General features: G+C 38.7%; 4 protein-coding genes, 1 long non-coding RNA gene and 1 other non-coding gene across 6 annotated transcripts; 2 read left to right on the top strand and 4 right to left on the bottom strand.

Annotated features, from left to right (window-relative positions):
• Positions 1–1,336: 1,336 nt before the first annotated feature.
• LOC121955336 (cholesterol 24-hydroxylase-like) lies at positions 1,337–8,217 on the bottom strand. The gene is made up of 15 exons (XM_042503241.2): positions 7,992–8,217; positions 7,789–7,866; positions 6,743–6,824; positions 6,424–6,494; positions 6,078–6,164; positions 5,729–5,867; positions 5,518–5,628; positions 5,283–5,445; positions 4,818–4,883; positions 4,469–4,541; positions 4,303–4,387; positions 3,274–3,384; positions 2,114–2,202; positions 1,961–2,027; positions 1,337–1,877 (listed from the first exon to the last, which is right to left on the bottom strand). Exons 1-15 carry the CDS (start codon positions 8,129–8,131, stop codon positions 1,728–1,730), a joined length of 1,512 nt encoding a protein of 503 aa, XP_042359175.1. The 5' UTR covers positions 8,132–8,217; the 3' UTR covers positions 1,337–1,727.
• An 86-nt stretch (positions 8,218–8,303) lies between these two features.
• Positions 8,304–8,376, top strand: trnat-ugu (transfer RNA threonine (anticodon UGU)). Its single transcript has one exon. It is a non-coding gene; the product is annotated as a tRNA-Thr (tRNA).
• Positions 8,377–18,421: 10,045 nt separating this feature from the next.
• On the bottom strand, positions 18,422–43,984 carry ism2b (isthmin 2b). The gene is made up of 6 exons (XM_042503713.2): positions 43,275–43,984; positions 31,693–31,944; positions 27,997–28,330; positions 24,275–24,412; positions 24,083–24,151; positions 18,422–23,307 (listed from the first exon to the last, which is right to left on the bottom strand). The coding sequence occupies exons 1-6, from the start codon at positions 43,383–43,385 to the stop codon at positions 22,790–22,792; spliced, it is 1,422 nt and encodes a 473-aa protein (XP_042359647.1). The 5' UTR covers positions 43,386–43,984; the 3' UTR covers positions 18,422–22,789.
• Positions 43,985–45,499: 1,515 nt separating this feature from the next.
• On the bottom strand, positions 45,500–80,246 carry sptlc2b (serine palmitoyltransferase, long chain base subunit 2b). The gene is made up of 12 exons (XM_042503018.2): positions 79,989–80,246; positions 71,927–72,121; positions 71,231–71,385; positions 68,287–68,435; positions 66,910–67,034; positions 64,749–64,842; positions 63,708–63,813; positions 60,523–60,742; positions 59,411–59,537; positions 53,785–53,920; positions 53,379–53,508; positions 45,500–49,949 (listed from the first exon to the last, which is right to left on the bottom strand). The coding sequence occupies exons 1-12, from the start codon at positions 80,130–80,132 to the stop codon at positions 49,836–49,838; spliced, it is 1,695 nt and encodes a 564-aa protein (XP_042358952.1). The 5' UTR covers positions 80,133–80,246; the 3' UTR covers positions 45,500–49,835.
• A 13,260-nt stretch (positions 80,247–93,506) lies between these two features.
• Positions 93,507–104,661, bottom strand: snw1 (SNW domain containing 1). Its single transcript, XM_042503339.2, has 14 exons — positions 104,547–104,661; positions 103,909–104,062; positions 103,542–103,703; positions 102,925–103,020; positions 102,299–102,405; positions 101,937–102,041; positions 101,426–101,495; positions 101,234–101,299; positions 100,489–100,605; positions 99,704–99,845; positions 98,239–98,341; positions 96,516–96,633; positions 95,618–95,781; positions 93,507–93,832 (listed from the first exon to the last, which is right to left on the bottom strand). Exons 1-14 carry the CDS (start codon positions 104,558–104,560, stop codon positions 93,640–93,642), a joined length of 1,611 nt encoding a protein of 536 aa, XP_042359273.1. The 5' UTR covers positions 104,561–104,661; the 3' UTR covers positions 93,507–93,639.
• Positions 103,945–106,932, top strand: LOC148186793 (uncharacterized). Its single transcript, XR_015779120.1, has 2 exons — positions 103,945–104,084; positions 106,651–106,932. It is a non-coding gene; the product is annotated as an uncharacterized LOC148186793 (long non-coding RNA).
• The last annotated feature ends 14,964 nt before the right edge of the window (positions 106,933–121,896 follow it).

Raw genomic sequence — 121,896 nt, 5'->3', positions numbered from 1 at the left:
TAATAATAATTAATATTATATGATTATTGATAATAATATACTACTACTACCTCAATGCTATTTCTACTGCTACTACAAGTACTACCAATAATAATGATAATAATAAATTGTAATACTAGTTGTAAAATTAGAAACGCTGTTAAGAATTTGCCTGATAATGCCATTAGATAAAACCAAAGTTTAGTTACTTGAAAATGTCACACTTAAATATCATAAAGTAAACCATTAACTTCAGCCAAACTCTGTTTGAATCTACAATAATAATAATAATAATAATAATAATAATAATAATTTTACCAGGGGATTTGGATCATATAATAATACTAATAATAATAACTTTATGAACAAATAATTAAAAAGAACAAAGAACCCTGGCAAAACATTTAAGGCACATCTATGCAAAATATCTAATTTTTGGCAAAATTGCAAATGAGACATGTAGAAAAAAAGGTGATTTTGATGAAATGTCACTATTTTAAGCTCATGTTTGAAAAATACAAAGCTGTTTTTTGACATTTCTTGAGAGACAGCAAGCTCAATTTGCGGCAGCGGCACCTAACTGTGGCACCTCGTGTGGCACCCCCAGATGCCACAGCTAGGTGCCACTAGCAGTCGCAGCAGTCGCAGCAGATGCCACTGGTTGCCGAGACGTGCCGGGAGGTGCCAGGAGGTGCCGGGAGGTGCCAGTGCTTGTGCCACTGCTTGCCAGGAGGTGCCGCGAGGTGCCAGTGCGTGTGCCGCGGTTTGGCGGTTTTTAATATAGCCTACTCACAAAATTAATATATTACAAGGTAACAAAATTATCTGCAGCAGCGGAAAAATCCGCCGAAAAGGGGACACGAGGATGATATGAGCTTCCTCTCATCTCACTGTCTCTCCGCTGTGTGTGTGTGTGTGTGTGTGTGTGTGTGTGTGTGTGCGCGCGCGCATACACACAGCGGAGAGACAGTGAGATGAGAGGAAGCTCATATCATCCTCGTGTCCCCTTTTCGGCGGATTTTTCCGCTGCTGCAGATAATTTTGTTACCTTGTAATATATTAATTTTGTGAGTAGGCTATATTAAAAACCGTCAAACCGCGGCACACGCACTGGCACCTCCCGGCACGTCTCGGCAACCAGTGGCATCTGCTGCGACTGCTGCAACTGCTAGCGGCACCTAGCTGCGGCATCTGGGGGTGCCACACGAGGTGCCACAGTTAGGTGCCGCTGCCGCAAATTGAGCCAGCCCCTGCTGCATTTCTTTGCAACGTCACAGTGCCCCCCTGTGTACACTGTCAGTAACAGCCAAAAACAAAAAAATACTGCAAAGCAAAGTGAGCGTGAAATAAAATCAGATTGTTTAACATTAAATGAACCATCAATTTAATGAAGTGCAAAATAAACAGTTACATTCAGGTAAAAGATTAGTTGCAGCAAGATAAAAGTTCAAATTATATTGTTATCTCCTCAAAAAGTTGTTAATTTGTTTTAACATATCCTCATTATAATTAGGTTATAAAAATCATTATCATAACTGCATGTGGATTTACTGTTTATATCGTTAAATAAAAAACAGCTGATACTTTTTTCTTACAAAGGTTAAAACCATTTTTTTAAGTAATCAAACTACTGCAGTGTAATAGGCTTTCAGACAGGAGTACAAATCTGCAAAAAGCAACTCTAAAAGCCAGTTTTTTAAAATCATAGACATGATAGTTTCCTCTGTTTTATGGAAGCGTCCGAGCATTTATTTCTTGTGATTCCTGTGTCTGACCGAGCACACCACTCCACTCTTTGGCCGGAGCGTGCCGGTGTCCTCGACGTCAAAGGTCTGTCCCGGCACGAGGCTGAAGTCAAACCTCTGCAGCAGCTTGGCCATCACCACTTTAGCCTCCATCTGTCATCAACAACACGACTGAACCACATGTGCTGCTTTGTTTTGTGTGTGTGTGCAGATTATTCATGAGCGTCACCACCCACCTGAGCAAAGGTCTGTCCCAGGCACGAGCGTGGGCCGAGGGCGAACGGGTAGTAGCAGTAATAAGGCCTTGAAAAAAAAAAAAAAAAAAAGTATGTTTGAACATGTTCAGACAAAAGTAAAAAAAAGATAAAAATAAATCAGTTGCTACTTACTTTGGAGCATCTGGGTGAAATCTGTCTGGATCAAATGTCAGCGGGTCCTTGAAGAATTTTTCCATTCTCCCACACACGTAAGAGTTGAACTAAATTTTAAATAATAATAGTAATTAATTGAACATTTTGTTAACAGATATTTTTTCCGGGGCTCATACACATTTTTACTAATTAATTTCAGCATCAGAATCATGTTGAATCAATGACTTTTCCATGACTTTGTGGCAAATTTTCAAGATCATACATTTTCTGAAATGACCTTCTACGGTCTTTCTACTATTACATAACAGCTTTTTAAAATATATATTATTTGAAAAAAATAATGAATTCAGAACAAGATTAAAACTGCACGTCAGCATCGGACTAAAAGGAAAGTCCTCTATTGCATTTTTTATTGCAAATTAACTGATTAGTTAGGGACTGGTCGTTATTTATGAGAGGATGGTGCAAAAGGGGGAGGCATGTCAAATAATTTTTTAAGTATTTGGGAGGGGCCTATGATTTTTATTTTGGCTTTAAGGGAGGGGCATACCTTTACATAGCTAGCTACATTTTATATTCATTTTTACACTGTTTTTCTACAAAATACACCTTCAGGCAGAGTTAGACAGCATATTTTCTTTAAGAAATGTTGACAATTGTTTTTTTAAAAAAGTCAAAAAAAAAAAAAAAAAGGCTCTGCTCTCCTTCTCTTGTTTTTTTTCTTTAAAATTTTTCAGGCTATTTCAAAAGAAAGAAAATTCAAAGAAAACATGCCTTTCAAACCTGCATATTCTCTTCTCACACCATTTATCACAGCCATAAACAGTAAAAGCAGAGATGCCCACAAGATTTGAAAATATCCGAAGGTCCTAGCACACATCAGGCATATTTTGCAGGTTTGTAAAACAAAATTCAATGACTTTTCCAAAACTTTCAGGATATACTTAGGTTTCCAGAACTTTTCCAGGCCTGAAATTTCTATTTGCAAATTCTGTGGTTTCCAGGCTTTTCACTGCCATACGAACCCTGTTTTTCATGCTTAAACAGCATTTGAAAAATATGTTTTTTGTTGTGTATTTATGTAATAAATCCCACTGTTCTTTACTCTTGTAAATCAAGAACAAGTTATGAAACCTTTTTGGGTTTTGACACACGCTGTGTACTCTAGAGGTACTCACAAAATACGTGGCTCCTGCAGGTACACGGATACCGTCAATGACGAAGTCATAGGGCACGTCTCGAGTTGTACCTGGAGCTGGCGGGTAAATCCTCAGAGTCTCTTTCAGCACCTGTGTGAGGTCACAGCGTGAGGTCACAGCGTAAGGTCACAGCGTAAGGTCACAGCGTAAGGTCACAGCGTGAGGTCACAGCGTGAGGTCACGGGTCAGTCACTTAAAAACGATTTAAGCGCATTAAAGCAGAATTACAGAGAACGGAGGACAGTCACGGCCGTCCCAAATATGTTTCTGTGATTTTAGGACATTTCAAAAATTTTAGGACATTTTTAGGATTTCAGGACATTTTTAGGATTTTCTGACGTTTCTTGGATTTTTGGACATTTTAAGGGTTGTTTTAGGATGTTTTTAGGATTTTAGAAACTTTTAAGGTTTTAGGATGTTTTTAGTATTTTAGGATATTTTTAGGGTTTTAAGATGTTTTTTTTCAGATTTTAGGACATTTTTTAAGATTTTAGGGAAACTTTTAGGGTTTTAGGATGTTTTTAGGATTTTAGAACATTTTTTAGGATTTTAGGACATTTTTAGGGTTTTAGGAAGTTTTTAGGATTTTAGGACATTTTTAGGGTTTTAAGATGTTTTTTCAGATTTTAGGACATTTTTTAGGATTTTAGGATATTTCTAGGAATTTAAGATGTTAGGACGTTAATGGGACCTCAGGATATTTATATGATTCTAGGATGTTTCTATGCTTTTTATGACATTTATAGAGTTTTAAAAGTTTTTAAGGATTTTTCTAGGACTTTAGTATGTTTCTGGGATTTTAGCACATTTCTAGATTTTAGGAGATTTCCAGGATTTCAATACAATTGTGTAATTCCTAGTGTGAATCACTTCATTTTTTTGTGAATTAGGAAATGGTTGGCCCGTGGGCCGTCATTTTAGAATAACTGATGTTGGCTAACTTGAGAATTTAATTGTTTTTTGGGAGAATGGATTCATAACACACTTCTCTAGCGTCATGACAAATACCTGTGAGAGGTAGATCAGCTTCCCCAGATCGTCATAACTGATGTCCTGTTTCATCCCAATGACATCATCCAGCTCCTTCCTTAACCTGAGAAATAAAAACACAACTTAAAAACTATCATCCAAAACCTTCACAGTGAAACTGTTTAGTGCTGCATTATTTTGTTACTTCTCCAGTATTTCAGGATGCCGTGTTAATTCCATGATGCAGAAAGCCAGTTGATTAGCTGTGGTTTCCTGCCCTAAAATGCCAAAACATTTCCTTCAAATGGTGCAAATGTGGATCAACATCACAAAACACACAGTGATTATATTCTTTATAGCAAAAGAAGTGGAGCTTAAAGCAACAGATCAGCTAAAAACAATAAATGCAGGACTTAAATATAGCGTTGTTAACAGAAGAGCATATGGATTATTATGAATAACTATGCTGAAGTGTCCCGTTGGCCTAACTTTCAGGGGCTTCAAGCTTATTTTGGAGCATTTTTCTCATCAAAGCAGAAACAACATAAACTCACCTGCAATGAAAAATGTCACAAAATTGTCCAACATCAACTCCTCGTCTTCTTTAGTTGTGTTTTCCTCTGGAATAATAAGAAAATAGAAATGAAAAGTAAAGCAATATTCCATCATATTATTAGGATTTTAGGACATTTCTGGGATTTTAGGACACTTTCAGGATTTTAGGATGTTTCTCAGATTTGAGGTTCTGGACAATTTTAAGATTTTAGCACATTTTTAGAAGTTCAAGACATTTTAGGATTTTAGGAAATTTTGAGGCTTTAATGACATTTCTAAGATTTTAGGACGTTTCTATGATTTTTGGACACTTGTATGATTTCTGGACATTTTTAGGATTTTAGGATGTATCTAGGATTTAGTTTCAAATATTTTTTCAGCTGCCATGAACCTTTTACAACACAAAGATGTTGAAACTTCCAGAATTTTGAATTAAATCAAGTTTGATATTTAGGGACCGTCACCTTTGCCTGCTGTTTTCATGATCTGTGTGAGGATGTCCTTTGGGACGTCTTCGCCGTTCTGCATGGCAGTCCTTCTGTTATGAACCCACTTCGCTCCGGTCGAACGCAGCAGGTGGGACGCTTCCCTCACTTTCTTAATGAATGGTCGGTTCTTTGGGTTGTACTGGAAATGCAGGATTTTAGGATCTATAATGTCACCACACAAACTTTGAACAAACTCGCAGTGAAGTCATACCTCAAACAAGACGTCCCTGGCAACGAACACCATCGCTTTCAGGCACATTTCGATGGCTTTGGGGAAGACTGAAGGGTTCTCCAGCTGGTCTAAATCCACACCAAACGCAACCTGAGAGTCGTAAAGAAAACACAGTCGATACAACTCGGTAAGATTAATTTTTCCACGAGCAAGAAAAGGAGAAGCTGTAAACCAGACTACAGTATAATACCTTAGCAATAACATCAATGGTAACAAAGTTGACGAGTTTGAGCATGCTGGCCTCTGTTTTGTTATCAGCGACATCAGTAAGTTTAGTCATCAGTTTCTCTGCCCTCTCATTGAAGGTTCCCATCAGACCTCGCAAATACCTGCAAAAAAACAAACACAGTCAGGACATACTCAACTTTTTTCTCATGAATGGACTATGGTATTTACATGCTCACACATATAACCAAGATACTCCAAAAACCCAATCGTAAAAGGATTATTCACGTCCATGTAAATGCACTCAGTGATTACAAACACTGGAGATAAAATAAAGGTTGATACATTTTCTTGGTGATTGCTGAATCACTCACAGGCTGCTGAATGCAGGGTCAATGACGCGGCGTTGTTTATACCACTGTTCATGGTCCAGTGCTGTTACCAGGCCGTTACCAAGGAACCTGGAAAAGAGACAGGGAGCACAATACTTTTAAAATAGCAAAATAAGGTTTTAAAGTTGCCTGGCACTCAAAGGTTGACTTACATACTAAAAATGTGAGTTGTTGTTTTTAGTTCCAAAAATATAACATGTTGACAGTATTACAAATAACATCAGTTATCATTATTATTGCTTTATTGTTCCTCGGCCAAACAACTTTGCACAGTATCTGTATAAAATAGCATGAACAATAAAACTAATCTGAAAGTCCAATAAAGAACCTTTGACCAAACAGGTTGAAGAGCTTCTTGTAGAAACTATCTTTGGGATACTTTGCAGACATCAGGACTTCCTGAAACAGAGCCATGAAAAGATGGAAAATTGAAAGAAAAGGTGTTTTTAATGCGTATATTATCAGTGCATGCGTGTTTGTTAACCAAAAAGGACAATAACTGGCACTGTAGAAAGCTGGCACAGTTATGACACATTTTGTTTTGCAAGTATACCTGCAAATCAGGACTATCAGGCTTTCTGTGCACATACACAGTTTATTGTGCAATACTTGTGTACCTAATGATTACATGTGGGCTGTGGTGTTACCTTGGTTGTCTCTGGGCAGGTCACGAGGAGTAAAATGTAATGCAGAACATTCAACCTGTAAACAGGCCCGTGAATCTCGGCCCTGTAAACAACAGCTTACTTATGAGTTTGAATTACACATAATGCATTACAGTTACAACCAGAGTTAAAGTACATTGGTTACAATAATGACTGAAAAAGGAAAAGTTTATATGTAGCTCTGTGGCATTTTGTGTGTTGTTTTAAAAAAAATCAAATAACTTTTAATTGTTTGAAAAAAAAACTTATATTGTTTTTAAATAATTTTGATTATTTTTTGTTTGCCATTTCAAAGTTTTGGGTTGTATTGTTCTTTTCCTAATAATTTTGAATTTTTAGGATTGTTTCTATATTTTTAAAAATAATTGTCTTCTTGGGTGTTTTTTTTAGTAATGTTTTTTGGATGTGTTTGCATTCCTTAAAAAATGTTTGTTTTTTGGTTTTCTTTTTAAAGTCTTCAAGATAACTTTTAGTTGTTTGAAGTTTTTACCAATTGTTTTTAATGATTTTGAGTTTTTTTCTAAATCAGTTTGAATGTTTTGGGCATATTTTTTTTCCCAGTTCTTTCAAATACATTTTGAGTTTTTAGACTTTTTTTCTATTTTTTTAAATAATTTTGAGTTTTTTGTGTGTTTTTTTAATATTTCTAACTATTCTGAGTTTTTAGTTTTTTGTAATTATTATTATTTTTTTATGGGTGTTTTTCTCCGTTTTGGAATGCTTTAACTTTTCCTGACTATACTGACTTACTTTAATCAAAGTAAAATTTCAATGCAGGACTTTAACTTTGAACGTAGTATTTTTATAATGTGGTATGAGTACTTTTTCATATGTAAATGGTCCGAATATTTCATTCACCACTGACGGTAACCTGTAACTTACTTCTGCAGACTTGGAGCTACAGTCTCTGGCAGCCTTGTGGGAGTCGAACCGTCGTCTTTGTGAGCCAACTTATCCTAATTTACAACGACGTTTGTCCTCAGTTAACACCAAGTTTTGAAGATATACATACGTGTTTGCGTACTCACCACTCCAGAAACTTGTCGTGTACCACCCCGCCATTCCTCATTATCTCCAAAAACGTAGATGAATGTCCCAGGAGGAAGCTTTGGGGAGAAAAAACAAACAAAAAGTGTCGAGTAAAGTCAAATTTAGGCTAATGTTAGCTAGCAAGTTGATAAGGAAACAAATAACGTTTTGCATTAACAAAACAACGACCTACTTAACTCACCTATTTCTCGGTGGTCCAGGTATATGGTCATATTTCATGTGAATGTATTTGACGTACACGCAGTAACCGAGAAACGTTACGAAAACCAAAAAGAGCAGAAACACCGCAGCCCAGCTCAAAATTGTGCAGAAAATTGCCATGTTGGTCCCGCAGAGAGAAACGTCACACCGCCGGTGAGTGAATCCGGAGCTGAACGTTTGCGAAACGCTTCGGTACAGTTTTACTGCGTTAATATTTCCACATCACGTCCATGAATAAATCACAGTAGTAACACTGTTAAATACGTCCCGCGCATCTTTTATAGACAGTACGGGCTCCATAGCTCAGTGGTTAGAGCACTGGTCTTGTAAACCAGGGGTCGCGAGTTCGATCCTCGCTGGGGCCTGCGTGTGACATCCTTTTCTTTGTCTACAGATTTGGGTCGGTTTTTTTTGTTCATTATCGCAATAAGGCAGGTACTGTTTAACGTCACAACCACAAAAGGAGGCTTAATAGTTCAGACGTTCAATTTCTGCCAGTCATGCCAAGGCACTTTTTCATGGTAAAAAATATACAAATATTAAAACAGTTTCTACACTCCTAACTTGTCATATTGACAACCTGAGCAAAATCTTAGATCTGTGATCCAAAAGGGCTTAGATGTGTTGCACAAAACGTATCTAAGCAAAGGGATTTTTTTACACTCCTAAACTGAGCAATGATTTTGCAAATCTACTTTTTTTTTTTCTCAATTTGTGCAAAACAAGCAGGACATAGAAATAACAGCATCAAGAAGAGTTCAGTGCTGATAAGAGTAAGTATTAATCATCCATTACTGAAAGATCTGTAAAGAAATATCTTAAAATCTAATAACTAATTTATGGAGGAGGGAGGGTCATGTTTTTTCCCAAAGTCACTCAGGGAGGCTTAAGCACAGCATAACAGGGTTCCTGCAGTTTAACACTTTAACAGTCATTGTAATGGCACAGGTGACTTTTTTTTTTAACTTTAATTCTATTAAATCCTGTTTTTATTACATCAAATTGACTAGTTGTTATTTTAAAGAGATTTTTGTTACTATATTCATTATTATTTGTATTTATTTTTATTTGTTCATTTTTTTAATATTTTGCTTTTTTTTGTTTACTTTATTAAGTTACATTTATTTTAAGATTTTTATTATATAACACTGACAATTTGTTTTTACCATAGATTTTACACAGATTTAAAAAAAAAAACCAAAAAACTAGATTCATATTCACTATAAACACACAACATGACACAAAACACAAGTTTGATTATCTACATCAAATAAAAAAAAACCTTTGAGGAGTAACACAGCAAGAAGACAATGAACATATTCAAGTATCTTAAAAGTGTGTATTTGGTTTACCAACAGAAGTGGGAAATATTTAGCATTTATGGGCAGTTTTCTGGGCGATTTTTCTGTTTCTCAAACAAATGAGTGCTGAATTTGAGATTCCACTGCTTGGATTTCCATCATGATGAGTTTAAGAAAATTAATTTATTAAATTATTCAACAGCAACAACAACAAAATAGATAATATAAATAGATAAATTAATAATAAAAAAATATTAAATTTGAGATTTTACAGTGCAACATCAGAAGAAAAGATTCATAAAATCCTGCTTACTTTGTCTGAGCATTTTTAAGACTTTTATAAGATTAATTTAAGTCAGTTTCATATCAGTTAAGGCCTTATTTTTTAGATTAAGAAATTCAATGCCATGTAAGACTTTTTTTTAGGAATTGCAGGCACAATTAACCAAAACTGCCTGGGTGACGCAGAGGTCGGCCTGCGTTTCATGCACCCGCTGCACCCTGCACACTTGAGTTCATCACAAACATGAAGTTTTCACGACTTTAAAACTTTAAAACAAACTGTTCTGCCTCCCACTTCAGAGTTCATCCCTTCACCGATCACTTTCAGCACGGAAAGATGAGGGAATTCCTCCATGACTGAAAATAGGAGCAGTGATGCCAACCCGAGCGAACAGCTACGTAGATAAACGCACTTCACACATCAGATCTCGCCTGCTCTCACCTCCTCGTTTTTATACAATTACACTCATCTCCAGGAGGAGAACGAGGCGACGAGTCCACGCAGACACGAAGTGATCGGAGAAGTGATGCGGATGGACATTGTGCATAAAAAATGTGCACTTTTGTTTGTTCGTGTAAATCTGTTGGTTCATCATTAAACACCCTGCGCTGCTTAAAAGGCTGTGACAAAGGAAGTGCAAAATCTGATGTAGAATCAGAAATGTGTTGTTCTTCAGAAAACTCAGAGATTTATTGTGTCTGACGCATCAGCCTGAACAGCCTCCTTTCTGTAGGAGGACATATACATTTATCCATATGATAGTAAATAAATATAGGAAAAATATGGAAATATTTTCAAAAGAAAGCGAGGGAGAATGCATGAAAAACTATATTTATAATTATCTTGATAAAATATTTTAAAATATTTACAGAATAATTAGGTCATTTCCTTGTTGTTGTTGGCTTTTTTTTTAAACTTTATTTATTGTTTTTATTTATTGGGTTTTTTTGCAATCTTTTTGTCTATTGCTTGCACTTTTAACTATTTCGGGCTAATTTTTGGGTCAAAGGGCATTTACCAACTTGGCAAGACATGTTCCACAAATTGCAAAAACAAAACAAAACAAAACAAAACAAAAAAGACAACAACAAACAACAACCAAAAAAAATATTTAAAAAAATCAAAAAAGCTAGGAAAAATATATAAAAACCCAAATTATATTACGAGAATTACACATTTGATATAATTATTCTAAAGCACTATTGTCAGGTCATTTCCTTAAAAAAAAAATCTATTTTTTTGTGCTAATGTTATTGTTATGTTATTTTTTTGCAAATTTCTGGATTATTTCCTCTTAAGCTGCTCATTGCCCACCTCTGAAATCAAGCCAATTTGCTCAGGTTTCAAAGGGTTAAGAGTGAATATGGCAATGATGGCCTAATTATGAACCTAACTTAAAATGAACCAGGTGAACAATAGCAGGTAACATTTAGAAATATGACAAAATTGTTTCCCTAAAATGTACATATAGATGAAGTGTTACTCTGAATAAGTCTCAGAGATCTCAGACTGAGTGTGGTGGTGTTTCCAGCTGTTTTGACCGAGGCCTCTGCACTGAGTCAAACTGAGCAGCAGGAGGTGCTCCACATCAGTTTCTTGAATTTCCTGTTTTCTCTCACTCTGCTTTTTCTTTAAGAACACAAACTGCCTCCTCCTGAACGAAATGAGACAGATCCTGGTGTTTTCTGATGTCAAAACACGCCACATATAGATGAAAAAGCCCATTTTTTTGTTCCCATCAATCCTGCAAAACAAGATCTCACATTCTGATCTCAGGCATCCACAGAAACCTCATCTGACCCAAAGTGCCTCTCTTCTTTTTTTTTTTCCTTTTTTGCCGTCCACTCGTACCACGATGGCCACTTCATACCTGTGCATATTGTTCTCAATAACCTTCCAGCTTGTCTGCATTCTTATCTGAAAAAGAAGCAGCAATCATATTTTTGGTCCGGGGTCTTGGCTCTGTGTAAACGCTGCAGGCCAGGGGCCGTTTGATGTTGTTATGGCTGGCTGTCTGCCGCCGCAGCACCGCTGGATCTGCAGGCCCCGCTCATGTCCAAAGGTATTGTGCTGGCTGCTCTTTTTGATTATATTATCAACAGAGAGAGGGAGAAAATTAAGACTCCCACTGGACATGAGTAAACAAACACAAGTTTGTAGAGTCTGGTTCATCCGAGGAATGTCAGTTATTCAGACTTCTCGGAGGATATTGATGTCCAGTTTTGGGATTATCGGCTGAATATTGCTCTTGCTTGATAAAACAATTTGCCTGAACTCAGTCTGCAAGATTGAGGAGTATGAAAAATATTAAAGAGGAGAGGATTTTTGACACCAGACATCATGAAAAAAAATGTAAGCCGTGTATGGAAGCCCTAAGTGGCCATACATTCAGATTTTTTTTGTCTCAGTTTTCCCGAGATAATGGGATGATTTTCTTAAAAGAATAAAATTATGTTTTCTAGAGATGACATAATTAATTTGAGATCTCGCGATAATGAAACTGTGTTTTCCTGACCATGGAGACGGCATAAAATTAAAAATACAACACAACTGAGAATCTATGGAAGCCACAATCGGCCACGCATTCTTTTATTTTTTTCCTCTGTTTTCCCAAGATAACAAGATAATTTTCTAAAATAACAAAATTAGGTTTTCTAGAGATGAAGACATAATTAATTTGAGATGTCATAAAACCAAGCGTAAAACACAATTTCATTTTACGGAAGCCATAAATGACGATACATTCATACATTTTTTTCCCTGCATTTTCCCCGAGAAAAAGACATCATTAAATTGATATCTCGAGATAACGAAACTGGGTTTTCCAGAGATGGCGAAATGATAAATTTGAGTGTCAAGAAAATGAAACTGTGTTTTCGGCATAAAACCAAGTGCAAATGAGAATCTACAGAAGCCCTATGCGGCCATACATTCATACATTTTTTTCCTCAATTTTCCTGCAATAATATGATTATATTCTCAAAATAATGAAACTGTTTTCCAGAGATGACGACATAATTAATTTGTAATAATAATTAATTGTCTCATTAATTCATAAAGAAATTCTCATAATTCTGAGATATTAATCTTGTTAATTTAGAGAAAAAAATTAATGGAAAATTTTCTCTGAATTCTGAAATAATAATCTTGTTAATTCAGAAAAAGTGTTTTTTTCAGAAAAGTGTTTTTTCCATGAAAAAATAATTTAATTATTCCGTGATAATAATGTTGTTAATTCAGGAAAAAAGTTTGTTTTTTTCATGAAAACTTTTTTCAAAACTTTTTACATGAAAATTTCTCTCAGAATTTTGAGATAATATTGTTGAAATTCTTGTATTTTTTTTCCAAAACTCTGAGATAATTTTCTTATTCAGAAAAAAAAAAGATTTTTTTGGTCATAATTATAAGATAATAATATTGTTGATTCAGAAAAATGAGAATAATTTTTTTTAAAAATTCCAAACAAAAATTTGTCATTAAAACTTTTCTCATAACTGAGGAAATAATCAAAATTTTTATTAAAAAGAAAAGCTGTTTTTTTTCTATTGAAACTTTTCTCGTAATTCTAAGAAAATTATCTCATTCATCTACAAAAACAGCAGTTTTTTTGTTGTTTTTTTTAAATAAGTGAGCAGAGTACATTGAGTAGATTTTCTCGTGAGTGCAGTTTCCATTTTGAGATTAGTGTTGTTGATCATCTCAGAACAAGGCCTTCCTCTGTGTCCGGCTGGTCAGGAATGAGATCAGTCAGATTCCTGATAATCCATCAGATCCTAAGATCCGCTGGTATTCCTAAATCATGAGTGTGTGTTTGTGCAGACCAGCATATGTTCATCAGTGATATGTGTGTGTGTGTGTGTGTGTGTGTGTGTGTGTGTCCGTGGTGGCTGTTTTCCTCTGTGTGAGTGTGTGTTTGTTTGCGTGGGGTTACCCTGACCTGAAGGAGGAGGAGGAGGTTGGCGGCCTGTAACGGGAGCAGCGAGGGACTTTGAAGGGCCGCTCTGTTTGCAGGTCGACCAGCCGCTGCAGAGGAAATCTCATGTTCCTGCCAGCCTACAAAAGTAAACAGATCTGTAACCACGGAGCGCTGGCACCGGGCCGGGGCCACCGGCGCTAACACTAAAGGAATGAATCACATCACACACACACACACACACACACACACACACACACACGGGGGCTGAAATCTGCACCGTGCAGTTTACTCTGAATTCTGGACTGTAATCTGATCTTGTCACATTTTGTGACCTGAATCTCAACGGTCAGCTTTAACTTCTGTATAACCACCGCGCGCTCCCTCTGTGACATGACACACATTGCCCTCCATAAACTGTCAAGTGCACTTTTTAAAAGCATCCGCCCGGGAACTCACTTCATTCAATATTTCAGATAACATCTTCTGAGTTTTGAAACCTCCCCTCTCTTTTATGTTCCTCTCTCTCCTCTGTTTTCCTGCTCTCCTCCGTCCGCACATCTGCGGTTATTTATCTGTTATTCTGCGGCGGCAATGTGGTCAACATGTGTCTGGCTTCCCTCCACGCAGCACTCATCTGTAGTCAACTGAGGACTCACTGCAGGACCACAGCAGACCCACCAAGCTCCTGATCGTCCGCTCCTCAGCGGACCCGAGTATGCAGCTTTACTCAAGTAAAAATATGAATAGCACCCTATAAAAATACCCTGTTACAAGTAAAAGTCCTCTATTGAAAATGTTGTGATGCTGATTAAAGTAAGTATAATCAGCATCATGTACTCAAAGTATGAAAAAAAAGTATCCAATGCAGAAAAACAACTGAAAAAATGACAATTACATAAACACAAAAGTATTTTAAAAATAGAAAAAAAACCCCAAATCTCAAAATTATTAGAAAAATTGAAGAAAAAACTCTTTAAAAAATAAAGAAAAAACACAGCAAACCCCTTAAAACTGTATTTTAAAAAAATAGAATAAAACCCATCAAAATTAATTAAAAAGGTACACCCAGACAACATTAAACTGTTTGAAAAAAAGATGAAAAATCTCAAAATTGACAGAGAAAATAGAAAAAAAGACAACAAAAAACTGAAAATTATAAACAAACAAAAAAGAAGAAAAAAATAACACTGCAAAACTCCCTCAAAATGAACAAAAAACAAAACTGAAAAAACACTACAAAACCCCTCAAAATTATTTAGAAAAATAAAAAACACAAAAAGTGAGGATACCAACAACCCTAAACTAAAAAAAAAAAAGATAAAAAAAAATGCACCACAATTATTAAAAAAAACTCTAAATTATAACAAATAATCCAAAAAAAACCAAACCAAAATTTCTAAATTATCAAAAATTTAAAAATTGATTTTAAAAAAAGTTTATGAAACCAGGTGGCAAATAATTTTCTGTAGATTATTTAACTTATCATTGCATCTGTACTTTTGTAAACTATTGGGTAATTTAACATATTTAATAAAACATATTTTATAAACTCTTTTGAGTTTTTTGTGGAAAAATCTTCATTTGTAATTTACCTAAAGAGTTCAGATAAATGTAATGAAGTAAAAAGTACAATATGTCCCTTTTGAAATGCAGTGGAGTAAAAGTACAGAGTGGCATATAAAGTACGTCAAACTCGCACTTAAGTACAGTACTTGAGTAAATGTACTTAGTTACATTCCAGCAGTGTATCTGAGTATCTCCTTGGTTATAACATCAGATCATCCTCTGCTAATTGTGTCCCACTTCTGACCTAATGTTCAGTCGTAAACTGCTTTTTTCTCTCTCCTCTGCGGGTCAACGGGAGCGGCAAGTGAAGAACAGACATCATGACCTGCAGGAATTAGAGTATCTAAGAGGAGCGTTGCCTAAGCCTATGGATTTGTGACCTTTGCACTTTTAATCTCGATGTTATTTAATCCTGCGGAGAGAGTATAGCCTCAGACAGCAAGATGGGAGAAATAGATCAACCTAGAAACCACAGAGGAGATGGACCACAGTGATGGAGGCTGGTAGTTAACACACGCAGGGCAGCGATGCACCGCTGACGACGCAGTCACGACAAAACATATTTTAGCCTCCTAAAAAAAACTCACATCAAAAAATATCCATATCAGTTTAACTCTTTGAAACCTGGAGCAACATCACTTTTCTTTCTTTAAACTTTTGAACCCGAGCAAATTGATGTGATTTCTTTTAAAAACTTCAGAAATATGCAACAAACTACAAGAAATTAGTAGATTTAGATTCTTTTTAAAGATGGGGAGAATATCTAGAAAAAAACTATATTCATAATTATCATAACTACAAATTTGACATCATTTTACAAAATTATTAGAATTTTTCAAGCAGCTTTTTTTTTCTTTTTTTTTTCCTGATTTTTTAATTATTCTTTTTTTGCTTGTTTTATTTTATTTATTTTTTTTTAATTCATTTATTTATTTCCAAATTGTCCTATAATTTTCTTGTACTTTTTTACTTATTTCATGCAAGTTTTGGGTCATTTCTTTTTCTGTTGCTCATGTCATTAAAAGAAATCAAACCCATTTGCTTAGGTTACAAAGTGTTAATTGTACACTATAACTTGAATATTTTCACTGCCATACTCTAATGTCAGACAGTGAATGCCAACAGAAAAATGAAGCAGTTGAAGTTAACCCTTTGAAACCCAGACTGACCTTTACATTTATTTATTTTTTCCTCTGATTTTTAGGTATTTTTCCTTTTCTTAATTTTATACTACATTTTCAGTCATTTCTTCTCAAGTAGCTTTTTGCTTCTCTTTTCATTAAGCCAAGTTAAACTTAAAGGATTTTTGAGCCAACACTGCTGCTATTCCTCTTTGTGTTGCTTGGACTTTTTGGGGAGATTTAGAAATTATTTCTACAAAGCTAAGGGAAAGCGTCCATTCAACTATATTTCTAATATTTATATATATTTTTTTAAATTCAGGTAATTTTCTTGATTTTTTTTACTTATATTTTTGTTAATTTTATAGGCTTTTTGTTTTAAATTGGCTTTTTCTCTAATTTTCAGGTAATTTTCTTTCTTTTTTTTAAACTAATTTTGAACTATTTTTGGGTCATTTCCTAAGTTGCTTTTTGCCTTCTTTCCATGTTTTTGAAAGAAATCGAGTCTATTTAAAGATAAAGGAATTCCTAGCAAACACTGTTCCTCTTTTTCTCTTGCTTGGACATTTTGGGCTCTAACCACAACTTAAAAATATATTCATGCAAAATGTGTCACCCTCAGAAGAACGACCACAAACATATTTGTAAAATCCTGAAGCATGCACGGTTTAAAAAAAGGCTGCGGTTGATTGTTTGGAGGTCTGACAGAAAATGTTTGCAGGATTTCTGACTCGCAGAAGCGAACTGAACTCGTAAAGAAAACCAGCGATGGATTGAAAACACACAGACGATAAAACAGAGTAAACTGAGGAAATGTTTGATGCCGCAGGTTCAAACTGTGACTGTGAACACGTGTTAGAGAGAAAACTGACTCCCGTCATCGCCGCGTTCAGGATCTGCTCAATGTGGAAAAGGTAACGATGAATAATTGGAGCCACGTGCTGCACATTACTCCTCATCAGGGCTAAAACTCAAAACCACAAACGGTGTTTACACTTTATTAAACAATTTAACCTCACAGCTTCCAGCAGCTCGGCTCTGTGGACTCACCGCTGAGCGACCGTCTTCACTGCAGACAGACAGGTGAGACTCATCACAGTAACGAGGACAAGTCCCATCAAGTGTCCCAACAAGTGTCCCAGTGACACAGGACTTCAGCTGTCTTTCATTTTAAATACATCTGTGATTTTCCTGCTGTGACGAGGAAACCTTAAAGCACTTTATAAGATGATGAATATTTACATAAATTCAATATTTGACCTTTTTTCTGTAGACTAACGTGGAAGTTTCATCCTGGTTTCCTTTGTCAAGAGGTCAGTGTAATTTTTCCATTGGATTTTGGATTATAGCAGAAAAAAACCCCAGAAATGTAATTTTGCAGTTTCTAAAATAAAAGTTCTGTGAAAGACTGTTCTTTATTAATCAGAGGCTGTTTTTTCTGATCTTCCCAAAAGCTACATATATTTTTTTTAGTTTGGAAAAGCACCAAAAAAATTTAAAAGGAAAAAAAGTCATAAAAGAATCACCAGAAATGTTTTTTAAAAAATCATTAAAAAAAAATTGCCATAAAAAACACCCAAAAATCTTTAGAGAAAAGAGAAAGACAAAAATCTTTTTTAAAACCAAAAATAAAAGAAAAAAACCCACAAAGAAGCTTAAAAGGAAAAGTTTTTTTATAATCTCCCAAAAAATCTCCAAATTGTTTTAAAGAAAAGCAAAATCAACAAATTTTGCTAACAATAAAAAGCCGTGGCTCCAATAATCTGTCTATAATTGTACTTCACTAAATGTACTTAGTTCTGCCACTTTTTACAAAAATAGACTATTTTTCCAACTCTAATCAATAAATTTTAATGACATCATAGTATTTTGTTCCTACTCAGTACTAATTACTAAAATTTACTTAAAAAAAATCATAATTTAAAAAAAAAATCTTTTCAAAATAGAGCTTGTTCACAAAAAAAAGCTTCATTTCTGGCCGGTGCTGGTACAGTTTCTCCTGTTAGCTTCTTCATATCGAGGCACTTTGCGCTTCACAGGAATGCTCGCTGCACTGTGCCCGTCTTGTTGGAGGGAAAAGGTGCGGAAAAGTTTGGTATGTCAGCCAATAAAGAGCCAGTTGAGTTTGCAGGAATTCGGCTCGACCGTACGCTGCTTTGCTTGGCTCCGCTACACAGCGCGTCTGAGGTGTGGGAGAAAGCAACGACACATTGAAAAGTCGGATGATGAATGCAAGGTTTCTTTATATATTTCTTCAGCATAATTGCAACAACATATTCAACGAGCACTGCAGTACAAAGCAGAATGAAACACTTGACGTCGCTGTACGAAGTGATGCGAGGCGAGTGGTTTCCCTTTTGATAACGGGTGCCTTCATTTCTCAGTCAGATTAGTGCACCATGTTGAGACATTTCAAAGCAAACTTTAAAAATAAAAAGAGAACAGACAAATAAATACTGTACAACACCATATATGTAATACTAGATTCAGAAATCACAAAAAAAGATCATGCTTTCCTCTGAACACTTGATATTTATGCACTTTCAAAGAACAATGCAGCATTTCTGGCCAGTTTCCCTTCACAACAACACTATCATCAACAAACATGAGTACATTTTGATAAATCTTTTGTTTATATCTATATATTTATATATATGTGTGTATATATATATATATATATACATACCTTAAATAAAGTGCCTTCCTTAAAAATCGGTGATTCCAACATGTAAATGCGTGTTTGCATAAACACGTCTGGAAGCAGAATTCCTGAAAAAAGGTTTGGAGCCAACATCCACAGAATCAGACTGGACAGGAAGAAAAATTCCCAAATTACACGAAAGATTACTGCCACCACGTTTTAATGAGGTGCAAAGTTTGAACACTTCGAATATCAATTATTGTTGTTATTATAATTTTTTTGTCCACCATTTTGACAAACAGGGTGGTGGTTTTCTTTTCTAAATGATTTGACATATTTAATAGCACAGAATTTAAATTAATTACTATATATAATAAACGTATAGGTTATACATTTATAAGGGTGTAATGCTATTTTTTTTCTCAGAGATCGTATAAATAATGGACGTAGCTAACGTGGACGTGACAGGTTGGTGTGTCCTGTCCTGTTTTAAAGCCTCAAATTTGGGATTTTAAATTGTCAACATGATCTTTTTTGGAGCTGAAAGTGACCATATTTTGACAAGATGCTGGAGAAGCTTAATTCATGAGCATGAGCAACTTTAAGCCTTAACCCTTTGGAACCTGAGCAAATCGGTTTGATTTCCTTCAAAAACACAGAGGAAAGGCAACACGCAACTAAACAAGACGTGGCCCAAAAATATATTATAAAAAAAAATATATATATTAAAAGTTACAAGAAAATTCCCTGAAAATAAGAAAGAAAAAACAAAAAGAAATGGACATAGAAAAAAATGCTATATATATATATATATATATATATATATATGTGTGTGTGTGTGTGTGTGTGTGTGTGTGTGTGTGTGTGTGTGTATTTTTATTTTTTTCTGGACATTTTTCTAACTTCACTAATTATTAAAAATATTTTTTAATAATCCTCCCCTGTTTTTTAAAACTAAGTTGGTCATTGTCTCTCCCCCATGTTTTCAAAATAAATCATAAAAGTTTTCTCAGTTTTCAAAGAGTCGTATAGCTTATGAAATGCATCTGAAAACTGATGTGGATCTGGTTTTAAAGGGTCAATAAAATGTGAAAACTGAATCCAAAATCCAATGGAAAAATCTGAGGGTGGCAATCATCAGCCTACAAACTAATATCCCTGCAGCACTTTATGAGGACACGGCGTGAAAAGATGAACCGAGACGGCGACCATGCAAAGAAACCTCAGACGCTCAGTTGATATTTTGAAGCGATATTGCCGATCAGTGCAAACGCCAGAGATCAAGATTCACCAACAGCTAATCAATAGGTCAATGCAAACAGCTGGATTAGGGTGTGAATTATCTAGAGTTAGTTTATATTGTGTTTTAATCTGTCAAAATGATGGACAGCCTTCAAATTTTCTTCGACTGAAGGCGACTTCTGTTTCATTTTCTTTGCACTTTGTGGTTTCTGCTACAGGTGAGTACGTCCATGTGGCCTTCACCTGTTTTTGTTTTTGAGCAGGAATGTCCTTTCTGTCCAGTCCACTTCTGTACATAAACCCAAAGACCCAAAGCCAACAGCTTAAGCAGCAATGACATCTTTCCACCGCACACAATGCATCAACAACTCTTCAGTTAAAAGGGTTCCAACTGCTTTCTGAAACTGCACAAAAAGCATCACCTGTCCGTCGATTACGCTCCGGATCCGAAATCTTTACCCCCAAAAACACTTTGTTCCAATAGCGCTCCGCCGTCGAGGTAAAAGAACAAATTTATCATGGTCAGTTAGTCCCCCTGAGAACATCGTAGAGATCTATGAGCTCAATCTACTCACTGCAGAATTTAGTTTTGCTTGTTTTTTTTCCTACATTTGCACCGTAGAGACTTAGGAGGCTGGATTTACTCAGGCACCAACAGTCTGATTTTTAACTCTTTGGCACCCAGATCACACATCGTCCTGGCTGTGAGGAAACACATGAGATCAATCTGTGTGACAAAACATTTGAAACGTTTAAAAAAAATAAAAAATTCTCGTAATTCTCACTAGCGAGCTCGATAACGACAGCAAATCTGTTTAGCTTACCTCTCTGGCTGAGGTCCCAAATTCCTCTAACATTGTTGATTTTAGTGTCTCCAAAGATGTGAACGCATGCGGCATCTTTTGTCTTATTCCCCTTTTAATACCTGAAGGATTTTAAATTGTAGCAGCATAGACGGCATATTCATCTGTTGGACTCTTCCCACGCATGTTAGTTTCACCAAAATAACCAGACCACATCCGTACGTTTCCTAAACCACAAACAGGATGTTTACCACGTGTTGCTATCGTCAATCACAAGCGCTCGTGGGGCCAGATGCATAAAACTTTGTGTAGATTAAAACTGTGTAAATGCACAGAGGCAGAAATAGTTTTCATCCGTCACATGTTGCCGCTTTGTCACTGAACATCGACGTCTACATATTACGCTCTAGGAATCCGTCTGCGTCTGCTGTTTACGCTCCGGGACGGCGCTACAGTGATGCCAACAAAAACACACGGTGTGATTTACGCGGCATGTGGTTATGTTTGGGCAACAAAAGCACATGGCAACCGACGCCGGGACGTCAACAAACACACATGCTGGCACGGATGGTTAGAAGAAAATACTCCACATGATCAAATTAACCCTTTGAAACCTGAGAAAATTGCCCTGATTGCTTTCAGAAACGTGGGAAGAAGGCAATGAGCAACGAAAGAAGAAATGACCTGCTCTACCAACCAGGCGCCCCATGTACAGCTGTCCCTCCACCAATAAAAGGCAAAAAAAAGAAATAAAAAATGACCAATAATAAGAAAAAAATTTGTTTTTTTTAAGTATTGCAAAAAATCCTGAAAATTTGTACAAATTAAACAAAACAAAACGAAATTAAAAAAGACTTGGAAAAAAAGTACTTAAAAATTTAGTAATTCTGTAACTTCATTTTCAATATGTTTTTACTATAATTGTAGTTTTTACCTAATTATTTTCCCCTCACTTTTTTAAAAGTATAATTTTCTATATAATATATAATTAATAACATTTGTGAATCATTTCTTACCAAGTTGATCATTTTCCCTTTTCCCATGTTTTTGGTGAAAAAAAATCAGCAATTTGCTCAGGTTTAAAGGTTCAAATACTTGTGAAAGGCATCGGAAAGCAGTACAAGAAAAAGGGACGTCTCTGGATTTCAAAGGGTTAAACGATCACCAACAGAGAGATGAAAATACATAAAAATAAAATGTGTTGCTCATATATAATTTAAGATTAATTTTATAAATGCACCTTTGTTGACATTTTACAGTAAAAGCTGCAAAAAAAAAAAAATCTGTGAAACTGGAAAACAATCTTGAAACATTGTTTTCTGTCTCTAAACTTAAATTTAATAACCTTTTTTATCATATTTCCTGCAGCGCTCTCAGCTAAAACTGTGCCGCTCTGAAGAATGTGTGAGGTGCTTCTCACCACATTACTCCTTCATAAATACCGGTTTATGTTTGGGAAAAGACGTTGGCTTGTTTTTTTCTTTTGTGTGGACACATTTATGCACCTGGCCCCTGGACACCATCAGAAACAGCCAGCAGGTGGACATCACGCTTACACGCACCGGGAGAGTGAATATGAGGAGAGAGAGCTCGATGTTACGCCAGATGTGGAACAAACTGGTTGGCGAGCGATGGGAGAACACTGCATTTTTTTCCGTTCTTGTAATTCAGTTCAGTTCCGCTGATATCGGGACACGGGGCCTAATCCTAACTTGAGACAGCCTCACTTCACCGTCAAACCTTAACCCCAAAAAAACCTCCCAATCACACGTGTGCATTTCGTCACGTGTGACGCACGACGCGTGGTTTACGTGGAATATTTCATGACTTTTTAAAGTAGGCAGTCTCCTCTCAAATTAGGATTGGGCGCTCTGACTCTCTGAGTGAAGTTTTGGCTGTGGTCCCTCAGTACTCCCTCGCCTCCTCCAGTTCGTTCATGAACACGTCCTCGTGGGGGTTTTCCGGGCAGCTCAATCCATTGTTTGGCGGCCGCACGGCGTGGAAGCGACTCCAGTCTCCCTTGCACAGGATCCAAGGCAGCACGTCCACTTTGAAGTGCAGCTCAGGTGAGAACTCGGTGCTGATCAGGTTAGGCGTTCCCGCGCCTTTCCCTCGCGTGATCAGCCGCCCGCGGTCGCCGTAACAACAGTGCTGCGCCGCCAGAGTGGACGAGTCGCCGGAAAGCGCAGAGCGCATGCAGTTATGCGCTGAAGGCTTGTAGATGTCCAGGCGCTCCTTGGGGCCGCTGGCGTCACGCCAACGAAACTGCCGGCCGTGGTTCTCGTCGTAGACGCTGACGACAGTGTACGCCACCTCGGGGGGGTAGGAGCAGGGGCAGCTGGGCAGCTCAGACAAGACCTGGTGGAGGTACCGCTGGAGGAACTCGCTCTTACAGTTGAGCCACTTCTCACAGCTGTCCGCATCTGTCGGAGAGAGGACAGAAACACTGCGTGAAGTTGTGTCATTGGCAGCACGAGAGAGTCGCCGAAATTCAGGATTGTACGGTACGAACAGCTTGCAGTTAATGGGTTAATATAAGGCTGGGATGCTCAGCCTGCTTTGATCAGGGGCCACTTTTGTCAGGGTTAGGGTTAGATACACGATTTTAGGATTTTAGTGTATTTCGAGGATTTTTGCACGCTTCCAGGATTTAAGGTATTCTAGGATTTAATGATATTTCTAGGCTTTGCGGACATTTCTAGGGTTTTAAGCTGTGTCTCAGATTTTTGAACAACAAAAAAAAAAATCGACAAAAATTTGAAAGACAAAAAAAGCCAAAAACCTTGAAAGATAAAATGCCTTCCAAACCTAATGTCTTAAAAATAAAACTTTAAAAAAAAAAAAAAATCCAAAAAGTTTAAGCTTTCTATGAAAATCTCCAAAATGAATTATTCTTTAAAATATTGAAAATGTTTCCTTTAGTTTATGACACTTCTTGGAGTTTAGGACATTTCTAGGATTTTATGACATTTCTGAGATTTTACGACATTTCTAGGATTTTAGGACATTTCTTAGATATCAAGACATTAGTGTCCTATCGAGGACATCTGTCGGGGGATGCGTTTATATGCACTCTGGCACCTTATGTATACTAAAAGTACAAAAACCATTCCCAGCGTGAATCACTTTATTTTTATGAACTGATTTTTATGAACTGTGTTATCGTGTGCTGTTACAGAGAACTGTCAAAAAACTCACCTGTCCCAAATGGCTCTGTGCCGTTCTCCATCTCGAAAGGGAAAGGCTCCGCCACAGTGTTGACATCACCTAAAAAGGAGAGCAGTGCATCAGCTGTGGATTAAAAACCAGCTGGGAAAGCAGAATAAAAATACCTGAACACTCTGGCCTTCGTCTGTTATTTTGATCTCTTAAATGTGAATATAATCTCACCAGGACACGGCTCCAGGTCACACTTAGAGGCTTCTGTCAGAGTGCAGGAGTAACCGCAGGACTTGGTCCTCTTCCTCTCACCGTTTCCACAAGTCACTGAACAGGGAGACCAGGGAGTCCACTCGTCTGTCTCCTTCTCTGTGGAGACAAAAAGTCAAACATACTCACAAACAGCAGAAGCTTTTGTGCTACATAATCAGAGTTTATGGTTAGGTTTAGCATCAGACATCATGGTTTTTGCTTAAAATAAGTGCATTTGTTACCAAAATAATGTCACATCCTGTGACACACATCACAAGCTTTTTTTGTTTCACACGAGACACAGACGGTGAGCTCCAGGGTGGAAAGTCCGGAGTGTGTTTGACCCGCCTCCCGCCCACAGCTCACCCTTCGCAGATTTTCTCACTCGTTATACTACTGCAGCTGTGCATGCTCACTATACACACGGCATATCAACATAATCGTCTTCGCCTTGCCTTGCCTGATGCTTGTAGCTACAGTTTGATTGGCTGTCTTGATGTGAGTTTAAATTTTTCAAATTGTCACATCCTGTTGTTGCACTGCCAGCTCGCTCCGCATTGCGAATGAGTCGTTTCCAACACACAATGAATGGGAGTAAATTTATGGTCGCAAATAGTCACAAATACATCAGACACAGATGCCTCTGTGCATGAGACCGGGCTGGATACTTGCACATTTTGTTCAGCAAGATAACCTGCACACATAAACATCACTTTTATGATTCAGGGAGCGTAAATGCAATCACCAGAAGGAAAAAAGCTAACCTTAGGCTCTAAACAAACTCACGTCACATCACAACTGTGCTGTAAAACCATGTTTGGCGTAATGATACTCTGCAGTCTCATTTAGCCACTTGTTGGCACATAGATACTTCAAAATTCATCGAGGTTTTTACTGACATATTTTATGTAATAAAACAAAACGTGAAAGTCTCTTCTGTTTGCGATAACCACAGACCTTATTCAAGGCATCCAACTTTGCAACGAGGGAACCAGGAGAGCTAAAATGCTCATTTCTGCATTTTAGGACTCATTCCTGCAGAACTCTATTGGAGAAATTATGTGAGAGTATGTAAGAGGAATTCAAAATGAAGGCGTGGAATTAAATTTACTGTTGCAGGAGCTCTACATCATGCTTTCTGGCACAGATTACAATTGTTAGATGTTCTGTATTTGCAGCTTCAAAGGGCTGATTAAAATGATAAATGCAAGAGGACAAAGACCTGCAAATCACAACAGAATACTTCACAGTGAACTCTGTGTGTGTACAGTCTAATCCAGAATAAGCGTTCAAAGTTTCTGTCTCGCTCCAAATAAATGATCATTTTCTCCAGTCCAACCTTTCCCATGCAAACCCATATTCTTTTTCAGAAGGCCTCAGTGAAATTAGAGAGAGAGAAGCTGTGCTGTGGCTGTCCGCCTCCGCACCATGTTTCCTTGTGGTGTTAATAACACTGAAAACAAGTCGTTCTTGATTAAAGGCGAGGTGGGTGCAGAAATACCAGCTTGGGTGTAGCGAGCACCCAATTTGACTTTGTGGGCGCTGCCAGCTCGCCATGTGGCCACACGGGAATGAGGTCTCAGGAGAGTCTTAATTACAGAAGAAGCTGAAGCAGACATCCCTGATTTATGTTCGCGGAGTCTTTAGATGTGACCACTTAACAGGCATTGTTGCCCTTTGCTGCCTCGACGACATGCACAGTGGATAAAATCTATATATTGGCATGACAGATGAAGAAGTCAGAGAGTAAAAAGAAGCCACCTGCTACCAGATTTAGAAATTACAGAACACATGGTTCACACACATTAAACTGGACAAAATTTTAAAACTTTTGCATGACTTTTCAAGGATAAATAATAACATTTTCCTTTTGGAAAAGCATGCGCTTTCCTGTATCCTCACGGTTCTTTTCTACACACTAACTCAGGAGAGTCTCCATAGTGAATGCAGCAACACTACGTCACATATGCAGGGTTCCCACACATCAACTTCAACAAAATTTCAAATCTTTTCCATGACTTTTCAAGGACTCAATTTTTTTCTTGTACCACTTAACCAGTGTTTTTCAAAAATATATGGTTCAAGCTGTATTCCAACATAATTTCAGCCTCCCACATGATGCATTCAAGCAGGAATGTGAAAATCCAACAATAATGACTGTTTTTACAGTTTCTGTTTATAACAAATGGTGTCATTTTGCAGATTTTAAGAGAAAGCATGGCTTTCAAAAAATGTATGGAAAAACAAACCAACAAAAAAGATCAAAAATTTTAATTTTTCTATAAAAAATGCAATGCAACAATCTAAAAAGAAAAAAAATATAGAAAAAGAAAAGTAAAATTCCAAACTTTTTGAAAGAAAACACACCTTCCAAATCAGTTTTCTTAAAAAAAAAGTTAGGTTTCCTATAAAAATTGCCCAAATAAAGACAAGAAAAAAAATTAAAAAATGTTTTAAAGCAAACATGCCATCCAAATCCATTTAAATTTAAAGTTGTATGCCCCTAATCAAAAGCCCAAAGCACTTAAACACAAGATAAACAGAAAATAAATTCACTTTTATGTTACACTGATGTTTCTTGATTTATTATACACAACTCGTTAATATGATTTTTCCAAAACCTCAAAGGAATTTTTTTTTACCAATTCCATGACTTCTCCAGGCCTGTAAAACCAGACTGTGACTTTTCCAGGCTTTTCGTGACAGTGGGAACCCTGAATAGCTTGTGCTGCAACAACAACAAGGCTTTAAATTGGACGAGTTAATCTTACTTAAAATATTCTTGGAACCAGAGAAGCTTCAAAAACAGATCAATCATGCACATATTTGTATGTATGGGAAACTCTGAAGAATGAAAGGCTGTGGTGAGCCCATGACTGCGCTCTGATCCAGCTCGCACACACTGGCCGAGCCCATCACACGTTTCTTTCTTCCTCTCTTATCCGTCTTTCATTCATGCACACCTTTCTCTGTCTCTCTAATTATTTACTATCTTTACCCCTGAATCAGCGGTCTGTGCAAACTGAGACACAACATGTTTTCCCACCAGAGAAAGGCAGAATTAAGAGAGCTGTAAAAGTTATGCAGAGCCCTGAAAGCCCCCCGAAATTCTTGAACTGGCTCAAAAGGCCGAGCCGCAGAGGGCAGCGAGGGCCGCCGGGGTCTGGGGGGGGCCCGTGGGGTCCCGGGGGAAAGGATGAAAGGGCCGTCCGAATGGCCCCTGTCATACTGTGTTCCAAATCTGCCCTCTAATTGTCCACAAGCAGAGGGCTGTTTTGTCCCAGGGAACAGTGCCGGCCGAACGCTGCCATTAGCGAGCGCATCGGACCCATCTTCAAAAGGCGGGCCTCTGCGACCAGCACGACCAGTGTCGACTTCAAAGTGCCCATAACCCACAATGTCCTGATGGTCGAGTGCTCATGCTGCCTCGCATGCTGGTGTCGTTTGTTTCTCCCGGACTGTGGAGACGGTTATCCTTTCTCTCTCCGTCTCTCTCCCTCCAGACATGTCTCTGTCTCTTTTTGATATGATAATTTCACTGATTACATTTCCACACTTTCCCTTTTTGCATTTTTTTTTGTTTTCAGTGAAACCCACAGGACACATTTTGGTCATTTTTTTAACAGCCGTAATCACTGATGAAGTCATATCTAAAATAGCTGTACCAGCAGACGCTGAGTGTAACACTTGGCAAACCTTACCGTAGTAGCTCTGCATTGGATCCCAGCCTTCGTTCCAGCGCGTATCCCAGTCTCCGCCCACTCCGCTGGGTAAGGGCTCTTCGCTGCCGTAATCCAGCGAGTAATCCTCCTCCTCCTCTTCCTCGCCAGTTTCCTCCACGCCTGACCGGCTGTTGTTGTCCTCGCTGGAATCTGCGTCGGTGTAACTCCAGAAAAGGGGCCAGAAAAGCTTCTTGCCTCCGAGCCAGTCCACTGTGGAAGAGGGCGAGGAGGAAGAGGAGGGTAGCCAGTCTTTTTCCTTCGCCAGATCCATCTCCACCTCCATCTGAGGGTCGTCCACCACCTCGATGGTTACCTGCGTAGAAAAAAGAGACTGTCAATCTGAAGTAATCCAAAACTGATGTGAGTCAATGATATGATGTTGGAGAGCATCAAACATCTGTGGAGCTGAACGACTCTCTCTGACTCTCCTGAGAAACGAGCTTTTGTTTAAAAGGCTTTTTAAATTCCTCCTATTACGCCTGTACGATAAGGTTGGCATGTCATCGGTTTCGGCAGGTAACAGCTTAAAAATAAAATACACGTTGAAATTAACTTTTCTGCCAATATGAAGGGCTGACAAGATGATGCTTTACTTTAGTGGGTTAAAATAGGTCAAATTGGTTTTTGGCTCCAGATTGTCTCAGGGAGAGAATCATCCAAGACTGTTAAAGTGGGATGAATTTTACAGGTTTGTTTAAAATTGATCACAGAGGAATACATATGGCATGTTTTACATGCAACCTGAGTTAAAGCGGTTTTATTATTTGGCCCAGTGAATGAGTGCATTTTGAAAAGCATATTTTAAATCTCCCACCACCGTGATAAGAGCAGGCTTCAGCAGTGGGCGACATATCGAATATACTCGACACACGATACTGATGTTAAATACTAAAATACAAAACTACTGAATAACTGCAGTTAACAATAAAGATGAATTGAGAAGCTACTGTCAGATAATAAAGGTGAATACACTACTGTTATAATAATATTTAATAAAATACGGTCATAAGGAAGTTCAATAAAGTACATTTATAATGAAATCTTAAGAAAGTATTGTTATAATGAAATCAAAGCAAGACCTATGGTGCTTTTATTTTGAAGGCTCCTCTCAGGCAGGATGTGTCAGTGTTTTTTACTGTGGACTGGAGGCTTCTGGTCAACAGTTGGATGTTAGCGTTAGCAGAAACCTTTAACCGTGAGGATTCATTCACTATGAGCGGCAACAAACTAACAGCTCTTCAGTTCAAATATTACTAATATGTGCAAGTCGCACTGGTGCTCCGTGATTGCAAAATGTGACTAAACAGTCACAGTTTGGAGCTCTGCAAAAGCCCTGCTCTGTGTGTGTGTCTGTGAGGCAGAGAGCTATAGGAGAGAGAGCGAGGGAACCAAAACGCCAGCGGTTTATAAAAACGATGTGACAATTCATATTTGATGTTCGTTATAAAGTCATTTAATATATACTGTACGTGGTATAAGCCGCAGTACCTCAAGTATATTTGATATATCTCTAAAACCAAGATGACAAAATGCCATGACTTCCCAATTTAGAGTAGTAAACAGTGACAAGTGATTGAACTGCTGTTGACTTTGCTTTTGACGTCAAAAAAATATGAATATTCTTGTGCAGCTCGAGTCACAAGCTCTTCTAAAGAAATCAACTGACTCAAATCTGCGGAGAAGTTTTTTCAGCAAACGAACCCGTTCCCCAGATCAGCCAGCCAGACGTGAGCATGAGCATCCAGCCAACCAAACGATTCTCTCAGGGAGCGAATGTGAGCTTTTATTCTGGATAACTACCTCTCATTACCTCGATATGACTCATCCTAGATGCTGCAGCGCTTCAGCTGATGTGAAGACCAGGCGAGACTGCAGGGGGAAAACCTTTCTGAGATTTCTTTGTGAAATTAATTTCACAGTTGGGAATGTATGAAGATCCGATGCTTTCATTTGTCTAAGCTGAATATATCTTTTGGTTCAGATTGCGGTACATCTGGCCTATATGCTGAGACATGAAAAACCCATCAGACATTTCATCGGCTCCTGCGCTCGACGTAGACGCAGGCCGGCGTCATTATGGCCCTCTAACCACATCCTGATTACACTGACCAGAGCTGGAGAGGATAACTGCCCTGAGATAAGTTAAACAGAAAAGGTTTTTGGGTCAGTTTAGATGGAGATGATGAGGACTTAATGGCTAACACTTATGATTAGAGAGCCTTTTTCTTTCTTTATTACACTTTAATTAAATAGTAGCAGAAAAAGATGCAGCCTTGTTGCTAAGATCAGAGATTTAATTACACATTAAGAAGATAAATCATTTTGTGCCCTAGTTCTACTGGCATAAATGGTTTTAATTTAACACATAATTTACCATCTATTGGTGACTGGAGACAGGTTTGCATTATAGATTTGTGCAAAACTTAAGCAATCTTTTCGAAATATTGATAAAACACAATTGCAAGATGAACACATTTCAACTGAGTGATGTTATGTAACTTCTCTCACGATGTTATGCATCGTATTAGCCGTCATTATTTCCAATCAAAAGTGGTGTAGGCCTCCCTATTTTCACACAACTAGTGTTATAATTGACCATGTCATTATGGTTAATCGTGTCTCTCATCCTTATTTTTCCCCTTTTATTGTACTTTTGTACCTAACTTTATTAGTTATGTTTTTCTGTGAATCGTCACGTGCACATTTATTTTGTTGTTTAAAATTTAGTTATTCGTAATGTAAATGGACGTTTTTCTACTGTCAGTTTGTGACTGTGATGTTTGTATATTTAAAAAAAAAAAAAAGGTGGCGTAGGTGTGTTATGGGGCCATGATGGAAAGGCGAGCCCCTTATACGTGGGAGCGTCCACGCATGAGGGATTTCTGGGAGCTGATAGTCCACGATTTCACAGAGGAATTGTGGATTCAAAACTTTTGGATGAGCCACTCAACTTTCTCAGAGTTATGTGATGCAATAACAGCTCTTGTAGCTCCTGCTGCATCCTGAGGGAGCCAGTTCCTACTGACAAGCTCACAGACATGGTATCATGTGACCCAGAAAAGCCAAAAAAGTGTTGCTTTTTTGAATCACCTGAAATACCAACTCATGCGTTGTGCATTTTTTTCGTAATTAAAATGTTTCCATTAGGCATATTTTATATTTGCAATTTCAGTTTGCACACTACTACTTCATCTATTTTACATTCAGAAAAAGAAAAAAAAAAGCTCATTTTCGGCATACTGACACATTCCTGTTATCAAAGTCTAACCCTATTGTTGGAAGAAAAGCCTCAGATTATGGTAAAAGCAAGACTAATCCAAACTCTGTTTAAACAGTCCATGGCGGTCTGTGACAGCGTGGCGGTCTGCACGCTGTCCATCTCTCCCCTTCTCCCATCTGACCTCCTCGGTTCTACACGAATCTCCTAAATGGCGTATGTGAACTACGAATCGCGGATATCCATCATTGTGATATCCATCATTGTGATATCCATCATTGTGAGAACCATATTATTTTGTTTATTATTTAACCAGGTTGGCCCCATTGAGATTAAGATTCTCTCTATTTCTGTTTGCACTGTCTGAGGGTTCATTTAAACCTGCCTTGCATGAAGAGCTTGTTTTTGTATCTTAATCCTGAATAAAATACACTCTGACCCTCGCTCTCCAGACTCACCTGTATGTTTGGGTTTTGTGAGTTGATGTCAGCGTTGGCCAGGTCTGGAAAGTTCTTGAGATCCAGGATGAAGGGTTTGGTCTCCTCCTCGGGCTCAGGCTGTGGGAGAACGCCAACAGAGCGATGCTGCGGGTGGGACCACCTCCTCTGGTGGTTGTGGGGCTCCGGCAGGAGACTCTGGACCTGGTTCTGCTGCTCCAAAGCCTCAGGGGCGTATTGGACCCCACCGCTGTGAATCTGGTGGCCATGACCCTGAAAGTACGAGAAAAGACACAAAATGAAGAGTTTATCTGGAGCGGTGATCCAGCAGAATGATTTACGAGAAGGGATGGGAGGATATGTGATTTATCAGGGATCGCAATAAAAACACATAATAAATTACAGTTGATGGAGAGACAGAAAAATGGATACAGACGGACGGAGAGACTGAGTTTTCTTCATTTTATAGCAGGATAAAGATCGAGAGTGACATAAAGTTGCATTGAAATCTTATACAGGTCTCATGTCTGTTCAGACTGAGGTCGCATTTTACAAAAATCAGATCTGTATCTGATTTTGAACCACATAAAGTGGCCCAAATCTGATTTGAACAGATCAGATTCCATGTGATTTCTGCTTGTCATTAAATAATCACATTTGGGGAAAAAAATCAGATTCAGGTCACTTTGGAGTTGTGTTACTATCTGGCTGAACCCGGACGCTCGTGTGTCACGGCGCCCCACTGAAAAACAGTTAACATCTGATATATGTAAGATAATAAAACTTGTTTTGCGCCAAGTGCAGCAATTTGCCAAAATTCTTTTGCCATTTTTGGCCGTTTACACTCATGTAATACATCCTCAATTGATACATTGTCTTTTTACGTTTGCTAAAATATACTTATATTCTTTCAACAGGCTGTTTGTTCCACAGTGGTACAATGTTGTCTGAGGGCAACACTTGGACAAACAAACTTATAAAAATTTTAATTTTTCAAAAGAAAATTGCATTTTGAACTTAAAGGTTTCTTGATTTTTTTTCCCACTAGTTTTTTTATTCAATTTCATTCAAATTTTAAACAATAATCCTTTTTCGCTTCTTACCATTACGGTACAGTTTTGCATCTCAAAAAATGTACCCCTAAAGTAACATTTTTTTGATAATTTACTGAAATTATGTTTACTTAGCCTATTTTATGACACACATGTGCAAAAAAACCCATTACGTGTACCATAGAGGGTTAGGATGCTTGACGTGTGCATTGTGCAGCTGTATTATTCAGGTAATAGGGCATTGGATCAGGATTTGGTAATACATTCAATATCGAAGGACTTGGATCTGGATAAGGGGCAAAAAAACTTGATCAGGACATTTCCACTTGCCCATATTGCGATTACATTTCAATTATTTGTGCAGTCCTATTGTATAAAAAAACAATTAGTGCTCTGTTTCCAGGAAGAAACCTTGAAACCATGTACCACTCCGTAGCGTGGTCAGCAATTCCAAAAAGCCCCCGAGGCATCCGACTAACCAGCCAAGTGACCAACCAGTCGTCGTTCATTTCATTCTTTTTTTTTCCCACAACAGTCATGGCATCCAGGCCGTGGACAAAGAGGGGCCTGTGCCAGAGAGATCCTCTTTTAGCTTTAATGAGAGGGCCTGGGAGGCGTGGGACCCCTGGGCTGGTGCGAGCGTGTCTGAACCTGCTGTGCTGCCGCCACTACGGACGCCACTTAATTTAACCTCTCAGGTTTTACAGTTGGTGAGCCCAGCAGGAGGAAATGTTGATCTCTGAGATTAATGGTGATTAATGGCGACATAATAACGGCGGAGAATTGTAGATTTATGTTCTGTATCTGGAATATAGTCGCTGAAAATGGATTTTTGGTTGGTCCCATTCTACAGTCTGTTTCATGTCTAATAGGACACATATCTGTTTCATGCCCCACACTGGTCAAAACCAAAATCCAAACCCTCTAATGAACCCATGTTCATGTCTTTATTGTCCCGAATATGCTGAATTGGCTGACACATGTGACTGGAGCGGACGTGGAGATTTGACCGAGCCAGTTTGCGGTCTGCTCAGAACAAACCGTTTGCAGTCGGAGGGCTAAAGAGGAGAAGAAATGTCTGAATTAATGACCAAATGGTTGATGATCTATACTTATGGCCTCTGGAACAGGCCGTACTTTTCACTGGCTGCCTGCGATTGTCGCCATAAAGAAGTTATGTAGTCGGGCAAATTCAAGCATGTGAACACATAATGCCTGTTTGGAGCAGGAGCCCGTCAAGCATGATAAATGATGGATGAAGAGAAGTTGGCCCCCTCCCCAGATATATGTAAACTGGAGCTGACAAGAAGATAACCTTTTTGGAAAATTCAGCCTTTTTCTCTGTTATTCTATCAGCTGCAAATACTGTAAGTGAGTATTTAACATATTGTTATACATGCAAATTGACAATTTTTGCCTCGATAACAACATCTACTTACAGCAATGCACTGGATTTCTACATGCTGTACATAAACGACTGCAATTTTTGGCTTAATTTAAATATATTTGATATTGTATGGATTTTTAGGGCAACATTGTATGGATTTTTAGGGCAACATTTTGCTTATGATTTAAGTTTCTCCTGTATTAAGCATCGGATATAACGTAAACACAATTTAAACACTGCGCTGATTAGTTTATCAACAGAAAAACAATCAGCATCTTTAATGATAATTACTTTTTCCAAATATTTTTCAATTAAAGATCGAGCAAATTTTCCCAATATAGCTTCTAAAGCTCCTTTTCTCAATTTAATGTCACGTATCTTATCACAGTGTTGTATATCTGTAAATGTTGGATTATTTGTCCAACAAAACAAGACATTAAAAGATGTTTCTCTCTGGGAAACTGGGAGGGACATTTTTCAGTGCTGCCTGTAGATTAAAAGGTTAATTGATTAATAAAGACAACAATAGGAAGATTAAACAAAAGTGAAAATAACTCTTGACAGCAGCTTTAAGTGTTACATACGTTAAATACTTGGTAAACTAGCAGAGCTCAACAGTAATTTTGAGAAACTGGCTCTCAGTTCTTGGCTTTTCGTTGTCGTAAGTGGTAACCACTGTTCACCATTTAAAAATAACGAACACCAAAACGCTCATCCAAAATAAATACATTTTTAGTGTCTGTTGCATTGGTGATATTTGAATATTGCTGCCACAGTCAGAACCAAACAATGCTGCACATGAGAACGAGCGAGGAGCGCTGAAGCATTTACACACGTGCACACGTGCATCTGTTTGGAGAAAATGACGATGCAATTTAAGCTGTTTGACTGCGGGGTGAAAAGTTCGACCAACCGGTCAACATCCCGAATTAATGTGCAAACTAGGGCTGAAAAAAAAGGTTGAGGTATTGCTGCTTGTTTCACCTGCAATGTATTAAATAACTATATCGCGAACATCAAGTATAAATTGGCACAACGTTTTTTAGGTTGCATTCAGGCTCTCTCGCTCTCTCCTACAGCTCTCTGCCTCTTACAGACACACACAAAAATCAGGGCTTTTGCAGAGCTCCTGCAAAAGCCCTATTTAGACTATTTAGTCACATCTTGCAACCACAGAGCACCAGTGTGACTTGCAAATATTAGTAATATTTGAACTGGAGAGCGGTTTGTTTCCGGTTCACAGTGAATGAATCCTAATAGTTTAAGGCGCCGCTGTATCGGTTTAATTGTCTGCTAATGCTAAGATTCAACGCAGCAAATAATATCAACACTTCCGGCTCAAGACGAGCTGGGTCCTTCAAAAATAACTAAAATGACAAATCAATCAATTCCAAGTCCTCCAAGTAACTTAAAAAGTGAATTTTTTGTGCACTGTCCATTTTTAAAGATTTTTATTTTTCATAAAAATGCACCAATTTTTCACTGCCAATACCTCAAATCCAATGTGTAATGATTAGGATCTATAGCAAGAAACAATAAAGAAATAATACCAAAAACAGAACTGACATTCTTCTCTATGGGAGCAAATCAAGCCTCAGCTTCTCTCCGCTACACCTAAAATCAGGTGCTTGATATGAGATTAGATTTTGGAAATCCTCCAGTATGATGATCCATTTTACCCTATAACTGATCTGCTATTAAAATGCATCACTGTCAGATCTGAGCAGCTGTGACAATCTGAGACGCCGACACTCACACACATGCTGCAGCACCTTCACACTCCTGCAGACACACCAGGTCCAGAGTCACGAGAGAGGCCACATACTTTCACACCCTCCTCATCTCGTCTTGTTACACATCTGGATCCTGTATTCTCTCGCCCTGTATATCACTCTCCTCCTCCTCTCTTCCTCCCCCTCGTTCTCTCTGATCCCGCTCTCCTCCTCTCGGTAGTGGGGCGCTCCTGATCAAAGGCCCGACGGCTGATGGCATGCAGTGTGTTTAACAGGGAGACTCTCTGGATGCAGTGGGGGACCTCGGCCCGCTCTCGTCTCAGACAAACATTAAATCAACCCTTTTGGCAACACATTCATCCTCGTTTCACTAAACTGAACACGCTGGATCCATTTTGGGCTACTGTTGTTGCTACCAGTGGTGGAATGTAACAAAGTACATCCACTCAAGTACTGTATTTAAGTGTGAATTTGAGGTACTTGTATGAAATTTTTGAGTATTTCTTTTTCATGCCGCTTAATACTTTTAATCCACTACATTTCAGCGGGAAAACTGCACTTTTTTCTTCACTACATTTATCTGACAGATCAGTTACTTTACAAATTAAAGTTCTTATGATAAAAATCATAAGTAGATTTTATAAAATCCGACGTTTCGTTGTTAATTAATCTGCCAAACAGTTCAAACAAGTACAGCGCCAATGACTAGAAATCTATTTTTCTCTATTTTTCTTATATTTTTCTTTTTCTTTTTTCTGAGTTTTTTTGGGCAATTTTTTGGGGATAATTGTTTTCTTTTTTAAATAAGCTTGTATTATGGGGTGTTTATTTTATTTTTTATAATTTTGGGGTGTTTTTTATTTTAAATAATTTGAGTTTTGGTGGATGTTTTTTTCCTCTTTTTTTAAAATAATTTTGAGAGTTTTGGATTATTTATTTTTATTTATTTTTTATATAATTTTGAATTTTGTGGTTTCTTCTTTTTTAATTTTGAGTTTTGAGGTGTTTTCTAGTTCAATTAATGTTTTAAAAATAATAATGAGCATTTGGTTTTTTTTCTTCTTTTTATAATTTTGAGTTTTTGGCTGTTTTTCTTTTTTCTTTAATTCTTTGTTCTGTTTTATTTTTTTCAATACTTGTCTGCATTGGTTACTTTCACTCACTTTTAACATTTTAAGTACACGTTTCTGATTACACTTACTTACTTTCACTGAAATAACCCTTTCAGTGCAGGACTTTTACTTGTCTGTCTGTATTTTAACAGTGTGGTATTTGTACTTTCACTTAAGTGAAAGATCTGAATACTTCTTCCACCACTGGTTGCTACTGCTGATGGTGACACACATTCGGGTCAGGGAGACGGGCTGAGGGGCGACAGGGCTGAGGTGAGGGGCAGGGACTGGATCCGGGGGGGTTGGGGGGCAGGCTGGGAAGGCAGGCGGTGTGGCAGCGCTGATTTATGTGCCCGCAGATATCAAAGGCCTCTGCACTTGGCTGTTTCCAAACCATTACACAAGAACAATAAACTATGGGCGCTCTTTGATCGCCGTCTTTTTGCAAATGGAAACAGGACAACAAATGCATGCCTGGTGGAATCGGGGTGAGGTTGTGGAGGTCGGGGAGGGAAGTGGGGGTGCAAAACAGTCAGGCTAAACAGGTCCCAATATTTAGAAAAGAGGTCAAACCCTCCTCCTCCTCCTTCGCTGCTGAGAGATGGGGGTAAAACCAAAAACAGGAAATTCCACATTAACACAAAAAAGAGCCAACGTAAACAATCAGATGAGTGACACTTGACCCGAGCGGCAGTGTGAGAGATGCAGAGGGCTCGCCTTATTCTGGTTACATAAGCATCTCGTTACCCGCTTTACTGAGCCTCCCCTCCGCCTTCTCTCTTCCTCTGATAATCTCTCCTCTGCATCCAACACTTCCAGCAGGTCACAGGCGAAGCCACCGAGTCACCAGCCGCAGCCTTTTGGTGAATGAAATGAACATTATACAACAAGTAGTCCCGACCGAGCAATCTGATTGGTCGACGAGACATCTATGATGTACTCAAATCAGCATGACAGCGTCACTAAAAATATTACTCCGCCATTTCTTAACTGAAATGTTAATCAGCGAGGGGATAAGGAGCCTGCCAGAGCGGTGTCAGTGGATTTAAGTCACACAATGTCGAAAAATTACAGGAGCAATGCTGCTGAAATACAGCTCTAACTATGAAAACAGCCAGCTCACCAACGGTGTAAACCAGTGATACTCAACCTATGGCCCACTGGCCAAATCTGGCCCCTCAGAGGGTGCCAAGTGGCCCCCCCAACAAATTCACAATAAAAATAAAGTGGGAATTGATTTTGTACTATTAGGATAAATAAAGTGCCAGAGTGCATACAAAGCGTAAAAATAGGGTTTATTTATCTAAAAAAAGTGCCAGGGGAGGATCCCCCACCAACACAGGTCCTAGTCAAGCCCTAATGTCCTATAATCCTAGAAATATCCTAATTTGCTTCTTGTATGAAAGGTGCTGTTTAAATAAAGCCATTATATTGTCTTCATTATCATAATTATTATTGTTATTATTGTTATTACTATTATCATTATTGTAGAAGCAGTTGACATCCCGGAACCAAAGACAAATTTCAGAATTATTTCTGACAAGTGAAATCAAATCAAATAAAAATCCAAGAATTGTCCTAAAATCCTAAAAATGACCTAAAATACAATTGACGTCCTAAAATCCAAGACACATCCTGAAATCCTAGAAATGTCCTAAAATAATACAATGTCCTAAAACTCCAGGATTCTCCTTAAAATCCTAATCCTGCTGCAAGTGGCCCCTGGCCTGCTGTCTTTTTGCAAAATTGGCCCCCAAAGCAAAGCAAATTAAGTGTCTCCGGGTTTTGTGTATTTCCATGGAAACGGGAAACATCAGTCACAAAAAGCCTCATATTTTGAAAGCTAATTGGACTTCAAGATGAATAGATTTTGATGATATATTCCATTTTGTTGTTAATAGTTGTATAATCTCAATATTACACTCCAGAGCGTGCTTTAATATCATTTGTGGCGCTTGAGTGATGCTAACGGACCTCGGCGGACCACATCACTGTCGAGCCACAAATGAGGTTAAAGCGCACCCTCGAGTGTAATATCGCTAAAGTCACACGGCCACAGTGAGATTCTTTTCCTCGCTAATCATTCCCGTCTCCTCTTCCCTCCCTGTTTTCCCTCTCTTCTTCTTCTTCTTCTCTTTTTGCTTTGACATCAATCAGACGGATGATGAGAGAGAGTCCCAATAGGGCATCCATGGGAGGCCACACAAGAAGGGGAGTTCAAAGGCAAAAACTGAACCCTGACACAAACACACACAAACAGACTTTGATATCCAAATATGTCCGTGTGTAACACAAACATTCCCATACACACACACACACACACACACACACAGCGCAGCCTGTGTGCAGAGAGCGTCTGGATTTATGATAGCAGGGTGTGTGTCCAGTGATGGTAAACCTTACTATACATGGAGACAGGAGCGAAACAAAAGAGAGCAGCGCGCACTGATGAGGAATCCTGACGTCTCAGCGCCGTTAACTGACTGAATCATTTGATGGAAACTGTTTGAAAGAGAACTTTCAGTACGTTTACATGCACAGTTTAGTCGAGCTTCGGTTAGAGCTCGATTAGGCCATTTCATTGGACCTCTGTCCTGATCCCAGCATGAAGGCTGCAGGCGAGAATCAATTTATTGACGGAAGATTGTCCGAGGTGGCGATATGCCTCCTTTCAGCTGGTTGCTGTTGGACCTTCTTCTTGTTGACCTATTACATCACATCAAACAAGTTAATATTTTTTGGCGCTGCACATTTCGTACGTACTCTATGCTTCACTTGTTACTACGGCTGTGCATCGGGTGTCACGATTCGATTCAATTCCGATTATCATGTCAGTGATTCCATAATGCATCATGATGCATCATGCATCGCATCCTTAATTTAATATATTAATGCACTTGACTAATTTTTCATCAGTAAATACAAGCTGTCAGCGAGCTCCGCTCACACACAATTTAATGTGACGTTGCCACCAGGAAGTTCTCTTGAACTGCTGAACTTTATTGTCTAGCCGCTGCCAGAAAATCAACAAGCAATACTTCATAGCTATAATCAATTATGTGCTGTCACTGCATCGATACAGAATCGTCCATGTCCGCGTCACGATGCATCTTAGAAACGGCTGACTTCAACACCCCAATACGGCTTTTAAATAATATTATGATATTTTTAGGCTATATCACAATACACTAAATATATCTCGATATTTTGAAAAAAGTAGCTACTGCCATAAAATAAAGTTACATAAACTACTGTTATAATAACATTCAACAAGTATTGAAATTTAGTATTGTTGTACTAAAGTTAATTAGATAAATCAAAATGCAACCCATGGTGCTTTTATTTTGAAGGACCTGGCTCGTGTTGATGTTTTGTTGTGGACTTGAAGCTTCCTGTCAACATTTGGATGTTAGCAGATACTTAAACTGTAATGGGCTGGAAACAAACTAACAGCTCTACAGTTCAAATATTGCAAAGATTTCCGTGCTGATGCTCCGTGTTTGCAAAATGTTACTAAATAGTCGCAATTGGAGCTCTGCAGAAGAAAAACACGAAGCCTCACCAGCTCACTCCAACACTACCGTGTTTTTAGTGGTTTCGTTGACCCGAACTGTTTGTTTCGGAGAGGAAGAGAGCTCTGTGGATAACTTAGCTCCCGGTAAAAACCTCCGAAACATTGAACACTGAAAGAATCCTAACTGGGAGAAGTTTCAGCTGGTTGCAACCTGCAATCCTCACCACTAGATGTCACTAAATCCCCCTAAATTTCACACACCGTTCCTTTAATTTCACGCATTATTATGAATGTGTGTGCCTGTCCTGCATCAAATTATGATGTTTAAGTCTCCTGCTACTCTCACGATGTTCTCTGAATGTTCATCTTCTAAATATTTAAGGGAACGTGACCCAGTTTTTTTTCTCAATGTCCTTAAGACACTTTGACATCTTTTTTACCCTTAAAAGCTGTTGTTTTTAAGTACTTAAGTGAATTTTTGAAGTTCTTGTACTTCAGTATTTCCATTTTTTATGCTACTTTATACTCCACTACACCTCAGAGGAAAATATTGCACACATACTGCACTCAGATTAATAAAACCAAATATAATTAGCTAATAAACGTTGATTTATTATAATAAAGGCTACTATTAGTCCATATTAATGAAGGGGCTGTATTCAGCTATGGACAAAGCCATTTGGACATTTTAGTTAGCAAAGATGCACCAAGGCATTACGTTAATATTAGTTAATTATCTGACAAGAAAAGCTTGTTTTGTAACTGGCAGGTCAGATTTTATAATACTTTCACTGATATTAAGATGATTAGTCAACATCAAATCAGACAAAACCATTGGGACGTTTTAGCGATGCACTGGGACACTCATCTAGCTAATTATTTGACCTAAAAAACATTATATTGTCCATGGCAGCTGCGGTTTTATGTAACTGTCAAAAATGTTAAAATAAGGATTATTAGTTGATCTTTATGAAGGTGCTGTATTTAGAAATAATGAGAACAAAACTACTCAGACTATTTGTTACAAAATAACAGTTACAAAACATGCACCAAGAGATTAAGCTAGCTAACTATTTGACCCAAAACAAATTGTTATTTAGGTGGCAGGTGTGGTTTTATAATACTGTCAATGATATCATAACATTTAGACTCTTAGGACATTAATTAAGGAACTGTACTTTGCAATGAAGCTAACAAAAACCATTACGACATTTTATTACTGTTAGCAGAGACAAACCAGGGCTTTAGACGAGCTAATTAAATTGACCAAAAAAGTCGTCTTGCTAGCCGCAGGCGTGATTTTATAATACTGTCAATTATGTTTTTAAATTAATACATTAATTAATAACTTTAACGAAGGTCAAAGTTACTGTATAATACAGCTAACAAATGATAATGACATTTTACCAAAGTAACATTAACAAAAATGCACCAAAGTTGGCTGATTATTGACAAAAAAAAAAGTTTTGTTAGGCAGATGTGGTTTTATAATACTATAAATAATTTTCTGAAATTAAGACTTTTGGTTGACATAAATGAAGGTATTATTGATTGACAATAATTATATATATATTTTCAAAAGACAACGTTAGCTAAGATGCACCAGGGCGTTAAACGTGCTAATTAACAATATTTGACAAAAATAAATTAATTAATAGAACAACCTTTTTTTTCTTTTGAAAGCAGCAGGTGTAATTTTCTAAAATTAAGACTATTAGCTAACATTAATGACGGTACTTTAATTAGGAATAAAGCTGCTAAAACCATTAGGAACATTTTTACGACAGTTAACGTTAGCAAAGATGCTCCATTACACTAAGCCAGCTAATTATTTCACAAAAAAACTTCTTTTGTTAGCAGCAGATACGATTTTAAATACATCTGTCAATGATTTTTAAATAAAATTTAGACTATTATTTTGCATTAATAAAGATACTGTATTTAGCACAAAAGTGGACAATACCATGAGGACATTTTACTACAGTTAGCAAATATGCACCAGGGAATGAAGCAAGTTAATTATCTGACAAAAAAGTAAAGTTTAAACTAGTAGTCAACATTAATGAAGGTAAAAAGTTACCGTACTTAACAATAAAGCGGAAAAAACATTAGGATTTTTTTTTTAAATCCTTAACTAGCTTATTTTTGACAAAAATTCTGTTAAAAGCAGGTCTGATTTAATAATACTGTTAACGATATTTTAAAAAATTAAGACTATTAATTGATAATATTGAAGGTAAAAGGTTACTGTATTTAGCAGTAAAAAGGACAAAATCATTAGGACATTTTTTAAAAAGTTAACGACCTAATTTTGACCAAAAATGTTGTTAAAAGCAGGTGTGATTTTAAAATACTGTCAATAACATCCTAAAATGAACACTATTAAGTGACATTAATGAAGGTAAAAAATGTTGAACTGTAATCGTAATTAGCAATAAATCATTAGGGACATTTTAACACTGTTTCATTAGCAAAAGTGCAATTGCATTAAGCTAATCTTAGTTAATTATTAACCAAATAACTTGTTTTGTGAGGCAGGTGTGGTTTTATTATACTATTAACGGTTGTATAAAAGTCACATTTAATAAATGAAAGCAATAAAACGTAATAAAAAAACCTTTTTACAGCAGTTCAAGTTAGCTAAGATGTAGCAGGACACTAAGCTAAGCTAATTATTCAACAAAAAGTCGTTTTTTTGCAACAGGTGTGATTTTAAGACTTGATAGCTTTTTGAAATGTGCTGCTTTGGACTCGTTAAACTTCCTCATAAAGTCAATAAATGGTGAAAATGTGAATAAAACTCACCTTGTGGGCGACATTCTTGTGTCTGGCGGGAAACCCTGTCCCCAAACTTAAGACAAGTATCCACCAAATCACGAGCAGCGCGTGAAATCTCCTCGCGACCTCTTGACGCATCTTCAAAGCTTCCTGTGGAGATTTTTTTTTTTTTTTTTAAAGTAAAAGTACTTTGGGCGCTTTTCTCAAACTTTTTCTCCCTAAATTATCTCGTCGGTCGGCAGCAGCGGTGCTCCTGCGGCTCGTCCTCCCGCCTGTCCTCCGCCTGGACTCGGGACAGATGCACTTTTTGGGCTCGTCGGTGTCGGAGTGTCGCACTTTATGAAGATGCGCACCAGCGTCCGGAGCTATCCCGCGCGCGATCCATATCTGGCACCAGCGCCTCGCGCAGCAAGTCCGTGTGGCGGCTCGAGCTCCTCTTCTCCATAAAAAACCCGCCGTTTGAAGCTTTAAGTAGCAGAAACGAGTTAAATACCCCACGCTGAATCTCCCCGTCCGCACCGGCGCTCATTCAGCCTCACTGTGACTCATCCCGCCGTGGGTGGGTGGGTGTTTTCTTCCAATACATTGACATCTGGAGCTCATACTTTTTTGCTATCTGTCTGATGCGTTAATCCATTATCCAGCTGAAGTTCATCCACCGGTTCGGCTGTGTGTGTTTGTGTGTGTGTGCACCGCCCAGCCAACCGGTTTCGGTAAACTCGCCTTTTACGCACGCATTCAGGAGGTGGATGCTGGAGGAGTTGGGGGTGGGAGGCTTATTGCTCACAGCTGTGTGCACAGGGGGGAGCTGCACGGGCCACTGAGGTTCCTGATAAGGTTTACAGAGAACCTCCACGACTGTGATACTCAATTTACAGCCCGCGGGCCAAATCTAGCCGCCAATAGGGTGCAGGGTGCCCTCCCAGTAATTAAAACAAAGAAAGAAAGAAAGAAAGAAAAAACATTTTGTTTTCGTACTTTTATTATACATAAGGTGTCAGAGTGCATAAAACAGCATCAAAATAAAGCTTATTTATTCTAAAAGAGCAAGAGCCCCCCCAAAAGAGGTCCTAGCTGAGTCCCAAATGTCCTAAAATCCTAGGAATGTCCTAAAATACTAGAAAGGTCCTGGAATTCTATAAATGTCCCAAAATTTTGTGTGCTGAAATCCTAGAAAATGCCCTAAAATCCAAGAGATGTCCTAAAATTCTAGAAAAATCCAAAAATCCTAGAAATGTCCTAAATCCTGGACACAATCTAAAATCTGATAAATATTCTTAAAACATCCTCTAATCCTGGTAATGTCCTAAAATCCCAGAAATGTCCTAAAATCCTACAAACATCCTAAAATAAAAAAAAATGTCCTCAAATCCTGAAAACACCCTATTATCCTAGAAATGTCCTGTACTAAGAGTATTTTCACCACTTTACTTTTTTGTCAGTCTGTTCTGACAGAAATGCGGTTCAGTTTCCCGTCTAAGCTCTCATCAAAGCCACCAGACTCCATTGACAAAAACAGTAATTTTAGCTTGCTGAACACAGGAGCTGCTGGTCTACAGCTGCCTCCATCATTAAGTTAGTGTTACTGTGTGACTTTGGTGAATCCAAAGTTAACCTTTTAGATGCCAAAAGTCAAAGTCACACATTAACACAAACTAATTAACTGAGTGAAGCAGCAGTCGACCAGCAGCTCCTGTGTTTAGTGATGTTAAATCGTTTTTCTCAATGGAGTTTGGCTTGAAAAAGAGCAATATAACGGTGTCAGTTTTCTGTTGGAAATAACTGTCTGACATTAACATAAAGCAGCGAAAATATTCTAAATACAGCACACAAGTAAACTGATACTGATTTTATTTTTGTGTGGGACTTTTTTAGGTGGCGAAAATATGTTTTGTTGGTGATCCCTCCACAGCAGTACATTGCTTAGCTTCCATGTCAAACACCTGACTGCTTCTCCAAACTGGGGGTGTGCCGACTCACATCTACTGTTTGTAATCTACTGTTTTAATGATACCGAACCCCACTTCCAAAAAATCTGACCTCTCCCTTTAAGACTGGAGTGAATGAGTGTCTGATGAGGAATGCTGTGTAATGGCACGATGTCAGTGATTTATCAGTCAAAAAGGCTTTCAGACCTGTTTGTCATGAGCTTTTTTGGTTGTGACTCTCCGGTCTCTGTGTGTGTGTGTGTGTGTGTGTGTGTGTGTGTGTGTGTGTGTCCGCTGTAAATAAACACAAAGCCGCTCCAGTACTTGATACAAAGAAAGTGATTTAATCTTTGCAGCACTGTTTCCAACAGCATGGTCGACAAACATCATGGCTTTACAAACTCCGCTTAAGTGGTTTATCTCCAGCCCAAATACAATTCCAAGGACAAACACGACTGATAAGCAACTTTCCGACGCTCGCTGCAGGTCAGTTTGCGTGTTTGCGGTAGGTAGGCCGTCACGTCACATCAAAGAGCTCCGAGCAAACATTTTGATAATCTCTCTTGACTTTAATTCCTCAGTTTCAGCGAGGGAAACCTGGCTGAGAGAAACGGTCACGTTGCTGTTTGCAATTACATTTTTTTTCGCCTCCATAGACAGAAATGTAACATACTGCACGGTGCTGCAGACAGCTTGAGAGGAAACTTTGACGAGAATTTTTTCTTTTTTTTTTTAATGTTGGAGCACATTTCTGGAGAGTGCAATTCCAGATCATAGTCATGTGTTCCACCTTTCATGTTATATTTATTAAAAGCAAATGCACCACAGAGTTTTTATTCAATTCATTTTTCTGTGGAAAAAAACATTAATGGAATGAATCAAAGACAACAATTAATATCTAACAGATATACAGTTGTGCTAAAATGCCAAAAACATCAACAAAAGCTTCTCTAATTTTGAGTTTAAAGCTGGGGTAGGCAGTTATATTCTGGCTTCAGTGTGCAAAAATCTCTGATTAAATCATCTGATAAGGGTCTGGGAGAAAACTAGATTTTGGCACCTCCTCTTGGCTCCGTTTTCAGACGTTAAACAATCTGGCCCTGACAGGTCCCTCAGCACGACAAAGGATTAGGAACATGCTAAAATAAATAAAAGTCAAGAAAAAAAAGTCATAATAAAGCTGCAATTTTGAAAAAACAGTTGTAATATTATGAGAAAGAAAATTATAAATCTACAAGAATGAAGTTGTAATTTTACAAGATTAAGTTTGTAAATGTATTGTAATATTATGAGATTAATTTTGTAAATCGACGAGAATAAAAGTCATAATATTGTGAGATTTAACATGTAAATTTACGAGAACAAAAGTCGTAATATTATGAGATTAAACTCGTAATTTTAAGAGAAATAAAGTTGTCGTTTCATGAGATTTAACTCAGTCACAGATCGACTTTTTTTCTGAAATTGTGACTTCATTCCTGTAATGTTATGCTTCTTGCCCTCCTCTAAGGAGAAACAGGGAGAAATAAATCAATACTGGAAAAACAGCATTACAGTATGAAGCATGTGCATAGAACCATGGTTGTCTGGTGGGAGGGGCTTAGGACAGAGAGGGAGGAGCTACAGGAGGAGGGTGTATTTCACATTTTTTTTTGCAGATTTCTGCTGACCCCAGCTCTAATCACTGATGAACATTTAAAGGAATGATCACGTTGGCAGACAAAATGCAGCTTTCTCACTGACGACCAGGGTTCCCACACGTTTGCATGGACAAAAATTTAACATTTTTCCATGACTGTTCCATAGTAAAATCTGGAAAAGCACAAGCTTCAGTGTGTCTGTGGCACTTTCAACAACAAACGCTGCCACAGTACGTCACATAACACGTAACCTGTCATAAAGAGGAAGGCTGGGCTGACATCAGGGGCCGTTTACATGGCAACGGTTCTTGCATGCAACGTTAAACTTTTGTTACGGTGTTTTGGGGGCCTAAAAGTGAGATTCTCTGTTCACTGGTATATTTTTGATCAAAATCGTAGCTAAGCAAATTTACACATAGTGATAACCGTCAACTCAGGGTTTCTACATCTTAAGGCTGTTCAGATTTAGGATTTTTTAAGACTTTTTTAAAGTCCCAACTCGCCAGGGATGAAAATTCAGATACATTTTATAGAAACCAAAATTGAAAAAAAAACAAACAAAACGGCATCATTGCAATGCAATACTTGTTATGTCTGAGCAATTTTAAGACTCTTGAAATACTAATTTAAGACATTTTAATAGTAATGAAGGCCTTATTTCTATATTAGTGAATTCAATGCATTTTAAGACTTTTTAAAGACCTGCGGGAACTCTGCATCAACTGTCATATCAGGATTTACATTATCAACAGTATATTTGCAACCCGTCTTACTCGACACTGCACATTTTTTGATGCACTTATTGTGCATCGCAATGTTGATGCTGAAATATAAATCGTGCTGCAAAGTCGACACGTATCAGAGATACGATACATCAAAAGTTCACTTGAATGAAATAAATTTGCTCTAATGTTACAGAACATTACAGGTTAAACTGTAGATTACTGTAACAATTAAGTTTATGATTTTTCCAAAAATCTCAATAACTTTTAGTGATTTTTTTCCATCCCTGGAATAAGAAATTGCAGAATTCCATGACTTTTCCAGGTTTTCCTTGACTGTGGGAACCCTGGTCTAAACTCCAATTCACATTGATTAAATGACAGAACACAAACACACACATGGACAGGATGTTTTTAAGGCGACGTCACACAGAAAAGTCGGACAAAAACAGTAAACCGCTGAGAGCAGGTCGATATGGAATGTAACTCCAGACGATAACCACAGACGATAAATAAAAAAACGACATCGGAGGCATACCCAAACAGTTCTTGCACATTTCAGCGACTACATCATCCATGCATGTTCGATGCCTGTCAGTAGTTTGAGCACTGAAGTTCAGACGTGCAGGTAGTCGGTTTAAACACAGCGGGACGCATTTGGAGCTGCCTTTCAGATAAAAAAATCTCACAAAAAGAAAGATGACATAAATAAATAAAGCCGTCTGTAAATCAGATGAGCGCGGGCGGCACATCGTCATACATACAGATCTGAGTTACAGCGTGTCATCGTGCTCGGAGATCGTGTCGACGCTGATTCACATGAAAGCACTTGAGTGAGAAGGCGGGCAAAAAGATAAATCACGCGTGAAACTCGTTAGCTGGTAGAAATGTTAAAGACACTGGGCTCAAGTTTTCTGAGTGCAGGTGTAAACAGTAAATAAGGCTGAAAAACATTTCTAGAAAATAAGCAGTAAAAAATATTCCTTGCTCCCTGGGATTTCTACACCATTTTTTCTTTTTTGGAACATCTGCTTTGCATTTTAAGAGAAAAGGTAGAAAACGTATTTATACATATACATCCTTTGGTTATAGGGAAAGAACCCGATATTCTTTTCTCTCTGTTCAAGTAAAAGTGATTAGGAACAAAAAAAAAAAGCCATGAGATAAATACATACGGAGTTCATCAGTTAAAGTTACTCCTGTGAAAAATGTATCTCTCTTTGAGGTTTTGGGACGCCGCCCCCAGGCAGCGTCACCAACGTCGGGATAAATAATATTTACATATATAATTTTTTCCTCTTGTGGTCGTCATAGCAGCAGCTACGATCACATTTCTTTTTTCTCCAAGTGCACGAGCAGGAACTCATGGCAAATTACAAAGAAACTCCGAGTTGTTGTTATTGCACAAATAAGATACACATTCGATGTGCGCACAGGAATAAGACGTTAGAGCGGTGCAGTCACAATAAGTTAGGACCAGAGAAATAAAGACGGACGACTAATCAGCTCCTCAAAAGTGACGCCTAAACGTTTCGCTCGCCCCCTGGATGGGAAAAGTCAAATAAAATGTTCATATGGTTTCTGTTATTTTAAGTTCTTATCACACTTATGTATGTTTAAGTTAGGGATGCAAATTTCAACATTTGTTTTTGTGACCGATAGCCGACTCTTGTTAACCTGTTAACCGACAAGTTCTGTTTTTTTTTCACTGATGAATCGGTCAAAGCTCCATTGTTCGGTTAGCGATTTAAATGGTTATTTCTGGAAATTTTGGTTTTAATTAATTATTTGAAGCAATAAAAGGGGAGTTTAGCGTCATTTTGGACAGCTGTATGTGCCAATCGGCGTGCTTGGGATCAATTGCGCTGCTCGTGATTGGTTGGACCTCACAACGCAGAAAACGATATTGCGCAGACTCCTGCGCTGAATGATTTCACCAGAACAAGACAGCAGCGGCCGTGTTCGAGATATTTTGGCCTCACTTTTGTGCAGTAGGACGATTTGGAGACGCGTTGTCCATCTTTATATACAGTTATTGGTTAAGACTCTTTGCAAAAACGGACACACACAGAAAGACGTGGGGGACTCTGGTCCACGCCTGCACAGTTCGCAGGCTAACGAGCTGCGCCCGTGTGCAGGTCTCTTAACGGGGTCTACCTGTGGAGACTTTGGTTCTGGTGAGTCTGACGTGAGGAGATGTGGTGAGGCGGAGAGACTGGCTCAGAGGAAAACGAGGGATGTCAGAGGAGGAGCGGTGAAGTAAAAGAGGGGCAGTGTGTGGTGGATCTGACGCGCGGCTCAGTCCTGAAGCAGACTCTCCTCGGCCATCCACCCGAGCGAGGGAAGCGGCTGTTCACGTCTGGAGTATTTGAGCTGCAGCAGGTCGCCCACTTCACTGATGGCCTCCAGCGCCTGGCACAAAAAAGCAGGAACGCTCAATTAATTTTCATCCAAAATACATTTTTGTTAGGGATGCACGACATCAGATTTTTTTTCCGATATCCAATCTGCCGATCTCATTTAGCCGACAGCTGATACTGAGATCAATATATCCATTTTTTCCTACTTAGTTTTAGTGATATTTAAGTCTCTTCTGTATTAACATTAATTAACAATCTTATAATGATGGTGCAGCAGCAGATAGAGACATAAAATACAATACTTTTTAACCCTCTGACACCTGGAGCAACATCACTTTCCTTGTTCTGCTTTCAGATGCCTTTCACATTAAAACCTTTGAACCGGCAGCAAATTGTTGTGAGTTGTTTCAAGGCAATGAGCACGTTAGAAATAAATGTTTCACAAATTGCAAGAAATTTAGAAAACTATTTTAAAAAGTTATCATGATAAAATATTTAAAATTTTGTACTAATTTGATCATTTTTATGCACTTTTCCTGATTTTTTAATATATTTCATCTATCTATTTATGAGTTCAAAATTTCAGGTAATTTTCTTGTACTTTTTACCGTTTATTTTTAGAAAGGCTCGGGAAATATCAAGGGAAAAAAGAAATAAAGTTAAGGAAAAACTAATGTTCACTTCTTCACTTTGTCTTGTGTGAGTCTTAGTTTTTTTTCACCATTTTGGTTGTTTTTCAAACAAATTTTCAGGTAATTTTCTTGTACTTTTTTTACTTGCTAATTTTGGAACATTTCTTCCTGTCTTCCCATGTTTTTGAAAGAAAACAAGCCAGTTTGCTCATGTTTCAAAAGGTTAATGTATGTAACATTCATTCATTGTGCAAAATAAGAAAAATACTTTAATCTAGGGTTGATGTTTTATAACTGAGTTCACTTTGTCAGCATGTTGGCAGATTCCAATATTATTTTAAGGCAATATTTTCTAATACCATTGATATGCAGATATGACTGTGCACCCCTGTTATTTATGTTAATAACAATAAAGTGAAGACAGACGATAAAAAGATGAGCAGATTTCACACACATCTTGAGAACTTGAAAGAGTCTTAATCACAGTTGGATTTTCACTCAGCATGTCGAGGTGGTGAGGAAGAGGAGGGCTGTGAGAGCTAAGGTGCAGAGAAGTCTTCCTGCATGAACCACAACTGAACAGAAACTTCTCTCCACAAGAGACTGTATCAGCATTGCAACACTGCGGGGCACCTGGAAACAATTTACCTTCCTCCTGACCTTTTTTCTGATTCCACGCTTTGAGAAATAGCGAGCTGGCTGCTGCAAAGACGGAAAAAGCGGCTCCTGGAAGTGCTCTACAAAGGCAGGCTGATGCCCTTTAAATGGACTATTACAAACGGTGTTGACACGCTCCTCAGTAAGATGAATGAAGTGTCTTTGGAGAGACAGAGCAGCTCAAATAAAAGTCTGCGTCTGAGCCACGCTGTAATACTTGGAGACAGCTGGGCCTTCCAAGTTCCTTCATAATAAAGGACACATTGGGAGCCGCACTCACTCCGAGTATGTGGACAGACACAGTACATAGAAAACTGTCAGTCAGCAGACAGATCTGGATCCATGAATCTAAACAAACTCGTATATCATGTCGAGGATAAAATTAAGCCTTCAGCAATAAATATCTGTCCTGCAAAAACATCCCTTAAAGACTTCAATCAGAGATCTCTTTACATCTTGGATGATGAATGAGGGCTGAGTGGCAGCTGTATATTGGAGATGGCAGCGCTCGATAGAAACATGGAGTCCAGATTGTCCAAGAATAGTTTTACTCATCGTCCCCGATACAGAAAGAGGCGATCGTCTTACTGATCCATATAAGACGTGACAGTACAGGAAATATGTGTAGAGGCATTTCTCCAGTTTTTGCTGATGTTTCACCAAAAATACACAGATTTTTAAAGGTTAATGCCCGTTTTAAAGTGATTTTCATGCTCATTATAAAAATGTGTTGTTCGCCCTGCGAGTGGACACTTTCTCAGAGTAAAGCCTCCTGCAGACTGAGAGATCTTGTAAGTTTAATGCGGCGACACTCTGCGACATGGATTTTAATAATCATCAAGTCTGATGTATGAAGACTGTACGATGACATCACCGACTGAATCGTAGGCTACGACCTACGTCCATCGATGTCAATACGCAAGCAAAAAAACACTGTGTGCATCATCCATCAACGCCGCTGTGGTGGTGAGCAAATCATAAACAAACGAATCCAGCCCTTGCTTTAGAGGCTTTTGTGTGTCAGAAAAAGTCAGAAGAAGAGCAGGATATTGTGGATGTGGTTGTGGCGGGAAAATAGGCCACCTTCGGATACAAATTTTGCGACGAGAGCTCGAAATATTTATTAGCATCCACTTGCATTTAGCAGTGGCGCTGATCAGTGCGTCATTTCATGCTGCTTGTCTGTTGGTTGGTCAGTAGACGTGTGTTGTAACAGCATTCACACAGTGAGAGTCTCATCCCAAATTTCTGCAGAATTTTATCTCAGGCTGTCTTTGATTGCACGACCGGGACAACTTCAACGTCTCTCACTGTGCGACGTAGGACCACCGTTTTAGAGCCACGACCAAAGATATCACCATGTTTGTTTCACAATGGCCGTCTCTCGCTGCGGCAGCCCAAAATCGCACACAGTATGCTGGGTTTAAGAATAGGGGTCGACAGATTATCAAGGCCGATATTTGCCATTTTGCCAATTATCTGTATCAGCGTTTTATTTCAATGACCGTCGATAAAAGTAAGGAAAAAGTCTAAAGGCAGACTGCAATACATGCAAATAAAGTGTCAGCGTGGGAGAAACTTTTATTTTGTAAAACCTCAGAGAACTATTTTATTTATTCATTTTTTCTTTAAATTTTCACTGAACTTTATGAAAAACATTGCAGGGAACTTGCTGTTTATGATGTTGAATGTTTCATTAAACATTTGCTAAAGGCATTTAAATAACGTTTTGTGTTAGAGTTTGTTCAATTACAAATTCTAAATATTGAGAGAAATATTTTCATTTTTTATTATAAATGCATATCATTTCCAAATATTGATTATTAGTCTCATTAGGTATTGACCGTGAAAAACCATTGGTCGCCCCCTACTTTATGCGTCTGCCACAGTGCCGGGTTCACATTACGAGATCAGCTCGATACGGTCGTCCAACAGTTAATTATGTCAATAAAATAGCGAAGCTGTCTGTGTCATTACTTTCTATTCATGTACCAAATAGACAAATATCAACCAGGTGGTAATCAGCGTGGGAATTAAGAAAATAAAAAAATTAGTTTGTTTATAATAATCAATCACTTATTGTGATCAAATTGGCCCAGAAAGAAGTGATCACTTTAAGCAGTTTCCACAGTATTTAGAATAAACACAGAAACAGGATTTCACGTGTTTGGACTGATTTTTGGATGACTTACTGTGTCGAGCATCTCTCTGGTGTGAGCAGCAGAAACGCAGAAACGTGCCCTCGACTCGATGATGGGTGTTGCCGGGAAGCCGACGACCACCGTGCCGATGTTTCTCTTCACCATCTCCCGACCAAACGCCCTGAAAAGAAACAGCGACATCAGACGCGTGATGATGTGACCTCTCCACCACCGCCACCACATCTTAACGGGCGCTCTCTTTAATGTGTGAAACTGAAGTCATAAACAGATTATATTTGGAAAAGGGACAACAGCAAGAACATTCATTAAGAGTCTTTATGTCTTTTCCAAATATGAAATCATTTGGAGAATCAAAAGATTAGCTATGCTAATTATCCTTGAGGTTTAAAGCATTAAAAATATATCAAATAATATGAAATGGAGGAGAATCAAATACCCAATTTTGGCAGGCATGTAGAGCATCATGGGTACTACAGGCGAGTCATCGTTTCCGTAGATGATGAAGCCCATTTCACGGAGTTTCCTGCGGAAGTATGTGGTGTTTTCTGACAGCTGTCTGAGGCGATCGGCACCTGGAAAAAGCAGAAAAACACACAACACCTTTTAACTGTTTCTGTAGCTCAACACCATGAATACTGACTACGTTTACAACTGATGAAGAAACTACATTAACCATCAGGCCCCCGAAAAACAATTATCTCAATTCTGCCTCCTAAGACAATAATGTCCTCTTCCTAAAACTGCCTTAAAAATACTGTATAATATTATTTTCCTTTCTTTTCTGGTTTCAGTCTTTTAACCAACTTCCATCCCAATCATAAAAACAAAAAATAGTCATTCATTCTCAGAATTTTTAACACTTTAAATGCCAATGTCTTTACAAAATGCCACTGTTTTTCAAATGACAAAAACACAAAAACACAGAAAATGAATTATTTTCCAAATACTACCTCGCATTCCCTGTCCTCTTTGTAAACTGCCACAAAACAATACAAATTGATATTATTTTCCTTTTTTTTTAGAGTTAAGTCTTTTTATTACAAAATATTCAGTCATTTTCAGAGTTTTTAAATGCCAGAGAATGCCTTCCTTTGCTGTCACTGTAGCTCAACACCAGGAATACTGACTGCATTTCCAAAAACTACAATATACAATAAAACTACAATATAGCAGTTTTTCTGTTGCAAGAGGACAACTTCAGCAAAAAGTATCGATCCGTTTGCAGCTCGTCTGATTAAAACGGGGTGTCTGCAGGTTTCAGACACTTCCATTTAATGCTTTAATGCAGATTTAAAACTCAACAAATTGTGTTCTTCTTATTCAAACACTGTATGTATGAATAAAGGTTTGTCGTGGATATGAACTCTGATGCAAAGGTAGGTTGATCTACATTTTGCCAACAGGTCAAGTGCAAGTATAAAGTAAAAAGACAGTACTAGGTTCAGTGGAAATTGTAAAGATTTACTACATCAGAAATTAGGACTTTTAGAGCTTGACTCATTTTGACAAAAAGTAATTGAAAGTTGAATAAATCAAGTTAGGTCAAATCTTTGTGGCAATTAAGACCTCATAAAGTGTAAGACTATTTAATGACTTTAAAGGCCTAATATTTGCAAAACTGAATTTAAGATATTGTAAAGACTTTTTAAGGACCTGCAGACACCCCATAGAGGCTTTTCTCAGCCATGGAGCACCTGCACAGGTGTTTTCACTTCATTTGCCTGATTAGACCTCGTCAGTCTGCGTGAGCAGGTTCAGACTGTCCTGGTTACTTTTTGATTCGCTCTCTTGTTGCACCTCTCAGGCCACCACCACTTACACCTTGCATGCTTTTATTCTACCAAATGAGAATTATTTTTTCTAATTTCACTATATATTACAGATTTTTTCTGTTCTGCCATTATTTAAATATCTTTGTCATCTCCTACGGTCGTATCTCACTCGAAACACGCTACACTGCCGCCCTTTTTTTCCCTTCGTTTTGATTTTAAGGTAATTTTCTTGGCTTTTTTTTTTTTTTTTAATTGTCCTCTTTTTCCGCTAATTTTCACGTTTCACTTTATTTTTTAAACTTATTTTGTGCTAATATTAGGTATTTTCTTTAAATGTTCATTGCCCTAGTTCCCCCAAGTTTTTTAAAAAGAAATCATGTCAGTTTGCTCAGCTTCCAGAGGGTTTATGAAGCTGATATAAGTCCTGCAAACCGAAAAAACAAATCACTAGAGTGAGTGTAAGACTCATCAGTAAATGTCTTTTATCGTGTCCTACAGTTATTTGGAAACAGCGCCGCACCACTTTGCTTTGAAGACAAACAGGATCCTTTAAGGTCGAGGTCAAGGGGCTGAAACTACACAGGCATCAATCCTCACGTGTCAGTCTGATACACACTGTGGATCCACTCGCTGAGTCCTCGGGGCCGAGCCTCCAGAGATACCATCTTAACCAAACAAATAACCATATGGCACAAAGCGCCAACAGCAACAACACGCATCTGCCTGGCTGTGCTGAAAAACAGAGCAGAAACACCACGGCTTCAAAGCGCCCCCGAGACACAACAAAGTCTGACATTATATTTATCCAGACGTTGTTTTTCCACAGTCGAAGAATCCAAAGCTATTCTCAGCACTGAGTGATCAGTTGGCACAAAAACAGCAACATATGATATTCAGGCATTTTGCACTTAGACGTTCTTTTCATATTGCCCGTCTTGAACCCATCGACATGTTTGATTGATGTGAGCTTCAAACAACAAAATGTCCATTTTGATGCGGGCCTGTGCCAGGAACCCTGAGCAGCCACTCCAACGCAGAAACAAACTGTTCGCAGGCAGCTCAACTGTCACTTTGACTTTGTGTCAGCGTCGAATCTTCAAAGGGCTGAATTTCAAACAGTGATAGGGCTGCAACCAATCAGACTGTCATTGTTAGTCGACTACCAGGAAAACTTGTCGGGCTGTTGTAAGGTCAGTCTGGTCCTCTCTTCTCTTTTCTCGGTTTTGGGAACGAGCTGATGATTGTGGAACAATCTGTAAAGTTTTAGTGTTTATTCCCAGTGCTGGAATGTAACCAAGTACATTTACTCAAGTACTGTACTCAAGTACAAATTTGAGGTACTTTACTTGAGTATTTTCTTTTCATGTCTCTTTATTCTTTCACTCAACTACATTTGAGAGGGAAGTACTGTACTTTGTACTTCACTCCACTGATCTGAACATTTTAGCTACTAAAGATTGGTATTTTTACATAAAAACACCAACAAGAGTTGATGAAATGTAATGTTTTGTTGTTAGTTACTCTACCAAACACTTCAACCAAGTACAGCAACAATGATTAGTTGTTAAATCAATCACTTGATTCACAGAAAATTAATTGCCAACTATTTTGATAAATATATACGTCTTTCTCTATTTTCTGTTTTTTTTGGATTTTGAATTTTTTGGATGGTTTTTGTTTTTTTAAATAATTGTAAGTGTTGGGGTGTATTTTTTACTTTTTAAAGTTTTTTTTGAGTTATAGGTGTTTTTCTATTTTATTTAATTATTTTAAGTGTTTTTCTTTTATAAGTTTGAGTTTTGTTGTGTGTTTTTCTCTTTTTAATAGTTAAATAAACATTTTTCTTCAAATTGTTTGAGTGTTGACATGTTTCTTTTTCTTTCTTTTTTTGTTTTTAATAATTTTACATTTTTTGTTTAGTTTTGGGCTGTTTTGTTTCTTTGTTTTTAGAGTTTTCTGCATTTCTACTTTTAATTCTTTAAGCACTTATTCCTAAATATACTTACTTACTTTTACTTAAGTAGAATTTCAATGCAGAACTTGTAAACTTGTAATATTTTTTAATTTTTACTTAAGCTAAGGATCTGAATACTTCCTCCACCACTGTTTATTCCTGTACCTAATGATTAAAGGAAGGTAATCTGATCTCAAGTCTGCATTTAAAAGGAGGCTGCATCAATCAAGCCTCGTAAAGAGTAAAAGGGGTGCCGCCCTGCAAGAATAACAAGCCTCGGTGACCTGTTTGTGTGTGTAGGAGATGAGTCCAACAGATCTCTGGCCCACAGCACCGCGCTGCTTTGTACCCAGCGTGAAGGCAAAGAAGCACACAAAGAAACACACATCTGAAAGCCATAAAGCGAAAAGGGTAGAGGAGTCAACATACCACCACGTCAAGACCTCACATCAGCCCGGGCTGAATCGGACCGGGGCAGAGAACGGTCCGCACGTTAGGTTTAAAAATGCACATCCAGACAGATTAAGACAGCTGAAGGTTCAGTCGTCACCACCAGCTGTGCTGCTGAGGTAATATCCCCACTCCTGAAGCCCTAAAGCCCAAATACCACGTGCGATTCTCAAGCGAACCCTTTTCTATCAGAATGTAAACTGACGACCTCTGACCGATTAACAAATTTTGTGGAAATTTCTAGGGATGAACGATAATATCATCAGTCATCAGTATCAGCAGGTAATGGCTTTAAAATTAAATATCAGCTTTGGCCAGAAATGAACTTTTCTGCCGATATGACAGGCCGGCATGATGAATATTTCATTATTCGACTTTAATTTGTTGCAGGTCAGATTTTCCCTTTGACTGTTGTCAGGATTGTCTCAGAAAGAGCATTACCTGAGCCTGTTAAAGTGGGATGAATTTTTCAGTTTTGTTTAAAATTTGTTACATAAAAAGTGAGGGGGTGACATGCGGCATCAGGGCTGCAGGCTGGAATCGAACCCGTGGTCGTCATGACCACGTGACACTCAAACACCCCTGTGACATTTGCATGACATATCTGGAATGGGTTCACACAGTTTGATAAGGCTGGTAAATAATTGCCAGTTGACCGTAGATAGTTGCCTTTATCGCTCGGCTTAGAGTGACACATTTCCAAAGTAAACGAAACCACTCAGTATGAAGGAGTCAAAGTACAAAAGGTGGAAAAGCTGATGTGAACTAACGACCATAACTTCTGTCAGTGAGTCAGCTGCTGCAGAGCTCAGGTCTGCAGGAGACTGAGGTCTGAGCTGCAGGCTTTTACTGCCACCGTGTGGTCACTGAGGGAACATCAGCCAAATACAACCAGCACTGAGCAGCTACACTGAAAAATACATTAACACGTTTGTTTTTGCTGCCCTTTCTCACAAGTTTAAGTTAAAGATCTGAGACTTTTTATGCACTCAACAGACATATTTCTCTCATTGTTTGGTTGCATATTTGTTGAAATCTGTGTTAAGTGAGCACTTCTCCTTTTCCAAGATAATCCCTCCACCTGACAGGTGTGACATATCAAGAGGCTGATTACACAGAATGATTACTACACAGGTGTGGATTGGGCCAGTCACAACACAAGGCAACTCTAAAATGTGCAGTCTTATCTTGAAGAAAGGACTTTTATTAGGATTTCACATACTGAGTGCTACAGAAATACATTTTTTGGTTGCAGATACCCCAAAGAATCAGTTAGTACCTGGTATGACACATCACACACATGTGATCAGGTTTTTGATTGTGGTCTGTGGAATATCTAACCTTTTACGTGCATAAAAAAAATCTTATATCTTTTACTTAAACCTGTGAGAATTGGGAGCAAAAACAAAAGAGCTGCATGTGCATTTTTGTACGTTTCAAATATGATGAGTGATCCTGAAATCTTGAATATTTCAGAAAAATTAAGCAAGAAAACCTCACAGACTGACCATGTATCATGAGCTCCAATTCACCATGGTATCAAATATACATTTCTGCTTGCTCTATGTACCCGCCCTCTCAAAGGTCTACTTTCTGTAAACGAAAAATATGACATCCATCGCCCAGTTGCCTGAGACAGGATAGTGATTAAAACTGCCTTTAGTGCTCTCTTTTCAACTTTTATCAAAACACCTGTGAATGAATGTGTTTGGGAAGAGCTGAGCACACCACCGGATCGATGAAACTTTGATTGTAGTGCACAAGTTGTGTGACAGTTTGTCAACAGATTATTTTATAAAGTTTTGCTGTTATATGTAGTTGCCTGTGGCTTTCATTCATCAAGAGTTTGTCATTTTGAATTTGTGGTGTCATTTTGTGGCACCTACCCAGTGTGGTCCCGTCTTCTCCCATGATGATCTTCATGGAGGTAATGATCTGCTGAGCCACAGGAGGGGACATGGAGGTGGCGTACAGCGCACTGTGAGAGTGGCTCCGCAGGTAGTCGATAAGCTCCTGACAGAAATCACATAAAGTGTCTTTTATTTTACAATAACATCGGGAATACGACAAATTTGGTTAATGTGGCAACGCAGAAGACAGCTGCATGATACAGAACACAAAATTGTTGAGAGAGACAAAAGCCTAGAATGACACCCAAAAATAATACAAATCGTGTTTTGTATTTGTTTTTGTTGTATTTGTGTTTTGTGTTTTTGTTGGATCAAAAATTGCAGTTCGTAAATATCAAATATTTGTTGATTTTCAGAATTTTAACCCTTTAAATGCCAGGTTTTTATCACTATGCCACTTGTTTTCAGATGGGAAAAAAGGGGAATTATTTTCAATATACCACATGCATTGTAGAATTTTTTGTGTGATTATCACAGCCTGGGATGTGTCAATGGTTTACAGAAACAGAAATAAAACAAAGCATGTTTTTATGCCTTGATGGCTGTGGGATCAAACATTGCAGTTTGAATGGGTTTCAATTTTTTGCACTTAACAGCATGAATGTAACACATCTGTTTACACTGTGTACTTTAGATTTGTTGTAATAGCTGAGCCTTAAGTTCAAAGATTAAACAAAAATACACAATCTTGCCAAAATGTATGCCATTTGCATGAACACAGACAAAATTAACAAAGAATGAAGAATGAAAAACAATCCCTAATGGATATTTTTCCTCACTCAGACTAACTGCAATGTCCTTGTTTTTAGCTCTACGCTGACTGAAAATGAAAGCTTACACTGTATTTGTTCCTTTTCAGGAGAACAGGAAGTTAAATTTCCTGCTGCTGGTAAACGGTGTTGACTAAAACCAAAACGGAATGACACACAATGTGTTGGGTCTCAGTAGTTGGGAAACTGGTCCCCAAAGAGGATGACTAAATGCTTGAGCTGTAGTTATTAAATTTCATTATTTCCTCTAAAACATGAGAGGCTTCACACTCCACTGTTTAACCTCACAGCTTCAGTTTAAACTATTAACCTACTAACCGTTTTGCCTCCGATGTATCCTCCAGCAGCACCGAAGCTTTTGGTGAATGTTCCCATCATGATGTCGACATCTTTGGGATCCAGGCCAAAGTAGTCCACCACTCCTCTGCCGTTTGGCCCCAGGGCCCCGATACTGTGGGCCTCGTCCAGGTACAGGTACGCCTTGTAGCGCTTCTTCAGAGCGACGACCTCCGGCAAACGCACGATGGACCCCTCCATACTGCAGGAGAAGACGATAATTCAGAGTATTCCCACAACTCATCTACAGTAATGACACAGTTAGACCTCATAGTGTTTATTTCAATATGTTGGACTTTCTCACTCCTTTATCAGTCTGTCTGAAGGGATCTGGGGGTCACCTTACAGATGATTTCAGTTTCAGAGACTTTGTTTCCTGCATTCTTGTGACTTTTAAAGAGTAAAAATAACAATAATAATAACAATAAGTACACTGCAACAGCATGTTTTAGTTAACCCTTGGAGCCTGCTTTAATATTGGGATGCTCGGCTTTTCAAAATCAGGCTATGAAAAATATTTTACATTAATATTATTTTTACATTCATTGAGTTTATTTTTTTAACCAACATCAATCCTTATCAGAAATATCAAATATTTGTTAATTTTCAGAATTTTAACCCTTTAAATGCCAGGTTGTTGTCATGATGCCACTATTTAAAAAAAACAACAAACAAATATTATTATTATTTTCAATATACTATATGCAAAGGATTTTTTTTCTCAGATTCAAAGATTTAAATACTTGTAAAAGACATCTGAAGCAGCACAAGAAAAGTGATGCCGCTCCAGGTTTCAAAGGGTTAATACATGTCTTTTATCAGTCTAATAAATTTCTCTTGGGCTGTTCTTTCACATAACTGAGACGACAGAAGTGTGAAAAATACGCTGCGTCACAGGACACAGGTCTACATGACAGATAGCTCAGCACATAGTCGATTTTGTTAACGATCCTTTGCTGAAAACAGATGCTGTAGACTCCTCCTTCACTGTTTTTAGTTGCACGTGTGCAGGTGTTAAAGCTTTTTCTCTGAAAATCCCAGTGGAATTGAAAGTTCATTAAGACTGCATTAGCACAGGGCATTGAGTATGTCAGGCAGTTTCTCTGACAACTCTATTGATCAGTGGGATTGATTGCCTTTATAGTAAATACACTGCAGAGAACAAAGAATACATTATGCTTAAAGGAGAGTGGGCACACTTAGAAACAGCTGTTCTCTTCTATATTTAAACAAGGAGATAAAAGCAAGTGCTGCCATCATGGCAGGGAAACTGTGTGAGCTGGAGATACTAAGACTGCCATTAAAACGATAAGAAAATGTCTTTTTTCTGTATGTTTTATACAAAGTCAGCACATTGATGTAGCATCATGTTCAAAATAAATGCAGAGAAATGTTCCTACAATGAACTTTGACCTGTAATATTTCGTAGCTTGTCGTATAAAAGTGCTTCATTGTTTTACTGCAAATGAGTTTACTGTTACAGTGAAGATGGGGACATGTTCGTGTCATAAAAACAGCCTTTAATGGTGTCACAATGTGAAGGTATTGATTTACTAAAGCTGTCAGAGGTCTTAACCCTTTGAAACCGAAGCAAATTGGTTGATTGGTTTTTCAAAAACATGAGGCAGCACTGTGAAAAGTGTTTTTTGGGGCCATGTGTTGTTAAGTTGCTCACTGTCTTTTTTCCACGTTTTGAAAGAAGAATCAATGAATAGCTCTGCAATTTATTGGTCATCGTCTTCTTCTTCTTATTATTATTATTATTTGTCCTATTTAGGTCCCTTTAATCTTTTTGGCCTGTCTTGGGGAGTGTCTGTCCCTTTAAGGGAGTAGCCTGTTCTCTAGCATTTGTTGCTTCAGTGCAGCCTGTGTCTCAGTTACCTGAATGAACTCTGTTCCCTTGAGTGTTTTTTGTCGCGCTCACATCTTTTGGACAGATTACGCTTCATAAATACATAAGCCACGTTGGTTATTTGCTCACAGAGCTTGGGTACTTGCAGTGGCGAGTGAGGTTGTAGTAAACTCAGCTCTGCTACGAGCAGGAGGAACAGAGAAAAAGGCGAAACGCGAGACTCTCACACTGAGCTGAAATGAAAAAAAGAGTGCTCAAACTGCGGTAGAAAATGTAAATAAACAGTCTCATACTGCGCTTTTGTTATAGTGTGTGGTGTTTTGCAGCAGGCGGGGCTCAGTTGCTCTACACACACGCACACGCACGCACACGCACACGCACACGCACACACACACACACACACACACACACACACACACAGGAAGTTAACAGAGGGGAGACAGGGACAGCTAAGTGTATGAGTATTAATGAAAGTTGTTCTCTATGTTGCGGTGCATGACAAGAAACCACCTTTGTGACAGCTGACATAAAACGAATGATCAGATTGGGGTCTGAAGGCTCAAGTCAAAGTCAAAGTCAAAGTCACCTTTATTGTCAATTCTGACATGTTTGTTAGACATACAGGAATTTAAATTGCGTTTCTCACCATGCCCACGGTGCAAATAGTAAAAGGACAAAAAGAAAACAGAAAAACAAAGAGAAAAAAAAGCTAAAAATATATATGTACATAAATTAAATAGTCAGGGAATAGAAAGAAAGAACGAAAGAAAGAAAACATAGACATGATATAAATATAACATAATATTCACGATCCTGATCTGTCAAAAAATGGCTTTATCTGCCCCATAACGATGTCTGATATCAGATCTGGACATCTCTAATACTGAACTTTACAGATCAAATAGAAATTGAGTTGAAATTATTATTTCTGAAGCCCTTTGCTTTATGCATTGTGACTGGCCTACATTGAACTTTGACTTCACCAATCTGTCAAGCTCTCTGGGTTGCCTTTGGGTGTGAAATGTGTCAAATAAACAAATTTGCCTCGCCTTATTCACTGTTTAAAAGTGTTTTCATGCCTCTTCTCAAATGTGCAAATAAAGAGACAAGTCACGCTAAATAAAGATTAATGAGTCCACACCCAGAGAGCTGTGGGTGTCAAGTCGTTGGCTGTAAACAGAGTGTAATGTGATACAGCTGTGGTATAAAAATACTTCAAAAATATCGATAAAAACTAAATTAAACTTCATCAGGTCTCTGCGTTTGTGTGTGTGAGGGTACTGTAGATGCATTGGAGTGAGTGTAGTGTGTATACCTGTAAATGCCCTCCACCACGATGAGAATCTTCTTCCAGGGTCGGTGGGTTCTCGGCTGCCCGTGTGCGATAGCGTCTCTCAGCAGCTTCTCCAGGCTCTGCATGTCTACGATACAAACAAACCCCAAAAACTTTTGTTGTCTGAGGATAGATTTTACTCCCCTCAAGAAATACAAGAGTCATGTTTAATTAATGGATGAGTGTCAATATTTTATGATCACAACCCTCTGTAGCATTCAGAGTGTTTTCTTAGCCGTCTGGTTCCTGACTAACAGTAACGCCTCGTTTCCACACAGATCTGAGTACACAGTCAAGTCCACCTGAAGTCCATTCACTTCTATGAGAACCATCCAATGTCTTTATGAAACTCCTCCTTTTAAAAAAAAAAAAAATCCAAAAATTGGCTTTTTGGTTTTTCGAAAAATGTGAACTTTAGCAGGAGAATATGGACAGGCACTATGCATTGTTTACCTCTGGAAATTAGCACAAAAAAATTAGCTGACATGCAATTATATTCAATTTAAAAAAAAGCAAAACTATGGCTGCAGATTGCAAGCCGGCAGCTGAGAGTTTCAACAGCCCAATTAGTTAACGTGGGCACAGGAAGGAAACAGGCAGCCCTTAAGAAAACTAAAACTGACACGTGTTTGTGTCCACTGTGAACTTGGCGTACGTCTGTATCTCTGGTGTCTGGTGTGTGTACATGACTGTGTGTGTGTTCATCCTAATCCCAAAACAATCCCGCCACACCTTCTACTGTGCAATTAAACACAGTACATAAGACAAAGACAAGGTGGAAGTGAAGGTGATGTAGAAGTAAGAGAACATGTACTGAAAACAACTCGCTGTAACTCACACCCATGTTAAATGTATTTGCTCTCCTGTTGGGTAAAGCAGATTACAGCTAAATCCTGTCTCACAGTGATGAAAGATTAATTGTAGTCACTTTAATCCCATGTGTTACTGACACAGACGGACACCGAATGTACAACTCCGTCTAACTGTTCTTTGGTAACATGCTCAGTATTGGAGGTCACCCACTGTTGTGTTTGAAGACCCGAATTGTGGAGCCGGACAGGCGGGCACCCAGCACCAGGGACGCGTGATTCAGCTCGTCACTCAGAATAAGACAGCCCTAAAAACAGGAAGAGAAGAAAAACAGGAATGATTTTTTAAATGAATGTTGTGGTTTTCTTAGCTGATGATCTCAGTTTTTTTTACATCAGGAGAAATCCACAGTTAACCAGCAAAGACAAACATTGAGAAATATTTAAGTTCAACCCTCTTTATTTGCCTCAGAGTAAACCCAGGATTTCACATGCTGGAGTGTTTTCGTGTTGAGCAATGACTTTACAGCCGAGGCTCAGATCATTCCTCCTTGAGGAAGACTGAACTGAAGCCTCTGGAACAAACCCACAATGATCCAGGCTTGTTTGCTGCTCACATTAACCTTAAACACTTAAACACTTAAATGTAATGCTTTTAAAGCCGTTTCCAGATCATTTTTAACCAAATTTAAGACTAATTTTGAGACAAATCATCTTACTCAAGCGCTGCAGGTGAGTAGTATACTTAATGCGTAGTCCTGCACAGAGGCAGGTTTTATGTATGAATATGGTTATTAAAATTCGGTCATCTACATTTTGCCAACAGGTATGTGCAAAAAGACAGCATTCTCTTCAGTGGAGGGTTTGTGGTTTTGTATGACCAAATGAGTAATAATAATAATATTCAACTTTACATATAAAGTGCTTTTTGAAGCCAAACTTGAACTTTCACGCTGAAGAGCTTAACTCGTTTTAACAAAAATAAATTAAAAGGCTTAATAAATTGAGGCTTAATATTTTCAAAATGTAATATAAGACACATTTTTAGGACCTTCAGACACTCTGAAAATGTGTGACTATTTTGTGTTAAAATTAAAGAAACAAAAAAAAAAAAAAAAACCTGGACCCATACACATGGCTGGATGATACAAACAAAATTAAATATCACAGTATTTTTTATTAAATACCTCAGTATAAATATCGTGTAGATATTGTAGGGTTGACTATTAGTGCTTTCATAAACTACATATGCTACATATGATTTTTTAAATCAATAATAATGACTGAGAGGGTAAAGGCAAATGATAAAAATAGCTAAAACAATCTGGTAAGAAAAATCACATCACATCACTTTACTGTAATGAAGCCTTTAAACCTGAAAAAAGAAAACCCACTTAGAATATTACGATACACAAAACCTAAGTCAATGTCTAGTCTCATATCATGATATTTATAAAGTATTAATATTTTGCCCAGAGCTAACCCATAAGCCTGTGTGAAGTTGGCACGGACTGTGTGTATTAAAAAGCCATCATACAAAGTCTCTCGATCAGAGTATGAGATTCTCATACAAACAGGAACTTGGCATCCATGTGTTCTGATTGCAATGAGGAAAATACTCTTCAATGATGGAAATATTTTGTTCAAGATATCATAAATATTGCTGACACCTTTTAAACACACCCAAACATTCACACAGGTCACACCACTTCTTCTGGTCAATGAGTAAATTGACTTGTTACACAACACACGGTTGCACCACGACATAATGACGCGAGCAAGTGGAAAAGTGACAGGTACAGTTAAAAATCTATGAACCTTTGTGACAACAGCAGTGACTCAAATCTTTACAGTCTCACTGTAAGCTCTTTAGGCAATAAACATATATCCGTTTTTCAGGAAATGTGTTCTTTGACTCACAAGGTGCACACGCCTGTCCGCTCAGATTTGTACTTCCCGTTTAAGTGAAACTGGCAAGAGAAGTAAAAGGCAAGCAAGGACAGAAGTAAAGACTGGTATGTGTGGTTTGTTGGGGTTGGAACAGCAATGGCTGGGACTTGTCAGTCTCCCACCCCCCCTGCACTTGAGATGTTTTGAAAGCTTTGTCCGGAAACTGGCTTGTTGTGGAACAGTCTGAACTCTTCAAACTTGGACATTGATCTAAAAAAGTAGCTTGTTTTCGCGTAACGCAGGAAACAGTGTTGTTCTTCGCAGTAAAAACTGTTAATGGCGCTTAAATTCAACTACAGGATGCTACAGGATGGGTACAAAGAACACAACAAAAACCCACAAAAAAATATTAAAAAGTAATGAAATCAAGAGGAAGTACTGTTAAGAACAAAAAACAAACAAAGGAAATGAATGAAATTCCTTACCTTCCCAGTGAGAGCAGGAATGTTCATGGAGTTCGTAGCGAAGCCCATTCCAAAAGCCATCGATGACTCAACACCCAGGAACCTGGCGACCAACTGCTCCAGCTCCTCATGAATGTCCAGGTTCCCTGAAAATAACATCATCTCAGTTTAACCACATTTTCCCATCAGTCTACTGCAATCTGTTGTGTAGGAAGAAATGATTCACACTTGTTTTCTTACACCTGTTTGACAAACAGAGAGGTCAGTCTAGTTTCCTTAAAGGTTCAATGTGACATTTTTAAAACTCTTATAGAGCTATGGAGCTTATTTTTATGAGTGGGCATGTGTTTTATTTATCTTGTGCACTTGCATGAGGACACAGGAAAAATGTCCAAATTTAGAAAGGGGGAAGGCATATTATATAAAAAAAATCCAAAACATTAACACATGCATAAAAATTAAATTAAACTAAAAAAATGAAAATTTGCTGGAGCCATCCATCCCACATACAATGTCAGATCCATCTTATCTCCCAGAATGCTTCAGCCATCCCTTCATCTAGAGCAGGTGCTCTACCTTGTGCTAAACCTTTTATTTCTGTGGTTTACTGTATCATAGCAACCAGACACAAGCATCTCAGCTGAAATAACACTGCTACCCTTATTGTTCTGCCATGTTCTGCATTTAACACTGAACAAGCATTATTTGTTGTTATCTCTGCCATTTAAAAAGCAACAACATACAGCCTAAGAATGGCAGTAACATTGCATATGGTGTATGCTGTTGAGCCTCCTTTAATTACAGCAGGGGAAATTCTTTCACAACATGTTAACCTATTCCATGGATCAACAGATGGTGATAACAGGCCAAGATGTGGTGCAATGCACAAGCAAAAGCAAAAAAGCAGACTTTAAGTTACTACACATGGATATAAACAATTCAAGATTTAAAAACATTTCATGAGGAAGGAAATGCATTCCACAAGTTTGGTAGACCTCAACTGACTGTTAGCATTCTCAATTTTTACAAGAAACAGGGCTCTGCTGAGCTAAATACACCACTAACCTCTGCTGTTCTTTTGCCAAAAATTAAATGTGACAAACTAATCTGTGGCTGCTCAAGTCAAAAGGAGGCTGCAGCAAAGTGGGCGCTGAGCAGAAATGAACCTCAAAGCTTTCACAGTGCTTTACTGTATTTCAAACTCAACCTCTCAGTCTTTCAAAACCACCCAACCTGCCGCCTCTGTTGTTCTGAGAGAAACAGACTAAAGAGGGAGCAGCTGTTAAAGTACCAGCTGAGGTCCTTGTGATCATGAAATAACTCAATTTTCATGATAAAAAGCAATTTCTACATGATGACAAATGAAAAACAGATATTCTAGCTCTTTTTCACCCTTACCAATCTCACATCGAGTGCTGCCCACTCCAACTCCGTACTTCTCTGTGGCCTCAATAGCAGCGTCAGCACAAGCCCCGGTGTTCTCAGCGAAGCCGAGGTAGTTGTATGAGCCCATATTGATGACGTCCTTCACCACTTTGCCCGTGTGCCTGAGAGACGGACAGAAAAAGAAAGTCAGAGATGGGGAAGTGGTGCCCCGACTCTAGGCTAACAAAAAAATATAGAAAATGCATTTTTGCTTGAAGCATCCCACTAATTATATATTAACATTACAAATTATGTCACACAAGAGGACAATAATAAGGGCTAACATACAATAAAGTGTATATAGTGTGAAATAAATAGGGATCTCAATAAGATTTTGGTTGTTTACATATCAAGAAGACAACCATATATAATTTGACATACAGTGAAAAACAAAAAAAATATCGACTTTGGTTTGGAGTTCAGGTCAACCACCTGACTGTAGAATTTGACAAACAAGTGGCATTGTCACAGATAAAACCGCTGATTGTCTGACAGCAGCGCAGTAAGACAAACAGACAAACAGAGTGGAGCAACGTGAATATCGGACAAGGTGGCTGCCAGCGCGAATCTCCACCACAGGCTGGCAGCGCTGATCTCGGACAGCGCGGATCTCCGACACAGGTTGGCAGTGCATATCTCGGACAGCACGGATCTCCAAAATGGCAGATGGCAGCGCGGATCTCCGACAGCAGCAGCACGGATCTCAATCCCTGTACTAAAAAATGCATTTCCTGGGAAACGTGTCTGGATGCTTAAAGCTAAAATTTAGTGTAAAACCATGGCTGAAAATGCATAAATATATGGCTGAAAATGCAGAAATACATAGTTGAAAATGCAGACATATATTACAAATTGCTGAAAATATCTGAAAAACTGGTAGAAATGAAAGCTGAACTGCTTTAAACTGAAGAAGCTCCAGAGTGTCAAAGGAAGAAGTTGATGTTAACTGAAAATAATAAACAATAAATGTTTAATATTTTGAGGCATAAAATGTAGAAACAAAATTGAGAGGCATAAATGCCCTTCAAGAACATAACTTTTTGGCATTTGAATGGTTTCTGTAGCTGAAAGTATGCAGAAGTAGTAGTATAAGTAGAAGTAGTTCTAGTACTGCTAGTAGTAGAAGTTGTTGTAGTAATAGCAGTAGCATGAGTATAATTACTTGTCCTAGTACTAGTAGTATTACTAATAGTAGTAGCAGTAGTAGAAATAGTAGTAGTAGATGTTGTTGTAGTAGCAGTACTACTATACAGAAGCATCCACACTAATAATAATAATAATAATAATAATAATAATAAAGAAAAGAAGAACAATAGTGTGGATGCTTTGATGCATCCACACTAATTATCTTTGACATGTGTGCCTGTTGGCTCTGGCTGCCTGGCAACCATTTCCTGTTCAATGTTAACCTTTTTTTATCACAGTGCGTGATAGCTGTGGCAGTTATACAATAGTTTATTGTTCCAAAGGAATTCAGCGGTTCATAGTTCATATTATACTTTACATACCAATGAGATAAATAGCAAAAATATTACACAAAATTCTCAGTTATCAGGGTACATTTCCACTTGACCCTTGGGGAGCATTAATATGATAATCAATAGAAAATAATTTAAGTAAGTAAGCAAGCAAGTAAGTAATAAATAAAAGAATAAATAACAGTACAACATGTAAGGGATTATATTTCAAAAGAAGGGTCTTCAGATGAGTGCTGATCAAATTTAGATCACCTCATATAATGATAAAAATATACATCCATCTCTTAAGAAGTTAATATAGGAAGTGGTAATATGTAAATATAATAAAGTATAGTAAGTGCTAAAGTTGAATAAAAAGACACACAACACATGTAGGATTTAAATTAAAATGCTATAAAGAGAATTAAATATTAAAAAAACACAATAATGAAACAGCCATATATTTAAAAAAAATCATAAATAAAAAACACTTGGGGTTAGTAAAAGTTATGTGTGTAAGTTTATCTGATAGTATGGTTGTATTTGATAATGTCAAGATCATTTATTGTGATTTGCTTGTCATAAAATTATATTGAGGCCGTTTAGTCTGACGACTTTTTTTTCTGAGGCTGTTTGGTCTGATGACTTTTTTCTGAGGCTGTTTGGTCGGATGACTTTTCTTCTGAGGCCGTTTGGTCTGATGCCTTTTTTTTCTGAAGTCTGACAGTGTTTTCTCTGAGACCTGATGGCGGTTTTTCTGAGACCTGATGCTTTTTCATCCAAGGTCTGACTCTGAACCCTGACACCTGAGGATGTCCTAATATGGACACCGTACCCGTTGCTGAGCGAGCCAAAATCACATCTCATCCACTTCACTCTCCTCTGATCAGACGCTAGACAGAAGAAGGCTTGGCAGAGGTACAGCTCCCGCTCCGAGTCAGGCCAGCCTCATCGTGATACAGACTCTTCTCCCTCTTTATGTCTTTATGTTTCAGTTTCGTTTCTACCCTCCACTCCAACCGGCTTGTTGGTGTATGCCATCGGAGGGGACCCTTTCGCGGTCCGCTGCATTCAGTCCAATTCCCACACAACTTTTCCTAATGCTGATAAATACCACTCTATCGTAGAAAAGTCATGCTTCAGCATAAGGGGCCGTGGTGTTAAAAAACTGTTGCTGAATGAGCCCTAATCTCATCTCATCCACTTTTTTCTCCCGCAAGCAGACATTAGACAGAAGAAGGCTTGGAAGAGGAACAGCTCTCGGTCTAAGTCGGGTCAGCCTCGCCCTGATACCGGCTCTCCTCCCTCTGTTCAAGTGTAACTAAGTGAACTTCCTGTTGAGCTAAGGATCAGTGGCACAATAAAACACAGCTGTGGAGGAGTTATGACCCTCATGGACAACGCCTTGATTCTAAATTAACCCTTGGTGCATACAGATACAAAACAATGCAGCGACTTACTCGAAGGTCCAGTTGTAGTCGTGAGTAACTCTCTCCACCAGGTCCATCTTAGCACCAGGGACGCTGCAGATAGGTCTGTTCCAGTTGTCTCGGATCCTCATGTACAGGTTCCTGGTGTAAAAGTTCTCAAAGTCCTGATAGAGGGGGACAAAATCCTGCAGGGGAAAGTGTAGGTGATTTTTTAACAGTGTGTCTTGGCAGTTTAATACATTTCAAAAATAACTGTCCTTGTTTTGTGGCAGATGAAGGCAGCAGTCAATGATTACTGTTGAACCAGATATAATAGCAGCCCCTCCACAGAGCTGCAATATCATAATTGCATGAGTTGATGCAAATTTTTCGCAACCTTGCCATTTTTTCAATTACATCATTCCCAAACACAAAACTCCTTTCCTTGTTTCTGGTTGTGAAGATGCAGACATGTGCAACCATGTTACCTTCTCAACTGTAGTTGACAACAAAAGAAATGTGGTCCTAATCATATCTAACAACCAGAATCTTTTCAGATGGAGGCCCCTGAAGTGATATTTTATCAACTGAAGGTATATGACATCATGTGTATAAATTTAGGGGTCCTTATAATTTGAAAAAGGTCGAGGTTTTCAAGCAAATTCTTGGAATGACTGCTTAGCCTTGAATGTTTATTTTTTAATCCCGCTTTGGGATCCAAAGGGTCCAAAGTAAAAACTGCTTTACCTTCTGCTCTTCTTTCTCCCGAGCCACATGACACTTTTCGATGCCCCAGTGGCGAAGAAAGTCTCGGAGGTAGCCAAAGACGGTGAGGATGCCGTAGCCCATGTAGGTGAGCACGGCCACAAGGAGAGGAGTCTCCTCAAACGATTCCACAAAGGGCTTCTTGTACAGGCTGGAGTTGTGTGGGACATTTTGGTTCTGGGGGGAAAAAAAGTGAAAGAATTTGTAAAAACAAGTCTGCACATAAGAGATATTACCACATGTTCAATTCTTTTAACAAAATGTAAATAACACGTTGGCTTAAAACAGAATGAAATAAAGTATACTGCAATTCTAGAGGGTTTTTTTTAGATTTTTTCTATTATTTAGAAAATGTTGTCATTTTTTTCCTTTCAAATTTTTGGTGAATTTTAAGAACATTTTGCATTGTTTTTTTTTGGAAAAAAAAATTCTTTAAAACTTTTGGCAATGACTTTTTTTCTTCAAAGATTTTTTTTGTTGCTTTTTATATCTTTTTGTGCAGATTCCCCCTTTTCTTTCATTTTTTTGGCAATGTTATTTATTTTTTCACCCCCAAATTTTTTTGATGATTTTTAAAGAAAACATGTCTTCCAAACCTGCGGGCCCACAGAAATCAAAATCACATAATTTATTAGAGCCACAAACTGTAAAAACAGAAATCATCATTGGATTTTCAATTTTTCAGCAGTCCTTGAACACTTCATGTGAAATGAATGGTTCATACATTTTCCTCAATTCACTTGGGGAGGCTCAAGGAAAGCCTCAGATGCCTAGTCGTAATGATGCCACTGGTTAAAACTTGGTAAATAAATAGAATTGCAACCAAAAAGGTGCTTATTATTGCTTCAAGACCAGTGCAAAACTACATCATGTTCGCAGGCCACAAAATACCAAGAACAGGGCAAAAAATAGCTACTGCAAATTAACTGTACTTCAGAATTATGTGTGTTTTTCACAAAGCTGACACTGATTCAAGTAGATGGATGGACTCATGAACCACCAGTTGGGAGCCACTGCTCTACAGGTCATAATAGAGATTTAAAAAACAGTAAAACCGAAGAACTTTTTGTCCCAAACAGTTCTAAGGCCAAGGAACAGATTTATGAGTAAAATGCTAAGTCATACCACTTTAACATTCAGCTGGTGCTTTAAAAAGGTAATGGTTTATCCAAGCTTCTGTTTACTCATTAAATCTGCTCCAGCCCAATAAATCGTGATAGAAAGCAGAGCAGACCAATCCAGTATTAGCTGGGCACACACCAGGCGACAGCAGGGCTGATTTGTTAGAATTGTGTTTTTCTTGGAAAGAGTTAGAAACCTAATAAAGGCCACAATAAGCGCATTAATTCACAGAGACCAGGCCGTGCCCGGGCCCCCGTGGACCAGTGAGCAGTAAAATGGCCATCAATCCCTGGTTCTAATTCATTGAGTTTTATGAATAGCAATATTGATCTTGGATTATGGGACCATATAAACATGGTCACACACTGGAGGAGTGCCACAAAAACTACCAGCATTATTTCGAGCTGGACTGTGGACCGGCTGTCTACAAATAAAGAAAAAAAAACTTTGAACAAACGAGGGTGGTCACTCATTACGGCTCTGCCCCGCAGCTTAGCAACCACACCTCATGTGACCGGTCATGCTTCTCCAAGAAATACCTCGGAGCCAGGGAGCGGGAGAGCGCCGAGTAAGTTCAAAGCCAGACAGGTCCCTTTCTCTAAAGTTAAAAATTGCACTGAAAGAGCAACAGACCAGGAGACGCGGTTTGCTAACTGTCAAACAGTGAGCACAAAAACACATTCACATCCAAGTACACCGCTCAAAGGGACTGTTGCACACTGATGCCAACCACGGCAGCTAAATACAGTCTGGCTGACGTCATATTAGCTTAATTTTTTATGGCTGTGGACAAACAGGGACTGAGAGGAGGTAGACCTGTGCCATTCATTTAGAGCTGGACGGCAACGCGACTGACATCCAACAAACAAACGCAGTGGAAATGTGCTCTTTCACATGCCTGCTCTGCAGATGGAGAGATGAGGATCATATTACATTGTATAGACAATAAGGAAAGCTCACACACAGGGTGTATTTCACATGAGCAAATTAACTGAGTAAGTCCTCTCCCTGCTAACTGCCCTTTCAATTTGGGCTCATTTTTTGTGAGCGATTATTGACACTACCATCCCAGCTGATTGAGATCATTTATCCCCACCTGCTCATAAAAATCCTTCCTCTAAGCATTTTCCTATATTCTCAATGTGGGGATTATGGCTCGCTCGATAAGGAAAAGATTCATTTTTCAGCTGCGGACACAGATCCATGAGGACATTTATTACCATCGTTATTACATATATTTGTGAATGAAACTCTACTTTCAAATGGTCTAGATCAGTGACACTCAACTTAGGGCCTGCAGGCCAAATCTGGCCCCTGACAGGTAGCTGGGTGGCCCCCCAATTATTTTCTAATCGACAATAAAAATAAAGTGATAGACTACAGGAATTGTTTTTGTACTTTGTTTTCTAAATATTTTTGGCATTTTTTTCTTTTAAAATTTTTGATGATTTTTTAAAAAAGAAACATGCCTTCTAAGCCTGTTAGCCAGTCAAGACAGAAAAAAATGCCAAAATCACATAACTATTACAGCCAAATACTGTAAAAAGAGAAATTATCATTGAATTTTCAAATTCCATTCATTCATTTATATTTGGTTTATTTGCCCATTTCAGTGTATAATTTTCAAAACAATAACAAAAACCCATAATACACTTTATTTTCTCTTAACACTTCTACACGTTCCATGAACAAACAGGAGCAGGAAGAAGAAAATCTTAAAATACCTGCCCCTTTCTTACCAATAACAGAAACACATAAATACACGTAATTACAAATTTCAGACAGTTCGTGAACACATTATGTGTGAACGCGTCATGAATTTTCCCCAAATCTTTGGACACCCAGGCCTAATGACGCCACTAGTTAAAACCTAGCACATAAATAGCACTGCAACCAAAAAGTGCTTATTATCACCAATGCAAAGGCACAGCATGTTAACAGACCACGTATACCAAGAACAGCACGATAAAATAGTTACTGAATAAAAAAAAATCTCACTCTACAGCAGGAAACCGTATTTCTAAATAAAACCTCTGCTGCAAAATTAAGGTTTTTTTTCACAAACTTGACATGGTCCGAGTCACCTGCGGTCCATTCAAAATGGACCCATGTCCCACCGGTTGGGAAGCACTAGTTTAACGGAGAGAGGCCAGTCGGTTTAAGGAACACTGAAGGTACAGCTACAGCAAACAAAGAGTTAATACACACCCCGGCTCCTCCTGCAAACACACAGGGGGTCTGACTGTATCTAACTCCAGTTTCAGTTACCTTATCAACAACCAGCAGAGCTCATATCACAACAAGATGATGTCAACGTTTTACAGCTGATAGCAATCCTGTGAATTACTGACCTTCAGAGGCTGATAAATACTTCACACACTATCATTCAAGGCTGGCCCAATCACACTGTTTGACATCACCGGAAAGAATATCAACACACTGGCCTTATTCATCTGAGAGATATTAAAATCCTCCAAGGGAAAAATGCAAAATTGCTGGTTTGTGGCTCCGAGGACCATACTTACTTAACCCTTCAAAACCTGGTTCGACATCAGTTTACAGATACTGTTTACATGCATGTAAACCTCTGAAGCAAGAGCAAACTGGTTTGATTTTCTCTTTTTTAAACATAGCTAAAAAGGCAAAGTGCAACTTAGCCAGAGATGTCCCACAAATTTGAATTAATTAGAAATTAACAGATTATTAACAGAAAAATGTCCAGAAAACTGTATTTATAATAATAATTATTATAATTATTATAGCTTTTCTGTCCATATATAGTAACGTTTTTCTGTTTCTTTACTTTTTTGTGTTAAATTTGGTTATTGGATATGATCAAAAAATATGGTAAAATGTGCAGTAAACTATTTTATTATTCTTATAATAATATATTTAAAATTATGTTACAGAAAAAATAAATTTACAAGTTTGTTTTTGTTTTTTGCTTATTTTCAGGTAACGTTCTTGGTTACTAATTTCTTTCTCATTTTTCATCTCTTTGTTGAGTTGCTCGTTGCCCTCTTCAGATGTGTTTTGAAAGATGTCAAACTTTGCTCAGGTTTCAAAGAGTTGAGTGTTTCAGTGTTTAAACTGGGAATCAGATAAATATCTGCAGAGATCTGAACTGTAGCTTTGCCTTAACTTCTGGCGGGACAGAGACATTATATTCATGAGGATATGATTGGTATAACAGCCAAAGCATCTGGACCTAATTGTGTAAATCCATTTTATGTTGAGATCAGCAGCTCTGCAGCTTTATGCGGTCGAAACTCTGGAATTTGATGTACTCGTAAGTGAGAGTGTGCATTTCTTCTGTTTACGCAGCCTGTGTGCTTTATAGATTTCTCCTCTGTGTTGATCCTAAACTGAAACACAAAAGGCATGTGTGTGTGTGTACCCCACCTCCACTACAACACACACATTCACTCTGTGTTTTGGTGCTTTTCATTCCTCACTAGGAGGGACCGCACCCTTCACAGCCCGGAGACATTCCTCTCCTGCTGAAGAGTCATGTGGAAGCTGCTCTGCCGCCCTCCGCCCCGAGGAGACAGACAGGCAGCTTCACCCGTAAAAACACAACAGGGCTTCTTCTTCACACTGGAGTCAGTAAACAGAGACCGGTCTGACTTCCACACACACACACACACACACACACACACACACACACACACACACAGAAACAACAGAGTGTAAGGTTACTAAAAACTCCACTACAATGCCCCCTGATCAGGTAGCAGGTACAACTAAACAACACGTTTAACCCTTTAAAGCCTGGTTCAACATCAGTTTTTTTTTTGTGCTGCCTTCAGATGCCCTTCACAAGCTATTTAACAATTTGAAACCAGAGCAAACTGGTTTGATTTTTTTTTTTAAATGTGGAAAAATGCAACTTGGCAAGAAATGTCCCTCAAATTGCAAGAAATTAGTCAAAGGTGACGAAGAATGGGTGAAAATTGTAATAAAATTATCAAAAAACTATGCAAAAATGTACAGGAAACTATTTCCAATCATTATACTTATTTTTAAAATTATGTTTCAAAAAAGATATAGATATATATTTTTAATTTTCTGCCCTTTTACTTGCTTTTCTTACTTTACTAGGCCTAATTTCTTGCTATTTTTTGGGGCCATGTGTTGGTGATTTGCAAACTGCCTTCACCACATGTTTTTGGAAGAAACCAAAGCAATTTGCTCAGGTTTCAAAGGGTTAACACACCAAAACAACTGCAGGTTTCATGGTAAATACTCCCGTTTGCAGGCTATATTCTATACTTTAGAAACACAGTGCTACTAATATTAAGTATAAGAAAACAAAAAGGGGATGCCATTTATTAATTTTGGGACCCTTACTTAACCCTTAGAAACCTGGCATAACATTAATTTACCTGTGCTGTATTCAGCCATATTTCACGAGGAATTTGACCCTTTAAAAACTGAGCAAATGAAAAAAGGCAATGAACAACTTGTAAGAAATGACAATAAAATGACTTTAAATTAGTTTAAAAAATTAAAGGATTATTAGAAAAATGATCAAATAAAAACAATAAAAGGTAAAAAGTATATCTATAATTATGATGTGATATTTAAAATCGTGTTACAGAAAAAACTATAATGAAATATATAAAATAATTGCATTTTTTCCCCATTTTCAGCACTTTTTACTATAATTTTGCAAATTTTGGGGCCATTTTCTTGTTAAGCTGCTTTTTGCCTTCTCTCTGTTTTTGAAATTAATCAAAACTATTTCCTTAGGTTTAAAAGGCTTAATATACATTAAGACTGACATCTTCCATAATACAAGGGTTTGCTAAATAGGCCGGTTAGTCTCTGCTCCCTGAAATCAGTCTTCCTCAGTGGTATAAATTAACTGAGTAATAATACTCCATTAGTGTAATTAAATATAGAAGAGTAAGAAGTTCGACACATACTGTTGTGGATGGTAGTCAGACACAAAATGTATTTTAGCCACCTAATAAACATCCCACCCGAAGAATCAATATCATCTACGTTTTTACACTACACTGACAGTGTTTCCAGCACTTCACCTTAATGTCAGTCACTGATTTTCCATAAAGTCAAAGTTGTTATATCTCCCTTTTTAAAGCCAGACTCCATAGAGAAAAACAGTCATTTAACATCACTGAACTCAGGAGCTGCTGGTCTACTGCTGCCTCTATCTGTTATTTTGTGTTAAATTGTGACTTTGGCTTTCAAATTGGTTAGTTCAGATTCACCAAACTCACAAAATAACACAAACTAACTAACTAATCGAAGCAGCAGTAGACCCAAAGCTCCTGTGTTCAGTGAGCTGAAATTACTGTTTTTCTTAATGGAGTCTGGTTGCTTTAACGAGAGCGAGGAACTGGAGTTGTTAATGGCTTCAACATCGAAATCGGCTGTCTGACATTACGGTAAAGTGGTGAAAACACTACCAATACAGTGTACACTTCTAAGTGATGCTGTTTTAGGTGGCTAAAATGCTTTTTGTTGATGCTACAGACTCCAGCCTGCTTCTCCAAACTGGGGTTGTGCAGACTGACATCTACTGTAGGTAATACACCGACTGTGGATAAGTACCTCATACAATACCATTTTCAAAGATCCAGACTATCCTGTTAATTGCACTAAATGTGAAAGAGGATAGGTTTAATATTACAGTATCCAAAAAATAGGGAAAAGTTTCCTGGAAACTCTGTCATTTTATTTTACATTTAAAATTATCTTACAAAATATATATATATATATATACATATATATAAATTAAATTAAATTGTTCAGTATTGTTTTTCATGTTTTCTTTCTTATTTGTGCTTATTTTAGGGTGATTTTCTTGTAATTTTTTAACTGAGGTTTTGCTCATTTTTGGACCATGTCTCATTGCCTTCTTCCCATGTTTTTGGAAGCAATCAAGCAATTAGCCTTGACTTTAAAGGGTTAAAATGTGTCGTACTGTGACAGGCTGCTAAACTAGTACATGATGCCAGGAATCGGCAGCTATATAAACTAATTAAAAATTAGCTAATGTTTATGTAAAAACAGGGTAGGATTAATACAAAATTAGCAAAAGCTAAGGAAAAAAATTCCCAAAACTATAGTCATAATTACTTTATATTTCAAGTTGCGTTACAGACAAAATTTAAAAAAATAAATAAAATAAACACAAATTGTAAGCACATTTTTAAAGGTCATTTTCATATTAGATTATTTCCCACAATTTTTCTTCTTATTTTCAGGTAATTTTCTTGTATAGTTTTTTTTTATGTGTCTAGCAAAATACAATTTTCAGCACTTTTTTTTAAAGCTCATTTTCATAGTAGTTTATTTCCCACTATTTTATTCTTATTTTCAGGTGACTTTCTTATATATTTTTTTCTAATATATTGCTAACAAAATACATTTTTCAGCACTGTTTGAGTAACTTACGTGTTTGTTTTAGGATATCATTTTTATTAAATTTATTTTTCCTTTATTTTCAGGTTATTTTCTTCTTCTTGATGTTTTTACTGATTTGTTACGCTTATTTTTAGCCATGCCTTGTTTGGTTGCTCATCGCCATCCCCACATTTTTTTGGAGGTAATCATATAATTTCTCCTAGATTTTAAAGGGTTAAAATATGTCGTATTAAAACAGGCTGCTAAGCTAGGACACGAAGCCAGGAACAGGCCGCTGTATAAACTAATATAATAAACTAATTAGCTTCCGGTCGTTAGCTAACGTTAGTTTACTTACGATGTGACGTTAAACTGCCGTCATACGGACACTTGTCGTAAATACTCCGAAACACACACTTATAACCGCGGATTAGCTAAACACGGACAAAATAAATGAGTAACATTAGCTAACGTCAGTTGGTTAATTCAGACGCAGCCCGGCTTGTTTACGGTGCTGCGCCCCGGCGGAGCGGTGACGGTTGGGCCTTACCTTCTCCCCGGGGCGACGATACTTCTGCGGCTGTTGAAACAGGCAGTGGCTCTTCACGAAGCCATTTTTACCGGATTTTTTCCCGTTGGCGGTCCGGTGACAGGCGTCCCCGTTCAGCAGCTTGTTGGCGGAGCTTTCCGTCATCGTGTCGGCGGACGGCGGCGGTTAATTTCCCGGTTAGAAGTTACCAAACTTGTGTAACGTTACCGTGAAGTCATGTATGAGCTCGAGGAGGAGACGGATTCAACGCCCACTCTGCACTGTGACCGCACGAGCCCGCCGGAAACCACGCCCCCGGAGACACCTCATTGGTCAACGCTAGGACTACACTTAAAAGATCGTCTATGTAAAACATACGCATTACTCTGACTAGATGTTCTTTATTTTCAGCCTCTTATGGGGAATATTGGTGCTTTTAGCAGTTAGGAGGAGTTTAACCCTTTAAAAACCTAAGCAAATTGATTGTAATTCTTTTAAAACCATGGAAAGAAGGCAGTGAGAAATTTAACAACACAAAACAAGAAATAAGTAACGTTTGCAAAAATTACCAGTTTTGGCAAATTTTCTTATGTATTAGTCTAGTTATGTTCTTTTATTCATAATTAATTAGCTAATAACCTAAAACACTCCTCTTATTTGGTTGGTGACCTTTTGTAAAAGCATAATGACTTTATGACATATTCAAAATTGTCGTCAGTTTAAGTTTCTTTAATTTTATTGTTATTATAAACATTAGGGTAGACCTGCATATTTCCGATATTTTTTTTTTTTTCTGTGGATCTTTTAATCAGGGCAGCACTTTGTGTTTTAGATTGAAAAGTGCTATACAAATTAAGATTAATATTATTATTATAGTGTTTGTGTCATGTTAATGTTGAACAGAGTGACAGAGTGAGAGCTCTTGTTCTTTTTGCCCCTCTCTCCCGGGTGTCCCCCTCCCTCAGCGTGGGACGTCCTGAGGTCCAGCCCCTGGAAATGACCCATAATAACCTTTGCTGAGGCGTCAGCTGAAAAACCTGTTCTAGTTTCTCTTACCTGAGCTGCTGGGAAGTTGCAGGTCAAAGGTCAAAAATATCTCCAAGGTGGTTCCCACAAACAAAAAGAAAATGAAAACAGACAAAACTGCGCTGAGCTGTCTTCACTCCTGTACATCTCCATGTGGTTTTAAGTTAAAAAAGCCTCACCTCTGTCCCAAAGCTTTTGTGTTTGTCTGTGAAATAAGTAAGTGGGCGTGACTGTTTTAACTTTACTTAACATAAAACAAACATAACATGTCAGTGATGAGCCTGTGGCTCCAACGTTACAGCGTGACCTTTGACATTTGGCTCTTTATCTGAGGTCCATCAGGTTACCTAAATGACTTTATCTTCTGTGTGTCAGCTCCTGACAGGGGTTTAATCCTCTAAAGTCAGGCTGCAGAAAGTGAGGCCTATGAAGCCTCCTGCAGACTGTGAAAGTTTCACAGTCGTATAGGTTTAGTGCACGCTACACTCATCGTATAAACTGACGTACAACCTCAAGTTTGACGTATGCAGACTGTATGATGACGTCATCCACTGAACTGCAGGCTGCGACAAAAGTCCATCGATGTCAATATGCAATACAAATGGGCAGAATTGACCCGGCGCAAAGTCCAACTGATTTGGCCCACCAGATGTAATAACAAATTTATTTTAATTTCTTGTTTATGCAAGTAAAATGCTCTCTGCATATGTAGAATCCCAAATTATTAATAATCATTCATAATCAGAGTACAGCAGGCAGATTTTTTTTTGTTTTAAAGTATAAAAAAACTGCCTAAAAAATTATTTATCATATCAGAAATTAAACAATTTTACTCAGGGTTTAAAGGGAAAAAAATCCAAAAATTAGAATTTTTTTTTTTACAAATTACAAGAAAATTACCAGAAAATTAGTAAAACAACAGTTGTTTTTTTTAAACATTTTTAGAGGAAATTATGATTAAAAATTATCACAATTTTGTTGTTAAAATGTAATTTTGATAAAGACAAATATAGATTTTCCTTAGTTTTTAATTTTTTTTAAAATAAAAAAGCATTTGTAAAATAATTTTCTGAATCTCCTAATTTCTTGCCATTTGCAGAACATTTCATGCAAAGTTGCTCGTTGCTCTTTTTGCCTGTGATACTGTTCTGCATCATCTGGTGTTTGTTTCAGGCGAATGGTTCACCATTAAGTTTCTGTTGTGGCCCTCTGAGGGAGAGAGTTTGGGCGCCTCTGCTCTGTGCTCCCTTTTTCCTTCCTTGTGCCTCCAGTTTAGATATTTCATGTATATTCAGAACAGAAGCTGAAACAACAACAGAAGAGTTTCCAGGAGGCACAGCCAGGATTTCACTGTGGACGTCCCGGTTGTACTTCCTGTTCCTGTTTGGTTAACATGGCATGGTGAGACGTGTCTGTGAGCACGCTCCCTGTTACCGTGTGTTTGCACGTGTTTCAGATGAGATGTCTGCACAGCACTTCATGTGTGAAGCCCTCTCCGTCCACATCTATTTGCATGTGTTTGTTTGTGTGTTTTCATGATTGTTTGCATTATTATTTTATTTAGACTGCAGATATTTGCTCTGCAACTTTAAGTTCTGCACAACTGTACAATTCCTCCATTGCACTTTTTGTACACACATTTTGTGTTCTATATATTCCTTTTTATTCATATTTTTGTATTGTTTCTACATCTTATTTTATTTAAATGAACTATTTTTATTCTTCCTTTAATTTAATTATTTTGCACCAACACACCAAATCAAATTCCTTGTATATGTAAATGTGCTTGGCAGTAAAACCTGATTCTGATGCAGACTGAAGTGCAGAGCGTGACGCCTGTGAACCTCCTAGATGGCACTGTTGGGCCACACAAAGGTTGAGCTGTAAACACACCTCCAGTCAGAGGTCGTCGTGGTTACAGGTAACACTGGCGTGCAGCTTTAAGTGTTACAGGCTGCGACACCCATGATTAAGACATGGCTGATAACATCTGATGATCTGATTCTCTAATCAATTCCCGAGCCTTTTCCCTTTTGTTTCCTCTCAAGGTTGTAACCTTGAATGTGGAATAATGAAACATCAGACCGGCCGGCTCTCGCCAACGCGCACAAAGGCAGTTAAGCTCCCATCCATTCCAGCCTGATGAAGGTGATAAGGATCCCGCTTTAATAGGATCAGAGGCAGGGTTAAAAGGAAAACGGATCTGCTCTCATTGATACAGACGCTGCAAGGAGCTTCAAAGATGATTGGAGCTCGCTCTGATGAGACGGCGAAGATCAGTCTGACCCAAAATGAATAAGCAATTTTGCATGTTCTTGATGTGATCTTGAAAAGCTGCTGGTAATTATCAATGTTTTAGTCAGAACCTGAGACGTGCAGGAATAATCCAGCATCTAAGAAACAAGAGCGGCTCAGGAGCACATACTTAAATATGCTGCTCATTATGTGGAATTAATGTAAATCATAGAAAAGCATACTAATAGTTTATGACAAGGACTTGAAAATACATATTCTTTTCAAAAGTACACCAAATTACACTCTAAGATTTTGCACTCTAATATACTTTTTTCATTGTGCTTTAAAAAAATGGACACAGAAATACAGCTAAAAATGAATGTACATTAAAGTGCACTATTAGTAAGTATACAATGACCACCTTAACAGAAAATTACCCAAAAATTAGCAAGGAATTAAAAAAAAACCCACCCGAAATTAGCAACAAATAAATGATAGAATAAAATATTAAATAAAATCAATCAATAAATAAAGGAAATTAGCTGAAAAAATACAATTTACAATTTTCTTTTCTGTAGTCCACTTTTATATAGTATATATAAAATCCAGACACAGAAAAAACAGAAATACAATACAATACTTGCATACTGTGCTCATTGTTCAGTATTATATACTGTGTTGCAAAAGACTGTTCCCGATAATTAAATTTTTATTAAAGTTTCCTTATAATAAAATTCAAAACGACTTTTTGCACATTTAATTCTACTATTTTATGCTACACAAGTGATATGTCTTGCTAAAAAAAATTACACCTATGCAGTACCTTTAGCAATAATAATAATAATAATAATAATAATAATAATAATAATAATCATAATCATAATAAACCTCTACTTTAGTAAATAAAATAATTCTGACAGGGGTGTTGTAATAAAAAAAGTGGATTTCACTGATTAAATTTAGTCTTTTTGCACCGTGGAGACGGAAACCTAAATCTTTGCAAAGTTTATAATGAACGACAGGTTGTGTCTTCATGCAAAATAGATTTGAGGTTTAAAATTCAAGCTGCTTTATTTTAGGGGTTTAGTGTTTGACCCTTTTGACCCCTAGAGCAGGTGCTGAAAGTTAAGACAACACAAGGGTTAATCTGCACCTGCACATGACCTGGATGGCAGCATATCCACGCCGATAAAGTGTCACTGCAGCTCTTCACTTTAACATATCGACTCCTGAATGGGTCTGATGTTCTATAATTAACTGTTTTCCTGCCTATAATATGAATCTAGCCGTATGTGAGGCACTAACGTAACGTCCCCACAGAGAAAACATCATAATTACTGCGTCTCCGCTGACAAGGTTACATGTCGCCGCTGATGTTCTTACAGTATCACTCAAATGACAGATGATTTCCTATTCACCGAAGATGCATTCCCGCTCTCTGTTGCAATTTCCCTGCTTTGATGTCATCTAATGAAATCATCAGGAGGATCAATCTCTCCTCCTATTCCCCCGGCAGCCTATTAAGACCCGACGCTGCCGGAGAGGAAGTCGAGGCAAGGCAGCCATTTTTCATCCTTCAGCGGCGTCTAAATGTGGGAGATAACAAATGATGAAATCACAATAGTACCAAAGTAAATGAGTATAAACGAGCGTGATTACTGCGAGCAGAGCGGCTGAGAGTCACATCCCAATCAGCGAGCCATTCTGACTGATCAATGCCTCCACAACCGAGCGCCAATCACAGCTTTTGACGTCGCAAATGAAAGTTTAAAGGAAGGATGATGGAAACAAGCGCAGCGTGGAGAAACACGACATGACGCTTACTTGCATCATCGACATATGAGCAGGATACGGTGGCCCTGAGGGTCAAAACACAACATCTCGTAAAACACAGCATTTAAAAGCACATTTCAGAAACATTCTAGAAAATACATAAAAACATTTCATAAAACAGCATTTTACAAACAAAAGTTTCAGTGTTTTCCAAAATGTTGTTTTGAAAAATGTTGCTGTTTTCAAAAGGTTTTTATGTGTTGTGAAATATTTTTGTGTTTCCTGATTTTTGTATTTTTGGGGGGTGAAATGCTGCTGTTTTCTGATTTAGTGTTTTCCAAAATTTTGTAGTGTTTTGTAAAATATTGTTGTGTTTGGTGAAATGTTGTTGTGTTTCCCAAAATGTTGTTTTTCTGAAAAAATGTTTTGTTTCCCGAAATGTTGATGTGTTTTGTAAAGTGTTTTGTTTTGTAAAATGTTTTTGTGTTTTGTAAAGTGTTTTGTTTTGTAAAATGTTTTTGTGTTTCCTGAAATGCTGTTTTCTAAAATGTTGTGTTTAACAAAATGTTTTGTGAAATCTTGTTTTGTGTTTCCTGAAATGTTAACGTGTTTTGTTCTTGTTTTGTAAAATATTGCTGTGTTTTCTAAAATGTTGTGTTTTGACCCTCAGGGCCACCGTAGAAGCACTCCACCTGTTTCCATTCAAACCAAACTCTGTCTGTCCCAACTCGTCCCTCAGATGAAGACATTGGCTCAGGCGTCAATCACTTCCTGTCACAGCAAATCCCGGAGCAGTCTATGAGCACTCCCACCACGGTTGGGCGGGCCTTGCCGGCGGCGGCGTGCGGCGGGTGGGCTGCTTCCTGACTGACACAACCATTAGAGATTGTTACGCCTGTCCAAGTTTTCCCAACATAATAGATTATCCACTGACGAGAGGACGGATTCAGCACTCCAGGATTCAGGTGAGGCGGACAGGACGGACAGATTGACAGGCAGACCATTTTCCAGTGAGCAGTAGACTCTGTCCTACAGACGGCCGCCATAATGATGAGCGAATCCCGGCCTAAATATGCACAGATGAGGAACTAATGATAAGGAAGTGAGTGAGTGACAGGTTGCTCAGGTGTGCTGCTGTTAATGGTGAATGTCAGTTTGACAGATTCGATTTGCAGACTCTGTGCGCCGTATTCACACAATATGACACCGCATGTATAAATATCTGCAGTTATGGCCGGGACCGAGGGGAGGCTGCGGATTATAACATGCAAGAAATGCATCAAGTAGAATCATAAAGAGCTGGAACATAATGTCAGCCTTGTTCAGCATGTGCATTATTTTAATATTTTATATGACACACGTTAAAACAGCTTTCATTAATTAATCAAAACTTTGGAAGGCTGATGTTTAGCATAATGCTGTAACACACATACTGTGTCCAGCTTCACATGCTTGTTTTATACATTGCACTGTCGCATAATTAACTACAAAAATGGACGACGCACCCCTTCTTACCCCCCGCCATGCTGAAGTGAGGGTAAAATATCCGAGATACGGGCATTGCCATCTTGTGAGGGTGATGTCATTGAAAGCCGGAGTCTCTCCGCAGTATGGGGAGTTCCCGCCAAAACACCCATCCAACCAATCGCAGCTACATTGAATGCGAGCACATGGATTGGCTGTCACAGCTGTCAATAATGGCAGAAAATCCCCTTTTTGTATAATTAATAACTCATTAAAACTGAACTTATTATAAAAACACTTGAACAAACATCAGGGTGATGAGAACGACCTGCAGTGACAGAAACAAAAAATAAATTTGTGGGGTGTACTTTGACTTTTTAGTTTGGCCTATTCACTAACATGGCGGGGCGGGCTTTATGAGCCATACTGCAATCAGACACCAGGGGGCGATACAGATTGAAAAGTCACACTTTTGGGGAGCTGTCATGTTGTCCATCTTTATATTATACAGTCTATGATTAGAAAACACAGTTTGCCTCTGAACTTATAGAAAAATCGGCTGTGACGTCAGTATTTTGGGCGAGTCGTGCTTGAAACGTCTGTCCTTGTGATTCAAGTCTTTTTATTCCTAAAAATGACTCATCAGTCTGTGTGGATGAAGAACAGCGTCACCGGCCGAGAGGAGACAGAACCATTGTTCTCCGTGGACGTGGGTGTGTTCCTTCAACAGAACAAAAAGGCTTCCTCTGTTACTGCAGCAGCCTTCAATACTGCAAGAAAAGAGCAGATCTCAGGGCGGGAGATAAGATCTCTCTCTGTGTCCACCGTCCCCGACAGGTCAACAGCTGCAGCGGGGACATTTATCACCAAACTTATTGCTTTGCTGCCACCGAGGGGAGGACGGAGGGAGAAATATCACAAATGGCATCGCAAAACAAACAAAGCTATCCTCGTCAAGTTCGCAGAGTGGAGAGGTGCAACAACTCAATATTGTTTATTATTTCGGGGTTTGTTACCTTGTGGAGCAAAGATAAGAAATGATCCATCGTGGCCGTCGTCCGCGACCTGAGGATTTCCATTACGGCCCGACACAATATGCTCACCGTTTACATCCAACAGCACACAAAAGCAACGCAGAGGAACCAATTTCCTCTTACCTTCATGAATAGGAATCTCATTCATCTTCCTCTGTGCACATTCATAAAGGCAGACAAGAGCCGAGAGGAGTCCCATTACCAAGCTGTCCTTTACGCTTCAACAATGGTGCGGGGACAAATGCGTCTTTTCTGTTGTTTTTAGATAGGAACCGGGCTTCAATTGATTGTGTTGACTTTAAAATTTAGTCTGGTGAAATTTAGAAATGTGCCTCTGAAACCACACACACACACAGCAGCCGGTTACGCTAAGCTGCTACGTGTCAGATTGATTCCTTCACGCTGACACTCACAGCGTGCCGTCACAATAAACCCCCGCCGTCCTTAAATCACCTCGCACTGGTGGCAGAGAGACTTTCCATCCATCCCATCATTCAACATTTATCACGCACAGAGGCAGGACACACACGTCTGATTCACGCTCCCCTTCAACGTCACCTGGCTTTAACTCTTTCCCCGCCACTGACGACAACAGGAGAAACATTTAGCGACTTATTTAGATCATCAGTGAACAAGAAGGACATATACTGTCCAGGGCGGCCCTTATGGGAGATATAGGAGGTCGCCTACAGCGCCACAAGCTGGAGCGGCGCCGCTGGTCGCTCAAAAAAACAAACACCTGCTGACCAGCCTGCACCGTGAGACCTGACGGCGCAGCGGACTGAAAGAGAAAGTTGGGGATAAGTTACTGATGCCGACTGATCCGCTCCGCTCTCATTCCCAGCCGGTGTCTCCGAATGTCCGCTCCGCTCCACTGTCATTCTCCGCTGGTGTCTCCGAATGTCCGCTCCGCTCACGTTCTCCGCCGGTGTCTCCACTGGTGTCTTCACCGGTGTCAGCGGATGTCCGCTGGCTCTCATTCTCTGCCGGTGTCTCCGCCGATGTCCGCTCACTTTCATTGTCCGCTGGTGTCCCCCCCACTGTCTCTGAATGTCCGCTCCACTCTCATCCTCTGAATGTCCGCTCCGTTCTCATTGTCCACCGGCGTCCGCCCTGCTCTCATCCTTCGCTGGTGTTTACGAATGTGTCTCCGAAAAAAAAACGTTATTGTTTATCACTGATTTTAATGTAGTGATTTGTGAAATGTGGCTTTTTCCGATGTAGTATTTTCTAAAATTTAGTGTTTTGGGAGATGTTGCAGTGTTTCCTGAAATGTTTTCGTGTTTTGGGAGATGTTGCAGTGTTTCCTGAAATGTTGCAGTGTTTTGGGAAATGTTTTGTGTTGTGAATATTGCAGTGTTTTCTGAAATGTTTTTGGGGGGTGGGGGGAAATGTTGTAGTGCGTTCTGAAATATCACATATTGTGCAGACGATCAAAACTAAGTTAAAATTTGTTTGTGTATGGTTCCAGAGCAGATGAAGTGTTTAAAAAGTACAGTATGTTAATGATTCAAGTGTACACAGACTGTAGACGGGTGCTAAAAAAAGATGCATCCAGACAGAATCAGAGTACCCAGAGAGACATCTGGGTAGAAATGAAAAAGAGCTTCGCTTCTCGACATGATAAAGGACAAAGTGAAATCACATCAGAGCCCCTCTTCCCTACAGCGCAGTCGTGTTTTTGTGTTGTTTCCTCAGGTGCAGAGGGGAGACGGGGACAAACCGCCGCCGTTTCCCCCCAGCTGCTAAAGAATGGGATGCCTTTTGAGCATGTCAGCTCCTCTCCACATGAGTATAGGTCAATGTTAAATCACATCAGAGACACTTTGCTGTAATTGAGTGAAGGTTGAATGTGTTTAAGCTCGGTCGCTCAGTCGGAAGAGAGACGCTAGAGTGCTTCACAGTCCTCTGACCCAACAGGCTGCCAGAGCGGATCTCAAACGAAAAGAGAATAAAATTCATTTAAAGTTACAATCTGGAACGTTTTCACCACATTTAACCAAATTTTTGACACTACTTATTCTGATTTTGGAATTAAAATAGGAACATCAGCTCAATTCAGAATTCCCGTGTGTTATTTTTATAGCACAAAAAAGTTTAATCAATATTCGTGAATAGAGCTTCTCTCTTTCAGTGCCAAAAAACAGAAGGAAGTCTCAACTTGTGATGTCATAAGGCGGGTTTTCATTACAGATTTGTGTAAAACTTAAGTAATATTTTTCATAAAACAATTGCAAGATGACTGGGTTTCCACTGAATGATGTTCTGCGGCTTCTCCTTTGGCGATAACACTCCAAGAGGCATGGCGATGGATGTTCAAAGCATCAGCAGATTTATTTCCACCGCCGCCACCGCTGCCGCACTAGCCATCATTATTTCCAATTGAGGGCAACGGAGGTGTGTTATTTGAGCGATACTGGAAAGGGAAGCCCCTTATACATTGGAGCGGCCACGTATGAGGAGTTCCTGAGAGGTGATGGTCCACGATTTCACAGGAGTTGTGGATTCAAAACTTGCAGATGTGCTGCTCAACTTTTAAAGACTTATGCGCTGCAATAACAGCTCTTGTAGCTCCTGCTGCATCATGAGACCTAGAAACGACAAATAAAGTGTTTCCATAGCAGTTTTTCCGAAATATCGCTTAATCACTTGAAATACCACCTCATGCGAGGGTAAAAACTATTTTTATGTTTTTTCGTAATCGAGGCATATTTTATGCTCACAATTTCAATTTAAAGGTTAATGTAAACCCGCCTATAGAGAATTGAGTCTGGAGCTGCTCCACAGACACTGAACGGGAGCCTGGTTTTGCAGTAGTGTTCTCAGGTGTGAAAAATAAAAATACCTATGTACTACAAACATCCCATAGTGACGTGTTTCAAAACAACTTGGGACATCGGGGCTTCAGGACACTTATATTTCTTTGGATGAGCAGCATGGAGACATTTTATTGTTTTATTATGTTTTTGTTTGGGGTTTTTTGACCTTTGAATCCTGGTCACCACTTGCTTCATTGTTTGGGAGACGAGTACAACGCCATTTCCTCGTGAAACTCCGGCAGTGTTTTGTGGACTATAAAACTTCATCTGACTTTCCATCAGCATGAGGGTGAGAAGATAATGATTAAATTTTCATTTTGGGGTGAACTATCCCTTTAAAACTTCTTGTAACTGAGACAAGGGTCATTTTAACAAGGAGTAATGGGTGAAAAATGTATTATTTCTTCATGGCCTCTGCTCTAAAAAAAATGTCTAATGGGATATAAATGTAGTAGTTGTCTGCTGCTGCACTCAATGGAAATCTCGTTGAGATTTTGGACAACAAATGTGGCTTTACTTTTTAAAATTGTGATAAATATAACTTTAATACATGCAGAAAATGTACCAAGTGCTGTTTAAATTTGGAAATCCCACTATGATTCAATTCGACATGGATTTGTCTGGTTTTGAGCTCTTCTTCAGCATGATATTTCTCAGTTCTGCAGCTATAACTTTCCCCATGCTGGTTTAAGACCAGCAATAAAACACACCGAGCAAGTCCCGAGCTCTGCACTAATACAGGAAGCCAAAACTACAAACACTGCCCATCGAAGAAAGAATAAATCATGTGCATGTAACAACTGTCTGAGCCCTACTCAGCCATGAGTGAAAGATGGCACTGTGCAGAGATTTGTGAGTCTGCTGGGCTGTGTAATGCCATGCTGATTATTTTCCGAAGCCAGGGAAAATAAAACTGTCAGACTGCATGAATCATAATTAATTGTAATTAATGGAACCAGTTTTGTTCTAATCATCGCATAAATCGCGGAGCCCAATTCTGGTGAAAAATGTCACTCCTCACACTTTGTAATAGATGGCTTCTCTGAATACATTTTGGGCATTTAATCATCTATGTTAATGGGATGCATCACTCGGGGAGTGATTTGAATAGGGGAAATCTACTACGAGAAAACTATAATAATTACACAACTAATGGACTTCCTACTATGTTGTAAAAGTTTAGATTAAGCAGCTCTGAGTGCGACTGGAAAAAGTTGACGCAGAAAATGGACGTGAGCTGATGGAGTGTAGTTTCCAAATTTGTAACTACCGCAAAAACTATGGAAACATACAAGAACACTAATTACACACTATATGAAATTTATTCCACTGGTAGTAATGTACAAGAATTATAAAGCTGGTTTGCCTCACATCTTACAGATAAGTTTATACTGCTGTACACATCAGCCATCAAATATGAGCTTTTAAGGGGAACTTTGGTGTTTTTCAGCCTGTTTTTGTGTCTAACTGACTAATGGGAATAATAATTTTTGAAATCGGTCCAGTTTTGAGTGAGAATGCAGCTGGCCTCAGCAAACAGACTTCGATATAATCCCTGCGGACAACTAATCCCCATCAATGTACGTCCACTGAGAGTGCTCGTTTTAGCCGCTGACGTGTTTCCCCATACATACTTTACTCAGGCAAGCTACCCAGGTATATGTACTGCCTCCAAATTATATCTGGTGACACATTTTTAGTTTTTTATTTTTTAATCCGACTGAGAAAGATGCCATTTTTGATCGATTAGCTGGAGTGTGAGAGCAGCATTCACGTCATACAGCAAACAAGCTAACGGCACTAATGACGGGTCGAAATGTGAAACATCTTTTGCTGACGCTAGATTTCCACAAAAACCAGACTGTATCTTATTAACTTGCTGTGAGCTGTAAATTAATCTCTTCTTCACCTCATGGTGAGGTCTCTTTCTTCCTCTGTGACACGGCCTGCATGTCTGCAGCTACAAAGAGTAGCATGAAAGTCAAGACCGCTCACTCCACGGCAAAATCTGGGGACCAAAACATCCACAGAAGTACACTGCACACACTTGAAGCAACTTTAGTCGACAGAGGGTCTCCGACTGATAATGTGAGCCTGGGACTTGAAGGGGCAGCCCTTGTTTAAGGTAGAGGTAAACACATAAAGGCGGTGAAATAAACACTTGTTGACACAAGACCTGTTTGCGATCTGCAGCAAAAATTTCAACATCGGGTCTATTTTCTCTGCAAGCTGTGAGTAAATCTATTGAGACAACTCGCTACTAAATAATTTAAAGTATATATTGTATGTGATATGAAGGATCTGATTATGATAAATGATAAAAATGCATCCCGTACTCTCAGATTTTCCTGCCCCTCTCTGCTGTTCTCCAGGAGTTTCAATTCCTTTTCGTGTTTTTTTAAATTATGTAGCCTACTTATACCACATATTTGTCAGTTGTGTCTAAATGAGCATACACATATACAAACAAGGCCTCAAGTTTGTTGTTAGTCACATGTATTTGACTATTTTTGTGCTGGAAGGTAGCCAGCCTTTTTCACCACAAGTGTATTTCAGACCTGTGGGAAACAGAGGACCACCTCTTTGTTCAAGAGTAAGATCATTTTGTTTAACCAGAGTAGCCCCAAAATTGTTCTCATTAAACCAATGAGATTCCATTAAAACAGTAATTTTGTCATCATAAAACACACTTGAGTGCTTTCGCTCAATATTGAACCAATTTCTAAAAATTGCCGTTCCCATTAGTTATCTGGACGCGAAAACATGGAAAAATAGAGTCCAGGTTGTAAAACATCCAAGTTACTCTTTAACTCAGCTCACAAATACACCGGGGGGGGTAAATAAAACACTGTTGACAAAAACTCAAGGGGGATAACTGAGAAAAACATAATTACCATCTGGTCCGACTGAGTTTTTGGTGGGTTTATTCTGTTTACATAAGGAAAAACTAAATTCTAAACATTTCAAGGACCAAAATATCACCGTCTGGATCTGAAATTACTTTGCTGCACCGTGCAGAGACGTTATCAGATGAGTCCGATCTCAAACACATACATCAGTTTGATCCACTTGCGCTCCATGTAACGTGTTTACTCATGTCATATTAAGCATGACACAGCATATTAACTGAGATGAGTAAACAACAAATGTAGACAAATAAGGAGAAAATAATCTTTCACCTCCTCTCACAATGAAAGAAAAATCTGACGGATAATTCCTGATAGATTGGAGTATATTAAAAACCCTCCCTGTGAGAAGACTACCTTCTCGTCCTCGAATGTGCTAGCAGCTGCCCTACGTGGACGCCGTGCGCGGCCGCTCTCACTCCTTCCTGCGCTTCTTGTCGTGGTAGTCGTCCTTTGAGCGGCTGCTGGTGGACGGCCTTTTGGAGCCGCCGTGCTGCTTGGCCTCCTCCAAGAACTTATCCAGACCGAAGGGATCCTCCTCAAACTGGACCGGGCCTTCGCGCCTCTGCCCGTGGTCGGCTCCTGAGAACTCTTTGTCTGGAACAAACCTGAAAAAACAACAACAAAAAAACCCAGAAAATATCAGCAACTTCATAAACTGTGCTCACTGTAAGAGAAATGAGCAAAGCAATGAGTAAAGAGAGAAGAAATTACCAAAAAAATTTCAAGAAATTAGTAGAAAAAAAAAAAAAAGAAAAAGAAAATTACACAAAAAATTGTTTTAAAAATGCTAAAAGAAAAGAAAAGGGGAAAAAGGAAAACATGCAGCAAAAGGCAAACAAGATTTGGAAAAATGCTTAAAATTGATAATTCTGTAATACAACTTTAAATGTGTAAATATGATAATTATAATTTTAATTCCCCTAGCTTAAAAAAAATTGTTTTCTAAATCTACTAATTTCTTGCAATTTGTGATATATTTCTCATCAAGTTGCTCAGTGCCTTTTTTGCGTGCTCTTTAAAAAAATCACACCAAAAGTTTAAATTCTTGTGAATGGTTTCTGAAAGCAGCATAAGAAAAATAATCTTGATAATCTTTGTTTTTTTTTTGTCAGTTTTTTGTCCTCAGAGCAGAAAGGACAAACTGTTGACACTACGAGCTCACTGCGAGCAGGTTGCTTCTTGTTCCAACTAATTTTCGATGATAAGAAACACACGACTGGAACCAAAATATCAGATTATTCCATGCAACATATGTTTGTATGTCTGAGGGAATTTGCTTAAATCAAAGATTTTCGGTTGTGCACAGTTGTGTACCTCCCTGCAGCCAGCCAAACATTCCTAGAGGACAATGACAAGCTGGTGACTAAACATATGGGACAGGCTATGCTCGGCTAGTAGAGTGTGGCGCTGCTGCCCCGGGGGCGAGGACTCCTGCTGGGACATCATGTGCCTGTGTGCCTCGTGCTGCTGTATACAGCCAGAGTGACCTCAAAAGGCTTTTATTGTGTTTTTTTACAATCATAAATGAGAAGTGTTACTATTTTAGCAATCCGTTCAGTAGCCTGATAAATCCTATTTAAAAAAGAACAAAAATAGGCGCTATTTTCAAACTACCAATGGTAACAAGAACTTTTGGATCCACCACGTGATGTGAAATAATTTTAGAGAATATTAAGCGATATTCCAGGTAAAAATAAATAAATAAATAACAAATGAATCCTTTTTAGTTTTTGAAATTTATGATAAGAGACCCTTAATTTGACTTTCTACTATGATAATCAACATAAAAAATAGCCAGTTAACCCTTTAAAACCAGAGAAAAATGTTTTGATTCTTTAAAAAAAACATGGTAAAAATGTAATAAGTAAAGCAAGAAGAAATGACCCAAAAAATGAGCAAGAAATTACTAAAAAGTACATTAAGAAATACCTTAAAAGTTGTAATAAAAAAAAATCTAAAATAATTTTAAGGGTGGAAAAAACCCATCTGAAAGTAAAGTTATAAATGTTTACATGACATCTATAACACTGTTATGCAATAATGCACAATATTTCTCAAAAATGAAATAAACTTTTTATTGCATATTCCTGAGTTGCTGTGTTTGAGTTAAAACTTCAGACGTCACCGAGATGACAACATCTTAATACAAAAAAACAACTGAATTCTGCACTTATTCATGTCTTATATATGTGAACCATTTTTTCAAAAACCAGTGATTCAAGCTGTTTTTATTATCTGATCAGTGGTGTTTCATTCGTTAGAGTTGGTCATGTATTAAATTGTTTTCATGGTTCCCTAAAAAACAATAACTACTGATTCTCCAAACATTTGAGAAGCCAATTAGTTTGAAGAAATGTGATGATGTGTTACTGAAGATTTATGTACAGTACCTGTTGTTGTGCATGAGTGAGTCAAAGTCGTCTGAGTAGGCGTCCTTCTCGATATTCTTGCTGGGCCGGTAGATGTTTGAGGCCATGTCTCTGCCGCTGCGGAACGGCTGGTCGTACACGTTGTACGTGTCATCCTCACCACCGGCGAAACCGCTGTCCATACCCTGGAAGAGACACAGAGAAAGGAAGAAGGACTTAGCTGACTATAATGTGTTTATTTCTTGTACTTGGGTATGAAATTACTCAGTTTAATATTAACCTTTAGGGCCAGATTTAATATTACACACATTCATACCACTCTGTGCACAAAAATGCGCTTTTCAAGGTCGAACTTAATTTTGCGCATTTTAGCACATTTAGTTAATTTTGTATGAATTTAACCAACATCAGTCCTAATCATAAATATCAAATATTCATTAATTTTCAGAATTTTCAAAAAACAAAAAAAAATGAATTTTTGCACTTAACTGTATGAATGTAACAATTTGTTTACACGGTGTATTTTAGACTTATTGTAGCACAACACAGCCAAAATTATCAAAAAATTAAGAATGAAAAGAGCGTTAATGCTCCACAAAAAAAAAGAAAAAACTATTATCTACTAAGTTTGTTCTGTAACTGAAGCTTTCAATATCCGGCAAAAGACAAACCAGCGGAGTCTGTGCTTCTTCAGCCCAACACTGAAACAGACAGTTAACCTTTTATTTTTCAATGCAAAGCAAAGATTTGAGGGACCTTAACTCACAACGTACCTCAGCCTCTAATCTCCATTTCAGAAATGTTTCCTTAAGTTGCAGAAATGTGTTTTCAGTCTTGTACATTCTGATATTTTTTCCCAGTCAACCCAAATAATCTCAGCGTATATTGATGTGTTAAAGCGGGTATGATATATTCAAACCTTGCTCTGGTTGAAGAGTCGCTGGTCGTACTGAGCTTCACTGCTGGAACGAGGGTTGGGAACGCCGAGAGCGATGAGCTCGCTAATGTCTCTGTCCTGGTCCCTCTGCAGCTTCGACCTGAAGACAGAGGACAATGTCGGACAATTAGCAAACACTTGTGGCAAAAACTGCTGACACACAACAGCGTTAAAACGTGAATAAGAACTGTTGCTACAGTGTAGTTCAATGAATGTAACGTCTCTACAAAAAATGTGTTCAGTGCTGTAGCCTCACACCTTTGAAGTCATAAGTGAACCATAATTTCCCAACGTTGTGTTACACAACGTAAGTTTGCCTGAAATTTGTATGTATGCTTTTAGGTATTTTTTTAACCTGGTATCTATTGTCCCATGTTTTTGTGTCTTAGTCAAATTTTAAGCTCAGTCCAATATAAAGCAAGACTGCTGTAACTGCAAAGCAGTCTGCGATATAACGACTCACACCATCAATTTATGTCCACTAAAAGTTCTTGTTTTTGTCACTGACAGGATCGGATTATTATATAAAGTGTGTGAAGACATTATGTAAAATTCCTACGAAGATAGACCTATTTATTAAACAGTAACGTCATTTTTGTTTCACCAGAACCAGCCCAAAATTGCTTTGACCAACCCCCCCAGACTCCACTTAAAAAATCAATAATTTTATAATCATAAAACACACTCACATTCAAAGTTCACAGTGACTAAATAAAACTCCCAAACACATCTTGGTATGTCTTTTAACTGCTCCAACAATCAACATCTCTGGTTTTGTTGAAACAAACCCTTAATTTATTCAGTTAGGCGTGAGAATATGCTGCCTCTTTAAACGCTAAAATGGTGCTTTATTTAAATGAAGTCTGGTGAAGATGTAAATGGTGATTTCAAGTCTGTTTTTTGTTAAACGAAAAGGATCTTACTCTTTTAAAAAAGGTCTATTTCTGTTGCAATCTTTTGCATAATGTTGTCAGACACTTAGAATAACAATCTGGGCCTATTAGTGACAAAAATAAGCACTTCTAGTGGACCTAAATTGACTGTGGGAACACTCAGAGTTGTTAGATTGCAGCTCGCTCAAGACTGGACCAATTTTTTAAATTGTTGCTCTCATTATTTAGGAACAAAACATGAGAAAACAGGGTCCAGATTTAAAACAAATCAAAGTTAACTTCTACAGTTGTAATATATGATAAAATGTACATCATAAAAAAGTTCTCAGTGACATTAACATCTCGACTGTCCTTCAGCAAACAGCCATCTCAAAGTTAAGTCAAAGGTAATTTTAACGTAACAAGGTTTTCTGCTTTCTGACAGCTGGAATTGTGATTGTAATGAGCTCTCCTCTGAATTCCACTTCCTCCGCTCCTCCGGGGAGCCACAATTCCATCAATTGACAACCTGACAGTGCGCACACACACACTCGACACACAAAAACACACGGGCCACGAGTCTCACATACACAAACAGTCTGTGGGTCATTGCAGACGAGGACTACTGCCTGAGTACTCTGTTGGATCCTGCTGCGTTTGTTCTGTATTACTGCTGGCCCCATGAATGATTCAGCAGCGAGCAGTGCATCTGTGTGGCTCTGTGTGTGTGTGTGTGTGTGTGTGTGTGTGTGTGTGTGTGTGTGTGTGTGTATACACGGGGAGGAGGGGTGTGTGAGTTCACATGCGGTGTGTTTAAAGTGCGTGTCCAGCACCTCTTATCAGGAGCAGCTCTGGAAATGTTCCTGTCGTGCTGTCTCTCTTTCCTTCTGTCATGGCGGATCTCGTCACGCTCCCTGACCTCGCTGTCCTCGCCACCTGCCGGGTGAGACGGGGGGAGATGGACGCAGGGAAAGTGGGAGAAACAAAAAGGAAAATAATGTTTAAAAATACATAAAACCAGGAGGAGTTGGAGACAGATGATGTGTAATTGTGCAGCAGAAAAGCAGCAGGAGAGGGAAGATGGAGTAAAAAGAAACTTGTCAGTGTTCAGCAAACGTGCAGAAAAACAGCTTTTGGAATTTTATGACAAAAAATATTAACTCTAGAAACCGTATATGTGTACATGCATCACATTTATTAGTGACAGTCCTAATACTTTTATTACCTCGGTAAGATTAGTAAGATTATTTCATCTTTTCCTCGTACTTATTTCTGTGTTGTTGTTTTTACAATAATTAAAAATAATAATAATAATAATAATAATAATAATAATAATAATAATAATAATAACAATAATAATAGTAACTTTTTATAGCACCTTTAAAAAAAAGTTTACAGTGCTTTGACAATCAAAGCAAAGCAGAAATGGGATACATAGACGGTGATACAAGACCGACAACAGACAAAAACTCTATTGAACACAAGCCAGAAGAAACTATGGCAAAGTTAAATTAAGTTAAATTAAAACCAGAGGAAAAATAATGCAAGATGCAGAACACATAATTTCAAAATAAAATAATAGAAAGACATGGACTAAACAATAAAAGCAATCAAACCACAAATAAAATAGATAAAACATAACTTAAAAAGACAAGATAGGTAAAAAGAAACAACAACAAAAAAAAGAAATTAAAAGATGCCACCACAAAAAATAAATTCTATAAAAATGGGTATTGAGAAGTCAGTTAATAATTAATTAATTTGTCTATTTATTCATTCATTCATTTTTAATTATACAACTTTACGGGTCATTCTAAGCCTGCTGGGTTGGGGAGGGGAGGGTTAAAAGGTTAACTTTCCTTTTGGAGTATCAATACTGGCAAACTTTGAAAATAAAAATGGGCATAAATGGATGAGATGTGGCTATGTATATATGATTTATGATTATACTCTGCGCAAAACTAAATAAAAATTTGACTGTACACAAAAATAAGTTAAGACAGATTTTGGATTCTGATTCAATATGACGTAAACAAATGGTCATTCAAAGAGCATGCACAAAAGTGGGGCATGCAACACTGATTTTTCTTCTCAAAATATACGTGAATTATCAGCGGAGAAGCAGAAACATCATTTCACAGCTTACTGGTCCTGTCAACACTGGCAGGGTGAAAAATGTTGTCATCACTTATGCCACCCGTGTTCCAGATTTGAAACTGCCAACCGTGCACGCACACACACACAGGCTTAAAAGAAAATAAGAAACAAGCTTTTTTAACCCTTATCTCTCGGACTCACCCTTGTCTCCGTGACTTTTGATCCCTGCCCTGCGGTCTCTTGCCATTTGGGCCAGTTCCCTCAGTTTCTCCTCCTTCTTTTCCTTCTCCTTCTGGGCCATCTTCTTCTCCACCTGGGCTCTCATCTCCACCGCCTCTCTGGCCTACGGACAAAATCAGCATTTCGGAAGTTAATTTTTAAAAGGGTAAAAGGTATATATTTTGGGAACTGCAACAATCTTGACTCATTCTGACGATACACTCACATCGCTCTGCACACATATTGCGCTCTTCAAAATCAAGTTTTAAAAAATATTATACATTAATAATTTTTTCTACTTTCATTGAGCTAATTTTTTCATCAGCCTTAATCATTAATATAAAATATAAAAAATACTTTCTGAATTTGAGGTCTTTGTCATGATGCCACTATATTTTAGATAAAAAAAAACATATATTTTTTTAATGTACTACATGCTAAGTAGATTATTGTTTTTATAATCACAGCCTGGGATTTGTCAATGATAAGCAGCAACACTAATATTTATACATTATTATTTTTTGGGCAGTGTTGAATACTCACGCCCATACCAAAAATGCACTTTTTATTGACAAGCTTTAAAAATATTAAACATTCATATGATTTTCTACTTTCATTTTTTAACCCACATCAGTCCTAATCATAAATATCAAATATTCATTAATTTTCAGAATTTTAACCTGTTAAGCGACATGATGCCGCTTTGTTTTTAGATGGAAAAAATGAATTGTTTTCAATATACTACATGCTAAGTAGTGATAGAGTACCTTTCTATCAGCGATGTAAAGCGCCTCGGCTAGCTTGGCGAAGTTCTCATTGATGTGAACTGTTTGCAGCCCCCGACCATCAGCAGCCAGACGTTTGTCAAGAGGAATGGTGTAACCCTGAAAAACAATAAGCACACAAAGAGAGAGAGAAATCAGCAGGGACAGAAAAAAACAGCAGTGGGGCAATGAAACTATAATGAACATGACAGGATCTGGAGTCCTAAAAATATAATATTCATGCAATGTATCAAAAATTAAACAATTAGGCTTGCAGCAGTAGTCTTTGGTGGCTTGTTTTTTTTCCCTCTCTATTTTGCCTTGTTTTAAGATTGTTTTTAGGCTTTTTGTCTTTATTAGATAGTGCAGAGATAGACATAAAAGGGGGGAGAGAGGGGATGACGAGTAGCAAAGGGCAGCAGGTCAGTCTCAAACCTGAAGCATGTTTATTAAAAAGAAAATCAGGAGCTGCGACATGAACGGTTCCTGTTTCGTATCATTTAAAGTAAGATTTGACTTTAAAGATCAAAGTAAGCGCTCTACAAATTAACAAATGTCTTTTCTTGGTAACATGTCCAGTATAAATTGGTAACACTGGTATTGTCACAAGTTTATTTACTGGTGAGAAAAATGTTCTCACTGTGGCATCCCTACAAACAAGAAGCCTGAAAAACAAACCAAGTGTGTGTTTGGCATTTAAAGATACAAATAATCCAAAGTATTCCTGTTAGTTTGAGCATCACATTACCTTGGCGTTCTTCCAGTTGGAGATACACGGAGGAATCTTCCACTCCTGCTGCTCCTTCACTGTCATCTACAACAAAAGCAAGAGACTGTCACATGTATATTTAGGAAAACACAAGCAAATTAATTTTGATTTTCAAATATAGCATGAAAATACTGGAAAGCTTCATGAGTCTAACATCTCAGCTCACTGTACCTTTCTGCTCGGGGAATGCATGACGGGAGCAGGAGGAGAAGGAGGTCCTCGAGGAATCTTTTTGTTGATCCTGCAACACACGATTATATCCATTAAATTTCTTCATCATTTCTGTCAGACCAACAGGATAGTTACGACAAATGATGACTATACAAATGTCAAGTTTCAAATCATATAAGAGCAACATCCTTGTATAAAGGCGCCAACGATCTAAATATAAATTTTAAATCCAATCAGGCGTCTTAGTGTTTAATTCTCACTTAGAGTTCCTTTGGCTTTTACTCAATGCTCAATAGTGAATGACTACAAATGGGCCCTCTTCACACTGAACATCAAGATATAATGGATAAATATTATACTGACGATTATGTCCAAAAACAGCCCGAAACAGTGAATTAGAATGTTTCTACTAATTACGTTGAATGTATTAATATCCTGTACAATATAAATCTATCAAAAATGTTTTTAAACATGGCTTCCGGTTACTGTGTTAGACACATATTTTACTTACTTGAAACGTGGCGGTTCCATCGGATCTTTCTGCATTTCCACCATGCGGATCACCCTCTGTTTGGCCCCCGAGTTGAAAGCCACTCCTTGCTGGGACGGGGTGTATCTTAAGGAGCAGAAACAAAGAGCAACAAATGCGTCACCATGCATCCAACTTCTACCTTCAACCACATGCACAAATACAGGCGATGGAGATGATAACTCTAATTAATCAACAGAAAGTACTTAAGTGTTTCATAAGACTGAATGTCATGACTTAGAATCAGTCTCATCACTGCCATCAATCACACATTTTGTCAGTGTAGCATTATATAAACTCACAGCTGTGAATAAGTGTTGAAACCGTTAAATTCTGATACACACCTGATGTACTGTGCAGGAGCTTGTTTGTCTGCAGCTCTTACAGGCATGGCAGCGGCAATTTTTTGAGACACCTGCTTGTCCAGAGCCATGCGGGTCTTCTCCGTCAGCTACAAAGGACACACAACAACGATGTTATGATGTAGCCTGATTATCAGATTTACCAAATTCCATCAAATTCACAGTTACAGCAAAACTGAATGAAAGGTTAAGAAAATCAGGCTATTTTGAGATTTTCCCTGTTAGTGCTAGGTCAACGTGTCACAAGAATATTCTCATGTCATCTGTTGTTGCAATTCATCGCTAAAAGTTAAACTATCCCAAACTTTGGTTTGGTGGCACTTCACCACAGAATCAAAGAGCCACGGCTGCTCGCAGTGGGTCCCACTTTTTGGCTGCTTGGTGTTTTTTCTGCGTTGGAATTTCAATGCCAACACGATAAATGACGCTTCCAACTATTCACAACAGCCCTAGTAACAAGAGATTTACTGGTTTTTTTAATGACCACTGAATGCTCTCCTTTGAAAAATGATGCACAGAATAATCTACAGTCCCGGGGATTTCTTCATCTGATTGCAGCCTGCCTGTGACTCAGTGTTTCCATATGTAAACTTTGCAGTGTGTCTTACCTCTTTGATAGCCTCCTCATCTGGCCTCTGTAGTTCTGGAGTGTCTTCATTCAGGACTTCTTTTGGAAGAAGGTCTGTGTATTTACTGAAGATCACCTGCAACAACAAAAGATGATAAATACCTAAAAATAACAAATGAATGAAGCAAACGCAGATTATTTTCGTAATCACACCAGAAAATGACCATGGCAATGAATTGTTATGATTGTGTGTCATAGTACAGAGTGTATTCTGTCAATATAAGGAAACATATAAAATACTTGCATCATCTTTGATTTTGACTGAAGATATTGTCAGTTTGGGAAATATTAACAATTAAAATGCAGCTCTGGCATTTAAACCAAGCTGGACTTTGTGGCGTTGACTCACTGGCAAGTGTTGTATGACGCTGACTGTGTGACAGTGTGACCTGTGACCGACTTCCATATTACTTACAATAACAAGACGAGTGCAATTGTCCTCTCTCTTAAAGTGATTGTTTTCAAACTCTAACTATAATGTGTGTCCATGTCTTGTCACAAAGACTTAAACTACCATCTTCCGACAAAATTGGAGACTTGTAGTTTAATCTATGTTTGACATGTATGCATGAATACATTCCTCTTTTGCCTGTATACCTTATCTTTACTCTGTCCTTGTCTGGCGATGGCGTCATATTTGATCTTTCCTTCGGCGTCCACCTGCACCGCCAGGGCGTTGGATGTCCTCTTCTTCCTACCCATCTCCAGAGGAAACTGGGCCACGTGGATCTCTGGGAAAGCTCCTCCATCTCCAAAGTCCTAGAGGGACAAAACATAAACAGCAAAAAATGAAAAGATGAACATGGAGTTTAATTTATTCATATGTAATGTCAACAATGGCAGAATTTTCATTTAGTTTGAAACCGAGAAATGGGACATTAGTCAAGAGACACCCTCAAGCAAAACCAAACAAATAAAAATGTTTGAGATACCTATGTGTCTTATGAGTAAATAAGCTGAATACCTCCAGTGATCGAGGCACCCAGCCCTTTCTGTGTCCATACGGAGGAGGCTCTCTGCGGGATGCAACCAGGGCGGTGGAGTAGGACTTCTGAGCCCGGAGCCTCTCCTCTGCCTCCAGCTGGTCCTGAGACAGCTGGGTCGGCGCCGGTAAAAAGCTACACACAAAATAAAACACGTGTAAGTCTCGTTGTTTGTACAGTAGCTCATTGATGTAAGCCCTAGCTAGCGTTAGCCGACATTAGCACCGAGTAGCGTTACATTTACGCACCTGCATTTTTAAGAGTTAAAACTGATAGCCAGGTCGCTAAAAGTCAAACTAACATTACACACGAACTCAACGTAAGCATGTAAAGGTTTAAAAAATAGTAAACAGTTGACAAACTCGTGTTGTTGACAAACAGCTGCGTGCTGCTAGGCTAATTAGCTAATGCTAACGTTTAGCTTGCGACAGAGCGAGAGCTAGTTAGCATTAGCTGATGTCATCAGTTTCGATAAAAACAAGGATATGTTGGCAGACAGACCAAAAATACCAACGAGAAATATTAAAGGTAATCTACACACCGTGTAACATTAAGTGAAAACAGCATATGATATTATTTAGTGAATTAAAGAGACAAAAGGCCTGGTTACGGCGCTCACCTCGTCAAAGACATTTTCCCCTTTCTTCCTTAGCAGCAAACTGCGCATGTGCGGCGATGGTGCTATTATAGAATAGAATAGAATAGAATACAATAGACGTATGCTTTATGTATTAGAGGGATTTAACTGTCAGACATTTTGTTGTTATCGAATATTTTTTCCCATATTGTCTTTTTAAATATGATTTAAACAACATAAACTTCAATTCTGGCATCAAAAAAGTTTATTTGAGTGAGAAATAGAAAAGAATAGAATAGATATTGCTTTAACCTTTTTCACCAGTTTCTGTTATTTTACTGTTTTTTTTACTGTCATTTAGGGATTTCTTTTTCTATTTTGTATTTTAAATATGATTTCATATATATATATATATATATATATATGAACTTTAGTTTTGGCATCAAAATATTTTATACTGAATGTATTCTGAGGATTTTACTGTCATAGATGTTTTGTTGTTGTGGGAGTCTTTTTATATTTGGGGAGTTTTTCCTTAGTGGCTGTGAGGGTCCAAGAACAGAGGGATGCTTTATGCTGTAAGGCCCTCTGAGGCAAATTGTGATTTGTGATAATGGGCTTTATAAATAAAATTTAACTGAATTTAATGTTTCAAGTTATTTATAGAGTATGATTTTAACAATATGAACTCAAAAAAACATCAAATCGTATGCCACTAAAGGTTACTTGAGTTTAAGAAAAAGAATAGAATAGAATACAATAGAATAGATATTGCTTTGCCCCTTTCCATTAATTAAATATTTTTGAAACTGTATTATTGTTAAAAACAAATGTAATTTTGGGATTATTTCTTCAGTTTTTAAAAATGTATATTTTCAAAGTTATGACAACAATATGAAATTTAGCTTTGGGGATGTTAACATGAAAATGATGCCATTAAAGCTTATTTGACTTATTTATTAACCTTTATTTAAACAGAGAATTAAGAGAATACAGTTAAAAACAGAGTGGAATTGATTCTAATATCAGCATGGTGTTATAATCACCTCACACAGGTAATAATGTAATTTCCTCACCCAAACACTAATATAAATAACCATATCAACTTGATTATAACCCCAAAATGTTGTTTTTCCAATACAGGTCAAAATCAAAAATGTGTTCATTGTGAGTTGTTATGAGCCGGCTCAGATGGACACAACAGAAATGGAGACACACACCATGGCAAATTTGAAGAAAAAAAAAAGTATTAGTCAAATTAAACCAAACTGAAGGTTAACCAAACATTTACAGTGTGGAGTGTGAAGTGTGTGTGTGATGCATGAGTGGACAAAATGTAAAAGCAAAACAAAGAGCTCAGGAAACATAAACTAAAGACGAGAAGACGCAGCTGCAGAGTGGAGGTTCAGCAGAAAGGCTTTCGTAATCTGATCACTCTCAGGTGTTCCCCGTCGCCTTAACGAGCACCTGCCTGTAAGAGAGCACGTAGACAGGTGATTCAACAGATGACGTGTGCTGTATAGTATTACATAAAGTACTTGCGTATCTCCTCAAGAAAGAGGAAAATGCAGCGATTATTGTTGGGAGAAGTTTTAGCGTCTCCTTTAAACCTTCAAAGTAATTTAACAAATGAGTTTGGATTTAGTTTCTCTCCAAAGTGATAAAGAGTCTGTTAACTGAGTATCTGAGCAGTCTGGTTGTACAGCAAACATATATTACTCTTCTGTTGGTTGCTGTAAAGGAAAGGGGGTCATGGGATGGAGTTAGAGGGCAAGCTGAGTTAAATTGTCAAATGCCATCATTTGTCAGTTGTCTCTGTTAAAATTTTTATGTTGCGATACAAAAAAAATGTACAATGCCACTCTTTGACTCTGGCTTCTATCATGATACTGCAGCAATAAGTTCTTTCCTCTCTGCTGCTGCACACATCCTCCAAAACCGTCCACGGTTTATGATAAAATCTCTCCAAGTCTCGTCTGTCTGTGGATTTTAAAAGGACGTCAATGAATGGACCACAGCCTCGTCTCAGGGTCCCTGATAAGCACTTGTTCGACTCCAGTCCTCCACACCAGGGTTGCTCATGCAGTGCAAACATTGCTTTGATTTTTCTGGGTGTTTAACTGATTTTACCTGCTTCTGTGTGCAGAGTGACAAAGCAGCATGAGCAGGAAGGACATGCCAACATCATCCTGTGTAAAGCGGCCAAAAGGAAACCCTCAAGCTGTTCCCGTCTCAGCTGCCAATAAGGAATATGATGTCTCGCTCGAGACTACTAAACAGAGGGAGACCATAAAAGCTTGCAAAATGAGCTTTGGAATCGGATAATTATGTAATGTTGCCATATTAGTCCCTGCTGTTATGATGAATAGCTTGACTCAGGCTCTCGTGGCATAATGGTCAGCAATAAAAGTGACGTCCCTGCTGCGGATGACTTGTTGGTCTTCCTACTTTTGCTGCGTCTGACTCACTCACTTTCTTTCTCTCACTGCTGATGCTTTTAATCCGAGTGTCTGCATCTTTTCCATCTCCCTATCTGCCCCGTCTCTGCTCTCTCCCCATCTTTCTCCTTTCCTCTCCCTCTTTCTCAGAGGAGGAGGAGGCAGTCTGTCAGTCTCTCAGCAGAGACGTACTTTATTAATGTGACACAGGGTAAAAGGACACGTCAAAGGAGATCAATCACCGCACTGTGGCACGGGACAAGAGAGCTTTTAATAAACCCAATCATCTGGGTGCTTCTCTTTTCCACCGTGCCCGGCGTTTGGCATTGAGGAGCGTTCTGTCTGCCCCTCCCTGGACTCGCTGCGGGATGACTGATGGAGGGAGCATCGTCTCACCATTCAGCTGAAATCACCCTCCGGGGGGCTTGTAAGAAGCACTAGATTTTCTGAGTGTTTTCTTGAGAGTCGAGGGAGATGTGTGAATTCAATTTTTTTGGAATATGAACAATGCTCACACTCCTCAAACAGCGGCTTGGTTGATTAATTGATTACATTTCCCCCCTGGGATCCTCTGAATGAAATATAGAACTTGTGAAAAAAAGTCTCTTGAATGAGATTCACAAATGAAAGACAAGAATGCCTATCAGCTTAACCCTTTAACTCCTGGATTGACATCAGTTTTCTGGTGCTGCGTTCAGATGCCTTTCACAAGCATTAATAATAAATAAATGGAGGAAAAATGCAACTTGGCAAGAAAATTGCAATTTAAAAGGTGACAAAAATGCCCTAAAACACAAAACATACTGGGGGGGTACACATGTACAGAAAACTATATCTTACAATATATTTTTTTTTTTGTTCTTTGAGGTAATTATCTTGTTTGTTTTCAGGTGTTTTTTTTTGTAACTTTTTACTAATTATTGCATTTTTTTGGCCATCTCTTTTTAGTTGCTCATTTCTTATTTGGATAAAAAATTTTTACAGAAAACATACCGAAAAAATTTAAATAATGTAGTTTAAGAAAAAAAATGGTAAGCTCTTTAAGATAATTTCTTGTTTTTTACTTTTCTTTTGTTGCACTTTTTTTTAAGGTTATTTTGTTACTTTTTACTTGCATTTTTTTGCCTCTTCATTGTTGCTTATTCCCTTCTTTCCATATTTCTTTTAATGAAATCAAGCCAATTTATACATTTAACCTCTTTAACATGAAAAACCTAGAGATTAAACAATATATTTTTCCTGGCCAAGGCAGGCAGTGACAAAAGTTAAATAGATAACATGGAACAAAAATACAAAACCAAAATATACAACTCCAAAACAATTATATGAAACACAAAAAGAGTACTCAAGTTACCAAAAGAAAGGACTAAAAATAATGTTAATATACGCTAAGTAAACCATAAAAATGCTGAAGTTTCACAGGGTTAAGGTCAGATAATGACGACGAGGAAAAGCGGCTATTGTCATCATCATGAGGCCGGGCTAACAATGGGAGGGGGCCTCCACGTGCTCGTGTCAGAGGGCTTTGATGCGAGCCGACACGGAGGTGGCAGGGCCACTGGCTATGTTAAAGCTCCCAGCAGTGGAAGAGTGTGGGGCCGAAGAAGGCAACACATGCTCTGCGGTACCTCTCTGTCATGGCATGCCCCGTCTTCAGTGTCACTGCGGTGCACAGAGCGACCAGGGCAAAGACAGATCAAACTGGAGGAGAGCACGAGGAACAGACACAAGAGTTCACCCTTCAAACTGGTTGTTAGAAATGTCTGCATCAGCCTACTTTATGCAGACGGATGGTTCTGTGTGCAACATTCAGAGCATTAATTGAGCAGCACACCGCTACAGATTTGGGGGCTGTTTACATGGCAACGGTTCTTGCAATAAAATGTTTGGCCTTTTTTTTTTCCATTAACGATGGCATTTTGGGGGCCTGAAAATGCAAACTTTTGTGTCCAGAGTGTAATTTTTTGAAAAACACAACCCCTTCTGTCACCGAGTAAACTGGCAATGCCTAAATCCTGTGAGAACGGTGACATCACAGCCACACTTTGCACATTACGTTTCAAACAAAATAGCCGTGTAGGTAGGAAGTAGGAAGACAACAACGGCGGACTACCAAGCTGTGTTTGTGCTGCTGTCTGTCAATTCTCAAGCATTTTTTTACCATCGTCTTCTCGTTTGTTCTCACCACTCTGTAGAAGATTGCCGTTTTGCCCTTCACATGGTGCTCTACAATGTGTCGTTACAAAGTTACACCGCCAACTTCTGGCCTGGCATGCATACTGCAACGTTTGATTGTTTTTGCAGATCTGTCTACACGGGGATCTTTTTCACAATGTTATTGTAATGCCGTGTGGTAGGACCCAAGTGCAGCACAACAGAACAGCAGAGTAGCTGGTAATTACCTTTATTTAATGTTTTGGCAGGTTGACTGGAGCAAAGGTGAGTATAATCAGGTTGCAGGTAAGTAGGGACAGTTATCAGTTCTGGGGTGGAGCAGAGTTCAATGTTCGAGCAGAGTTCATACAGGGACTGGGGTGAGGTCACGTTCACAGGTGATAGTTCAGAGTTCGAGTGGGGAAATTGTGAACGTGGAGCAGACTGGCAGGTGAATGTATCAGGTAAGCTGCAGAAACACTAACAGCAGGGAGCTGGTGGGAAAAGCAGGGACACCGAAAAGGGGCAGGCAGGGCTTGCGGTCAAGGAAGAAGCAGAGTTGGCGTCAGGCAGGCAGGCAGCGGAGTAGACGATCCAGTAGGAGCAGGCAGCAGGATCAACGAGGACAGGCGTGGAATCAGTATACGTACCATCAGAACAATAAACACCAGAGGTACTCACATGGAGGAGATGTTTTGCTCAGCGGGACGCTCTGAAGAATGGTGATCTCTCTCGATGGAGCTGAAGCAGTAGAACACCGCACAGCCACAGTCAGACGAGAACCAGGAAGTGCACAGGAAAAACTTGTGGTCCGTGACAGAAGGCTGTTAGGTTTTCCGGGGCTGAAACGAAGAGAGGTGGTCGGGAGTGAAACAGAGCATTCAGACATAAATACAAACACAGAGATGAGATAAAAATACAGAAAAACATATATAAACAATATATTATTTAGACAATATACTGTGGTTTGCATGGACCCAATACAATACTTTAGAAATGACTCCTAGGTGGTATCAGGCAGAGCCTTTGTAAGCATTCAAACTTTTCAAAGGGGTAAGGAGAACAGGGAGAAGCTGCACTTGTAGGGAATTTACTGAAATGCAAAAAGACGGAACCTCGAGGGTTTCAGTACAACAGAGAAATAAAAGTAATTTTAGCAAACTGAATTAAACCTGAACTAATCTAAAGGCCTCTACAGTAAATCCTGAAAATAGCTGGAGATGACGTTTACTGTTCTTTCCTTGAGAGAGATTGCATGTGATTACGCTTATAAATTTAAATTGTACAGAATGAACTGAGCCAAACATTCAGTGTGTAATCACTTTATTCTACAGAGCAGAAACATCTCAACCTGCAGCCTCTCAAACATCCCCTCGGACCTCTCTGAGAGAGATAAGTGTTGAAATCCATCTCGACCTGTGAGCGCGGGTCTTCAGGTGTGATAAAACTGAACATGTGCCTTCACTGTGGCCGATGTAACATGATGGGTACCCCTTCCCACCAGAGCAGGATGATAGCATCAAAACACTTCCTTCAACCAATGAAATCGCAGCGTGGCATCAGCGATAGAGGAGCCGGAGAACACGTCCGGAGAGAGCAAATCCGAGAGGATCTCCCTATCACATCGATGCAGGGCTCTGGTGTTGCGCATACATACATGTGGATGTTCACCATCGCAAATGTGCTCAGTTTCATTCAAAAGAAAATAGGAAAGACATGCAGTTATGGGCAAGAAATTGATATTTTCTTTTCATCTTTAAGAAACCTGGAGCAACATCGCTTTCTTGTGCTGCTTTCAAACACCTTCCACTTACTTTCAAAAACATGGGAAAAAGGCAATGAGCAACTTGTTAGCAAATATTCCATAAAATGGAAGAAATTAGTAGATTTAGATGGTTTGTTTTATTTTTAAAGTTAGAGAAAATTGTCAAGGATAAAAGAAAATAATAATCATCAACAATCATTATAATCATCATAATTCCATATTTAAAATTATGTCACAAAACTGTATTGTTTGCCTTTTTTTTTAAACTTTCTGTTATTTTTAGAATTTTGTTTGTTTTGTTTTTCTAATTTTCTTGTACTTTTTGCTAATTTCTTTAGTAAATTTTGAAGCCATTTTTTATGTCATTCCTTCTTAAGTGGCTCATAACCCAGTTTTCCTGGGGTTAAAATGCTAAGCCTGCATGAATCAAGTATCTAATTTAATAGTCTAACTGTTCTTTTGCCTCTATATTTGTAGCACAATCTTCATTTGAAGAAAAAAAAAACATAATAGAAAGTGTTTTCTCAGCATCTCATGCTCCCCACTTCAGACTCTAATGCTTTCCACTAAAATCACTCAAACGCGTAGACACGGGGAGTGCTTGTAAACCCATCAGTTGTTCGAGCTGTGGCAATCAAAATAAAGTTTCTTTTCCTCTCTCTGGCTGTTGTAGCGGGAGTTTGTTCTCAAAGCTGAACTCCTCCCTGTCGGAAATGATTCATGTCACAATTATTAGCAGGTAAATACTGGGAGGAGAACGGGAAGAAGACGAAGAAGAAGCAGCAGAAACAGAGAGAAGTGGAGAGAGAGAAAGCAAGAGCCTTGTGGCTGCTCATGGGGAGTGAATGAAAAATGAAAACAGCTCAAAGTGGGTCAGCAGCCTGCCAGCTCCCGTTCTGGTGAATGCACACGCACAAACACACAAACATGCATGCATAATATGTGTGCACACACACAAATTGAGATACTCGAGAGGACGTTTACTTCATGAGGCACAGCAACATTTGACAAAGTGAAGCACAGTGGCACTTTGCTTATTCACTGTTGCACTGCAGCGCTCCACCTGATATCCCACACTGCCTCCATACTGTGGCTCTCTCTCAGATTATAGATGGCAGGGAGACGGTCTTAGATTAGTTTAAGTCTATTTTCATTCACTCCTTACTTGTCAGATGTGGTTACACAGTGAATGTCGTTACTGTTCCCCTCTGCAGCTGTTCGGGTGACGGGGATCAGTTTGAATTACATGGATGTGTGTTCCTGTTTATTGGGCAAAACATCATTGGTAAATCCAGGAGACAGGTATGAGAGAGCTACTGTATGTGCTGGCTACTGGCCAGAGCTGCGTTCACAGGTTTTTCATTATGTATAAATGTATTGGTTACACTGCTGTTGGGTGTAAAAATCAGTGGCAGGTCTTCCTAAGAACGAGACTGCCTAGCTGCAGACACACGGACCTCCGTTAGTGCGTGCGCAATAGAGTGGTGAATTAATGAGTCCTAAAACAGGGAAGTCCGTTAGTCTTTTAGCACTTCCAGTTCCCCCATCTTAAAGTCTATGGGTTTTTTGAATGGGTTTTTGGTAAAATGCCCTAAATAAAGTCTGTGGTTAACACATATTTAGACGTTTTGTTCTGCAACATTGTTATGGCCGGCTCGCACACTGCAACAAATAACAAGGATGCGCGCAGGTGTAAAGCAAACAACCAATATTTATTAATACAAATGAGGCAAAAGATGGTGGAATGTGGACATGAATATCATTAGTGAGTGCGAGCATTAATTTCACTTTTAATGTGGGTTTTTACTCATTTGAAAATCTAACCCCAGATATGTTAAACTTAGAGGGACATTAAAACATCATCATTTGTTTTCTAATATGTGACTTTAGTAATGCTAACATGTAGCCACCTAGCATACTAGCTATGGAAATGTAGAGCCAGCTAGGCGCTGTAGCCCGAGGCCCGCTGACCGAGGCCCGCTGACCGGAGATAAATCACCTGCTGACGCCGACAGAGCCGCTTTCTTATGTTTGTTTTAGTACTTTTTTCCCCTCTCTCTCTCTCTGAGGAGCCTTGACAGCAGAAATCAATTGTGATATGGGAGTAATGCTGCGCTCCAATCAACTCTTATCAATCTTTCCGACTTCCGACTTGAAAAAGTGCGCTGGGACAGCCACTGAAGTTAGTCGGAGAAAAACATCTAGCCCGACTTCACCGAGATTCGCTCATCCGACGTCGCACAACAATGGCAGCATCCACTGAAAAGCCACATGAACGGTAAGACATTGCCAAAAATTATTTTCATTGACATTTTCCAGTCTTCCATTGCAATAACACAATTAATTAAGCTGTAAGTTATAAGCTATATATATAGCAGTATATAGCTATATATAGTATTAGTAGAAGGCAGTTTGTTTGAGAATACAAATACAACGTAAAATTACATATATAACGTTTTTTTTGCCTTACACGTCATTTCCTCTCATCTTCTACATTTAAATATGTCAGAAGGCTGACGTTATTACTGTTTAATTTTCTTGCCATTTTTATGATACTTCCGACATGGTATGTCTGAAACGCTCTGAAGTCGGAGGTCAGAGTTTTCAACTCGGAAAGATACAACTTCCGAGTGTATCTGAAGTTGTATAACACCTGGTGACACAACCAGGAAATTCTCTGAAGGCTAGACCGTCCCGTTTAACAACTCATGATGCGGCCTTTGGAGATGCCTCCGAAGAAGTCGCCTCCATAGACCGCGTAGGCTGCGTCCTCCGAAGGATGCAGACCCTGAATTGGGACACAGCTAGTGTCTGTATATAATATCTGTGTCTGCATCATTCCTGTTCAGTAGTGTGACTCCATAGAGTTAGATTATTAGTGTCTAAGTAACTCCTCGTACATGCAGCACATTCAACTCTTAATGTCATTTCTCTTCCAGCTTCAACTGAACAAATTAATCAGATGTATGTTTTGTGACATATTGATTTTGTATCTGCATTTGAGCTGATTTAAAAAGAGGTCCGGACATTCAGGCTGAAACTTTAAACATTTGATCAGCACGAGTTCAGTCTGTATGTAGCTAGTTACTATATGAATCTCGCAGTTACAGAAAGCTTTAAGTTCTCCATGTTAAAAAATCTGCCAGAAACTACATGCTGCTGTGATTGGTTGGCTCCACTCAGGGCCGGCTATACCCAATTTGGTGCCCTAGGCGCCCTAACCCTAACTCGCACCTCCGCACCCAATAACGACACATCACATGCTCACACATAATTTAGGAACATGTCACTGTTTATTTATTTGTAATGTATATATATTATTTTTTTTCTAGACAGAAAACACTAAGTGAGGGTGCCAGTGGGCATAAAAAATTATCATTTTATTATTATTTTCCCTCGAGGCTAAGGGGGACTGGTGGCGTGGTGGCGCCCCTCCAGCAGATGGCGCCCTAGGCGACCGCCTATATCGCCTATGCCAAGAGCCGGCCCTGGCTCCACTGTGAGCATTCGATGATGATGAGGTTAATTGAGGCTTTATACAATATTCTAAATTGCAAATTTTAGGTAATAAACATATGTTCAGTCAAAAGGTTTTTTTTTTTTTTTTTTACATTATTAATTTTCATAGCCTTTAAGCTTAGGTTGTAAAGATTTTAGGGATATGAAGCACCTACTGTGCCAGGTCTGTCTCTGGTAAAAATCCTCTTACTCTGAAAAAAAAGCAGAAAAGATGGACAAAAAAAAGAAAGAGGAAGGAAGCAGAAGCACACCGAGAGAGACTGTAAGTTGTTATAATGGTTGCTAAATTCTCCTTAACCTTTCACACTGACCTTAACCCAGTGTTGTTGAAGCCGGAGGGCATGCTATCTGGCCCTCCCAGAGTGGAGTCCCTCCTGCTCAGTGCTCCTCTCTGCCAGCACCGGGATGGAGTTCAGAGAAAGACAGAGCCAAACAAGGTCAGCGGAGGGCTTGCACAGCTTATGAGGGCTAAATAAACTGCAGGCGCCGCCAGTGGAGCTTTTAATCTAAAGGAAGAGGAGCAGCTATGAGAGCCCCGAGGAATAGGGGGAGGAGGACGAGGAGGGGTGGGTTGGTGTTGCATGACGCACTGTTGGGTAAAAACGTCACTCTGCATCTTTGTGTACCAGTATTTTGTAAGTCAGATTTAGTTTATTAAAAAAAAAAGGCTACATTTGTCTTATGGACATAATTAGGTCACCGGGATGGATGATTAGGTCTGCAGCAAAACGGATGATTCAGTGTTTGTGACGGCATAGTTTATGCAATGATGCAAACGGCATAAACACATTATACATCTCATACTCTCTGACGTCTACTGGAGGTTGTGAATCATGCGTTAAACACTTTTCTTTCATCTGAATTTAATGGCTAAAATGAACAATCTATTAGCCAAATTGGATATAATGTAAAGGTATCCAAAGAGGCTATTGTAACTGCATGGTTGTTTAATTGTATGTTGGCCTTTTTCATAAATTAAAGGATGCGTACGTGATGCAGCAGCGTGTTTATTCAGCCATCAGCTCATTATATGATGAATGAACCATGTCATGCACATCAGCTGCAGCGTGCTCTCAGTTCAGACGCTCAGCACTAGATGGCAGCACCAGTCAAAGCTGCAGCCCTGCACATGCCGAATACAGCTTACACACACACACACACACACACTTTCACAAGTGACAACAAAGACGCCTGCAGGTGTTTCCACGACTCTGAGCTCTACTACACTGCATCTGTTTTGCATGAGAAAGAGGCAGAAATGTGGAGACGGTGCTGCGGCTTTTGTGTTTTTCTGGCGTGTGTGAATGTCAAGAGGAAGCGCGAGCAGAGGGTGAGAGGGAGGGAGCCAGCAACGGCCAGTCAGGGCCTCTTTACATCAGCAGGCGGGCTGTCTGAGATACCCTCTCCTGTGTTTGGACCTCCCCCAACTTGTATACATCCCGCTCACGGTGCCAGAGGGGAGGTGGACTCCCATAAACACCAGCCGTCCCATCATCGGACTCACAATTTGGAGAGGAAGTCATTAATTTCCTAATCGACGCAAAATTGCTTTGTCATTCGGAGAGAGCTTGTTGTGGAGAGGGCAAAGGAGAGCTAATTAAAATGCTCTCAGCACACATTGACAGCCTTTTTAAGCAATTACTCAGCCTGCTGTGTGTGTTCAAATAAACAAGTAAACGGAGCCGCTCTCTGATAAACCCCCATTACATGCTGCGTTCATGCCTTGGCGCACGTGGCGCTGGCGACTTCCCCTTCTCGACCTTGAGAAGGGGAAGGGGAAGATACAGGCGGTGCTATTGGGAGCAGCAGCGCACGGGGCTAATCTCCAGAGCATGTCGCTCGATGAGGGGTGCTGATAGTGAGCAGCAGCAGCTGCAGCGTCTCCAGCAGTGGAGATATGTATCGCTCCAGATTTGAGACAGAGCCCTTGAAGTGAAGCAAAGGATTTGAAAGGCGAAAGCATCTTGCGCCATTTTAGGTGGCATAATTCAGCGACAGGGAAAGGACTAAAAAAAGCAGGTGATACTGCTCATAGGGCTCACAAAGCAATGAAAAAGGAATCACTTATCAAACAAAGCAGGAAAATTAGCGAAATATTACACCTGCTCTTAGTTGTGTGACAATAACTTATGAAATCAGAGAAGATTCTGAGCATGGATAACTGAACAGGCCTACAGGGCAAAGGCCCCGGGGCCCAAAGTGAGGAGCCAAAACAACTAAAGAGGCACACAACTGACTGGGTGAAGCTGAAGATGATGCTTCCCTAAAAATTAGCGATAACTAAGTAAAATGATAATAAAGAGCAGTTTTATCAGGTTTGGGAACATTTTTTGAACTATAAAAATTAAAGTGAAAGGTTAATGGTCAAACATGTTAACCCTTTAAAACCTAGTTTTCTTGCTGTGTTTTAAACATTTTTGTTTTAGAAAACATGAGGAAAAAGTCAGTGAGGAATCTGGCAAGAGATGTCCCACAAATTGCAAGAAATTAGAAACGTGGATTTAAAAAATACTTTGCTTTGCTTTATTTAAAATTCTGAAATGAAATTGAAGTTTTTGAGAAAATGATGTTGTTTATTTTTTAATAAAAAATTTAATTAAAGTCATTGTCTTTTTGGCCATTGGCCACACATTTTTTGGCCATTTTTTAAGTTGCTCATTGCCTTCTTCCCATGTTTTTGGGGAAAAAATCAAGGCAAGGTTTCTTAACTATATCACTGTGTCATATGTAAAGAGACAAAAACTCACATGAACGTATATGTCTTTACGGTCTGTGTTACCACCAATGTCCAATGTTTTTTTTTCTTGTTTTTTCTGTTTGATTTGTCATCTTTTTCTGCTTATGTAGCTCTTTTTGTTATTGTTGTTTTTTCGTGTTGTTGTTTGTGCGTTTGCTGTTAGTGTGTTTTTTATTGTATTTTTATACTGCTCTCTATAATCATAAAACCACCACAAAGGATGTGTGTCTTGCTCCTCTGTTGGAGAGGTGGTGGGGCCCTTTGTATGTGTGTGTCCAGGGGCCCATTGTCTCATAATCCCATGTTTCCGAGGGTGTAACTTGTCCTATGAGACTATTTCCTCTTCATGCGTGTTTGTTGAGGAGCATGACTCTATGTATGTCAGTGGACACAGTTGCACACAATTCTGTCCGCAGAGCCACACAGCTGTATGTGGGACATATTCCTGTCACAGTTGGGGAACTGCCAGGCCAGCTGCGCCCTCTAACCACTGTCTGATTGATTTGTTGGAGCAACGTTGGCCCCTGTGCTTTCATCTTTATGCATGGAGGTTCCCCGAGGCCCTCCGTCCCCCAATTTTCCTCACTTCCCTTACATTTCATTTCTTCCATCCAACCGCCCTCCCTCTACCCGTGCTCCCTTGACCCCATCCCCTAACTACCCCTCCGCTGGCACCCAGTGTTCTGAAATGGACCTCATTATCAGAATGAGGTTCACCTGGGGACAGTTGTTCTGCACAGCAACCAGACGACATGTTTTGGTGGCGGGTGGTGCGATGGGGCCACTCCGCCCTAAATGCTTTCGACAGGTAAAGGAGACGGGAGGTAGGATGTGCAGCTGTGCCTCTCTCGTACCTGGTAGCAGATCAGCTGGCACCGTCTCCTGAGGAAGGAGGGACGCAGCTGTGATATTCAGGGTTTGTTCCACCTTGTAGAGTCACTATTTAATGATATAATGTTGAACATGCAACTCAAACCCAATAACCTTTGATATCATCACCCCAAAACCTTTATATTGTGAAAGTGAAAGTGTTTTTAGTGTTTTTACTTCGTTATCTTGGTGTCAGCTGCAGAGTAACCTTAAATTTTGCATAAATTGGACTCTTTTATCAGCCTAGAAGATTTTATAAACAGGATTAAGAACATTTCAGACATTGAACGCTCATGTTCGTGTCCGAATGTTGCTAATTGGCTGTTTGTTTTAAGTTTGTGGCGTGTCGCTTGCGTTTGAATTTTATGTTGTTTGTTTTAAATTTTGCTTTTTTCTTTTTAGTCTTTTTGTTCTTTTATGTGAAATTCTTTGTGCCGCTATCTTGGCCAGGACTCCCTTAGAAAAGAGGCTCTGAATCTCAGTTAGACTATTCCTGGTTAAATAAAGGTTAAATAAATTAAATAAAAAGCTATAGCCAGCAGCTTATTAGAGTAGTTTAAGGACAATTAGTCTGGTTTGGACCAAAGTAAACAGAATTCTGCTGCAGCTGTGGCAGACAGCCTTTGCAAAAGAGGAAAAATGCAACTCCTGTTTTCTCCAGCATTGTTTAATATATATATTGCTAATGTTACGAGTTTGGGTTTTTTTTTTCAGATTTGGTGGGGCTGTGAACCCATGAGGACCCATGAAATACCAGTCTGTTGTCATTCTGAACTCGTAAGATTGTGCCACTTTGACAGTGTGCTTGGCAATTTTCAACACCAAAAGCCACCTTTTGCCTGCAGTTTGAAACACTGCCGGAAATGATGTAATATAAGGAGCACAAAAGTCCGTAAAGGGCGGACGGGAGAGGAGCTGGATGTGTCCAACAAACCTGGACTTTGATGCAGTCTGGTGTTTGTTTCTCGTCTGAATGTGATGTTTTTTTCTACACCTTACCATGTGCCTCTTTTACCTAATCCTAAACATCTGTGCCAACATGTGTATTTGTCAATGTTTTGCCGTTGGTTGCCATATGCTTTTGTTGCCAAAATATAACCATGTGCAATGTAATCCCACCATGTGCTTGCACTGAAATCACAGTAGCGGCATACTGGGATGTCAACAGTAGACGCAGAAGGATACCTAAATTGTAATATGTAGACGCAGAAGTCCACTGCAAAGCGGCAACATGTGACCAGTTGGGATGAGAACTTGTTGAGAATAACATGCTAAGCTAAACTAACAATTGATGGTACATATTTATCGTTCAGAAACAAGCATGGCATTAATCTTCTCATCTCACTCTTATCAAGACAGAGATGAGTGTATATCAAAAAATGACAAATTATTCCTTTAAAAAGTCTTTTATTTTTATAGCATGATGATGAAGCGTTTTTCTATATGTATATTTTCATCCAAGTGGTGCATTCTGTCAAAGGTATTAAATTACAAATGGAGCAAGACCAGGCACATTGGACGGTGGGGGTGGATAGTCATTTACATCTCGGAGCCAGTCAAGGGTAGCGAACCCAAATGGAACTGCCACTACTGTCTCCCCCTTGGTTTTATCGGGCTCTCTCTGAATTAGCACTGTATGAAAGCAAACTGTAATATGGATTTGCAAGGCCTCCCCACATAAAGATAGCTCGGGCTCCACCACTCGAGGCCCAGGCGAGGGGGGACTGTGGAAGATCACAGGGCATGCATTTCATCGCGCTGGCCTGGACTGTGAATTAGCCATGCATGACAGAAAAATACAAGGCATGAAATTGGCTACAGCTCCCCTCCTCTGTGATCTTTCTCCCTAGACATCAGTTGCTCCCTGCTGTAATTTTTCCCCTATACTTTCCATTGCAAATAAACCAGCAGAAAAATGCAGATTAGGCTTATTATTAGGGGTCAGCACTGCAGAGTGGTGTGCAGAGTCACATCCGATGCAATTCGGTTACATAATTTGCCACTCTATAAGATGAAAATTTGAGTAATGTGCGGTGCATTTCAAACGAGCACACATATTTTTAACTGGCAGTAGCCGAGAGGTGTTCTTTCAATTATTTAAAGACGAGGCTGTTTTAAGTATGAAATTGTTTATGGGGCGGGGGGAGAAAAATGGTGCAACGATGCCTTGAGAATGTCTGGGCTTTATGTCCCAACTGATCTCAAATCATCAAAAATAACAGCATCAAAAGAGAAAATCGCAGTGAACTCAGAGAGAAAAGAGGGATGAAATGGATTTCAACTTTCATGTCTTTTGGCTGGAAAGTGACAGATTGCACAATACATGTAAAGGACAATCTTACAAAAGTCTTCAAGGACATTTGCGCTGTAGGATCTTTTGCCAGGCTGGCTTCCTTGAGATCAGTCCAGCATATTTACACGCAGCGCTTTATGTTCCCATGTGATAAACCTACACTTGTCCTTGTAACATTCCCTTACCGGAAAAAGAAAACAAAATATGTCAATTGCAGTGCCTTTTGGGAGAAAGGAGTCACTCGACATTGACTCAATTGACCCGGCTCTCCCGCTGGATTGAAGTGTTTTTGGCTGAGTGAACAGTGTTTCAAGGTTATGGAGAGAGACGCAGTCAAACGTAATGGCAGCCTGTAATGAGTGTTTTCCTGTGGGATGGACGGTGACTTTGTGGATGGCAGGTGATTCGAGGCCTAAGGGAGAAAGGATTAGAGACTCTTCTGCCATCTCCCAGTTCAGACTCATTTAATCTGAACTTTCATGCCGCTCTCTCATTATCTTTTTGTTTAATTCTCGGTCTGTTTTGTGCGTCGATGTCCCTTTGGCTTCATTTCGCTCTCACCTGTGTCTCATTCGTTCTCTTTTTGTTGTCCGTCTGCTTCAGCCTCTGCCAGAAGTCCCACTAAATTTCACCTGTTTTGTTTTTTATCTAGAGGGGATCATGCGTTTGGTCCATAGACTGTTTATAAAGATGGAAGGTCTACCTTTCTTCCCAATGTACAAAAATGAAGCCAATATATCACAATTTTTGTCTACAGCTTTATTTAACAAAAATATATGCAAAATATGTAAGGACATAAACATTCATGAGAGCACAGATAATTGACCTTCTACACAAAACACAATAAATAATAATTAATCTGTTTAAAACAAGAATGGACACAGACATAAACAAAAGCAAGCAAACAAAAATAATTCATATTTATATCAAATCAGGACATTTAAGATTTTGAAATATGATTTTCTAATAGTCCAAAAAAGCTCTGAGTTGAAATCAATCAAGAAAAGATAGAAAGTTTTTGTTTATGGATAAAGAATATCCTCATTGAAATAACAAAAGTAGGCTACATAGTTAAATGGGTTTTTTGTTGTGTGTCTGTTTTAGTTATGTTTATTGCTGTTTTGTTTTTGGTTTTATATTGTGCTTTTGCATTCAAATATTAAAACCATTCAAAGTCCCAGAGATGTAGATTTTTTTGGAGACGTGTCCTCCTCAATATGTATAACTTACATTTTTACCCCCTAATAAAAACGGTTGCAGAGGACTTTTATTTTGACAGAATTAATGGCCTTTACTTTATAAAACGCCGCAAGAAAATTGACCAGAATGCAGGAAATTAAGGGTTTGATGCTCAAATTTTTTTTTGCAAAGGAATCCCCAAAAACCCATTGTCACACCTGTCCCCACCCGATGTTTAAAAGGAACCTGACACCTGTGGAAAGTTAAGTTAAGAATAACAATGTTTCAAAGATATGTGGCTGCAATGTAGTCAAAAGCACATCCTCATTTCATTTCATTCATCCATGTAATTATAACGTGTCTGTAGTTCTCATTCACACCTTCTTAGCATAACTTGATCTGCTTTGGGCAGTTCTCCACGAGGTGTGTAAACACGG

The sequence above is a fragment of the Plectropomus leopardus genome, chromosome 16 (genome assembly GCF_026936395.1).
Source record: "Plectropomus leopardus strain MGB_pleo_1.0 chromosome 16, ASM2693639v1, whole genome shotgun sequence".
NCBI lineage: Eukaryota > Metazoa > Chordata > Actinopteri > Perciformes > Serranidae > Plectropomus > Plectropomus leopardus.
The sequence above is the reverse complement of the archived record's forward strand: the minus strand, read 5'-3'. Positions and strand labels throughout refer to the sequence as shown.

Coding starts and splice junctions, on each gene's coding strand:
- LOC121955336 (XM_042503241.2), bottom strand. CDS start 8,131: ATGGCAATTTTCTGCACAATTTTGAGCTGGGCTGCGGTGTTTCTGCTC. Junction 5,446..5,517: donor CCAGGGACGTCTTGTTTGAG/GTATGACTTCAC, acceptor CTGCATTTCCAG/TACAACCCAAAGAACCGACC. Junction 4,542..4,817: donor TGTGACATTTTTCATTGCAG/GTGAGTTTATGT, acceptor TTGGCATTTTAG/GGCAGGAAACCACAGCTAAT.
- snw1 (XM_042503339.2), bottom strand. Junction 99,846..100,488: donor TTTACATCGCTGATAGAAAG/GTACTCTATCAC, acceptor TTTTGTCCGTAG/GCCAGAGAGGCGGTGGAGAT. Junction 96,634..98,238: donor AGAGCTGCTCCTGATAAGAG/GTGCTGGACACG, acceptor CTCTGTCTTCAG/GTCGAAGCTGCAGAGGGACC.
- sptlc2b (XM_042503018.2), bottom strand. CDS start 80,132: ATGACGGAAAGCTCCGCCAACAAGCTGCTGAACGGGGACGCCTGTCAC. Junction 71,386..71,926: donor GGGAGAAAGAAGAGCAGAAG/GTAAAGCAGTTT, acceptor TTTCCCCTGCAG/GATTTTGTCCCCCTCTATCA. Junction 67,035..68,286: donor CAGCACTCGATGTGAGATTG/GTAAGGGTGAAA, acceptor TGTTATTTTCAG/GGAACCTGGACATTCATGAG.
- ism2b (XM_042503713.2), bottom strand. CDS start 43,385: ATGCGTCAAGAGGTCGCGAGGAGATTTCACGCGCTGCTCGTGATTTGG. Junction 31,945..43,274: donor ACAAGAATGTCGCCCACAAG/GTGAGTTTTATT, acceptor TCGTACTTTCAG/GGTCATGGCCACCAGATTCA. Junction 24,413..27,996: donor TCCAATGCAGAGCTACTACG/GTAAGGTTTGCC, acceptor TTGTCTCCACAG/AGAAGGAGACAGACGAGTGG.